The sequence below is a fragment of the Theobroma cacao genome, chromosome 8 (assembly GCF_000208745.1).
Source record: "Theobroma cacao cultivar B97-61/B2 chromosome 8, Criollo_cocoa_genome_V2, whole genome shotgun sequence".
Classification (NCBI taxonomy): Eukaryota; Viridiplantae; Streptophyta; class Magnoliopsida; order Malvales; family Malvaceae; genus Theobroma; species Theobroma cacao.
Window position 1 is genome coordinate 647875 of NC_030857.1, and position 110381 is coordinate 758255.

The following is a 110381-nucleotide window of genomic DNA, read 5'->3' on the forward strand; positions in this document are numbered from 1 at the left end:
TATACACTGTACTTTACCAGTACTGGCATACTATTTCTGGTCTGTTTGCTTTTCTATCTAGTCCAACCGACCAAGGAGCAAAGGACCCATTTTAGAAAGGGCAGAAAACGAGTGAAGAGATAGAAACGCGTGGATCCCACAAATAAAAGATTCTCAAAAATCAAATCAACCTCAAAATGAGTGCTCCGTCAGTGGCTTTTGTTATTTCATTCTCTTGGATTTCTCGTTGATGTGCCCTCCACTGGTCAATGAAGCATGAAAACCGTTCACACTGCTCAAATACTTTTATACTGCTCTAAACAACAACTATAGTACTATACAAATCCATGATTGATCAATCTAAACCAATCCCATGAAATATTTTTGAAGTTGGATTACTTCAGTCTAGTCATAAGTGATGAAATATAATTTAAGATTGAGAGATAGAATAGCATTAAACCACCATTTTTGGCCTAACTTCATCAATCAAAGTCTCCCTTGACTAACATATCTGATAGTGACCTCCACTTTCTTTTTTATTATACTAAGGCGGCTCTGGAAGTTCCCTGACGATGTTTGGTGCTTGCTTTCACCGCCGCTTGACGTTTTCTTTTTCTAAATAAAAAGTTTGAGAGATGAGTAAAAAGCTTTGCTAACTTTGAGAATAAGAAACGTTATTCAAATTTTTTATCAGTTCTTGGTTGTCTGCATGAGCAGATGTTCAAAACAAAGATAATTAACTCGAGTTAAGTTTGCCCCTGCTAAGTCCAGATTAAGTTCCAAGCTTCGTAATCATGGGGAAGTCGAACTTTTCACTGGGTTGGCTTAGTTGGGTCGATTATTTCCTTCAAATAACACTGCACCTGTAGGGGAAGAGAGGACAACCCGTCTATGGGCTCAGATATGAGTCTTTAACTTCAACTGGACTTCAGAAATCTTGTCAGTTGATCTTTAGAGGTTAAACCAAGAGAGGGGGCAAAGCTAGAGATGGTTTTCTTCTCAATATTCCATGATCAATGGTCTTTTTCTTTGTTTTCTTCTTTCAGTTGAATGCAGAAGTTGCACTGTTACTGCACCCTGGAAGTATAGGCAACTGCAGAATGAAGCCCATCCAGGAGTACAGATTTTCTTCCTATTTTCCTTTCAAAAGAGGGAAATAAAGATACTGGAATATGAACTCAAAAGCCACTGTTAAGACTCCTCAAGACGATTATCAAGCAATATAAATATGTTTTTGATTAGTTCCTTCTGATGTTCCAACCCAGTTAATATCAAGCACAAGTCAAATTTCATCTAATTACCAACTTTGGAAAGCTATAAAACTTTACTTTAGGGTCTAAACTGCAAAGAAAATAACTGTGGCGGTAGGAAGATTAAAATTCTGCACAACGACCGACAGTGACACGTTTCATAAGTGATTTACCACATGCCTCATGCATATGCCCGTATTTTTAGCTAATATACAAACAATGTACTATGCTTTAGAGAAACCTGGTGGGCATATATTCATTTAATCTGAGGGGATAGCTGTAGAACTCCTCGGTTCTAACATCTCCCTTGCTGTGCTGGAATGGTTTCCACCATGGAACTCCTCTGTCATCCACATGCTTTGCTTCTAGTGTGTTATCAAGCACGGTCCCGACAATGATTGCCACAGTTGCAGGTGATGAGAAGATTGTGTTCAATATATTGTTAAACTGCATGCATTGTAATTAGATGCATATCAGACAGATGAAGCAATTAGACAAGAAAATATATTTCTAACCATAAATGCATCTTAAAATCTGGTGAACCAATGGAAACCGACCAGCATTTTGAAGATTTATCGCAATTAATTACAGTAAAAGACCATGACCCGGGAATTTGAACCTATAATCGGGTAAAATATGCGAGATTCACATGATGAATCATCTGCCCCATCTGAACATAAGCCTGTAATTGTTTTGCAGACCTGTTTTCTGTCAGAACTTAGTTATTTTACTTTTCAGTATACCCTTCAGAACCTTATCCTGCATATTAGCTTCTAATGACTGTGACAAGCAATATGGAGAACAAAACAATCACAGTACATAACTTACCCATCCGGCATCTGTTCTAACTGGTCCATGACCGTCTAATGGTGTATTCATTGCAAAGTATTGAGGAATTGAAAGCCCGAGGAATAGAGAGACACCCAAAACATAGATGTTTCTCATGGAATTATTATTTGCAAACTGTATGAATGTGATCCCGGTAGCAGCTGCATCAAGGGAAAACAGGGGATGGAAATACCCATTAAAGGAAACAATAGGATATCAGTTACAAAAACTATCATGACTACAGAGTTACTTACCAACAATGCCCAATAAAACGCAGTATATGGCAGCAAATATTGGCAATGGAATAGAGGCAAAAAATGCACCGAATTTCCCTGAAAGAATGCAAGGTAACAGAACCAAGTATGAAAAAGCGAAAATGATAAATATAGGGCAAAATTTCAATGCAATTTATGAGAAACTACAAAAACAAACCAAATATGGAGAAAAATATCATGAAACCAGTTGAAATCTGCACCACCCGTCTGCTTCCTATATGCGTAAGTCCCAGAAGGCCAACATTTTCTCTGCAAAATCATTCAGATGAGACAGTAAAACAAGTTTCTAAAATTCGGTGCTGCCTATCAGTTATAATTTTTACTGTTAATAACTACTCCATGAAGATTGGAAATTCTCCTTAAAAAAGCAAGCTTCCTTACACAGATGCAGTAGTACCAACAAGAGAACCGAAAAGCCCTTCAATCAGCATACCAACACCCTGCATTTAGAAGCAAGATGACTAAGTTATCTTCACCACTGACAAACTACTATAACAAGATTCAGGACTACAGTTCATGATTTTAGAGAAACCATTGATGAATAAGTTCCAAAAAAACAATGCACAGCAATCTAGGAAAGGACCTGTAAGCCAATACTTCTGCTGAGTACATGTGCTGGAGGGGCTGTGGCACCAGAAAGCCGAGCTGCTGCGAAAAATGTTCCAGTTGACTGCATTAAAAGTCATAGAAAGTGTAGGAAAGTTTCATTAGCAGCTGATTTCTCTGTTTCACCAGGAAATGTACAGAGGAGCAGACTTAAAATTTCGATTCTATATGAGATAATGGATCATAAAAGAGCTACAACACAGCAAAGTTTACACAGCTTCATGCAGACTAAAGTTTCAAATTGGATTGAGTTGAAACCAAAATGTCAAACATACAAAACAAAAATAGTACGTAGAATTGAAATCCCTTAAGATAGTGACTAAACCTCTGCGGATGAAACAAGTGCTGCACCTATCATCCCAAACACATGGGTAGCTCTGAATATAGGAGTACCCCACTGAAACGGGTATGGAATTTTAATCCTAGAAACAATAACATAATAATGAGTCATAAAAAGGATGATTTTTTGAAATCAATTACAAGTCAGTTATATGTTCATAAAAATACCAAGGAGCAGATGACATTAGGTAAGATCGATCTGTGCGGCAACTCTGTTTAGTTGCAGGCTTAACATTGTTGTAAGCACCAGACACAGTGAGGATAGCAGCGAAAGCCCAGATAATTCCGATGCATAAAAGCAAAGCAAACCTCTCAAGTATAAGATGGGCCCTTGGATGGATGCGCTTCAGGTACTGCAGCAAACAAGTATTCTTGTCAAATTAATAAGCAAGAATGCTAACATCAGACGTTACAGTAAGAGTAATTTATATAACCTGTTGAGAAATAACCAGCAGAATGAGCATAGGCAGGCCAATTTCCACACAGTTACCTAGCTGTATCATAAATTTATTACATCAAAAAGCAGTTCGTTTCAGTACATAGTCAGCCCCAACCAAGCACAGAAGCGTTCAAAGATAATTACCAATGGGAAGCCTCTTGCAAACAGACCAAGACCAACAAGACAAACCACTGGCACCACAACTATGGGACTAAATAATCTAGAGAGAAAGAAGTTAAAGAGAAAATTATTAGAAAAATCAGTGGTGAAAACTTGATAATTTACTGATCAAACATCCCAAGCCATTACTGACAAGCAGGCAAGGAGCCGCAAGCAATAAATAAGATAGGTAGTATGAATTGATACTCAAAACTATATTCAGCACTACCTTGTCATTTCCCCCCATGCCCTGCTATAGCCAAGGATGATGTTGACAAAGGAAGAAACAATTAGTGATCCTTGAATGGTTCTCATACCTCGGACAAACCGCTGCAAGCAAGCACCCACACCATAGTCATTGAGAAATATGGTGATTACTGATTAGCAAAGAACACCAAGGATGCTGAAGGTTATGACCTATAAGTAACATTATAATTTGGGAGATAATAATGGTTCTCAAAGGAGACTTGGTGAAAAAAGAATTAAGTTCAACTCAAGGAGGTTAAAAAGTGTGTTCTTCAAAGCAGGCGGACATACTGCCATCGAAGAAGTATTCATTGGATTCATGAGTTTTATGCTAAGGTCAAGGCCACTCACAATTTTTTGACATTAGTAAATGGTGGTCTGTAACTTATAAAACCTAAAATCAGAATTTTATATTATATATAACCTACTGAATGATGAATAATCCTAACTTAATTACAATGTAAGAACTTTATAATTTATAAGTTCCTATTGCTTTTTCTTATGTAGTGCTAAAGTTTACATACATCATGCTCAGATGTGAAGGCCTCGTCAGTATAATCATTGATGATAGACAACAATGGTAAGGTGTATGCAAAAGATGCACCCATCACTGTAGGAAGCCTTGAGCCAATAAGCGTTTGAAGCAGAGTATTAATGCCTGACATAAACAGCAAAGCTTGAATGACCCGGGCTTTGTCCCCCTGTTCATAGCAAACAGAGGATAGAGATATTAAAAGGCAGAATTCAATCAAAAATTTTTGAGTCGAAATTATCTTGTAAGGGTCATAAAAGCATACATGATCCCCGCCCATCCGAGGCACAATAGTAGTTGCAATCAAGACCGTAGTTCCAAGATTCACAATGTAGTGTTGGAAAGCCAGTAAAAGCGCTTGAGCTGTAAAACAAGTTGATTGTGTGAGATTAGTTGCAAAAGATTTCAATCCTACAAAACTTTCATTTACAAGGTTGAACTTGAGCCAATTATTCATCTAGTAAAAGCAAACAACTGATTTTATCCTGAGTGAAAAAGGGTAGTAAAATGTACAGAAAGGAGTGACAGGACTTGAAGAAAATCGAAAGGGAATCAGAACAACTGATACCAAGGTGTCCTTTAAAGAATTTAATGAAAAGAACCCATAAAAAAAAAAAAGAAATATTCAAAAGTAGCTTAAAAACTTTAAGAACAAAAGAGATCCCCTTCGATCTTCCAACTTCACCATCTAAGTACAAAACATGCAAGAATGAAAAGAAAATAGTAATAGTTATACCAACTAAAACAGCAAGCAACTTTAACATAAAATCTTCAACTTTAGTCAGCTTTTCTTATTAAACTCGACCACAGAGACAAAAAGGTTAAAAAGAGAAACTGACGCCAAGATGGATTGGAGTGGATGCAGTATTGAAGCTGGTGGAGTTGCTCAGCAGGAGTCCAAGTGGGTCCCCTCGAAAGCCCGAGATTCGGTGGTGCAGAAGGCGGTGGAACCACTTGCGGTGGCGGTGGTGGATGGTGGTGATTCTCTGTTTCTCCCATCTTTTTTTTTCTCCCTCTTGCTTCTCAGTTAACACCCTTTTTCTTAGTTGTCCTCGTAATCTTTCTTTCTGTTCTCCTTCACTTCAAACAGATAGCAAGCACTAGACTTTCCAGATTCTTTCTGTTCTCTTCCCCCCGTACTGGCAATAAATCACCGACGCAAAACCAAAAAAGAAAGAGAAAAAACATAAAATAAGAAAAACAGATATGATTAAAGAAAGCACCTTTTGTTTTGTTCCGATAATGGAAAATAGTAAACAAAAAAAGCCAGCTCAGTTCAGGTACACCCAGAGAGATAGAGAGAGAGAAAAGAGAGAAAAGGGGCAAAAGCTAAAGGCAAAGGCAAAGGCAAAGGCAAAGCGGGGGGTGTGGCTGAGTTCGGATTACGTTAAGCTTTGTGACTTGTCGTGTTTTGAGGAGAATAAAATACCGCAGGTTTCTTCGTATGTGGGCGTGGCGGTTAAAGTCGTAAAGAGCGCGTGGGGGTCTCTTACTCTTCTTCTCTTCACCATCTGTTTTCTTACATTCCACTTCCCAGGATCTTACGATGTACGTATTTTTGTTCCAGTCTAACATTCATTTTCGTCGAAAATAACATGTTTGCCATTCCCCGTGTTCCTAATTTTTCTTTAGAATTTTTATTCCTTTGGTATGACTTTTAACCTAATCAATTAATACTACATACCTAAATAAGGAAAAAAATGTTACCTTCAAGAAATTTAACTTCCAACATATCGGTTTGACGCTATTCCAAAAAAAAAAACATATGGATTTGACAAGTAATTACATAAAGTTTCTTATTTTTTAATATTTTAAAACGAATAAAAATTATTTATCTATTTTTTATATATTTTTATGAATTATATTAATCTTGTTATAATTTAATACTTGAAAATAAAAATTAAGATCTTAAAACACGATTTCGGGACAAAATATAAAATCAACACTACACTTTGTTTAACTTTTTGTTAAAAAGGGTTTAATCTAAATCTAATTTCAAGGCTAAATACCGATAAATTCACTTGTCAAATCAAAAGCTTTTTTCTTTTATTCAATAATTCAATGAAAACCAATGAAGACCAGGAGACCAAGCACCGACTAACAGATCATACCCCCCACCCAGAACAAGCTTTAACCTTTTCCAATAATTGCATTATTAAGCCATATTCACACTTAAGCTAAGCATTACCTCCATTATTAAACATCTAATCTTTTTCTAGCTGATTCATGATAATTACTCTCCACCTGTCGAAGGCTTTGGACATGGAAATTCAGGAGGCAGGGGAATGGAGTTGGTTTGTAATTTTGGGAGATAAAGAGAGGCAGATGTGGCAATTCAAGCAAGCAAAAAGCGAAGGAAGGTAAGGGCTATAATTAGAATGATTTAAAATTTCGCGCCAGCCACGTGAAGGCCATGCAATGCGTGGGGACAACGACCTCAATTTATGATACTTTTAATTAATTAATTAATTAATCTTAGCAGGTACAGGCTAATTAGCCTAAAGTAGGCATGGCCGACCTTGCTATATGTACTTCCCAGTCCCCTTCCCCATTCCCCACCTACTTCATATACTTCCATTTGCTTACGGTGAAATAACTATGGAAAAAGCAAGTGAAATGAGTAGGAAAATCATTGGAATATCTGAATTTTTGTAAAGCTGAAGCAACTGTACCCAGACCTTTCCCTGGTTGTCTCTTTGTGCAGAAGACCATACCTTGTTAATCAGTTGGCCTTCTGGTACCACTCTATACGTGGGGAGGGGGCCTCCATTGCAGGCTCTATCCGACGTTAGGGAATAGCATGAGAAACTGAACCAGAGGGCTAGTTCTCGGATCTGTCCCCTGGGTCATTATCTATGGAGTTGACATTGGCCGTGGGAAAACTTTAGTATCATGAAACTCATAAATATGTGCCTAACCAATGCATCAGATTCGTTGGTTTCAACTTTCCTGTTATGTATTTATGATTGTTTCAGAAAAGATGCTATACTGTTGACTCTCTTTATATTACATGTACACTGAATCTGAAGAGAAGAGGGAAAAAGAATATTTGCATTGGATCAGTACAGATCCAGCTTTTTATTTAAAAGGTTATATACCTGTTTAAACTATAGAATATTAAGCCACATTGGGGTTTCAGGCATTTGGAAAACACTGCAAACTAATCAGATGGTTATATTTTACCACAATCTTCTACCACGTGCTAGGAAAGATCCATTCATACGAATTCTCCGGTATATCGCAGGCTGGTTCAGCTTTCAAGAGGATTGAGCACATGCCCCTATGAACAGAACAACGCCAGTCACATCTTCTCTGATCAGGAAAAGGAAAGGATGGTCAGCAGCCCCAAAGTCATTTGCAATGAACAGAAGAGTTTGTAGAGACCTGCTGTGACAGCAGCGGCCTGTAGGTTTCTGACCCACAGTCGAATCAGACATTAATTCCTTTGAGACCTCCGAAGCTTCCTTTGAGAACCTCCGAAGCTTCCTTTGAGAACTTCCGAAGCTTCGAACCAGAATGAAATCTTGAGCCTTGGGATCCTGAATTCACCAACTTCTACTGTTCTAGATGGATGGAAGGTGGCGTTCTAAGAAACCAGATTCGGAACTCGCTTACTCTACCAAAGTTTGGCATGCCATCTTTTCCCTCTGGAAGACAGATGTACAAGGAGAACCGACGGTTATCTCCATCTGATCGATTCACGGAGGTCCATTGTTCGGAAACTAAAAGCAAATCTCAACTCCAAGCAAGAACATTGCCTTGCTTAGGCTATAGATGCGATAGAGTTCACCAGCAGAGAGTGAAGAGCAAAGCACTGTTGTTCTAAAGAGGGAAGGAAGGACGTTGCTGCTTTGCCGCGTTGGAGTTAAGCTTAGAGTGGGCCGATGGGGGCTTTTGTTTGTGGACTGTATGCCCATGCCTCATCTCTTATTGGGATCAAGTCTATTTGATAAGATAGTTCTTGTTATAGGCTCTGGGTCAAGCCTGCACAAGTAATCTATCTGAAAAATGAGCTGAAATTTGGCTATCTGCATCATTATCTTCTCCTTCGGAACCCTCCTAATACTCTTTACCATTATTATCTAATACATTCTTCACCACCTTTGACATTTGAAGGATTCATTTTGCAATGATAGATTTCAGGAACATAAATAGTAATGGAAAAATGTATTGGATAAAATTAACAGAAAAAAAAAAAAAAGAAAGGGTAAGAGAGGAGAGCTAAGCTTTAAGTATTCAACAAGTCAAAAGCCATGAGAATGTATTTCTAATGGGAACAACAAGTAGTTTATTGTTATAACCTACTGGGATCAACAGCAAAGACATAGGAAACGAAAAGGAAACTTACAAGAAAGCATAAGTCACACGGGTTAGACTACACAACCACTTAAGCGGCACTAGGCTCTGGCATATGCAAACTACAACACATCAACCGGATGCTTAAAATAACCACAAATCTTCCATTTGTTCAGCTAGTTATCCTCCTCGTACACATTTTCCTACATAAGGATCAGAACAGATTTATCAACTTTCAAGAGGATTGAGGACGTGCCCAATGAACAGAACAACTCCAGTCACATCTTCCCTGATCAGGAAGAGGAATGGATGGTCAGCCACAAAATCTATTTTTTCCTCAACAAGCACACCCCTGAGTCTTATAACACCAGCAGAAGCAGCTGCAGCTTCTGTCCCTTCTTCATTAACTTCAATGAAAGATTTATGGAATATATTTGAAACATACAGGCTTTGACCCAAAGGCGAATCCACCATCTCTGTCAAACCTCCTTCACCAGAGAAAGGCAATACAAGTCCTAATCTCTTCAGAACTTCAGAAGCTTCGAATCCAAATGAAATCTTGAATCTTGGAATCCTGAATTCACCCACTTTAACTGGTTCATATGGCAGGTGGCGTTCCAAGAAACCAGATTCAGAACTCACTTTCTCTACCAAAGCCGGCAGACCATCTTTTGCATCTGGAAGAAAGAAATACATGGAGAAACGACGCTTATCTCCACCTTGTTTATACGGAAGCCCTAGGACTTTGAAACCATCATACGCACCAACGGCTTGCTTCTTTTGGCTGGTCATAAAAGGTGCCTTAACAGAGCTTCCATTTACAAGGTAGAAGTCATTTTCTTTTGTTTTTGACGCATCGAACGTTTCATTCCAAGCTCCTTTGAAGTAAAGTGCATTAGCAAATATAAGCCTGGTTGAACCATCAACCGACCCTGGCGGAAGAAGTTGTTTAATAAGACCACTGGTCTCCTTTTCTGCCCACAAATTCACTTCACCAGCCACTTGAACAGCCTTCAAAGATACCAACAACATTAAAAAAAAGAAGAAGAACAGTTAACATATTCATTTAACCCAGAAGTTAAAAAACAAATGGCAAGTGAATGCTACCAATATAATCAATAAACATATCATTAACTTATGTACTACCTATACATCAGTGGTACAGGAATTAGTTCATATATTCCTTCCTATAAGTAGCTTATACTTAATTATCTACAGTTTCAAGGAATGCTTGATAAGTACTATCTATAAAAAAAATTCAAAAAAAAAAAGGTACTATTTCTCATAAGTACTGTGTTGAAATTCTTATTTTCAAAATATGGGCATGGCTACATCTATAAGATTTGGGAAACAATTGGGGTCACTGGATCCCCATAGATTTGAAACTTGAAAAATATCCAGTTTTGCAACGTGTTAAGATCCCAGCTACATTTGAAGGGAAAGAACAGAGACATATTAAAAGCAGCGATCGGAAGACAAACATCAGAATCCAAATAAAGAAGCTACTACCTTGGTTTGGAAATCGACTTGATTAGAAGCAGCCTTGTAGACATTATCCACAACCTGTTTGAAAGAAGGCTTGAGAGGGAGAGACTTGTCGATCCAAACCCCGTTGGCAAACGACAACCGGGGCCCACCCGCGGGGCTACCGTCGGCGAACACAACGGAAACGAGCTCGGAGGAGAAGGAGCCGAGGTGGTCGTTGGATGCTGACTTGAGGAAAGAGAGGAGCTGGTCGAGGGTTGGGCCCGTAGAGCCAGCCGCGATCATGCTGAGCACCACGTGGATCGACAGCGGCGAGAAGGCAAGGTTGGAGTCCTTGGCTTCGGTCTGGAGCACGTGCTTCGTCAGGCTTAAGGTTACGTCGGTTTGCCTCCTGATCGATTCACGGAGATCCATTGTCGGAATCTAAAACACAAACAAGTCGAGAACAAAGTTAGCCCTTTTACTTCACTTAGGTTTTAGCTCAAGTCTTCGACAAAGCCGAGCCGAAACAAGGACCGTTATCTTTAAGCAGGACAGCTGAATATTTAATATTGTGAAATGGGACCGTCGCGGCTTTGCCGCGTAGGAGAGAATCCGTGTTGAACACTTGAACTTTCGCTTTGCGTGGGAATTAAGCTTCCTTTGATATATATATATTTTTTATTTGGATAACAGAGTAAATTTCACCTATTAATTAATTGAGATTAAGTATTTAAATATTAATACTATTTTTAAAATTTTTAATAAAATAAAATTGTGAGACATAATGATTCAAAATGAATAATATTTTATAAATTTATATGAATATCATTAAATAAAAAAAAATACAAGTGAGAATCCATTAGAATATAAATTACAACTCCAATGTGATTGCTTTACAACTAAACAACTTAGCAGTGAAGAACAAAAACATTAAAAAGAACGAAAGAAAACGAAGCTACCAGAAAGCATATACTATGCTTTGGCATGTGTGAAATGCAACATCCAGATACTTGAGATTTCCACAATCCTGAATCATTTGCTTGTCAGGCTTTGATATGCTGGGGTATGTTCATTCTCCTTTATAGCAAATTTATCAGCTTTCAAAGGGGATTGAGCACATGCCCGATGAACAGCAGAACTCCACTTACATCCTCTGTGATCATGAAAAGGAATGGATGGTCAGCCACGAAATCTATCGTATCCTAAACTAAACGTAGCACTTCCAAATGCCACGACAATAGCAGCAGTACAAGCTGCAGCTTCTGTCCCTTCTTCATTAACCTCGATGAAAGATTTATGGAATATGTCTGAAACATACGGGTTCTGACCCTCAGGCAGATCCGCCATCTATGTCAAATCTGCTTATTGAGAAGAGAAAGGTGATACAAGTCCTGATCCCTTGACAACTTCGCAAGCTTTAAACCCAGATGAGATTTTGAACCTGGGCATCCGGAATTCACCTACTGCAACTTGTTCGTATGGAATGTGGCGTTGCAAGAAACAGGATTCAGAACTCACTTTCTCTACCAAAGCTTTCAACCCATCTCTTGCATCTGGAAGATGTACATGGTGAAACGGCGGATATCTCCACCTTGCTTATAAGGAAGTCCGAGCACTTTGAAACCATCATAGGCGCGAATGTACTGCTTCTTCTTGCTGGTCATAAAGGGCACTTGAACAGAGCTTCCATTTGTAAGATAGAAGTCATGGTCTTTTGTTTTCAATGAATCGAATTTTTCATTCCAAACTCCTTTGAAGTAAAGTGCATTAGCAAATATGAGCCTGGTCAAACGGTTCACAGACCCTGGAGGAAGAACTTGTTTAATAAGACCATTCGTCTCCTTTTCCGCCCATAAGTTCACTTCACTCCTCATGAGATCAGCCTTCAAAGAAACTAAAAACATGACAAACAAAAAAAGTTAATTGGCATAAGAATTTCCCAGATAGAAAAAAAAAAGGGAAAATCGAATAGAAAATATACTAAACAAGATAAGATCATAGTTTAAAAACAAACAAAAATTACAGAGGAGAGCAAATATAATACCTCGGTTTGGAAATCAACTTGATTGGAAGCAGCCTTGTAGACATTCTTCATTATCTGTCTAAAGGAGTGCTTGAGAGGGAGAGACTTGTCGACCCAAACACCATTAGAGAAAGACAAGCGGGGCCCACCCACCGGGCTGCCGTCTGCAAAGACCGCGGAAATGATCTCGGAGTAGAAGGAGCTGAGGTGGTCGTTGGACGTCGACTTGAGGAAGCAGAGGAGCTGGCCAAGGTTGGCACCATTTGAGCCAACGGCGATGGCGCTCAGCACCACTTGTGCAGACAGCGGCGGGAACACCAGGTTCGAGTCCACCTCGGCTTGGGTTGTGAGAACGTGCTTCGTGAGGCTCAGAGCGACGTCGGTCTGGCTCCTGATCATTTCACGAACATCCATAGTTAAGTCTGAACAAAAAAAGTAGCTTGAGTGAAGAGCGAACGAGGGTTGTGTTTGTAGAGGAAATTCAAATGACCATTGTTGCATTTGCCGCGTAGCGCAGGAGACTCAAGCTTTGAGTGTCCACGGTAGCATTATATTGAAGCTTACAATCGCCAGTCTGTTTGTGGATTCGAGGCCCATATCTCATCTCACAATTGGGCTCAAATCTATCTGAAGCTTTCTCATGCCATTGTATGGCAAGAGTCCAATGGAGGGTTGAACAAACATATGGGTAAATGATTCTAATGCCAACAACGTACTGACAGACAAGTTAAGAGAGAATGACAGGCTTAACTTAACTCTAAATAAGACAATGGAGTGGTGTTCAGCTCTCCTCTGCATGCTAGATTGCCCTTCATTAAAGGCAATCATTGAACTCATAGCACATTGAGAGTTAATGTCATCTTGTCATTGCCTACTGTCAATTGACAAGGACAAAATGCTAACATCTTCATAGTTAATTTGCTCTGTTGAATGAAAACTGCTTGCAGAGATATGGTATAAAATTAGTTCGCCGGCAGTATGGAATTGTTTTCTTTCTTTTCCCCCATAACAGATGGTGGGTGGCTGGACCACTTTCAGAAGTTGAATATTATAGTACCAAATTTTTTTGTCAAGGTTACAGACTCCAAAATGAAACATGGTGTAATTGTCAACCCAAAACATGTTTTTTTAAGAGTATTATGGAAGTGCAAATGGCTTTAAACAATGGATGTCGGTCGCTGTATTATCATCACAGTCATCATGTTGAACATTATCTTAATAATTCAGAACAAAATCATTACAATTTCGAACATACATATAATTTCATGCCCTCTGATAAGATTATTAGGTTGATTGTTCCAGACCAATTTGTGGGAAACATCTGTCCTGGTCAAATACTATATTCCTGTGCCACGAATTCTGCTTGAATTAGGGACATCTTTCGAATTAAAACATCCGACATGTTGCAAATTCTTTGAATTTCCCTTAGTATTAAACCGCCTAGCAATTTATTAAAGCCAACATGCATGCATATATCCAATGTAAAGGTGTCTGAATTTTTTAAGAGACCCCAATGTTGCAGACAGCTCCAAATGTTTTGTACCTACCTGATTCGTTCCTGCGCTGACTATGAAACATAAAGATGCCTCAATCTCCTCCAATGGAAATTATTTTCAGAACAGTAGTTAATGTCCGCATCGATGTCCAATGCCAATTGTTTATAGTGACTGCTAATTGTGTATTAATTACTGCCCAACGCCAAGGATCTGCAGAATTCTCTGGCATCATGACAACAGGTTAAGGTTTGCTTTTATGCCTGAAATTGAGGGCAATAGCACTGTTTGAGACGTGGATTACTCATTCATGAACAGGACTGATCTACATTATTGAAACTTCTCAAGAACTTATTGGAGGATTTAGAGTTAAAGAAAGACAATCCTAGCTAACTCCATGAGTAAAACAAAGAAACCCAATTTGTAAGAAAGCATCTGAAAATTTTAGATTCCACTCGTTAGAATATCATGGAGTCAAAAAATATTAAAAAAAGTCAATTGAGAGAGAAAGGTCTGATAAGAAACTAATAATCAGTCTAGGAGAACATTTCCAAAACATCTAAATGCCATGCGATTCCTTCTTTGTCTTTAATCCTTGTCGGCCTTTAACAGCAAATGATCTTCCTCTCTCTCTCTCTCTCTCTCTATATATATATATATATACACACACACACACACTCAAACGAGTTGAAATTGTATCCTACAAGCCCATCTCTCATTAAGAAGTAGAGTTCTGTTCCCTCTCTTTGGAGCCAGAGAAGATAGGAAGCTAGCTCTCAGCACAATGGTAAGTGGCGGCAACTTACTGAGGATAATGCAGATATTTGCCGCCACCCTTCTTTTATTGGTCATCCCTTAATTGTTTCATTTGCTTCAGTAGGCTAAATAGTCTCTTCTGTTATCACCTGACAGGGCATCTTTTGTGATTTCAAAGCCCAAGCCACGCAAGAAACAAGACTAGGAGGACAGAGGGCTACAATTTTTGTCTATGGTAACCATTCCTTCTTCCTTTCCCCTCTTCAGAAATTTGCTTGTATTGTAATGCCTTTCACTCTTTCCTTAGCTGTTTTTAATTGTGATTTCCTGCAGCCATGGAAGGACTGGAGAATATGGCATTTATCGCCAATGCCATAAGCCTGGTAACTTACTTTTACGGCTACATGAACTTCAGCTTAACAAAATCTGCAACCACCCTTACAAATTTCATGGGGATTTCATTTTTACTAGCACTCTTTGGAGGGTTCATCTCTGACACCTACTTGTCAAGATTCAAGACTTGTGTCTTGTTTGGGTGCATAGAATTGCTGGTAAGTTATTTATCATCCTCATATTTTGTTGACAAAGCTAGTACAGAAAACTAACTTGTCCACCAATCAAACTGATTGTGTGCCATAGCACTTTCCATTTGCTACCGTAATCAGTGTCTATGCATCAACTCCATGATTTTGGCTAAGGGAAACCATAAAAAATGCAGCAGCCTAACACTTTTACAAAGAAAAGAAATGGTATAACCCGTTGACTAATTTAATTAAGCACAAAAAATCACCAGTTCTTCAATGTAAATGAAAACAAATCCTGAATAACATGTGTACTCTTTCATGATGATCAAATTAAGAATTTAATCCTCTATTATGGAAACGGCTCTGGTAATATAAGATTTGGTTGATTCATAAATTTGCAGGGATATGCCCTCTTAGCAGTACAAGCACACTTCCACCAACTAAGACCAACCCCTTGCCAAGGTCTTGCCGCAAGCCAAACAAATCAATGCCAGGCTGCAGACAGCGGCCAGGCCGCAATACTTTTTACTGGTCTATACCTCGTTGCTTTAGGCACCAGCGGGGTTAAAGCAGCTTTACCATCATTGGGAGCTGACCAATTTGATGAAAAGGATCCTAAAGAATCAGCTCAATTGTCTAGTTATTTCAACTGGTTCTTGCTTAGTCTCACCGTTGGAGCTATAGTTGGGGTGACTTTCGTCGTATGGATAAGCTCAAACCAGGGCTGGGATTGGGCGTTTGGCGTATGCACCGTGGCGGTCTTGTTTGCCCTTGTGTGTGTAAGCATGGGCAAGTCATTGTATCGTAACAATGTTCCCAAAGGGAGTCCTCTCCTTCGTATTATACAGGTAATTAGCATTACAAAAAGAAAACATGCTTACTAATAGGTCAAAGATTCCATATTGATTTTCTTCACTTTAGGTGTTAGTGGTTGCTATCAGAAACCGAAAGCTTCCACTACCAGAAATGGCAGATGAATTGCACGAGATTCATGACAAGGAAGCGGGGGTGCAAAATGAAACTCTCCCGAGAACTGATCAATTCAGGTACACCCAGTTTTTGATAATTCACAGTTCTGAAATGTAGCAGTATATATTTGCTATAACAAGTTGTAAAGTTTTGCTCTTGCATTTACCATGAAATCTGCAGGTTTTTAGACCGAGCAGCAATTGGCCCGACCCCTGGCGATGCCTCAACATCAATAAGCGCAGGACCCTGGAGGCTGTGTACAATAACACAAGTTGAAGAAACAAAGATCCTAATACGGATGCTCCCGATTATACTCAGCACGGTTTTCATGAATACTTGTTTAGCTCAACTCCAGACTTTCACTATCCAACAAAGCACAACCATGGACACTCGTATCCTTGGTTTTAAGATGCCAGGTCCCTCCATCCCGGTTATTCCCCTGGCGTTCATGTTCGTTTTTATCCCAATATATGATCGCATTTTCGTCCCGATTGCTCGAAAAGTAACAGGAATCCCTACTGGAATTCGATATCTTCAACGAATTGGGGTTGGACTGGTGCTCTCAGCCATTTCCATGGCAGTTGCTGGAATTGTTGAAACACGACGCAAATCCGTGGCCATTCAGCACAACATGGTGGATTCTCTTCAGCCTCTGCCGATGAGTGTGTTTTGGCTTGGATACCAATATGCTATATTTGGGTTGGCGGATATGTTCACGTTAGTTGGGCTGCTAGAGTTCTTCTATGCAGAGAGTTCAGCAAGGATGAAGTCATTGAGCACAGCCATCTCTTGGTGTTCACTAGCTTTCGGATACTTCTTGAGCTCGGTGGTGGTGGAGGTGGTGAACAAGGTCAGTGGTGGATGGCTGGCTAATAACAACTTGAACAGAGACAAGCTCAACTATTTTTACTGGTTATTGGCAGCCGTGAGTGTGGTGAACTTTGGTATCTACTTGGTTTGTGCCTCTTGGTATAGGTACAAGAAGGTGGAAGTCGTGAATCAAGAAGAAAATAGCAAATCCTCTAAGGGAAAGCAGCTTGAGATGGTGACAATTTAGAATCACTAGGTGTCTAGGTCATACCACCTTATTACATAAATAAAGTTAACATTAATTATGAAAATAAAACCCTAAAGATTGAATCAAATGGGAGAAAAATTAAAGTGAGTACTCCTACTAATTTGCTAACATCACCACAATTACTAGCCATGGATTAGGACCCAAATTGCAGACAAATTTTGAGATTACAACAAGAGGTACAATTATCAACGTCTCAAACTTATATAACAATTAAGTGTTTAGTATCACGTGTATTGTGCTTATAAAGCGATAAAATGTTGATACATTGAAAATATGATCCGTCAAATCCTATATTATTATTTGTAACTCAATATAGCTACTTAGCTTAAAAAACACTTCAAAATTATATAACAAAGTTTAGTATACCCTTCACAGACACAAGAACATGTGATCGTGCATTGCAATAATGCCATAAAGGGGGCCACCATTTAAACTAAACCATGGTTTCATACTTTGTGTCTATCTCTAGGGCTTATATAACATTTACCTGCATGAAGATGCCTACTTCCCCATTCAAGGGGCTGACATTCTATCTATTTAGTAACGATGTTGTCGCCTATAATCAATTGTCTTTCCTACAAAATGAAGATCTTAGTTCTACTGGCTGAAAAGGTATAAAAGAGAAACTACTATCTATGAACAGGAATAATTGAATAAACCCATAACATAGGAAAATATGCTAGGAATTCTGATCTCTTATAATCATATATTAAAAAAGAGATTGCTTATCCTTTTTACAAATGTAAGTGACTATTTTTTATTGGCATTGCAAGGTAGCATGAAGAGTGTCTTTACATGACACACCAGACTTTGTTAATCTATCTGTTAAGTGATTTGACTCTCTCAAAATGTATAAAAATCATTTTAAAAGTATTTTATTCTCTAATTTTGTTTCAAATTAAGTGGTTACATATTACAAGTTTGCACGTAGTATCTATGAACTCCATGAAAATATCATGTTCCTACTAAGAATGGTAACCCTAAGGTTTGGGGTCCTCAACATAAACATTTTCTTGTTATAAAAATTCAAAAGAAGCACCTCTAAGAGACTAAAATCTCTTTAAATTAATCATCGAAAATGCTTGTATCTTCATATATACTTTAAAATATATATATTAAGTGTGAAAAGGAAATGGTTGAATGGACATGGGGCGAGAAAGCACATGTCGAGAAGATAATAATAATAATAATAATAGTAATCTTATTATTCATTGATTCCTTGTTCTCTATCGATGTGTAATTAAGGGTACCACTTATATATAATTTTATACAAAGTAATACTTCAAAACCCTCATGAATTCACACCAAGAACAACTCAACGCCAGGAAATGGGCATTAAATTAAAGGGCAAAAAAGATGATTGGAGGGTTGTAAGTTAACAAATGAATGGGAAAGAAGTAAGTACAAAGAGAGAACCCTAAGAAAGAGTTTTATAAGAAGACAGAAGGCATTGGATCCAGATCCTCGGCCATTAGAATATCCACTGTATCATCGAGTCAACAAATAAAGTGAAGGATACTCATGAGGGATAAGCTGTTCATATTCGGGAGAAAGGGTCTCGTGAGGGGAAACAAAGACTATCCAGAAAATTAATTTCTCGTACAACTAGATGCCACTTGTTTCCTTGTTGTTTCTCTTGTTAAGATTTACTTAGACTAATGTGAAATTAAGGCTTTTCATTTTTATTTTATTTATTTTGTAATATGATTGGAACTATTTTCGGATTTTGCTACCACTAATTTTCTCTCCGAACCATTATAAAAGTATACTTTCTCATATTGACAAGATACATTCAAGATTTTACTTATCAATTAAATTAATCCGTATTTATAATTTAATTTTAATGTATAATTGAATAACACTTCATCCAAAATACATTGACTTGAGTTTTGACAAATATAGCCAAAATTCGAGGATAATTCGTAATATATATATAACTTTCACTACACTCAAATATTTATAATACTGAGAATTATTACATTAATACACATGTAATACACATCCTAATAGTTTTCAAGCTTAAATTTAGGGTATAGGGAATGCCAAAAAATAAGCATAATCACATGAAATTGCTGAGAAAAAAAATAATCACATGAAACTTCACTACATTAATTCCAATAAAATATATGTACTTGCAAACCAAAAAATGTTATAATAATGTGTAAAGTAATTAGTAACAATTGATTACCAAGTGATTATTATCACCAGAAACAATATATTTGCTTGAACCAAGTTGAATTTTAAAATTTAGCAAAGTTTATTATGAATATACAGAGAGGGTTGTTGGGAAGGGAAGAAAAGGCAAAAAGCTGGATACTTGTGCCTATATATATTCATAGGGTTTGATGTGGTTATGTCCCACCAGACACTGACCCAGAACCAACGTTCCCTTTCTGGTATTTCTTTTGCATCCTGGAATTAAGAAAGAAGAAGAAACCAAGCTAGCTCTCAGAACGAAAATGGTAAAATCTTTCCTTATTTGAATTTCAAGATGGTCGTTGAAAATGCTCAAGAAATGTGGTGTGTGTGTGTGTGTGTCTTCTCCATGAACAAAATGTGGAGAAGCTGAGCCCACCTGCACCCTTGTTTCTCTTTCTCACTGGCTAATCTGTTTCGTGTGTCTCTATACAAACAGGAAATCCATAGAGAAGATAGACATCAACCAAGGCAAGAGAAAAGGGTAGGAGGATTGAAAGCTGTACTTTTTGTCTATGGTAACCACGATATTGCCCTAACCTGTCTGCATTTGATTAGTTAAGAATGGTTTTCGTCTCTGATTGTGGGTGCTTCATTCATGCAGTGACGGAGGGGCTGGAGAATATGGCGTTTATTGCTAACGCCGTGAGCCTTGTGACTTACTTTATGGGGTACATGAACTTCAGCTTGACAAAATCTGCAAACGCAGTTACAAACTTCATGGGAACTTCATTCATCCTAGCACTCTTAGGAGGACTCATCGCTGATACCTACTTGACAAGATTCACAACCTGTGTCCTGTTTGGATTCCTGGAATTGCTGGTACGTTGTCTTATCATCCCCACACTTTCACATATGGATCAACATCTGCCCTTCTCGACCCCTTGTTTCCTGCTTAAACATCATATATTATACACTTCTGCTCTCTTGTTCTACCCTCTCTCCAATTCCAGGGTCTTTGGCTTGGACATTGAAATGAGAATCTTGTAAATGGAGTTGGTTGATCAATTAATAATCAAAACATTTACAACTTTAATCATTACTATTTGGAATTCCAAATTTATTGGTTAATATAATAACAAAGAAATCATTTCATTTTCTTCATCAAAAGTTTCAAACAAGAACTACTTCCCACTCAATCAAGCATCAAAACTATTTACTAAAATTGTTTGGAATTTTAAGGTTAATTTAGGGTTCCAATTTGTTAGTTAATACTAGTAAAATTTTGGGTTCAATATCATATGGGGGGAATCTTTTTTCTCTAAAAGCTTTTCCATGTATTTGTATCAATTTCAAATTGCTTAAAAGTCAACAAATGCTTAATTATATAAATAAAATTAAAGAAAAGCTTGAAACTAATCATTGCTTGAATTACATAATAATATGTAAACCTGGCACTAATATGTAATAATAATAAGTAAAATTCATTGCTTGAATTTTATAATTAAAAGTAAAAGTTATTGCTTGAATTATATAAGAATAAAATTTATTGCTTGAATTATATAATAAAAAGTAAAAATAAAAGTTATTGCTTGAATTATATAAGAATGAAACTTATTGCTTGAATTATATAATAATAAGCAAAGGTTACGAAATTATATTCTGATGTTGATTTAAGGAAAAAAAAATACTATTAGTCTCTTTCAAACATGGCACTACTATTTTTTTTTTCTAAGTAATTTCTATCTATTAATTTCTAATTAATTCTAGTCTTGAGTTTGTTAATGTTGTAAACCATTGCTCTATATGATATATATTCCTCTAGTCGGTGGGAAAAATATATATCATCGATTAAATTACCGAAACAACAATTTGACAAAAAGAGTAAAATTTCTTATACAACTAAGGTAGGTACGAAACTTATTTTAATAAAAAGTGTGTCATCATGGCATTGCATGATTCATCTAGTCCTCTTTATTCTTTATTCTTTAATTTTATGATCTTGATGTACTAAAGTAAACAATTAATATAAAATAGACTCTTTTTAGGAGATAAAATGTGGGTTATAATTATTTTACTTATCTAAATTACTATATTTACAATTGGTGGGATTAATTATTTGAGTAAATGAGTGTGATTGGGGCTCACCCCCAATCTGTTAAGTTTTAGATTGGAGATTAGGGTATTTGAATTTGAAATCTCTTTTTAGTTCGGAGATTAACATGTGCGGTGATTAATTGATGCTATGTCTAAACTATTATTTAATATTAAAAAATAATAGTATGATTCTTTCAAGGAAGATATAGTATGAGAAAGAAGATGATTATGATTTCATAATACCCCAAAAGAAAAGAAAAGAAAAAAAAATTACAAAAAGACCAATCTTTAATGTTGTTCCATAGTTTAACCATCCATGTGCAGCTTGCCGGCTTCCACATGCTCCCACGCAATATAACAATGGCTTCTTTTTGGTAGTCACCTTCCTTTGGTCCCATACTGTCTATTCCATGGAAGATGGCTGTTACTGCCATTTTTAATATTAAAAAAGGAGCCCAATTTCATGGAACAAACAGACAATCAATGTCTTCGGTTATGTATATGTAACTGTTTGATGATCAATCAAATTTTAAGATGTAAAAGCCATGAGTTAGCAAACATGGGCTGGTTCTTACATATGCAGGGATATGCCCTGCTGACAATACAAGCACACTTCGATCAACTGAGGCCAACTCCTTGCACGGATGTTTCGAAACAATGCGAGGCTGCAAAGAGTGGCCAAGCAGCAATTCTTTACACTGGTCTATACCTAGTAGCGCTAGGGACCAGCGGGGTTAAGGCGGCTTTGCCATTGCTGGGAGCTGACCAGTTCGACAGAAACGACCCTAAAGAGGCAGCTCAACTTTCAAGCTTTTTCAACTGGTTCGTGTTTAGCTTGACTGGTGGATCTATAGCTGGTGTGACCTTTGTTGTGTGGATAAGTTCTAACAAGGGTTGGGATTGGGCGTTCGGGGTGTGCGGTTTAGCAGTCTTGCTTGCAATTATGTCTGTATGCATTGGCAAGCCATTTTATAGGGATAATGCCCCTCGAGGAAGCCCCATAATTCGAATCCTACAGGTACATGTCATGTCTTTTTGCCATCATAAATAGCTTTGCATGTAACAATCAATGACATGAGTTCATGAATCATGGCCTTCTTTTCCTGTTTCAAGGTATTTGTGGCTGCCATCCGCAACCAAGACCTTCCAAAACCAAAGAAGGAAGATGAACTACATGAGATTTATGACAAAGGAACAGTGGTGATGCCTACTGAAATTCTTCAGAGAACCAATGAATTCAGGTATACATTTAATTTTTCTCATGTTTCTTTTGTTTTAACTAGCTCTCACGTAAATACATCACCAAATTCCCAGATTCTTGGATAGAGCAGCAGTGAGTAGGATCCCTTGGGATGAATCAGCAGTAACTCCAGGCCCTTGGAGGCTTAGCACAGTGACCCAAGTTGAAGAAACAAAGATTCTACTTCGCATGCTCCCGATTGTACTTAGCACTGTTTTCATAAATACTTCTTTGGCTCAACTCCAAACTTTCTCCATACAACAAAGCATGACCATGGATACTCATATCCTTGGTTTTAAGATCCCTGCTCCCTCCCTCCCTGTCATTCCCCTGGGGTTCAACTTCATTTTTATAGCAATTTATGACCGCATTTTCGTTCCAATTGCCCGAAGAATAACAGGAATTCCCACTGGAATCCGATATCTTCAGCGAATTGGAGTTGGACTGGTGCTCTCAACCATTTCCATGGCAATTGCTGGAGTCATGGAAACCCGGCGCAAATCTGTGGCTGTTCGACACAACATGGTAGACTCTACAGAACCACTACCAATGAGTGTGTTTTGGCTTGGATTCCAGTATGCTGTATTCGGGTTGGCTGATATGTTCACATTGGTAGGGCTGCTAGAGTTCTTCCATGCAGAGAGCTCAGATGGAATGAAGGGAACGAGCACAGCTATCTCATGGTTTTCACTAGCATTTGGGTACTATACAAGCTCAGTGGTGGTGGAGGTAGTGAACAAGGCCAGCGGGGGTTGGTTGGCTTCTAACAACCTGAACAGAGACAAGTTGAACTACTTCTACTGGTTATTGTCGGCGTTGAGTGCTGTTAACTTTGTTATTTACTTGGTGTGTGCCTCTTGGTACAAATATAAGAACGTGGAAATGAAGCGAGAAGAAAACCCTTCTGCTGGTAATACCATGGACTAGGATTTATGATCAACGGTTTCCTCATGCAATTGCTCCTATATTGATGTTTACGTACCTGTATTGAGTAGTTAATTTACATGAATAAAGAAACAATATAAGAATCACCAATTCAAAATATGGCTTGAGTTAAACTTTTATAGATACAAGATAATTGGGGTAAGGGCGGTGAATAATCTCTAAACAAACAGTTTGAGGTCCATCTTTGCCTAAAATTAGAAGCTTGACCTGCTGCCTATAATACAAGTTAACAAGAAACAGAGATGCTAATATTGTTGTTATTGTACAGTAAAGGAGTAAAGGCAATGCAAATGAGTGGAAGTTCTTTCACCACTCCCTTCTTTTTTCTTTGTAATTACTATTTACAACACCAATCAAGGATGCTTTCCATGTAACTGACATGCATATCTTACACCCGTGACCGTGGAATGGACAAGATGACTGATGGCGCATTGCATTGATCTGTAAACTTCACCAGAAATAAAACCATCTTACGAGGTTTTTTACTACCATTTGACATCCAGTGTCAAAGCCTCAGGAGGGACAAGAATAGATGGGAACTTTGTAAAAGAAATGTTTGACAACAAATTACTCCATGAGACTGTATCTACACCAACAAAAGGTCTGACCTTCTTCATCATAAGGGGCTTCAACTTCTCTGCTTCAATCCTTGCCGTTACATCAAACCAAAGGCGTTCAACAGTTGGCTTCGACCTCCACTCAGCTAACATACCACGAACACTCTCATTCTTCCCAATGGTTTTCTCCAGCTCTAGCTGGAAATGAATAATAGGTGACGCTTTAGTTTTCACATTAAGAGAACTGGAAAAACCATTTCCGTTGTCTCTGTCACCTAAAAAGGTCCTCAGGACCTTTCGTAGCTTGGATATCCTCAAACTTATTGAATCCATAGGATAAGACTGTTTCATGTAAGCACGATCACCATAGCACTTTTCGGGTAGCAGCTCAATAGTATCCGAGGATAGGAAAACAGCTTCGATTTGGGCATCAGGGTTTCGAGTCTGGTAGGCAACAAGAGATACCGACCCTAAAACATTCACAGGAAGCAATGGCATGCAGAATGACTGCCGAAAGGGCCAATATCCAGTTTTCTCCTCGACTTCACTTTCATTCACAGGTAAACCAAAACTAAACGCGTGGAAAAGAGAGACTTCTTGAGCTCCACTTACTTCAACAGTGATGCCTTCCCCAACAAGGACCCGTTTCAGATCAGTATGCGATGTGTTCAGCTGATTGCCAAATACCCAAAGCTTCAGACTACTAGTAGTAGATGATAAATATTTGCAATGTCGAACTAAATTAAGAAAGTACATAATTCAAAATCAAACATTAAATTAAGCTACAATAAAGATAAGACATTTATTGTTGACGATACGTATTAATTGAACAATAATAACAGAAAAGAACCATTCTTTCAAACAAGTCAAGCATTGAAGAAAACAAGTTAACGAGGAAATCAGATATGCATACCGGCAAAAGGAGGGAAGCTTGGTGATTGGGAGCGAGGCGTAACTCAAAGGGACCTTCCATTTTAAAGGAATCGAGCCCCGCTGTGGAATTAATTTCCTTGACAAAATCAAGGAAATCGCCACCACTTCCTTTTCTGAACTTGCTCCAGGAAGATACTTCGTCGGGGAATTTGAAGAGCAGATGAGTCTTTCCAAATCGGATCCGAAACTCGTATCTTTTGCCAGCCCCAAACCTAGCCTTGCTCACTTCCAATTTCGAAAAGTTAAGCCCTTCCAACTCCCATTCCTGCTTCAAAGCAATCTTCTCCAATACATCCTAATCCCCAAAATAACAAAAACGGGGAGATTAATAAGAATTAAAAACTTGATTTTTTATTTACTACTCGATTTGATCTTTGTACCTGCAAGATTTGGGTGTTCTTTGATTGGAGAGGATTAAAAGACAAGGATAAGATCTCAGAGAGAAGGAAGAAGAGGAGAGACAAGAGGAAACGGCTGCTCTTCATCGTGGCAATTGCTGCTGTTTCGTGGCGTCAACCGGGTCTGTACTGTGAACCGGATCGAAGAGGATCAGATGAGTTAGTCACTCGCTCTCTTTGAACAACGGTCTTTCTTTCTGGGATTCAGGCGAAATGACGGTTATGGGCTTGTGGCCCCGAACCCCAGTTGGCGGTGGTTGCCTCGTCACGTTTAACGGGTGGTCGGGATTGGGATGGGCAGTAGCACCTAGGAACATTCGTGTGTATTTGCAAGGAAAGCTTCCTAAACTGCCACGTAGTCTTCTTTTTATATTTATAAATTATGCATAATATTTTTAAAAAAATTTAAATTCTTTATCACGAAACTTATTTCATCCACACCTTAAATATAAAAAAAAACAATATTTTAATTAATAACAAAGTATTGATGATATACACTTTTTTGATTAAAAAATAAAAAAATAAAAATTTAATTAAATATAATAAAAAATAAAATAAAACTTTCAAAAACTTTTTCAATTTTTTTTTTCTTTCTTATTCTTCTTTGTTTTTATCTTCAAAAGATTAGTGATGATCGTGGCTAAACTGCAATTACATGTGACATGTCACATAATTCAAATGTTAAAGTATTGTTATTGGATGTATAAATAAACGGGACAAGAATTGTGACTTGCCACATCTTATTTTTATTACATATGAAACGAAGTTCAAGCATTGAAATATGCCAATCAACCAACAGAAAGTTTTGTTGAGAAGTACAAGTACATTTAATATCAAAGGCCTCAGGCATGGTTGTTGGTATCATCCAGCCTCCCCTTTCTACATTCAACACATCATCCGCTGACCAAAATTAAGAATCTGAATATACTGCCCCCAGCTTTTCCCCTTTCCTCTACCATCAAATCTGACCTGCTTCCTTCCAAACTTATCAACCACTTAAGACCTTGGATCCTCACTTCAGCTCATTTCATAAGGGCGGCCCACTTTCTAGCATGCAATAAGAGTGATATAAGCACCGCAATGAGATAAAGCAAGATAGCAGATTGTCCTTCCAAGTTTCTTTTCTTGATTCTTCCAAATCCTTGTCAATGTAAATTTGACAATGTGACTACAGGAAAAAAAAATGTGCAGTGGCCAACATTTGGCCATCAACAAAAGATACACACCAATGAATATGAAGAATTGATTATCCATCTTAAACCATGTCCAAGTACATGAAAATGTTGTTGGATATTCACAGATGCTCAACATGAGCCACTTAAGAAATTCGTTATCTCAGATGTCAAGAAACTGCTACAGCAATCTTCCCCACATGTGGATCATGTATAGTATCTGAAACTTTGGATGGAGGCCAATAGCGAAATACAGATCTACCAACAATGTTTTCGATGGGAAGTGGACCCCTGAAAAAGAAGGTAACAAAAACAAGATGTCAGATATACAAGATCACATTCCTAAAACCAAAAAGGGACACCAATTAAGACTCTGTAAGGTTGACAAAGTATGTTGCAAATTTTTCTTCTATAGTTTGTCCAATACATTCCCGAATAGTGGAAATGAAATCTAGGAATTACCAGTTATGGGAATCAAAACTGTTATTGCGATTATCTCCCAATACAAAAACATAACCTTCGGGCACAACCTGCAAAATCACCCAAAGGAAAGCATGAATTCTGCTAACCAATGTGATTGACTCAGTGACCATGTAACAAGCATGATGAAGAACCACAGACAAGATAGATATGAACAAAGTGCAATATACAAATGAATAAACAAGGACAGTCAGAAGTAAGACACTAACCACTGGATCCATTTCATAAGCTAATGGCTCTAGAACAAAATCTTCATCTTGAGCAACACCATTTATTAACAGCTTGCCATCACGAACCTACCACAAATTCAATATGGAATATCAGAAATGATGACCACTATACAATTTACAGACAGAGGCTAAATGGGGAAAAGTGAAATAATCGAAGGAAAATGAAGATGAATAAAGACCTTGTATGTTAAACAAAATGAATTTACATAATCTTATGGGCTTACTTCAACACAGTCTCCAGCCTTCGCCACTATTCTTTTTATAAACACATCCCCTGAACTGAAACCAATTTCCTACATATTGAAATAAAACCATCAGCATTGAAGTATAAATTGACTGCAGATAAGCAATGATATTCGAGTTTGAAAGAGCAAATTTTAAGACCTACCTGCAATATAGGAGGTGCCCTGAATATAACAATATCGGAAACTTCAGGCTTTCTAAAGAAATATGAAACCTGTTGATATCAGAAAAAAAAGAAACAAAATTAACCACATAATCTCGATTCTATTGTCCATTAATATGATTCAGTAACAGAAAATTACCTTCTCAGCCAAAACGCGGTCGCCAACATCCAAGGTAGGGTACATAGAAGTTGACGGAATTGACCTTGGCTCAGCCATAAACGACCGGAAGAGTATACTTACAGTTACAGCAGTCAAAGCAGCCTTGGCATCTTCGGAGCAAACATTTAGCAACCTCGAAATCCAACTGCTTTTAACAAACCCTTTGGGATCCAACTCCAAACTCAAACTTCGATCCTCATTGCTTGTTCCTCCTCTATCCACCTCACTACTCTCCGGTCCGACCGAAGCCGGCTCATTACACGGCAGCCACTTCGATGCCTGCAAGAAAGAGATGATCGAAGTGGCTTTAAAAGGAGAAATTCCGCAAAGTCCCACAGTAGTAGAAGAGGAACAAGAACCATAAGCCGTTGACTTCATCAGCGAGATCAAACCAACGATAATCGGGTTATTGCAACCATCTTTAAGGATCTCTGCGGCGAGGGTCGAGCACATGCTCGACCGTGGGTGGCGGAGATCGGCGGCGTGGTAGTTACGGGCAGGGGAAGGATCGATGTCGGATTTTTTGTTGGGGGAAAGGAAACGGGATCGGAGCCAGCATTCGTGGACGGATCGGGAGGAGCAAGATCCGAGACGGAAACCGGCGTTGGAGGCTAGGTTCTGGGCAACGTAGCCGGAGTAGGTGACGGTGACACGGATAGCCATATTGACCAATTGGATAAGGTAGATTAAGATTTGGTAAATTCTGGGTTCGGAAACTAAGAGGGTTGATCTTAGGAAGCCTAAAAGCAAATGAAAGCCATTTTCGATGCAGCGATCAGTGAACGAGAGCCGGGAGCGATGAATCGGGGTGTTGGGCTAGACCAGAGGGAGAGAAAGGGAAGCTATTGTGAAGTTGGCTTGGGAAACAGGGATGCCTTCGCGAAGCGAGAGTCGAGGTCCCGAGCAGAGAACCAGTCCTCAGTTCGCCGAGGGGATTTGGGTTTTGGGAGGCTAAAGTTCAACAGCAGCACAGACGAGCAGAGCAGGGGTGTTTAAAAAGGACGGCGGTTATTTTTCGCACTCCCATAGTGGACTGGTTTGTTTCCATATTTACGAAATTGCCTATATATTTTCTAAAATAATATTCTAACTAATCTTAATAAGGTTTTTTAGGCATTTATTAATAGAGTTCTTATGAATAAAATATTCATAAAATAACATTAACAAACTAAATAAGTTCTCATTTTGGCCAAATATATTAAAAATAAAAGTTAAATTATGTAATTAATTCCTATATTTTATAAAAATTATAAATTTCATCCATGTACATAATTTGTATAAATTGAAATTTTGTACATTGAAATTTATTAATTTTAATTGAAACTTTAATATCATTCAATTTTCACTTTTAAATATGAAATTTTGACTGAACTAACATGACATTAATTAAAATGATGTTGCATTTTCTTATTAATACAACTTTAATTATGCATTAATGTAACATTATTTAAATTGATAACAAGTTCATTTTGATGTAAAGATTTGTTCATCATATTAAAGTTCAAAAGATTCAATAATAATATAAAAAATAAAAAAAACACACACACACAAACACACATAAATTTAATATTTGAATGTGGTTCTTTCAAAGGTTGGCTGTGTAAATTTGTTGCAAGATGGAGGGTATTTTTGACACCAACTCTCTCATCTTGAGCTTTAGACTACCAATGGTGGGTTTTTTCCTTTCTTTTTTCCTTTTAAGTCCATGATCCCGGTCTGAACCTTCTCGCAACTTTCCTGGTTCAACCATATCCAACTAACGTGGAAATTTCAACTGACCAAACGACAACGGAAAAGGCTTGTCTTCCCTCGAAACATCGTCAAACTAGAGGTCCCCCATTATCAGTTGAAGGATAATTATTATATGGTAAAATTAATATATTAATAAAAAGAGGAAAAAAAAACAAAACCAACACTTTACAGCAGTGATGTCGGGAGTGACGTAAGCGCATACCTCAGCCATGAATGGCCCGAAATGTCAACCGACATTATGATCATGTCTTAATTAAGATTGGTCTAGATAATTAACATAATTAATTAGGAATAAAATTCATGATTAAGAAATCATTTGTTTACGTTAATCAATCAAATCAGCGCGAGAGATGGAGACAGAGGCAAAATTTGACTGGTCTTCTCGGACAAATGAATTCACAGTTTAATTAAACTGTTTATTAATCTTTAATTTAGTTTCCTAACTTCCCCCAAGTGACAGATCACCTGCTTTAATTAATCTTAGTAAGTGTTTTTCAGAATATTGATTAGTATTTATTAAAAAAAACAAAGGAAAGTTGGGACAAAATTAATGAAATAAGCTACCAACTATAAATAATGTCAAAGGAAAAATAGTAAAATTTAACATTGATAGACTAATCATAGTCATCTAGAAAGGGAAAGATTTAAGAGAATTTCTTCCCACAAAAAAATAATCAATAATTTGAGTCATGAATATATTTTGAAATCATATAAATTTTACCTGTATCACTTGTGATTTCAAAATTTTTACGTGATTTTTATTTTTATTAATGATCTATTGATATTATATGAAAATGCAAACGAAGTTTCGTGTAAATTTTAATATTTAAAATTTTTTTTATTATGTACATGAATTATATTATTAGTTCATCAATAAGGGAAAACACTTTTCTTGGGTCTTGTTGGTGTGGATGGACTTCTTCCCTTTTCTTTTCAAAACTAACTAAGAACTCATCCTATAAAACTTTGTAATAAGGTTAAAAAACGGTGACGGATTGAAGCATTTTTCTGACAATTCTTTAATCTTAAGTAAAACAGTAGGATGGGTTCGACCTAAAATATTGTAAATGGAGGTATTAATATATATATATTGTGACATGAAATCTTCAATAAAATATTCAAACTTAAATGTGAAGGAGACAGAAAGTATGCATCTTTGAATCCTTCGTTTATCACGTTCAGATTCATTCGGTTTCGATAGTCAATGCAACAAAACAGAACACATACTCTGAACCTGCTCTGCTTGACCACGGCATATCCTCAATAGTCATTGCGCACGAGCTATAGAAACATTATCCAGCTCGGTCTTGGTTGTGACCCAACCCGTTCGTGGGCTAAGCTGATGTAGGCTGAAGTGGTAATGGTTCCTTTATGTCTGCATATCCGACCCGATGAAGTTCTTTGACTACAACAATGCACACCAACTAATTTATAAAGTATTATCTATTTTAATTTTATTATACGTTAAATGTTTTCCAGATTGAAAATAATATATTTATTTAAATATTAATCTTATTTTAATATAAAATTTATGACTTTTTTTTTTTAAATTGAAGTTGGAGAGTATTATATGATTCTTAAAAGAAAGTTTTAATTTCAAATATATTCTAATTATTCATATTAGAACCTCAATGTGAAAACAATCGAAAGTAAGTCTCCATAAGAAAAAAAAAACATTGTTTAGAAGAAATAAAAGCAAAATAAGAGACGACATTAACAATTTTTCAAATGAAAATTTCCTTGATAAAAAGTTAAAAAATATCAAATTATCAGTTGTCACGTGATGTCAATATTTTTTATTCAATTTTTGACAAAGAGTATATATATATTTTTACATTACAATAAAGGACGACAAGACAAAGACATGATTCAAAGTAAGAATCGAATTGCTTTCGTCTTTGTCTTCGTTTCATTTACACATTGGCTAAAAATGTAAGTTAGTTGTATTAGCGCATGAATAAGTGGACTGATTTGAATATGGAAAGGGAAATTTGGTGGTCATATGCATAGGAAAAGGCCCAAATTCATCAAAGCAGGCCCAACACTAAATGAAGTTTGACTCTATGGATCTCTGCGAAAGGACAGGAAAACCCAACATTTTCCTTTCTTTACATTTGGTGTTACTCTTATATGTCAAGTTAATTTTAAAGGTGATGGGTAAAGTGGATTTTGTCTTTGTATAATTATGATATTTAGTTAATTTATTCTTTTTATTTTTATTTTCCATTCTTAATCTATGATGAAGATGAACTTTTTCACGTTTTGCATGAGTTAAAAGAAAGAATTATGGACCCTAGCTAAAGAGAAAGTCATGATTTTTTATTTAAGTAAAGTGCAAAATATCACATCAAGTGTTTCGATCTTATATCGAATAAATAAAAAGGTGTTGAAAAGTTTACAAACATAAACACTGCAAGAGAAGCAGGTAAGATAATTGAAGACAATTAGATTAAATGAGAAAGAATATTACATCAAACATTTTTAAAAATAATATGAGAAAAATTTTAATATCACGTATATAAATACAAACGTTATATATTTTATCAAATTAATTTTTTTAAAAAAATAAATAAGGAAATTCGAGATATATGCGCGTGATCACAAGGATCCTTTTTGATGCAATTTTTCTAATGCACTTTTCCGAGCTCGGTTGGTGGCATGAGGTGTTCATCGGATTAAAAAAGAACCAATACAACGGGGGACCATAACCAATATTTCATTTGTAACATACATTCTTGAGAAACGGAAGAGGAAAAGAAGGCACTAGCGTCGACTCTCGACTTTCCTTTCGGCGGGGGGAGGTCCAGTTCCCTACCTTCGCTTAAAATTATTCAAAATATATATATATATATATTTGACGGTCCATCAAAAATTACATGCTAACTAAGACTATACTTTGGGTATTATTATGATGATTAATAGGGTAAAATCTACCGCATGCTATACCACAAACATAATTAAGCATGCTGTTATTATATAATTACTAGTACTAATCTAATCGTAGGGTTTAAGCTAAGCCACAAAACATATAGTTTCGGAGGCCACGCGCGGTTAATTATCAAAAAGGGGCAAAACATTTGGAGCCAAGCGAGACGGGTGGCACGTGGTAGTGTCGGTAAACACTGACACTTTTCGCTCTTTTTGGTAGTCCCACATTTTTCAAAGTTACCGCCCACACAGACGTCGATGGGTTGTAGGACCATTTGCAGGCATAATCCCCTTTGCCTTCCTTTCCCACGCGCGTCCTTTTTATTTTTTCCCTCCCTGAATAAAGCCAGAAAATAACGTTACCGATTCTAATTTTGTCAAGGTCAAATGATTGGTTCCAACACGTACTTGATTCTTGTTTGTTTTAACTTTTTTATGCTAAAGGGTATAAAAGAGCACAATGATGGAATTACTCATCAAGATTTTTCAGGAACTGCTTATGAAAATTAGACATAAGCATGCTTTCTCTTCCTCTTTCTAATTCCATGCTTCATTGACTCCTTTGGGTATCATTACCAAAGAGAAGTCAAAAGCAATCTCATGTAATCATGGAAGGAAGGCAGCTTGGCAATTGGCAATAATTCTAAGAAATTTGATTCAAAACATATACCCGTTTATATTCTGGTTTATACAAATGTTATTAAATTGTATTTTTAATTCAAAAAATATATTTTATGACATTTTATTATGTTCGGCTTTTGACTGTGTAATTGAACTGAAAGTGAAGAACCGGTTCAAGGACCGGTCTGGTTATGTAATCATTGCTGAGAAAGATTCAGAGACAAGGGACAAAGGGATTAAGCTCATCAGTCAAAACAGTCTTTGCATACAACTTTGGAGCTAAAACCTTCCCCCCTACCAAAAATAGAATTTCACGCCAAGCTGCTCAACAACGTTAATTTCATCCTAACGCGCCCGACATCGCGTGACTCACTGCTGGCCCACGGTAACCGTAAAATCAGGAGATGAACCGTGGACCCACCAAAAGAAAAACTATTGGAAACACTTCATCAAAGTCGGACAGTCTGGGTTTTTTTGACTGACTGACTGGACTCTTAAAGCATCTCCGTAATGAGCTCCAGTGGCCCTCCCACACACAATCACTACCCCAAACTCACTGTATGTATAAACGTTACTATATGTATTCCTCTCATGTTACTTCCACTCAGCCCATCAATCAAAATCATACCCGTCAGCATCACATCTGATTTAGCGCTTACAAGCTTGATAAAAGATTAAGAACTGCATCACAGCCGTCAAATCGTTTTTTGTGTCTGTTGATCAACGGTGGTGATTAGAGATGTGCAAATTCTGATGCTACACTCCTGTTCTTTTTGTTTCCATTTTCACGTACTTCAACTCTGAAGGTGAGCTGAAACCAAAGCCACTAGGAACAAAGAGAGAAGCGACGAAGAAGCCTCCATTATTTCTTCTAGTACTCAGTTCATTTTTAGCTGCAGAGGAAAGTGAATAAGAAGAGCGAGAAGGAAGGTTATTCACTCTGCAATTTCAAGCCATGGAGGAGAGGCCAGAGACTGAGTTGATATCGATTCCAGCGACGCCACGGGTGTCAACGCCGGAGATACAGACGCCGTCAGGGCAGAGGTCACCGAGGCCGGCTTCTAAGGAGGCGAAGTCGTCGACAGCATGGACGCCGACGTCGTTTATCTCTCCCAGGTTCTTGAGTCCCATAGGGACTCCGATGAAGAGGGTTTTGATCAATATGAAAGGTTACTTGGAAGAAGTGGGTCATCTCACTAAGCTTAACCCTCAAGACGCTTGGCTTCCCATCACTGAATCACGCAACGGGAACGCTCATTACGCCGCATTTCATAATCTGAATGCTGGGGTTGGCTTCCAAGCTCTGGTCTTGCCTGTTGCTTTTGCTTTTCTTGGCTGGTATGGACATTTTTTTTTATCTAAAGCGCCTTCTCTAATACTTACCAGGCTTCCATATTTTTTTTGGAAGAACCAAGCTTCCATATTTAATCTTTATTTAGAACTTGCATTGCATGTTATTTCTATATTTAACGTCAGAACTGAGCTAATAGAGACCTCTAACTATATAAGGAATGACAAGTATAGAAACAGAACAGACTCATTTCTGGCAAAAGCATTAGTGTTTATATACTGGTATTGCTGATTATTAATGGTTTTTCATTACGTTAGTTTGAAGCTGGATGTTGTTCACCCACTGTTTCATTTTCTTGCAAGTTTATTTCCACATTGTACAGCTTTTATCACCTAGGAAAAGAATCTACATACTCTTTTTTCACAATATCACATTTATTGCTTTTGTCCCTTTGAGGTGACTGTCATTCTTTTTTCTTTTTTGGGTGAAAGTCACTCAGTTTCTCCCTTTACACGCAGTCACCGAATTTGACTAAAGATTAAGTGGGTGTGGTCCTACCTAGTTATCCTTTACTATCTTCTTTAGAATTAACTATCATAGATTCGAATTGGAAAGAAAAAAGTGCAAGTCATATCCTTATTGGTTATCTCGTGATTTTTCACAAGTTGAATTATTCTAGAGATTAAGATCTGCCGGGTCCACTTGGTTTTTCTGATTCTTTTTATGGGATTAAGTTGGAGGGGCCCCTTTCCTGCTGGTTCATGATATCCATTTCTCATGATTTTGTACAGCATCATATCAAGCTGATAAGCATGTTTGCAAGAATAAACTATGCTGCCTTTAATGTTTTGAAATCATAGAGGAATATTTTTTAAAATTTTAATCTTTCCAGCCTATGGGAAAAATATGTTATGTTCTTTGAAGTTTGAAGAAAAGAAAAGACCCACAGTTCAGGTCAATCAGGTGTTTTCTTGATTAGATTTTGAAAAAAAAAAAAAACAGGCTGCAGCTGCAAATTTTGGGAAAGAAGGATTAACCAATCTTTGATAGAATGTAAAAGAAATCCAGAACGGGTCAGTTTGTTCTTTAAGGTCCTTCATTTACATGTGGCTTGGTCTGAAAATAATGTTCATTGGATTCATTTGGGGTAGAGCTTCCTGTCCAATACTCTGTAGATGCAATAATTGTAAAAGCAACTAGGAGAGTAAAACAAAGATTTTGAAATGATATGGGAGATTTTTTATTTCCTGAGTACTGTTAACTTGATTTTTGCTTCCCGTGGTTGTTTGCGTAGGAGTTGGGGTATATTGTCCTTAACTATAGCCTACTGTTGGCAACTTTACACTCTATGGATTCTGGTTCAGTTACATGAAGCTGTTCCAGGAAAGAGGTACAATAGATATGTGGAGCTCGCACAAGCAGCTTTTGGTGAGAACAGATGCTTAAACCCTGCACTATATATATATTCAATACTTATCTGTTTGATTAACTCTCTACCGACAGCAATCTAGTTACAAGTCATGTAAATGGAAAATAGAAGAACAACAGTTAAAATGTATACACATTAATGTCTGTCATGAATACTTGAAGCTATTGTTGCAAGTTGAGCTTTCATGTCAAATGCTACAGTTATCCTGTTATACTGCTCTGGCGTTGCCGTTGAGTTTCACAAATTCCTTAATTTCTGCCGTTTGTAAACCTTAGGAAACATAGAAATTTAAATAATTGGGATGATCCTTTCAACATATGTATTACTGTATTTCAAAGCCTCACAGATTATTTCCATAAAACTGGAATTTGGTCAAGTAACAAACCTGTGAATAGGATTGGAGGGTACCTTAGGAGAGAATTTCTAGTAAATTAACTTTATGCACCATATCAAATTGAATTGATGCAATGTCTTTCTTAATTTTGCAGGAGAAAGATTAGGAGTTTGGCTTGCTCTCTTCCCAACAGTATATTTATCAGCAGGAACTGCAACTGCTTTGATTCTCATAGGAGGGGAGACCATGAAATTATTCTTCCAGATTGTTTGTGGCCCTATCTGTTCGTCAAATCCTCTAACAACAGTCGAGTGGTATCTGGTGTTCACTTCATTGTGCATTGTTCTATCTCAGCTCCCCAATCTTAATTCAATTGCAGGGCTCTCTCTAGTAGGAGCCGTGACAGCCATCACTTACTCCACTATGGTGTGGGTGCTCTCTGTTAGCCAACAAAGGCCACCAACAATCTCTTATGAGCCTCTTTCACTGCCATCCTCTGCTGCTACTTTCTTCTCAGTCATGAATGCACTTGGGATTGTAGCCTTTGCATTCAGAGGCCACAATTTAGTTTTAGAGATTCAGGTGTATACTGTTCAATTTACTGATAGGATCTACTTCTTTCATTGTCGTTAAACTAGTTTCAATGTCATTTCTTATAAGAAATGGTCATTCAGTTTATCTAAGGGAGCTTTACGTGGCTTGTTTCAGGCAACTATGCCATCAACATTTAAGCACCCAGCTCATGTGCCTATGTGGAGAGGAGCCAAGGTTGCATATTTCTTCATTGCCATGTGCCTGTTCCCTGTTGCCATTGGAGGTTTTTGGGCTTACGGAAACCTCGTAAGTAATCTGACTTTATACTAATTATCACCTTCCTTCAATCACAGAGGCGCTTGACGAATTAAAAAGCAAACAGAAGAACTATACAGCACCCTTCCACTTTAATTCATTCATTATTGAAGGAGTGTTCTCTTTTATTTCAGTTGATGTCGAAAGAGGATGATAAAACTATGAGATATTAATATCATTTATAGTTTTATATAGTAGTCGCTATTTGATTGCGATTAATGAATTGTATATTCTTTCTTCCAAATCATGTCAAGCTATTGATTGTTGCACTTCTTTCACTTGATTTAGATGCCTTCAGGAGGGATCCTCAGTGCACTGTATGCATTTCACAGTCACGACATTCCAAGAGGACTTCTTGCTCTGACTTTTCTTCTTGTGGTGTTCAACTGTCTGAGCAGTTTCCAGATATATTCAATGCCAGTTTTTGATAGCTTTGAAGCAGGGTATACAAGCCGTACAAACCGCCCTTGCTCAATCTGGGTTCGATCTGGTTTTCGCGTTTTCTATGGATTTGTCTCCTTCTTCATAGGGGTGGCACTCCCATTCCTTTCAAGTCTTGCTGGACTGTTAGGAGGACTCACTCTTCCGGTCACATTTGCTTACCCTTGTTTCATGTGGGTTCTTATAAAAAGGCCCACAAAATACAGCTTCAATTGGTATTTCAACTGGATCCTGGGCTGGCTGGGTATTGCCTTCAGCTTGGCCTTCTCCATTGGTGGTGTGTGGAGTATGGTCAACAATGGGCTTAAGTTGAAATTCTTCAAACCCAATTAAGAAGATGAAGAACAGCTAAAGACAGGCTTTTGGATTTCTGCAGAAGTTATGGATAGCCATATGTCCTGTTGATGTTTCAATATCAGCAAAAAGAACACTTTTATATATATATATATATATATATTTCATGATGCATGGTTTAAGATTGGATGGCAGGCTCCTCTTGAACTACATCCTGAAAGGTTCTTTCTTAGGCTCCTTGCGTTTTCTTGAGTTCTTTCCTTCCAGTCTTATAACAATGAAAGAGTCAAGTTTTGTAATTATGAGCACCTCAGTTTGTGAAAGTATGCCTTGGGTATTTATTGATCTGCTGTATTCTGTTTCATCAATCACATAAAAGCAAAATGTTTGGTTTTTTTCTATGATATTACATTGTTACTTTTCTCTGAAAACATACTACTGACTTTGTAACAGACCATGACTTTGGACTTAGGTGGCCATGATAGCAACTTAATCCACCAATTAATTTCATTAGTCGTTTTAATGTAAAACCGCAGCCCTGGTTGCACAATGGAGGTATCAGGTTTTCACAGGGTCCAGGTGGCAATGAAAGGAGAGCGCTGCTCTCCCCCCGCCCCAATGAATTCATAATTAAGAGCTATTATTAGCACTCCATCGTGGAATTCCTTCTCCCTAAGTCCCTCTACCGCCTGCTGCTGTATGATTGTAAGAAACCAAAGTGCTGAAACATTTCTTGTCAAGCAAATTGGTGGTAATGAAATGGCATGTAATTATCATGTTGACATCATTATGAAGCAAATTGATTGTAATCAAAGCACTGTAGAACCATCATGGTAGGGGAAACTATCATTTTGGTAAGGTTAATGAACCCGTCAATTGCGGGGACAGCATGTTCGAATGCGCATGCAGACATAGTAACTAAGGTTTCACTGTCACTGTCCTTTCTGCAGGGAAGCATACCTAACATAAAGAAAGAAAGAAAAAGAAAAGAAATCGCCAATAAAGGGAACAAATTTGAAGCCCCTTCTGGTTTAAAAGAGATGGGTTTGTCGTCACCAATGGACAACAACCTGGAAGGCTGGAACATTCTAAAATCTTCAGTTTTCTGTCTCAGGATTATCAAAAGTGGGTTGCATTTTAGATTCTGATTTCAGCCATAAACAGCTTTCTTATTTTTTTAAAGTAGGTTGAGCGGCAACGGAAATGAATGGATCCTGGAAAGACAGGTCTCCACCTTCATGCATTTTTTTTTATAATTTATTTTTATTATTAAAATCATAGTCTACATAGTACTGAAAAAGGAATGAATGTGTCTTATGTAGTTATGTATGGTGGGGCTAACAACAATCCCCACAAAGATGATGGGAATGATGAATCCACCTGACAAAGTTGCATCTTTCCCATTTCAAGAATGCAATGTGTGTACATATTAAATGCATTTCAATCTGGCTACTGCATTGATATCCAACCTGCCACTATCCCTAAAGGAAAGGCACGAAGGGAAAATGATTCAAGGCATAATTGACCTCCCCCTCCCCCTCCTGCTTCGTTATCATCATTGTATAGGTCAAAAAGCGTATGGAATTTGGCAACATAAGATAGTAATTTAAAATAGGATAATAAGTACTTCTGTGCAATGTGTATTTCAAATTATTAACCACCGACCTAATGATCTGTCATCTCTTCCCCATCAAGTAAAAAGAAAAAAAAAGAACCAGGAAACATGGTCCATTCTCTTAGTGTTATTTCGAATCCAATAGCACTGAAACAACCGTGCTAGTCAGAGGGCCATCCCATTTGTTCTCACATGCAAAAGCATATTGGGTTTCTTAAATCTTAAAACTCTAGTCAATTTACAGCTTACAGTATGAAGCATCATCATACGATATTATGATTAGGTCGCAGGTAGGATTATGGCTTAGGCATGGGATCATGGTAATGTTTTTCAGGTTTGAAATTCCACCTTCCAAAAGAAGAAGAGTTTTGCCGAGAGGAATTTTTTGCCTACTGAAAAGCTGTCAAAGGGGGAGAAGGCGATTGTTCAACTCAAAAACGTGCAATAAACCCATGTGGGGACATGAAAGCAATAACTTTTCCACTAATGGCAAGATATGAACAAGATGCTTCTGAAACGGTCCCTTGGTTGGTAGGATGTCACTCAGAGGCAGCAATCAATTTTTTTTCAAAACTAGACCAAGAGGTGAACATATTTTTTCTCTCTGGGTATCATTCTACATTCCATGGCATTCCTGGTCCACCTGCTGCCTTCTTGTCCTTCTGTTGAATTCGTGATTTGCAGGCTCAAATATTATACCATTCTTTGATTAATCTACCATATTTGGAATTGGAGGCATGGAAAAAGGAGTCAAATACTCAAACCCGATTGATATTTATTGAGAGTGGCAGAATCGGCACTGCTGATTAATTTGAGAAGGAAGTGGTGCAGCCAAAGCTCATGCGGGGTAGAAGCTCTAATGAAGCCAACGAAGATAGCTTGGAAAGTTTTTGCTAGATCAGCTTTAGCTTGGAAAGCTTTTGCTAGATCAGCTCATATGCCATTCGAAACCAAACATCCTCTTTGGAGTGATTATAACTAGTGGTTGAGTAGTTGGTAACTGAAACCTGCAGACATTCTTCGAAAATCGAAACTCAAATAACATACGTGTCACTCAGGGTGTTCTGCTTGCAATGGGAAACCACCATTTCCAAAGAGAGGAAAACAGGGAAAAAAAGAAATGCTAGCATTAGGATTTTGCTGTAGTGTAGAACTTGAGCTGCAAAACTGTCGTTTTTCATTCATTTCTTTCCCAGTGCAAAAGTATTCAAGACACCAGAGATTTACAGAGTCATTCAAGAAACAAAACTCTAAGAACATGGAAACCCACTACCCAAGAGATGACACATTGATCAACAGTCATCTTCTATTCTACTATAATCTTTTCTCTCTATACCCACCAAAGGAAAAGACAACTAGGAACTTAAAAAAAATAAAACGGACAACACCACTAACCAGCAAACTCCCCAGACACTACCCAAGAGGCAAAAATCCATAAAACAGTAAAAGACAAAGCCTTTTTTTCTCGAAATGGCAGAATCCTTTTCACTTCAAACCTTTCCCTGGTGCAGAAATTGCAAGACCTGGCCAACCAAAGCAATCCCCATCAGCTAACCCTCCGCCACCTTCAACATCGTTCGTTGTTTGCCATGTATTGCACCCAGTAGTTCCACCTATGACACCACCAGGTCCACCACTGCCCCCACCACTGAAACCTCCAAGATAACCATTTCCAGGATATCCCCAGACCCCATCAAACCCTGAACCAGCTCCAAACCCGTATCCACCAAGTGATAAGTACCCTTCTCCCTGAGAGTTCAAGAATGAAGTGAAGCTTCCATTCACAGGAAGATCCACACTTTCATTCAAATTCACGTCAGCCAAACCCATTTCAGGTTTAACTCCAGGTCCAGGCATAACCGAGACAGGGTTGGCAGCAGCCATAGGCATAGACTCAACCTCATGCGTGACGCTCGATGAAGAAGAAGAAGTTGCAACGGAAGGAGAAGACCCGGAAGAACATCGAGAGCGCTTGGAGGCCTTGCGGGTCCCACCACCAACAGGAACGTTTCGGAGAGTTCCACCTTGAGTCCAGTAACGGCGGCACGACTTGCAGAAGTAGCGAGGCTGAGAGAGGTTGTAGTTGTTGTAGTAGCAGAACTTGGTGCTGGTCGAGTCACACCTCGGACATGGAAGTGGCTCAGTAAGCTTGGGTGGTGGGTGCGAACCAATGGTTCCTGGGACTCGAACCGGACGCCTGTCGCCGGAATCAGTAGGCATTTTTGTTAGAGACGAGGTGTCTGTGTGTGGGAAATAATGGTTATTTTCTTTTGACAGAGAAAAAGACAAAAGAGAGAAACGAGAAGATTTTTGAGAGAGAATGAAAAGGGGAGAGATGTTTTGGGAGTTACACAAGAGACAACATCTGAGGCTTTTGTTAATGTAGGATTGGGGTGGGAAGGGATAAGCATAGGCAAGAGGAATTGAGAAACCTGAATAAATAAATAATGGCTTTTTCACTGCTACTGTGCTACAACACCAAACAGCTTATAAGGCGGTGCCTTATGTTTATGTACGATGTTTATAGCCGCTCAAAGCTTGGCTCGGCTTTCCTTTGTCTGTTCCAATCCATGTCAGGCTGTGAGCCTTTTACAATTAGTTTTAGCCTTTTAGGAAGTTATTTATTACAACTGTTTAACAAACGCTTAATTATAAAATGCTGCAGTAGATAATGGAATTACAGTCCTGAATTTTTAATGGTTTTTCTTTCACCAATTGTTTCTTGGTTTTGAGACCAGGCGGCGGGCCACGATGAGGAAGAAAGTGTCACTAGTTGGGATTTGTTTAGACTTAGACAGCATGCTTCTGCTTACGTTTACAACCCCTTGACTTGAGTGTTTTGTTTGCCAATGTGAATGAATCTGGATGACCATTTGCAACCATTAACCAAATTTTGCCAATTAATTATAGAGACGAGGGATTAACTTAAGCCTCTGTCAGGGGAGAGTCGGCTTAAACAACCGTCAAAGATGGGTGAAAAGAGAGAGAGAAAGCATGTCATGTACAATGTAAGAGAAGCAGCAGTAGTAAAATACTAGAAGAGGACCGACAACATTATTGATGTCGTGCAGCGTGGGAAACAATAATTGGGTTTGCCTGCTGGGTGCCTACGACCCCCCCTACTCACTCTCTGCACTTGCCAGTTAGCCGGATTTCTCGGTTGCCGTGATCTCTGCTCCTTTGATTTTGCCCCTCTCTCCTCCATTTCTTCCTTGCTTTTTTCTACTTACAACTTTATCTTTTGTTCATGTTCCAAAGTATTCACCCCATGTATGGTGTATATGTACACAATCATTCTTTCATCATGAGTCAACATTTTGTCAAAATTCTTACTGGACAGTAGATTATTGGCTAAGTCTGGTTTTTGGCAAATAGGCATGGACTTGTCTTGTTCTGGGGACCTGACTTGACCTGGTCTCAAACCCGGCCCTGACCGTCCTTTTGGATAGCGCAGGATGAGTCCAGAGACTGGGTTTTCCCTGCCGTGGCCACTACTGCAGACAGGAGTCAAGAAGGGCTGGGTCCCTTGACAGTTGACCGCTGAACGAGACACGTGGTGGATAGAGAGTGGTGGTTACTGTTAATAGCCAAGCACGCGTGCGGCTCCAGCGTCCAGCAGCAGTCAGCCCGAAGAGGGACTCTATTCTGGTGACTTAGTCCCAAGATTCTCCCTCCTCTTGTCTCTATCAGTTCCTGGGTGCGTATAATGTGAATTTCCTTTGGCTCAGACCTGTTTTTGACTGCCCAGACTACCTGTATGACCCTCATCAGGACCAAAGTACACCACCGACCTTCTCTCATGCCCAGTTTCCATTGCATTTTTGCCCTTTCTATTCCTGGCTAATGTGGGAACGTTTCTTAGGGGCCCTCCAATTCTAACCAAAACTACCTAATTGAAATTGTCTAAGCAACTGAAAGCCCAATACTGTAGCCACCCCACCAGGGTTTTCAAGCCTACATGACAGGCTTTCTTTCACAACAACTCTTTTGACTTTGGCGGGGTGTGCATTAATGTTTAAGTAACAGAAGTTACAGGATTATTGTAACGCAAGCAAGACAGGGTGGTGTGAAAGCGAATTATTCAACGGGTAAGAGTGTGTAAACACTTCCATCTGACTTCACATTGTTTTCAGTCCGTTACAAAGCCAAAAGGCCCACATCAAGAACTGGTCATGGCTCCCGCCATCCCGGTAGTTATGGGATGGTTCAACGATCCTCCCATTATGAGGCCCCACAAACGCTAATCCTCCTATTTGTGTGGTTGCAGCTTCACATAACTCTTTCAATGGCACAAAACCAACCCACACCTCTTAGCCTGAGGTTCACAAATGAAAAGGACAGGGCAACAGGTTCAGAAATGGGCATTCGGGGGATATGATGCTGAACGATATAATGTTAGAATTCATCTCCCTATGCAAGTATATACCACTCATAGAATGTAGTCTCCATCTCTAATGATGAAGTAATTATTTGGTCCGGAACTAAAGGCATGCAATAGTTTTTTGCATTACATAGCTAATTTGCTACTCTGTAATACCTTGATCATCCACCAAAGTAAACTCTTTTGTTCTTTATCCAATAAGTTTATAATTTCTAATTTCTTCCACCGAAGCATAAGTTAAATCAACAAGTTCTCGCACAGTGGAGATTTGATAGTCATTATAGCTCAAGTCCTAATCATTTTGCTGCAGCGATTAAGCTGTGATATGTCCAGTCCAAAGCAGTTCAGAGATTGTGCATGAAAGAGGCTTAATATATCAATCCTAAATGGAAACTAAGAAAGCTGAGGATCTTCCCACTTAATTTCTGGGTTTTAGGATTGCAAGCAGTGGATGCAGCTTCTGAGAGGTCAGCCCAACTGTATCAACTTTCTCCTCTTCTCCATCGTTCAGTCTCCACTCAAATTCCTGCACTAACCTACCAATTGCTGCACAAGCCAGCAACATCGCCTGAAGAGAACCTGCGCATGCCCTCTTTCCCGCTCCAAAGGCCATTGTCTTGTGCAAATCCAAAGGGTCGTATTTCTTATCAAGAAACCTCTCAGGATTCCACTCTTCGGGGTTTTCCCAGTGATTCTTGTCCATGTTACAGCCATAGATGTTAACAGCAATCTGCTCAAAGTATAGTGTCAAAAACTGTTAAAGTTACTTAAATATCTTTTTCTTTTAAAAGAAATAAGGAATTTCAGATATCTATATGTGTGTGTCTGTGTGTATTATATAAACCAACCTCACTTCCAGCTGGTATATAGTACCCTCCTATTTGGGTATCTTCATGTACATATCTTAAAGGAACTAGAGGAGCTGGACTGTGCTTCCTGAGGGTCTCATGGAAAACGGCATCCAAGTATCGGAGTTGCGAAAAGTTTTCCTCCTTAACTTTGTTAGAACCACAAACCTTTTCCAGTTCATGATAGAGACGATCCTGTTAAATTTGAAACAAGAAACTTAGAATCAGGTTAAAAACCAAAATGAAGGGAATTAGAACAAAGAGTTTAGTGATTCAAACAACCTGCCGGGTTGGATCTTTAGCAAGCTGATACATGGCCCACTCTGTTGTGACCAAAGTAGTATCTGCTGTTTCAATAATTGTCTCCCAGAGCAACATTGCTAATTGCTCTTTTGCAAGCGTCTTTGCTTCAGATAACAAGTAATCAAGATAACAATTGACTTCCTGTTCTTGATCCAGCCAAGTTATATTAGTGGCACTAAAGGCAAACTTATTTTAAGAAAAAGAAAAACATCAGAAAATTAGGCAAGACAATGACTCAGCTCACAAGAAGAGACTACCTCCCCTGAATCAATTCGTTTCATCTGCTCCTTGATCAGGGCATTCATCAATGCCATCCTCCTGATATGCTTTTGCTGGATTTTCATCTCAAAACTTTTGTTAGGAAACCATTTCAAGTACGGGAAGAAATCTCTCCAATCTACGTCAATTGCACCCTCCATCATGTCAATGACCAAAACTTTATGTATCTCTTCTCTCGAAAAAGTAGTACCAAGCTCCTCCACATAAATTGATTGCACATCCTCTCCTAGAGCCTGCAAATAAACAGGATGTTTTATCTCATCAATTCACAAACAAATGCTCCATTTTCTTCTAGTAGCAGAACAGATAAAAGAAACTAACTTGCTTCATTGCCAATCCAAAAAGTTCAGACTCGAATGTTTTCCTGAAGTTGACAGCTCGGAGAGGATCATTATTCACCAAAGCATGCAATTGACTTGATATGTTCTCGATCATAGCGTCCCTATGGTGTCGGTGTCGTCTCTAAGAATAACATCAATAGTATCAACAGTGGAAAAACAGACTTCAGTTTGGCAAAGTTTGAAACGACAATGGTACATAAACACGCATAAAAATAGAGGATCATTGATTAAACCTGAGCATTTGCACCGAGAGTATTTGTTAGTAAATATCGTTTCGCCATCTTGTGAAACTCGCCATAGTCACTTGTTGCAACCATACATTTATCAAAAGTCAGAATCTTCAGGGCGTTGGATAGCTTCCTTGTTGAAATGGATGAATACCTAGTCACCATGGCCTGGACAGGAACCAATAGTAGCAACCAAGTTAGTATAACTTGGACCGCTTCACTAACAGGTGGATCAATTATGGTTGTGAAAGTGTAAAACTAATTTTAGGCATACAATTTTCAGAGGTCATACCATTGAGATGAAGTAATCAAAGGATTGAGTGAACTGATTTTAGTGAAGTTAGAACCACTATTTCAAAGGCAACAGGGTTTTTTGACTTTCGCCTTTGATCCGTCAAAATGTCTATGGGCCAGGACCAGGTTTAGTTAGGCTTCTGGGTCCTATGAAAAACGAAAGTTTTCGCTGAGCCCGTCTTGATTCAAAGGAAAAGTTGAGGTCGAGCATGAGCAAGGCAGGCTTGGAGTTCTAACCCCAAACCCAACCATAAATCTTTTGGCAAGGTCAGTAGAATCAGGTTTCGGAGGGCCAAGTCCAATTTTGAACAAAATAGGGGCATCCAATCTTTTGGGCCATAGAGTCATGAAAACATGGATATAAAAATTGAAAACCGATTTCCTTCAACATTCCCACTGACCCAAATTCAAGCCTAGAAAACTAGTAAGGTTGGACTTTTTTCAAAATACAAAAATACCCTTCATGCATTGTGATTTGGGAATTGTGGAGTCATGATTGCGTGCTCTCAGGAGTGAAATGACAGCAATGATGATCTTGTGCAGGCTATGGAAGAAATGGAGAGACCAAGATAAAAAACACAAACGAAGCTAAATGCTAACCTCTTTGGCTGTCTCTGGAGAATTGATAACAACAACAGAAGAAGCCCCGGTTCTGATAGAAAAGATTGGTCCATATATCTCTGCCCATTTTGTGAATGTCTTGTGAGGTTTCTTCTCTTTCAGCTGCAGCAAATTTCCTACAATCGGTAGCCCGGGTACCTCTGCACCAAGCCCATAATAACAAATCTGAAATCTCATCCCATCTCATTTTTCAATCTGATAATAACAAAGATTTGAGCAGACAAAGGAAACCCCAGAAAAGATTTTCAACAGGAAGAAGAGAAAACTGATGGTATATGTTACCTGGGACAATTGGAAGGCTGGTAGATCCCATCTTGCGACTCGATAGCACAAATCTTTTAAGGAAAACCAAGAAGAACAAGAAAGATAGGCCAACAACAGCGACGGTGTTGATAAAGGACATAGTTTGTATATACTGAATGATACGTGCCATGGTGATCATTTTCACTTTACAAGTCTGCAAGCTTTCTCTTTTCAATTTCTTTATCTGATAAAGATGTGCAAACCAACTCAGATATCGACAAAAAAGTTTTATGGAGATGGGGTTTGTGGCAAGGAGTGATCCAGTACCGCAGAGTGAAAGTACTAATATAGTGAAACCGTAGTGATGGACAAAGCTGGAAAATAAAGACGAAAAAGAATGCATTAAAGTAAGGTAATATATTAAAGTTTGCTAAAATACAAGGAGAATCATGCTGTCATCTTCCTCCAATGGTAAGAGAGGCCAAGACATTGAAAGCATTTCCTTTTTCTTTTCTTTCTTTCCCAAGCCAAGCCTTGTCTCAATCTTACAAGTTAACCCTCTATTATTCGCCAAGCTGTTCTTTTCTTTTCTTTTTTTTTTTAATTTATTTTAGGCCAGTTTCATTTTGATTGTTCATCGTGGGCATTAAGTTATCCAGCATGGCGACATATAACTCTTGGGAAGAATTTGGCATCTCCACCTTTGGGATCTTTCTATATCTAAATGCCATTGTTGAGTTAGTTCGGAACTTGTTACTTACTGGACTGTTTATCAATGAATAATACATATATATACTACGCACACTGGACAAGTAGCAGGTGGCAACTGCCAAGTGCGAATGGACCACGTACCGAACACTTGTCCCCTTTTTGTACTTAGTTCTTGTCTTTTTTGTGGGATTTTTCTTTTTCCCTCGAGAAACGAAAGTAAACATGGTTACTACAAACAATAAAGAATGCAAACCAGTGAACCACAAACGAATAGAAGAAAGAGATCCCAAAACGTCATCGTTATCCCATTTGCATGTGGTGACAATTTCAACATGTCCACAGCCTGCTTTAATGTAATTACAATTCTTAAATGAATGTTTTATTTTTTATAATTCTTATAGAATATAGCATGGTTATGGTGAGTAAATTGATTTCTCGTGCATGCATGAATGAGAATATGAGTTTGGAAGCTGATGAGAAAAATAAAATTCTGACTTTAATTTTTCAAATATTGTTCATTGTTTTATCTAAAATTGAGTTTCTTCTTCAGTTGTTAGGGAATAAAGGAACCCAGCAAGCAGAAATGATTGAAGAGACAACGTTGTTGCCATCACTTTCACTCTGATTTTTTCAGATTTTCAGATATACAATTTGCCGATGGATATTGAATTGCAGAGAATTACTTTTTCATTTTTTTTTGAATTACTTTACCAGCTACGACACTAACACAAGTGAATTTATGTTGTAAGATTGTAAAACTATAAAAAGGATTCAAAAGTAAAAGGAAGCAGCTGAAGTGCAGCGATTAGTATCCTGGGAAAATTGGCGGGGGCGGTGATGAGTACTGGAAGCCGAGATTTGGTGGCAGAACTATTTCTTGGTTTGGCAGTGGCTCAAAGACAGGGACAGGAGTAGGAGAAGGTGGAGGTGGAGATTGGATTGGTGGCCGAGGAGAGAAAACCGGTGGTGGGGGAGAGTGGATTGGTGGTGGCGGCGGTGGTGAATGAACAGGTGGTGGTGGATAATAGATTGGTGGCGGTGGGGAGTAGATGGGAGGCGGTGGAGATTGACTCCTTATGATAATGGGTGATTCTCTATGGGGATCGTCTGGTGGAGAGTGGACTGGTGGTGGTGAGTGAATAGGTGGTGGAGGAGAGAGTACAGGTGGTGGTGGTGGTGGTGGTGGTGGTGGTAGAGAATAGATTGGTGGTGGAGGAGAGAGTACAGGTGGTGGTGGTGGAGAGTAGATTGGTGGCGGTGGGGAGTAGATGGGAGGCGGTGGAGATTGACGCCTTACAATAATGGGTGATTCTCTATGGGGATCATCTAGTGGTGGCGGCGGTGGTGAATGAACAGGTGGCAGAGGAGAGAGTACAGGTGGTGGTGGAGAATATATTGGTGGCGGTGGGGAGTAGATGGGAGGTGGTGGAGATTGACGCCTTATAATAATGGGTGATTCTCGATGGGGATCGTCTGGTGTCGGTGCTGGGGCTAGAGGCTTTGGTGGTGGTGAGTGTACTGGAGGTGATGGAGAACTTACTGGTGGTGGTGGTGGAGAACAGCTTGGTGGCGATGGCGAGTGGATGAGAGGCGTTGGAGATTGTACTGGAGGAAGTGGGGATGGATGCCATATAATAGGTGATTCCTTATGGGGATCTTCTAATGTTGGTGTCGGGGTTAGAGGCTTTGGAGGTGATGAGTGAACTGGAGGTGGCGGAGAACTTATTGGTGGTGGATAGACTGATGGCGGTGGGGAGTAAATGGAAGGTGGTGGAGATGGATGCCTTACAATAATAGGTGATTCTCTATGAGGATCATCTGGTGTTGGTGCCGGGGCTAGAGGCGTTGGTGGGTGCGAGTGAACTGGAGGTGGCGGAGAACTTATTAGTGGTGGTGGTGGTGAAGAATAGACCGGTGGCGGTGGAGAGTGGACTGGAGGTGGTGGTGATTGTATCGGAAGAGGTGGGGATCGATGCCATATAATGGGTGATTCTCTATGGGGATCTTCTGGTGTTGATGCCGGGGCCAGAGGCTTTGGTGGTGTTGGAGACTGAACAACCGCTGGTGGCGATTGTTGTGGTGGAGACCACTGCCTTTTAACAGGTGCTTCACCATGAGGTTCTTCTACCGGAACTTGTGGTGGTGTTGCTATTTTTGGAGGGTTAGGAACGGTGGTTGGACTAGGTTTTGGAAGTGGGTTCACGGTTGGTTTTGGCTCAGGAGGTTGCTCTTTAGGCGATTGTTCTTTTGGTGGTTCTGGTTTTGATGTTGCTTTTTGTGACGGTGGCGAAATCTTCTTAGCCGGAGGACTTGGACGACGTGACGAAGAACCACCACATTTTGACTTACTGCAGTCAATTGGTCGGCTTACTACTGAATGACATTCCTTGGCTGACTTCTGCTTAGGCCTATCTGGCAGGCAATTGCTAGTGTCATCCAACACAATGCCCCTCCCCTTGGATGGCTCGCATGATTTAGCCTCACCATTGAAATAGTTGTGAGAAAATGTGAAGTTGTTCAAGCCTGGCAAGCGGCAAATGTCGTCCGAAACAAAACCTGTCAGCATGTTATGGGCAACATCGAAGTGTTCAACTTTTCCAAGCCCTTTAAATGTCTTTGCCAACACTCCGCTGAAAGAGTTTGAGGCAACATCCAAGACTGTTACGTTCCTAAGCATTCCAATCTCAGACGGCAAGCATCCAGAGAGGTTGTTGTTCGCGAAGATAATCTCGTTCAAGGTGTTGCACATCTTGCCAATGCTGTCAGGAATACAACCTGAGAGCTTGTTGTTGGCAACCACAATGACTGAAGCTGGAGAAGACCCCAAAGTTTCAGGAATGTTAGATACAAATCTATTGTTGTTCAAGAACAATGCATCCAACTCCTTTTCAAATAGCTCGGACGGCAATTCCCCTTCAAAATTATTGTACCTTAAATCAAGGAACTTAAGCGAGGGTAATGATATTACAACATCTGGGAAAGGGCCAACAAAACGGTTGTTACTAACATCCAATTCATACAGAAGAATAAGCTTTGAGAAACTTTTGGGAATAATTCCACAAAATCTATTAGAGTTGATGTGAAACAGAGCAAGATCAGTCAATAGACCCAACTCAACAGGGAGATACCCAGCAATGTCAGCATGGTTAAGATCAATGCCAGCAACAACCATCAACTTCGGATAGTCAACAGCCGGTGCGCAGAAAACTCCCTTGTAATTGCAAACCTTCGGGCCTTTCCAATTCTGGGTGGTTTTCAGCGGGTCTGAATAAATGGCATGTTTCAACGCTTGCAGTGCAATGTATGCACGCCTGAGCCTGGAATTCTCAAACGTGAGATTAAGTTCCACATTATATTCATAATCATGAGGCAGATCACCGTTCTCAGGAAGAGTTAAGAGTTGGCGACGAGCAATGAATGCAACTTCGGAATCGGATAGAGCATAAGAGAAAGATGGCAAGAGAGACAAAAGGAGAAGCGCTAGGAAGCAGCCCGAGGCCTGCATGGTTGATAGTGTTTTCATGCCCGTCATAACCTTGGAGCGACCCAAGGCTGCTAATAGGAAATGGCATTACAAAATTGAACCATGGGGATGTTTTATTGAAAGAAAAAACCAGACGTGTGGAGGGCCATTTGAGAGGCTCTGCAAAAATCTCTCTTTTGGTTTTTCTTGGTTGCCACAAGTTTCTGTTATTATTCAACTTAATTTGGGAATTGTAGTGCCTAAATTTGATTCATGACAGTTGCGATGAGATATCACGTATTTTTTCTGTTTCCCTGAAATAAACATTTTCCTATATAAGTAGTATACAATTGTGGGCCATTAAATTGAACTGGACCCAGGCACCAGCACAGACAGGCTGTGGCAAGAGCATTGGGTAATTGGGTTGGGCTTGGCTTGGTGTTACTTCCATAGAACCACACCCATTTCGATCGTGGCATAGGCATTTTTCTTCCTGATCTTTCAGTGAAACGTGACCGTCGGGCAGCCAACGCAGGGGTGGACGTGGGATTTAGAAGCACTGGCTGTTCTCATTTCGATGCCTTTCCACCTGGGAAAAGATTCCTGAATCACTATTCTTTTAAAGCTGTCTGTTTGTCTAGTGGTTATAACCAAATTTGCTCTAACCAGGTCGTCCCTTCGGTTACCATGAAGCAAATAAAGACCTGCTGCTCAACAGTGTCAGTGAGGCTTTTTCTAATCTGAACCAAGCAAACGACTATACTGTTTGCTGAAGAAATTGAAAAGAACTTGTGTCATGCTTCATTGCAAGCCAACTGAAGCTAGCCTCGGAGTAGGAAAATGTCAGTGTTGGAAACAATGGATACATTTCATTTGATCTTTCTTTTGGACCTTTGATACTTGGAAATTTCGGAGTAGTTACATTGTTTTATGATCTTCTTTCCCTTTTTCTTGTCTGTTTCCATTCCAAGTTGTTTTGTGTGGACCATGGAAGGAAATTTGCCTCCTAGTCGTAATGTTTTTTAGCAAGAAAACAATTGATCACTATCCAACTCAACATGTCCAAAATTTTTATTGAGTGGATCAAAGCAAAGAATCAGATGATTTTTATAATAAACTCTAGAAGATAGAGAGGTTCTATCCCTGAGATATTGTCTGTACAATAAATTTGTTCAAAGCACCAATCATGTCTTTTTCCCTGTTTTTCTTCCTTTCTTTATTTGAATCTCGATGCTGTATTTCTTATTTCACTACAGTTTTTCCATTATATCATAATGTTTGTCTGAGAGACATTCAGGTTACAGAATCAGAAAGGGAAAATTTTATTATATTGGATGCTTAACCAAGAGGTCATCTTAGGGGGGTTTAGATTATTGTGCCCATGAACTCTAGCTTTTTTCTGGCATTTTCTTTAAAAGGACTTTGGAGCTGGGTGGATCATGATTTGCAAAGGGGAATTGCCAAAACCAAAAAGCTTCTCTCTGCTCAGCAAACCCAGCAATATTATTGCCCAAAAAGAAAGATATTAGAAAAGACATCACCCACCAACATTTGCATGGCTGTCTCATCTCGAGAAATTTTAAGCCCTGGTGGCCTCACTAAGCTGTGCTTGCTTGGATATTGGTGAACTTTATGGCAAAGATAAAAATTTTAAATGAAATTTGACTTCATAGGAAAAGTGATTCACCTAAAATTTAAAAAAGAATGGAAAAGCACACAAAGCAAACTCCATCACTTCAAAAGGGACTCCCTCCTTATTCAATTGCTTACAAATTTAGTCATAATCCATACCTACCATAGAGAAAAGTGTTGTTTTCGTGCCCAAAACCCTGTTGATCTACAATGACATGAAGGACCACGACCACGAGCATGCCCAAGTGAAGTGAGGAACAGCATAGAAGACAGACATCCAGCATCGAGGTTCGTGCTGTGTCAAACAAATGTACAAGTTTGAAGGGTTGGGATGTTAGTACAGAAATCTCAGCTATGACCCATGTGTCAGATACTACTACTAGTTTTAATCATGTTTATCCAACTTAAACATTGCTAATTAACCTACAAGTATCTACATATGGGAGGATTAGAATTCGAGTTTGGGTTTATTAGCTCAATAATTGAAATGCTTTCTTCTTTTGAGCTGCAGAATTTTCTGGTTGGACAATTCCTATTGTTTCTTGTTCTTCTGTTGGCTAGGTTGGCTTGTTTCTTTGGTCCTTTTTGTTAATTGTCCGAACCCTTTTTGCTGCTATTATAATGCCAATCTCCGCAAGTGTATCCAAATACTTTGCAGTAATAAATTTAGCTGCTGTAAGGAAGCCAGCTTGTCAAAAGGCATTAAGACAATCTAGAAGATGTTGATTTGTTCATGTATTCAATGTCAGAAAGGGATACTGTAAACAATTGGAAAATGTTAATTTAAACAGGAAGATTTTCAAATGGTTCTTAAACCTACTAACAAGACAAACGTATTGAAGGTTTTTGCATGGAAGATGTGGACAAAACAGATGTGTAACACAAGAAAAAGGGTGCTATAAACAAAAGAATCTGATTTTGGGAACAACAACAAATAAAATATTGAGACCAAACAGACTCCCATGTTCAATGTCTTGTTGGATGCATAGATTATTGCATACAGTTAGCTTATCTATCTAATTTACGAGTTTCAGACAACCTTGAAATAGAAGGATGGTTGAAAATTCGAGGTCATTAAAATGATAATCCTTGACAAAGAGGAAAAGTAAAAGCAATTCCTTTAGGCACACAACTTGAAAACTATTTGATTACCCATATTTTGTTGGGGGGAATAAAAACCAAATATTAGAAGCAAAACGCAGCGTTTTATGTCTACAGAACAGAGTGAACCATAGGTCAACAGCTGCGGTCATTAGGACTCCGCGTGGTTTAAACTCAAAATATATGTTCTTTAAAAAGAAATTGACCATTTGGTCAATGCATCTCTATCCTGGAGATTATTATCTAACTGTCAATACAAGTCAAAATATTAGTGAGATAAAAGTCCAAACGACACTGTTTTCTAATATTCCAGGTAGACAAGTTGGAATCCTAAGTGATGAAAACCACCATTGCAACTCCAAAAGTCAGTCCTACCCTTACTGCATCCAAAGGCATTGTTGGGTGATGGATACTCAATTGGAATTGGATGTAGGGAGCTTTCTGTCCGGGACTGCCCCAGTTGCTTGTGGAGGGCCATTAATGTTTGATTAGAATAAACAAACCATTATTTATTGTTGATGTGTTATGCTTTCATCAAGAATATCTTAGCTAACATATTATTGTTGAGGTAAAATTTGAAGTATATAATGGGGTATAGGGTTCAGTCTAAATCATGCTTCCTTACACAATATGTTTTTGGATTGCATGATTTTCGTTGCATTATTGCAATTTTCACAGATGGGGTATATTGCATATTGCATTCAGACTTATGATTCTATAATAATTTGACACAAAAAAGGAACAGTAAAGCTAAACACTTCCCTGGCAAGGTTGCATGCACCTATATATCCATCTTTTCAACTTGATTTTTCTGTTTTTATCATGGATTGGTTGTTGATACTAGAAACCCAATCTATATCTTTCACTAGAATACAACCATTCAGCAAGAGAATTTTCAGAAGCATTCCACATTTGGGGTCTTAGAAACGAAATTACAAAAGTTAGAATAGTCTATTTCCATGAAGATTAAATAAAGGGTTGCAAGAAAATGCTGCTACTGTTATTTTCCTGTTTCTGGGGTCATTTTTTTTATATGTATTCTTAACCACCCCATCATATTTTTCTAACATTCTTTCTTATTTAATGAAAGGGGTACTCAGGAATATAAGATACTAATTAGGTTGATAGAAACTTGGTACATTGAAGAGAAATTGCACTCGGTAATAAGGAGTTTGGTCCTATAGCGAAGAAAGAGAGAGAGAGCTGGTTGATGGGGAGGGGCAAAACAGTACACTCAAAAGGTGAGGTGTAATAATGGTGGACAAAGCAGAAAGGCAAGCAGCATTCAATGCAGACATGTTTGTATTAACTGTCAGTAGTAAATGAGGAATTGATTGGTCTGAAAGGATTGGCTTTTGTTTTGCTCTTTGGCCGCTGCTACTTACAACCTCAGCGAGAAAACACAGCACAAAAAAGGGGGTGGTTGGTGAGGGAGCACCGATAGTAGGCCAGCAGGGGTTGAGAGTCTCCTCTGTTTCTCTTCGTTGTGCTCTTGTACTTCCTTCTTTATTACTTATCATTGTTCCTTCTCGGGGAGTTTCAATTTGGGGTAGTTTTTGTTTTCCTTCATCTTTTTAAAGAGTTTTGAAGAGCCAGTTTTTGGCTTGTTCTTTTAATCCTCTGATGCTTTGATTTTGTTCTTGGCATGTCTTTGAATCTGGGTTTCGCATCTTTGGTGGGGTTAAGGCTTTGGGGTGTTGTTGAATTTGAATTGGAAGCTTCAAATTATGGGCCCTTGAAGGATGATATGCTAAAGCTAACTCTTCTTTGATCAAGCTGAAGCCTTTTATTCTAATCAGACATAACCTTTGTTTTCCTTTTTATTCCTTTTCTCTTCTTTATGACCATACCCTCTTTGATCTTACAAAAGGTCTGAGTCTTAGCTCAACAGACTTTGTTTCTGTTATTTTGAATGTTTTAGGCAATAAAGTAAAGGGCTTTCCTCTCCCTCTCTGTGTGCCTAACTTACAATTATTTTTAAAAAGCTAAAGCTTGATTCTGAAACAAAACATAAACCCCTTTTGCTTTCCACCCTGGTTTGAAACTTGTTCTGCTTTATATGAGGCTTCTTTGAATAAGACAAGCAAAAGGTTGGGTTCTTGGTTGAGCTTGGCCTGGTTTTTCTGCCTTCATATTAGCTAGATTTGATACAGAGTGAGTGAAGAGAGCCAGCCATTCATGCATTTTTCACTATGGAAACCAATATCCCATTGTGCAGCTTTAATAGCGGACAAGAAAAGCAATAGGAGAAATGGTACTGGTTTGAGGGAGGACGCAAAGAGAAAGACTTCCATTCTCCGCCAATTGGAAGAAAACAAACTCAGAGAAGCTCTTGAAGAAGCGTCTGAAGATGGTTCCCTTGCTAAATCCCAAGATATTGATTCTGCGTCTTTGAATCAAGAAGGAAACATTGGACGATCAAGGTCACTTGCTAGGCTTCGTGCCCAAAATGAGTTCCTGAACGCCACCTCTCTTGTTGCAGACCGAACTTTTTGCTTTGAAGATTCCATTCCAGACCTCCATGATGCCTTTTCCAAGTTCCTCACAGTGTACCCCAAGTTTCAAGCAACGGAGAAGATTGACCATTTGAGATTGGAGGAGTATGGGCATTTATCTGAATCTTCAGCTAAGGTATGTCTTGATTATTGCGGTTTTGGGCTATTCTCTTATAATCAAACTCAAGAGTATTGGAATACATCAGCATTTACTTTGTCTGAAATAACTGCAAATTTGAGTAATCATGCTCTTTACGGAGGTGCCGAGAGTGGCACTGTGGAACATGATATAAAGACTAGGATTATGGATCATTTGAACATCCCTGCAAATGAGTATGGCCTTGTTTTTACTGTTAGCAGAGGGTCAGCATTTAAATTGCTTGCTGAAGCTTACCCTTTTCAAACGAATAAAAAATTGTTGACTATGTTTGATCATGAGAGCCAGTCTGTGATTTGGATGGCTCAGTCTGCTAAAGAGAAAGGCGCTAAGGTTTACAATGCTTGGTTTAAATGGCCTTCCTTGAAACTTTGCTCTAGGGAGCTGAGAAAGCAAATTTCGAACAAGAAAAAGAGGAAGAAAGGTCATGCAAATGGTCTTTTTGTATTTCCTGTTCAATCTAGAGTGACTGGGGCAAAGTATTCTTACCAGTGGATGGCACTTGCTCAACAAAACAATTGGCATGTATTGCTCGACGCTGGGTCATTAGGTCCCAAGGATATGGATTCGCTTGGCTTGTCCTTATTTAGGCCAGATTTTATTATCACATCATTTTATAGGTTGTTTGGATATGATCCAACTGGTTTTGGATGCCTTCTGATCAAGAAATCTGTGATGGCAAGTTTGCAAAATAAGTGTGGGCATACCGGGTCTGGAATGGTGAAGATCCTCCCTATTTATCCGCAGTACCTGAGTGACTCTGTAGATGGGCTTGATGTTTTAGCTGGACTTGAAGATGAAACTGCTAAACACAATGAAGAATCATTGCTTGAGAGAAATGGTGGGTCACAGATGCCTGCTTTTTCTGGCGTTTTTACTTCCAATCAGGTCAGGGATGTTTACGAGACTGAGGTGGATCATGATAATAGTTCAGATAGGGACGAAGCAAGCACCATTTTTGAGGAAGCTGAGAACCTTTCAGTTGGTGATCTCATGAAAAGTCCAATTTTCAGTGAGGATGAATCATCGGACAATTCATACTGGATTGATTTGGGTCAGAGTCCATTTGGGTCGGATGATTCTGGCCAACTGACCAGGCAGAAAACAGACTCAGCCTTGCTACCATCATGGTTTTCTGGGAAGAGAGACAATAAGCGGCTGTCTCCAAAACTGACTTCAAAAATACCTATGAGTCCAATTTACGATGACAGAAATATAAACATGAGATTGCACGAAGATCATGTGTTGTCGTTTGATGCAGCTGTATTGTCGGTGTCACATGAGTCAGACCAAGTTGAGGAGATCCCTGAAGAACAGCCTGCTGAAACCAACCCTGCTTCGGGAGATAATGGAAAGTATAAAGATTCCAAGTACTTTGGGGAGATTCAAGAAGAATCTGGTATCAGAGATGAGTCAAAGCTGGCTAATTCTATGTTGAGTTCTAAGGCAAATGGATTCAAACTGAAGAATGGTGTGCTTGAGAATACCTTGGCCTCTGAAATCTACCAAGAAAAAAAAGAAAGTGCTATAAGGAGAGAGACTGAGGGTGAGTTTAGACTGTTGGGAAGGAGGGAAAGGAGTAGGTTTGGGGATGGTAGATTTTTTGGTTTGGAAAAGGAAGATCAGGTGGCAAGCATGGGTCGCAAAGTATCTTTTAGCATGGAAGACAACCGCACTGAAAACCCAGGCTGCTTGGAGCCTGGAGAAATCTCATTGACTACCTTGGCTGATGATGAATCTGGTAGTGATGAAGAGTATGATGATGATGAGCAAGAGTGCAGCAGAAAGGAGCCAGAGATAATTTGCCGGCATCTTGATCATGTTAACATGTTGGGTCTAAACAAAACTACCCTTAGACTGCGTTACCTGATCAATTGGCTTGTTACCTCATTACTTCAACTTCGGCTACCTAGTTCGGATGAAAGCAGGGAAGTGCATCTTGTGCACATATATGGCCCAAAGATCAAATACGAAAGAGGTGCTGCTGTAGCCTTTAATGTGCGGGACAGCAAGGGAGGAAGACTAATTGACCCAGACGTTGTTCAGCATCTAGCTGAGAAGAGTGGTATTTCTCTCGGCATTGGTATACTCAGTCATGTACGAGTTGTGGACAATGTGAAGCAGCAGTGCAGGGCACTTGAGCTTGAAGATTCAACACTGTGTAAGCCAATGGCTAATGGTTGCCAAGATGGTAAAAACTTATTTTTTCGAGTAAAAGTTATTACAGCATCACTTGGTTTCCTGACCAACTTTGAAGATGTTTACAAGACATGGGCTTTTGTGGCCAAGTTTCTTAATCCATCATTTGTTGAAGAGAATGATTTATCCACAATATCTGAAGGTTCAGAAACATAGGTCTGGGAGGCTTGTATGTAGGTTTTGTTTTCATTAAAGGTAAAATGGTAAAACCAAAAAAGATGGACCCTTCTGATATCCCTTCCAACTTCCACCAAGGAGGATATCTGCAACTGAAATTGATTGGAGATGCTGAAGCCGGCTGGAAAGGATACAAAGATATGGTACCAAGTGGTCTGGTTCCCTTTGTCTTCCCTTGGAGCAATTCCTTGTGAGAAGATGATTTTTTTTTTCGTTTTTCATTCTTGTTAAAAATATCTTTTTGGTGTATTAATCATGTTTGAGCATCATTGTAGAGTTTGGTTCAAAATGGCATGTCAGCTTCAGAATTAAGTATTTGGTAATCCAAAATAGAATTGAAATGGTTTTGAAGTCCCATGACAGCTTCCACTATTGGCAAATATAGTTACTTTGTAAAATTTTGTCTGGCATATGCTTCATTTGTATCGAACTTGTCATTTTTTTTCATCATCCAAAGTTTTACAGCAACAACAAAAAAGGACCCTTTTTTGAAGCAGAAATGCAGATGGTGGCGCTAGCTCCTGTTGTGCCACATGAGATTTCATTGTCACTCCTATTCATTCGAAGCTCTTCCTGATAGATTACAGCACAAAAAACCAAGTTTATTGGTTGCGAATAGGGTATATTAAAGGATTTCTGACCCAATGTTTGTCTGATTATGTGTGAGTTAAGCAGGTGGTTTTGACTTTGTTCATACTGATACTATCACATGTTATAAATCTCCTCTGGATTGATGACTACTTGACTACTCAATGCATCTATCTGTCCCAATCCTTGGTTTTACTCTGCCATTTTTTTTTGTCTGATATGCTTAGTTCAATGATGTATAAGTCTACAATTTGATTCATCCTTTTCCCCCCACAGCTCAAGTCCCTGTCCGACGACATTGAGATAAAGGAAAAGCATTCTTTGTCTTGGACCTTGACAGTCTACAACATACCTTACGGATTTATTTATTTCCATTAAATAAGCTTTCTTTAATTAATCTCAATTCATCGACGATGAACGGAAACTCATATAAATTTTCCATTTTTTTAATAATTATTTTTCATTAGTGATTGGTACAAACTAATTGAAAGTAGATCAATATGGCTTCCAAGTATTAGAAATTAAATCAAAAATAAAATTAAATAAACATTCTTTAATATAAGTTCTAGTCATGTAGTTGGCCCAAGCCCCGAGTTTTCACTTTTTCGGCCCAATAAGCCCAAGGAAGCTTTGAAATTGGGCCTTAAGCCTCAATTCAAGTGGGCCGTGAGCTTCTCCAACTGACATGGCAGGTTTCAGTTAACCCCGGGAAAAGTATCGCTGTCAGTAGATTGCTCACGCGCTCAAAATTATCTTGAACAACACCCTCCGAGATTCAAGGAGTGTCAATGAGAGAAGTGTTAAACACCCGCCTTAAAATCGACTGGGATGACGACTAGGGAAACAGGGACAAAACAGGAATTTCATAAAACAAAGCTGCTCTCTCTCTCTCCCACTCTCGGAAGTAAAGAAAATCGGTCTGAATTTGATCTTCCAACGCTGTCGAGAAAAAACCGGTGCTCCTAATTCCCGGCAAAAGTTTTACCTTTCCCGGCGAAGAAAGTGGCGGGAAAGATAATCGGAGCCAGCGGCGATGTTGAAGTTGAGACGACGGCCACATTTTCTCAACGTTTTCTCCTCTACTTCGAGCGCCAATCGCCTGGTATTTCACCATTTTCTTTTTCCTTTTTCCCTCAGATTGTTGGCTGCAGAAATTAGGGGCTTAGTGAAAATAATTTATAAAAAATCTTTTTTTGGGGTTAACGAATTGTATTTTTAACAGAAAATTCCAGTGGGATTTAACAGAAACTTGGAGGGAAGAACTTCTGGGTCAGTTTTGTTAAGAGGACCAAGTGGGTACAGTTGGGTTGTTGAATTGGTTCGCAAAGATGACGACTTGTTGTTCGTTGAAGGTTGGGCAGATTTCGTTAGAGATCATAGCGTAGAATGTGGTGATTTTTTGGTTTTTAGATATGATGGTGACTTGGTTTTCGATGTTAAAGTTTTTGATCAAAGCTCTTGCGAGAAAGAAGCTGCTTTTCATTGTAAATGCAGTCAAGGTGGTAGTGAATATGATAGAATTGTAGGGCAGAAGAGAGGTAGGGAGGATGGAGGTGTTTCACTGGATCAAGATTGTGAAGGGTTGGTAAAGAGAACTAGAGAAAGCTCTTCGGAATTCGATAGGGATGTGGCTGATAAAGAACATTGCGGGTATGAGCCGATACTTGCAGCTAAAACACGTCGAGGATTAGCTTCATGTGATGAAAACAATGGTAATGATATGATCCTTTCTCATTCTTTGGGATTTGTTTACGAAATCTGGTTTTCCATTTGAATTGGCAGTGTTCTATGGTTTAAGGATCTTGTTGCTTTTCTTCAAATCATGTTCTATTAGGAAGGAATAGCCATGCCAGCAACAAAACGTTGTTCTAAAAACCATGGTTCAATGTTAGTGGCGTCTTATTTATTACTCAACATTTTTGCATAGCATACCACTTTTTGGTTATTCAATGTGCTTCTCATAGACATGTGATGTGAGAAATTTCATGCATAGGTGAGTGGACATTCATTCTGATGTTAGTTTTTTGTCTGAATCTATGAACTTACCAAAAAAAAAAAAGGAACAAAATAGAAAAGCATGAACTTTCTGTGCATAAAATGCAAATAACCAAAAGGAGATATTATCTTGTTGCAAATTTACTAATAGTTTACATCACAGGAGTTCCTTTTAATGCAAACTCCCATTTCTTGAAACAGAGGGAACCATCCTGAAAACATCTGGCACAGAAGATTTGAATCTGCATGGTGGTGGCTGTACACCGATGGTAGCAGAATTTGAAGAGAAAAAAGTGGCCCAATCTTTTAATTCGAGCTTTCCATTTTTTGTAAGAATTATGAAAAGATTCAATGTCAGTGGCTCATATACATTGGTATGCTGTTTCCTTCTCACTCCAGGACACTGTTTTCATTTTTGATGAGCCTCCTGCATCTCTTCCAAATTCAGGGGCTTGACAGCGTTTTTAGTAATCTCCTTTGTGCTTCCATGTGGAAATTCTTCTAGCCATCACCTGGTGTTTTGGATCAACTAGTTACTCTTTCAGGATATTTTATTTAAACACCATAAAACCAACTTATGTATTCAACTGCCTTTTATTATTTTTTTTTTTGTGGCCCAGAATATTCCATATCAGTTTGCAATGGAACATCTCCCAAAGTGCAAGACGGAGATTGTCCTTCGGAATCTGAAAGGAGCTTGTTGGACTGTGAATTCTGTGCCAACAACAAGAGTGCACACTAGTCATACTTTATGTGGTGGATGGCTGGGCTTTGTCCGTAGTAATGAGATCAAGGTTGGAGACATTTGTATTTTTGAATTTGTGCGCAAATTTGAATTGCGTGTTCATATTCTTCGGGTTGGAGGGGAAGACCCGGACAGGCAAAGTGGAAAAGCAGTATCCAATGTGTTAATTAACAGGTCTGATGCCACCTTACCAATAAAATTTGTAAAAAAATCTTCAAAGGTCCACTCAAAATCTATGAAAAAAGTTCAAATGTGTGATAACAAAGGATTTAAGATGCTTGACAAAAAAAAATATGGTAATGCAGCAAAGAAGTCTGCCAGTGTTGCGCTCTGCTCTTTGTCAAGATCAGGCAATGAAAAGCAAGGTAAAGTTTCTAACTGTTTTATGTTTGGTCTTTAGTCAATATTATTCTTATTAGTTGAAGGGATGGTGCTGCTATAATTGATTATGAGTGTTATTATGCTATATATATCTCATGGAAGGAAAAACTGAGTGTCCCTTGTAAGCTTTCTGGGACCACATTCGACATTTTTTTTAGCCTTTGACCATGACCAACAGCCACTTATAATACTTTGTCAATCCTTGGAATATTTGTAAAATATCAATTAACTAGAGTTATTAAGAGAACTGCATTGTAACTTGAGTTCGCTTGTAAAACAGAAGCAGCTATTGGTGGTTTGAGAATGATGTTGGCACTTGATGAAGAAAAAGCAGCTCAGTCTTTTGCTTCTGGTTTTCCTAGCTTTGTGAGAATCATGAGAAAGTTCAATGTCAGTGGCTCATATACTCTGGTGAGCAATTTGCTTTTCCCTTTTCCCTTTTAAAATCTGACTAGTATTAGTTCATCCATAACTAAGTTTATCATTAAATTCTATGGTGAATCTGCTGAATGATTAATCCAAATCAAGAAATAATTAAGATTAAAGAAACTAAAGAATCAAAAAATAAAAATAAAACATGCCCTATGTTGGAAGGACAACATTGAATTATTAATTACTATGGGATTTTTTCTTCGACAAATTGTATTTGTTTTCTGGATGAGGATTTTCATCTCACCCATATTTTAATCTCTTTGTTATACATTCTTTTTGAAGCCTTATCTTGACTGCTTCTTACTTGTGGAGTGAACTTGGGTTCTTAAGCAGCCATTTGGTTCATCTAGCCTAACATACCCAGTATCATCTGTATCATTCTTAGATTCTGATAGCACTATTAGCAATTGTTGGCTAGTTATCTTTGCAGACTATAAGAGGCTTAGGGCTCTTTGGGGATTCTCTAGTAGCATGGATTTTCATTTACTATTCTCTGGATCCTGTCATGCAGAAAATACCATATAAGTTTTCAAAGGCGTATCTTCCGTATTGCAAAACAGAGGTTGTTCTTCGTAATATGCAAGGCAAATGGTGGACAGTAAATTCTGTCCCAGACTCGAAAGGGCGAGCGGTGCATACCTTTTGTGGAGGCTGGATGGCCTTTGTTCGTGACAATGACATCAAGATGGGGGATATCTGCATATTTGAACTTGTTAATAAGTGTGAGATGTATGTTCATATATCAGGGTCGGGAAGAAAAGGGCTAGATCATCAGCATGCTTCAACTGAGTTGCTAACTTTGAGATAAAATTCCTTTGAAACCTTAATTCAAGTTAGGGCACTATTTGCAAGCGCTTCAACTGCTGCACTTATCGATTTGCTCTCACTTTTGGCTTTGGGACTCAATCTTAGAAGTGATGTCCGGATGTATGCATGGATTTATCTAGTATGGTCTCATGAACTTGAGGTTTGGTTTATCTTCTCTGATAAATTAAGAATGTAAAAGTAGTAGGAAGAAAGTATAATGGTGTCAAATTTTCACTTCCCGCAGGTAATTAACTTGTAAGATATCATCCAGTAATTAATGCAAATCAACAATTTTCTCAGTCACCCCAGAAAATCTTATGGAGCACATGAACTAAGATCTAATCTGCAACTAGTTGATCCGGTTCCAATCCCATCTTGACGAGAAAGGAAATTGCCGGTTAGCAGTAGTTCAATGTTATAGTTTTTAGCTATTAATCGACTGGACATGGAGAGTGGTTGCGGCTGGTGTCAATCATCAGTACTGCCTGTCACTGGGGCCGCCAATTTCTCTTAAAAACTGAGCTATCTTTTATTGACCATTTATCATTACATGCACATACAACCTAGGCATTTTCGGTCAACCAAGTCTCTGCTTTGGGATTTTTGCTTCAGCTTATTTGGTTCACTTCATGATCTAACCTCTAAGCTCTGTTCTTTTATGGAAGGAATCTTTTTTAGTTCTTCTTTCTTTTGTCTGTTGAAATGAGGGACTCGAGCAAGGGTAGAACGAAACGGCAAGAGGACACATCTACTGGACCCGTTTTCACTATCATATGTTAATTTATTAATTGAAATTCATGATTGGAATCCCGGAGATGTTGTTCATAAAGTAGTATCACCCGTTAAGAGTCGACAGAGATCCAGCAGACCAAACATAATGGGGGAAGTGGGAGCTCAGTCCCCGGAGCCAAAACAGTAGATTCAGAACCCCACTTAGTTACATGTGGAGTGCCAACCGCCAAGTGTGTTGCACATGGTTCTGTTACACTCGGAAAGGCTCGTTCTTTGAGATGACACTCTCCTCGAGTACTTCTCTCAGTCCCGGCCTCCTACTCCCAAGTCTCAAGTACAACCACAATGCATAATCTTTTGCTCATTTGCTTGCCGCTTTGGGATTCTTCATGCCTTTTACAGAAACAAGAAGTAAAAGCAAAGCATTTATCTCATACAGAACCATGTCTAGGTGAACCGTACTTTCGCTCATTAATAACCTTCCTTTTCTGGGGGTTCGTTTAGACAGTCGAGGATTCTCGTCCATTTGCTTCTGTATGTATCTGTGACCTCTTAACTGTTACTCTCGTGAAGCCGGAGCATATCTTTGTATTTCAAGGTGAGTTAAAAGTTTAGTTTGTTAGCTTTCTTCTGGTGAATATTGGGTGCAGATCAGCTGTTTGGGTATGCAAAATGGGAGATTCCTGTAAGGATTGTAGGAGCTGGGAAGAGGAAATCTTTTGGACCCATTTTCAGTCTATTCATTTCTCTCAATTTCTCCATGGTGATTTCCTTCAGCGGCTTGTAAGTTCCCGTCTTGCACTACCTCTTCTCTTGGCTGTCTAGTTTTGTCTTTTGATTGCTGTAATTCGCTTAGTTGAAAGTGGAAATCTTAAAGATCAAGAACACCGCAGTACGTAGTTCATCCCTTGACTTTACCAATAGGATGCATTTTTGAACTTTTTCTCTAGCAATCAAGCTGCAAATCTGAAGGGAGAAAGAGTTATCTTGTTGTCATTCCATGTCTGCATGCCTATCCTCCTTCCCCTGTTACACTTATGGCATCTTACATTTTGGCTTTTGCCAATCATTTTTACCTTTCTTTGGTTTGTGCTTTGCTAGAAAATTCAAGTTTCACCTTGCACTTGAATGATGCATGAAACTGCAGGAAGTACCAGAAAAGTTTGCTAAGAATATGAAGCAAAAGCTTCCAGAAACTGTGACTCTTAAGGGTCCTAGTGGTATCATATGGGATGTGGGACTGAAAGCCGATGGTGATACCTTGTTCTTCGATTGTGGATGGAAAATTTTTGTGAAAGACCATTCTTTGGTGGAGAATGACTTGATGATCTTCAAATACAATGGAATGTCCCAATTTGATGTTCTGATGTTTGATGGCCGGAGCTTGTGTGAGAAGGCAGCATCTTATTTTGTGAGGAAGTGTGGGCATACAGAATATGACAGCGGATGCCAAACAAAAAGAAAGATGAATGAAACTCCTGTTGAAATTGTGCACAATTCTTCACACTGTGGTCTTGAAAGCAGTCCAGAAAAATCTATTAACAATAACATTGACACGAGGCCATCAAGACAACCTATCACCTCTGCAGCTACAAATAAGAAACTGCGAATTGTGGGTTCTTCTACTAGGTCCATCCCTGCTAGGAAGAGCCTCAGAGGCAAAGATCTTACTACTTTTGCTGCAGAAGTGAAGGTTGAAACTGGTAGGAGCACTTCCAAAACTTTTGCTATACATAAAATATGCTTTCCATGGTAGATTTAATGTTTTTTGACACCTGCTTCTCACTTTTTATTGTTGACACTGGAATATTAGGATCTTTGCAATGATTTCTGGAAGTTCTTGGTGATTTATTGGATACTCATTTGTTGTTAGACCATTTAGCAATGTGTGTTGTGGCATGACTAAAACGTATATATGGCCTTGCCAGAAACTCAAACTGGGTGACTGATGTTGTACTCTCTTTTTCCCCCTAATTCACAGGTGATTTAGAGTTTGACCATACATCAATGGATGGAGATGTCTTTAGCCCCCGGCACACGGCTCGTAAAAGGCGTGCGACTCAAGTTGAGAAAGCAAATGTCTTTCTAATGGCGCAGGAAGCATTACCCAGAGAGGGTTTTATGGTAGTTATGAAGCCCACACATGTAGCAAGACGATTTTATATGGTAAAATCCCATCCTGAATTTGATCAAACTTTGGGTTTTATTGTGCTTTCCCTTTCTCCATGACTGTCTGCTACTTCTTTTATTCATCCAATTTATTAACACGAGCAAAGAGATTGGTAGCTTGTGGTTTGTACATATGCCTTGTTTCTCCATTCAAATTAGACGATTGTGTTGAAGCTCAGCCTTGTTTATTGTATTGCATTGTTGGTCCATTCAGGCAATCCCTACTGCATGGGTGGCTAAACATCTCTCAAAACAAAACGAAGATGTGATTCTACGTATTAACAAGCAGACATGGAAGACCAGATTTTATTATCACAGGAATCGTGGTTGTGGAGGGCTTTCTGGTGGTTGGAGGAATTTTGTTAACGACAACAACTTGGACGAAGATGATGCGTGTGTATTTGAGCCTGCCGACATAGGAAACAAACCAATGATCCTGGATGTTAGCATCTTTCGCGTTCTGCAAGCACCAGTTCCTCTAATCCAAGTGCACCCTGCGTCATACTAAAGGTTGTCCCAAAACGTGCAATTCAGTCCTGGCATCATCTATAGGTATATCAGCTCTAGATGTCTGATACACTGTTAAGTTGTAGTATTATGAGGCTATCAATCTGCATTTGCTATTGCCAACGGGAAACTCGATCAAGTTGTAATTATATATGTACAAATGGTTAATGTCCTGTAGCACTCTTTATCTCTTTCCATATCCGTAAGATTTGCTGCTGGACTGATTTGGTTTATTGCGGTGTAGCAAACCTCTTGAATCTCTAGCGGAGCCATTGCCCTGTTTTACCTTTCATTGTTGGTTCTGTACCTGTTACGTGTAAAATCTTATGCAAATTTTACAAATACGTAAGTGAAAGAAACTTATAATCTCTCATGAAAGAACAAGAAAAGGCCCAATGCCAATCTTGGGCCCATCTCCTCATCTCATCTTTTGCCAGCCAATCATAATTCAGCCAACCTAATCTAAAACCACAGCTTTCCCCTCGAAACGGTATTGTCTGTTGTTCCATCTCCTTCTATCTGCAAAATCCTGCACGATCAAACTCACAGGTAATCCCAGTTTCTTTGTTTCGTTTTTTATCTCGTAAGTACCTTTGAGGTTCTTGTTAAGCGAAGCTTCTTGATCGCAAGATAGGTTGACATGGCAACAACTTCAGCTGTCCTTGCTCAGGTAACAACCAGTGGCGCAGTGGTTCGCTGCGGCAGCAACAAAACCAAACAGACAACACCCAAAGTGGTGTACATTGGAGGAATGAGTTCCTATGGAGGTCTGAAAGCACACAGCAACAACAACGTGGTTTCCCTCGGCCTGCCACGGTGCACTGAGCAGTGCTTTGCTAATGTTATCAGCTCCTTGAAGAAGGCGCATGGCGAAGGAAGAACAGGTGGGGGAGCGTTGTCCTCTACATGCAACAAAGCGGATGAGATTTTCAACATCGCAGTTATCATGAACGGGCTTGTTCTGATCGGGGTTGCAGTTGGCTTTGTTCTTTTGCGTATTGAAGCATCCCTAGAGGAATCTGATCAGTGAAACAACTTCTGTTCCAAGGACTTTGTCTTTGCCTGCAATGTTGATGTGAGTTCTTCTTGGTTGTATGATCAGAGAACATGGTGGGTATCATCTGAAACTTCTAATAACTTGCAATAACGTTAATCAAATGCTTAAATAGAAGCATTTTCTCCACAAGCAGAGGTGCATTTCATTTTTTGTTTAATTTATGAATTTGGTGATAATTTAATCGTCGGCTGCAGCGTAATGCCAGTTAAAATTCCTATACGATGGCTTGAACTAGAGGGAGTGCCTATGGCAAAGGGAGAGAAATAATTGGGAAATCACATGAATAAATTAGCATGTAAGAGAAACTGCCCTGTTCTTGAAACTTGTGTTAAGCATGCAAGGGTCCTTGTGGTAAAGGAACGGAACAATAAAGCTACCAAACTCTACATCAAAAATCTTTTCTCTACTTTCCTGGAGATACAAAATTTAAGTTTTGTGCCTTAGGTAAAATCTATGGACTAACGTTATGATAATTGAACTTTAAAAGTAGACAACAAAGCAGCCTGGGGGAAAAGAACTGATTAGGAAAGAATAATTGATAGTTATCAAACATCTCTTCGATCACCAGGCGGGGGGAGGGAATAAGCTGTGGTCCTCATGCAGAGGGCCTTTGGCATGCTGAAAATAATTGCCAACTAATGAAAGCCATCACCAGAGATGTGAACAATTCAAAGCCCACCACCTTTGGAAAGTGCCATCCCAATCCTCGCCTTAGATAGCTGCGGAAATTTAGCAAAGGAAAATTGTCACGAGAAGGTTAAATTGTGGCCAAGCAGAAACGAGGAGAAAGTTGTGGACAGATGCAGTGACAAGTTAAAACAGACCTAGTAATGGATGGCATGGTTGCAACAATGCCAGCACATGCATATATTATGGGAATTAAAGTCTTGGGCTTGTTCTTGCGAAGCCACATCAAAGATCCCAATGCTGCAAGAGATATACTCAACACCTGAAGTGAGAAAAGGATAGAGATGCCCATCAGGAGAGAGATAAATTGTAAGTTTGCTTTTGCTTAAACAAACCACAATTCTAAAATCTTGCTGTTACACAATCATTATTCTAATTTCTCAACCCCTTTCCAAATAAACTACTTGTTGTCTGATATAGAATCGAGAATGCCCAACAAGACAGCTGCAAAAGAAATGTTCCAACCATTAAAGAAATAAACATACCAGATTAGCATTTGCTTCCAGGCCTTGCAGAATGTAATCCCAAGTGAATTCTAGTCCTCTAGCTCCCACCCAAAGGGGTGCCAATCTATGTAGAACAGAATCAGCAAATGCCCATCCTATCCACATGGAAAGAAATAAGCCATTGTGCTGATTTTATAAAGGCAAGTGAAAAGATCCATGAAAAATCAGCTAGATGAAACTCATCTCGATGTTATCATATATAAATTTATCCATCTATTAGGCATATCATTACTGAACTCAAATTTTAATCCTCAGGGCAAAACTAGCATCAAATATTCACTAAAAACAGAAGAGGCAATGCTAATCCAGATCAATGTATTACTCTTCGGATACTTCAAAATGGAATACTAAGTGATTTCAAGCTTCTTGAACTGAATTTAGTATGACCATTCTATTAATATTATGATATTTAATTTACTTGTAATAAAGATAAAGCTTTGCTCCTAGTGATTCAACTCATCTTTAAATTAGATGATCTGATGAATGATGATCTTCAGGGTCAAAAACCATAAAAAGCAAAATAAGGTTCCATTTTTATTTTGTATTTGGACAGGGGGAGGGGGGGGGGGGTGGTTATTCGGAAGCAGGCAAAGCTGAATCTCAACTCAAATGATCGAGTCAATTACACTCACCAAGTCCAACAGCTTGAAATTTATGATTTTGAGAGATGTTCCTGTGATACAATTGTGTTAAGGCAAAATAAAGTCCGGCAACATCTATGAAACCAATCAGTGCTTTCAAAAGTTCCTGAAAATGCATAAGCAATACAACTGTTAATAAGCTGCTATTCATAGACATTCATAAAGACTCATGGCAGTATTACAGGCGACATCACTAACACACCCTTATGCAAAACTGCAGACAAGAGAGTAAAGTTTTCACATTATTTTCTAGCTAACTTTAACATCTGGGTTATCTTCAACCGATCCACAAAAACTACATCCTACTGCCAAAATCTAGAATCAAAATTTCTAAACAAGTTCATTAGCGCAACAATCGCATTCCTCCATGTAGCTCCCAATTTCAGAACTAAAAACATGGAAATACAAATACCTGGTATGGATCAAAGCCATCATTCTCAGACACCTTCAAAAACGTGGCCAGGCAAACAAGCTGCCAGCATATAAAGAAAACCAAAATAACTATCCAAACAGCATCCATAAGAAACACGAGATTACAGTTTAACCAGTAATTCAGCTACATTTATTTTACCAGTTCTACTGACCTTTACCAGAGCTGTTCCGAGATAAACAAGGGCAGCCTTAACAGAGGTACCAAGAGTATCATACTCCGATCTGCATAAACATGATTTACTGTGAATAGACAGAATTATATGTTAACAAATGCTATAATATGGTAGAAAAAAACACTTCTCCTCAACAATTTTAACTAAATTTTCAAAAAATCTCGATAGTAGATAATTTTTTCTATAGATCTTAGCTCAATTTTCTTATAGCGGAGAAGAAAAGGAATCTATTCGATCGAGACACTTCGTTTTCCAACTTCGAACGAACGGATCGAGGTTTGAGATTCGCTAGAGCCCAGTTTCATTACATATTACGAAATAAAGACATTAAAAAAAAAAAGAGATACAGAGATTTCAATCGATTCATAGATCACAAAATCACATGAAAACGAGGTAGCAATCAAGCAAAAGAGGGACGTACAAGGGAGTGGCGGAGTAGTAGACGGCGTGAGGGCCGAAGGTGAGAATCGCACAGTTGAAGAAGTGAAACACCGTCATTTCTCTTCCCCCCTTTCCTCTTTCCCCTAAGTTTCAATCTGATCGCAACTCTACTGAGCAAGCGATGATTTGTTTGTCTCGCTCTTGTTCCTTTCTGACGAATTTCTTCTTAGATTTCTACCTGGACATTCCGGACCCTGCTCTACAAGAACGAGGCATAGCTTTTTCATATTGGGCCGGGAAAGAACCCGCTACCTTTCAGGCCCCTTGGAAAAGCTATTCCGGGTTTGGGCTAAATCTTTCGGGTTATATAGGCCCACAAGAAGCTATTTGGGCTCTAATACACCGGTTTCTGGGTTATGAGCCCGTGGGAATAGCACGAAATTATAAAATAAAAGATAACTTTTCTCATCTCGTAAATGTTGTTATTTTCATATTAAAATTTAGATATATTTTAATTTAAATTTGGTATTTGATTTTATAATGTTACTTAGTTTTTGGATGGAAATTTAGTCATTTTATAATAGGGGTTTGCACATTTTCTCATACTTATACGTTAGTACAATTTGCATACGTTTATACTTGTTCTCAAAGTGATTAATTAAACTATAAATCGATTTAATTTATTTTTTGTTTTAAATGGAATTTTCTTGATTTGGTATAAATACGAGCATGACCTACTAAGTAGCTCAGTGTACATTTTCTTTTAAAAGGTAATATTTTCGTTTATTAATTGAAAATGAAATTACAGGAATACCGAAACCGTAAATAGGTATTTTAATCCTATCCTAATTCCTAGAACAACATTTTGACCTTTTTAGAAGGACTTCTTTGATGATTCTACTTTTTGGCCATTGTCTTTATCTTACATATTAATCTTGAGGTGTTCTTGGTGTTATAATGGTACCCCAGCAATATTTGAAGTTTCGTTTGTCCATCATTTGAAATATGACAATATATACCTTTTATGTAGGGTCTCGGTTTTTGTCAATCTATCAATGAACGAATTTGTTTCTCTTGAAATATAATCGAAGGGTGAATCGAAAATTTTGTTCTTGTAATCTTGTAATTATGTGTCGAGAAAGATTACAAATGATTGTTAATGCCCTTTCCCATCGCCAAACATTTTCCACCGATACTTCATTTAACAATATCAACTTATGAGATTCCAGGGCCGTCTCATATCTCAAGCTGTCCTTTCTCTGTTTGAACCATTTCTATCTATGACTAATCATCCCTAGCTTGGGCTTCTAGATTACCACTTTATTATTCTAGGGGTGGCTGGTTGCTGTGAGGCTCTTCCCAAGCTACACTTGGATTCAATCTGCTTAATGGGTTAAACAGTCTTAATCATTTCTAGATTTTCATTTGAATTTGTCAGCTTGTTTTTTTCTCTCAAGCCACCAGAAAGGAAACCATCAAACTCCAAATTTTTTAAACTGATCTTATATATGTATATATGTCCCAAATTAAAGCCTGTCTTAGCCGGTAAGATATTTTCTATCAGTATAAAAACAAAATTATGGTATTTGGTATGTACTTTTATTATTCATTGTGCCATCCTAGCCAATGCCTGATCATGGAGATTGGACAAGAAGTTAAAAGGCTAGAGAGCTGGCACATGCTGTTGACAAACTGGAAAGCTGACCATTCTAATCACTACTCTTTAGTGTTGAAGTCATTTTCATGGTAATTATTTAACAGGGAAAAATGTGTATTAAGGTCATCTTGACAATGCTTTTTCAGTATAAAGTTCAAAGGTTTTGAATCTAATAATTTATATACGTCATGGGGATGTTTTTATTCCTTCATGAAAGGGAAATGGAAGAATTTTAATTACTTGATGTTGACATTGTCAGGTTTTAGTTTTCTCACATTCTATTAATGAGGTGTTTGACAATTGACAAGGAAAAAGGAGCATTCTTTCTGGCAATATTAGAAAGGGTCAGAACAAGGTAAGAGAAAGGGTGAGGAAAAAAACACACAAGCTTTTTGGACCCAAAGATGAAAGAACGATTGTGTGTAGATGTGGTCCTTGAGGTCCATGACAAAACTATACGAAAGACAGTGTCACGGGAATGTTGACAAAGTTATCCTCCCGGAAAATACAATAGGGGGAAGGGAAGGGAATTTATTACTCCATTGAATCGGAGATAGGACTGTGCATGAGGTCATCAAGATGCAATGCTAGCTCTTCACCCTTTTGCCATTTATGTTGAATGAGCAGCACAAAATTTGGCTGTATGAAGCCATGTTTTCCTTGTATTTTTCCTATCTTTTGCATATAGATGACGACCATACCACTCTGGGAAATGGAAAATGACCTCGAGGATAACCCCATTAAGACTGAGAAAAAGTGGGATCACAGAGTGGGAGAAAATTTTTGACAGGTTATTTGCCAACAATCGCATTCTTCCAAAGTTATTCCAGTTCTTTTTCTTTTATTTCCTGTTAATGATAACCTGAGAAAGAGCATGAATCTATGATCAATCTATGTACTGATAAAGTCACATCCTAACAGCATTTACTTCAATTTTCCAGCTTCAGAAGGAAGAACTGCGAGATGCCTGGCTAGGAACACTTTAAACTAAAAGAGGTAGGTAATTTCTGGGTAAATTAATTGCTACTAGCTACCCATTACAACATAAAATATGATCAATTTGACTCTCTTGATTTACCATTTAATTTAGTCGGGTAAGCTTTTTTTTTCCCACTGCATCAAGACTTTTATGAGGGGGGCAGACGATTTCTGAGTGGCCACTGTGAAATCCCAACAAAGAACTGATTGAGGGCACATGATCTGCCCTGGAAGTGGGTCATGTGACCCAAAAGTACAATCCCAGCTCCAAGTTTTTAATCAAGAAAACTGATCAATACACCTGTTGAAACTTTGTGGGCAAAAAAACCCCATACAAATGGGGGAACTAACCCTACATACACATGACAAATCATCTTCATCCCACCCTAATTATTTACAATCTTCACTTTCTGCTTTTTGTGAGAGTGTTTCTTAGGCTACTTTTAACTGATACGGCCTCCATCTGCCCCTTGCTGCATCCTTTCTGTCTGATTAATTGCTCGGCTCCACTCTATCATTTTTCCAGTTCATGCATTAGGATGGTTTGTACCATCTTTTTCTTTCTTCTCTTTTTTTTTTCTTGGGGTCAATTCCAAATTTCATTTAAATCGATGATATGATATATAAAGGGAGAAAGAGGGGACAGGTCTCTTTATTTGCTTTCTTAGGTGGCCAGGCAGGCAGGCAGGCATCCTGCAAATTCCCATCAGCTTTCAGTTTACACTTAACCCGAAAACCATCCTTGGACTGAGACTCAGAACACCAGATAAAAGGGGTTTTCTTCAATGAATTGAATGAATGCCATTCTTCATTGAATTTCGATTTGATCAAATTTTGTTTAATATCTGAGTCGATCGACAGCATGGTCAGTACTCTATTTCGCTTTCGTGATGGTATTGATGATCACCAAGCTGAGCTGAGGCAAGTTGACAAACCAATTAGTGAGGCTCTAGGATAGTAGCATCAAGATCGGAATTCAAAATCTATGTAGAAAATATATATAAACAAAGAAGATAAGATTTCAAGTCTCAAGGGCTGATATCGTGTTCGACTTTATTTTATTAGTTTGAGGCTTCAGCCGCTACAAAAAAAATTGTTAGGGTTGCGTAGGGTCTGACTTCATTCACCTTGGTAAATAAAGGTACTAATTGACTTCATTAATTTTATGGGGACCCTATCTTTTGCTCTGATATATTGAACCTACCCCTTTTTGCGGGCAAAAAAAGTTAGCGTAAACCCATCTGATCTCTTTGAATTACATTCACCATCATTGATCAATTATTGAACTTTATAATGATGGTTTTTGACCAAGTTGGGTAGTTTCTAGCTGATTAAGATCTTAATTACAGTTACAGTCCTGCTTTCTTCTGTCATGCAAGAGCATCAAAAGTGTCATACAGATTAAGACAGAAGAAAATTCTTACAGGAACCAGTGGAAAGGATTGGGAGCCTGGGGTTTTGTTTCTCTTTGTTTTGTATATAGTATATGTGATGTAATGTCGTGGCGCACGTCAGCCTAAACGGCGTTGATTTCGGTGATTCCTTCCTTTCTCTTTTGTCTTTCTCTCGCAAATACTCAAAGAGAGTGGGAGAAGGTGATATTCAAATTCCAAAGCAAACATACACATGCCCTGCTAACCTAATCTCACGAATCACCATGAAGAAGCTAATATTCTTCCCAATGGAATGGACATTTTTTTAATCTCCAAGACAAACTATATATGAAAAGAATGAAACTTGCATGATTTGCAGATCAGTATTTGGTCTTTAATGCTGGACTGATCTTCTGTTCAACTCCAAAGAATAAAAAATCAAAACTTACCCACACTTTGCTGAATCAAGTTGATCTTTTAGTGTTGTTTTAGGCTTAAATTTTGTACAACTGGGTAGTCATGCATGTGATTTACAGAACTGGTGAGAAATTAGATGACCATGAATGTGGGGTTAGCTAAGCTATAGGAAGGCTTGACATATTTAGGTATGAAGCTATGATTAGGACCTTGAATTTTATTTTTCTTTGGTGGCCGACAGGCATTTACCAGCAAATAATTTGGTAGTAATTAACAATAGTAACATGTCTGTTCTTGCTTCATCTGCACTGCAACCATATCATTTCTTCTTATTTAAGCGGACAAACATCACATTAAAAAACATTTACACATCATGTTAAAACCATAGCTACCAACTGGGGGAAGGTCCTTTGAACCCTAGCTATTAAAAATTACAAGATATATTACTCCAAAACTCATATAAAAACCATGAGAGTAATGTTGAAAGATTTCATGAATAGAAAAAAGGGTTCTTATAAGACAAACACATGGAATATGGAATATAGCCCAAAGCATTTGACAACATTGCAAGTGAGCCATAGAGAGACATGTTGACCGGATATTACCCCACTGCAAACGTATTAATTCAATAATCCAAAGGCACACACACAAAGAGAGAGAGAGAGAGAGAGAGAGAGAGAGAGAGCACTAGGTACTCGAATAAACTAGCAGAAGAAACCAAAAAGAGTTTTCCATTTCCCGGAGAATCTAGAGCGCATCAGGCGCTGACCATGGCTTGGAAAACTATTAACAAATGATTAAAGGCATTTAAACACGATCATAGTATATTAATTAAATCTTTTTGCCTTCTAGTCATCTTGTTGTTATTGTTAGATCAGCCCCTTTTGTGGGATTAAACAAAGGGAGAAGAGGGCCATGGGGGTTCGAGAAATGGGAATAAATTAAGGGGAAAATTCAGCAAATAAAACGGGGGTTAGAGAAAGAAAGAACAAGAGAAGAGAACAAAAGAAGAGATTAAGACCTAGACAAGGTCACGTCCGTAAGGTCACGTGATCAGAACCATGTCGACGCCGAGGAATATGGTCTTTTTTATTACATGATGATTTGTTTATTTTTTTTTAATTATTTCATAAATTTGGGTTTGCGGGTTTCCACGCGCGGGTGGGGCTCGACAGGAGTGCGGTTTTAGGTTCAAACAGGAATATTTGGACACGGAGAGGGAATATTGGGCATCCGGGTAGCTTACACATTAGACAAATACTACCCGTTGAATTCAACGCTTAAGTTGGGGCAGTGTCTTCCCCTTCCTACTTGCTTCCGTTCATGTGCTCGAAACGCGCCTTACACTCTAAATTTGTACTACATAAGTATATTTCTGACATAATATTCAAAGAATATCTTGAATTATTTAAGAAAATCTAAATAAGTTCCTTAATCAAGTCTCTGTATTTTGTTTTGGATCAATTAAATTTTTATGATTAATTATTAATTAAAATATTATTTATCATTTTATGACGTTGCACGAGTATGAAGGGTGAAAATATATTACATGGACATGTTATCACGGAACCATTACCTTCTTCTCAAAAAATTAATTTGATGAAATATGTAACACCATTGCTTATTAGCCACCGAAGAACTTCCCTACCTACCTACTTATTTTATGTCTGAAATACTTAACGTAACAATATCATCATATCATAATAACATATTACGTTATTATCTATAATGACATATCAACATAACATATCAGAATCATGTAATATAAATGATAAGTGATATTATTTTATTTGAATCAACTATTAATCTTATGGGGAAAATCACTATTTTGAATATAATGGACTAAGGGCGCGTGGGAAAGTAAACAGTACAAAATTTTAAAATGAATATAGGCCAAGGGAAGAGTTGCATGTGGGTCTGCGACCCTGGTGTCGCCGGACACCCCAGCCAATCTGACACTGCTCCTCTCTTAATAGTCCCTGCTCCATATTCCTTCCCTCCTTATTACTCACAAGACCAATTTATTTTTGCACTTCTTCCCCCCACATATAATTTTCTGATCTCTGGCTAGGCAACGTCTTCGCACGTGTACAGCCCGATGCTCATTGGCATTTCCAGGGGTTTTTCCTACGTGCCCAGCAGGACTCTAACACTACTCTAAGCACAAGAGTTTTCCTATAGGGCACTTGACTCGAGAGCTGGCAATGGTCGGTTTAATCACGAGTTTGTAGTATATCTGGGGCGAACCCCTACCTCTACTACCCTGTTTTTGCTGCTTTCAAGCATAAAATCCAGTAGCTTAATAGTAATCAGGGTTATATGGTAACACAAGAGAAAAAGGGTAAGTATGTTTTGGTATATATAGCAAGGAATTAATGATAATTATTGTGATTAATTAAGTTTGTCGCTTTGTTAAATCTGTCAAAGATGATATCAACGTCGCAGCTGCTTAAGCCTAACATCATCTGTTAGGCAGTAAGCTTTCAAAGAGGAAGAAAAAATGGTGAGAGGGTTTATGCCACGTCTGCATGGAAAAGACCTAATAAAAGCAGCGGATGAGAACATGTATATATATATTTGGCCTGCCAGTCAATCCTTGTTCAAGAAATGAAAACGGGAATATTCTAATTCTAGGAAAAGCTAGGAAAATAAATAAGTAAGATAATGTGGAAATGGACACAAAAAGAGTAGGGGAGGGAATTTAAATGGGGGGTCGCGATCCTTCAACAAGGTAGAGAGAAGACTGTCTAGAGAGAGAGAAAGAAAGACTCAATTTCCATTCCAAATATTCCATTGAATAGTACCCTTTTTTTTGTGCTTTTGTTTTCTCGAATTCCAACCAACCCCTGCATAAACCACCATTTACATCCCTGCACCTCCTTTTTCATTCCCCATTATAAAGAAAAGGGAGGAACCGACCCCTCCTTCCTCTCTCTCTCTCTCTCTTTCTTTCTTTCTTTCTCTCACTTGCTGTTTCTCTAGGGGAAAGGTCCTCTGATCCTTTCTGCATCCGTAAATTCACAAGTTGCCCTTTTCACTAACTTTTTCCTTCAAACCATCATCCCCAAAAAAACTTCTGTTACTTACTTTCTCTGTTCCTGCATTTTTTAAATCTGACTGGTTGTAGTCTCTGGAATTCCTTAGTCTCTGGGTCTATTTTTTATTTTACATCTGATCTTTTCTATCAACCCTAGAGGGATCCTAGTAAAAAGCCTATATCCTCTTCCCTTGCTCGCTCTTTCTCCCACAACACCCATGCAAATCATGAGGCACTCATGATATAATCACAACACTTCCCCTCCCGTTCCTTTTCGGCTGTCTTCATTTCTTTGCCTTCGAAGTTCTAAACCCCCTTTTTCCTGTCGATTTTCCTTTCCTTTTTTCTTTTTATATTTGGCAGTGCCTTGCTTACACTTCTCTTCATTCATTCTCTCTATTTTAATCTCTTGTCTCTGCTAGCATATACCTCCTGCAGGGTTTTCTTTTCTTTTTTTTTTGCTCATCTCCTGCAGGGCTTTTGACTAAGATCTTCACCTTTTCCTCATGTTCACAAGCTCAAACAATATAATGAGAATCACGCCTTTGCCTGATCTATCCTTGCAGATTAGCCCACCGTCCGTTTCAGATTGTAAGGCTAAGGAAATGGCCTACGATGGGTTACCAAGAAAATCAATCTATAGTGATAGGAGCTCAACGACTGATTCTGGCAGCAGCGGCAGCGATTTGAGCCATGAAAATGGATACAGTAATCCTGGTCCTGGAGAGCCCACGTTGAGCTTAGGGTTTGAAATGGCAGATTTGGGTCCTCCCCATTTACAGCTACCAAGAAACCTTAATCATCATCAGCATCAATATCAGCCTCAAATCTATAGTCGTGATTTCAAGAGAAATGCAAGAATGATTAATGGAGTGAAAAGAAGCATCAGAGCTCCCAGAATGAGATGGACTACAACCCTTCATGCTCATTTTGTTCATGCAGTCCAGCTTCTCGGAGGCCATGAAAGTAATACTACTTCACAATTTAAGATATCTTCTCATCTATAATTTGTTTTTTAGAATCTATTTACATTTTTTTTCTCTCTCTTTTACCTGTTAGTGCAAAATGGAAATATTTGTTGGAAAAAGCATAACAAGTTTACATCTTTACATTGGCAACTGTCACAGGAGCAACACCAAAGTCTGTCTTAGAGTTGATGAATGTCAAGGATCTAACCCTAGCTCACGTGAAGAGTCACTTGCAGGTGGGGTTACTGTGCGCAATCTTCATTTCTTTGAACTTATATATCAGAATTGTTAATACTATTATTTATTGATTTTCCATAGTTGTTTTGGCACCTTTATCGTGTTCTATATTTGTATTTCTATGATTCAACTGTAGTGGGTGTGGAGAAACAAGGGGTAAGGACAAAAGGGCATCTAGATGGTAATCTTACCAATGTAGACTTTTTTCTCATTATCTCTATGGGTGTTCTGTGTTCATGCAGATGTATAGAACAGTGAAGAGCACTGACAAAGGATCAGGTAATTGGATTTTCCCTTCTAGGACTACACCATTTCATTTATCTTCTATTATTTCTATTAATTTGTTTAAGAGCTGGAGTATGACAGAAAGCTCTATCGTTTGATCCACTATTACCCACTAAAACAGAACCGTTTGGAACTATTAGACTGACTTGAGTCTGTATATGAATTATTTGTTGGGTGTCTGATAAAGCAAGAGCAGTGCCTCAATCTATCATGGGTGTTTCAGGTCAAGGGCAGACAGAAATGAGTTTGAACCAAAGGACAGGGATTGTTGATTTGGATGGAAGACTATCATGCGGAAAAGCTGATACCAACCCTTCTTATTCTCTCAAACCATCATCACCCTCATCACAACCGACACCACAAAGGACCCAAAGGTGAGGCCATCTGCAACACCCGATCTCCTCTCTGTTTCCTTTTCAATTTCTTTTATATTAACAAGCTGCATCATATCTTCTCTATCTTCACAATGCTAAAGATAAAATGCATTAACTCTATACGATCGTACATGCACGCATATACACATATCTTCGGCCTTGGAGTACTGTTTCGGTCCAACATGTTGTCTGTCATTGTTTATGGTGTAGATAGATAAGACCATTCTATTAACTAGGGTCTCAAGTACATAGATTTTGATGAAGATGACCTAGGGTTTTTTTAGATAAGCTAAGCTTTTACGTGTGCCCTTCCACGCAGCTCTCACCCGTTAGATTTCGATTGTATTAATCCCAACATCTTCTAAAAGTCAAGGACTTAATTTTGTTCAAATCTCAATGCTGCCATAATCTGACGGCCATTTCTTCAGCTACAGTCTACAAGAATCACCCCCTAAACTTGGCACGACCTTTCTACTTATTTGCTGATCTAGCAATTAATTACTACTAATTAATTGTATCCCTGCTGTTTGCTGCCTCCTTTTGTTGACTTCCCCAAAAGATGGCTTGGCTTATCCCATAAAAACAAGAGTACCATAGAGTTGCATGCTTTTCCATGCTCTACATTATCATATAGAATCAAATTACAGCTAGAGTCTTGATGTTATATATCAAAACCTAAGAGAAGAGAAGATATACTAGATCACAGCATCGATTTTTCTACATCATAATCAACTGTCCAATCATATCTATTTTTCTACACATTTTAGATAAAACTAACACACTCTGTCTATGTTGCAAAGATTTACTTATACATGAAGGGAGATTGGGCTTCACCTATTAATTAGTTGCCAGGGCTGAGTTTGTTTTATCCGTCCTCTTGCTTACGTGACATCTTCTTCTTACTTGGTGTTTGCTATGCTGAATGCGTTTGCAGTGGTTCATGGCTATCCTCAACGAAGACAAATAATTTGAGCATATCAAGCCATGGAAATGGCTTGACTTTTAAACCTAATCATGTTAAGGTATGATTGCATCACCGGAAACAAAATCGAACGTGTAGAAAGTTCGTTTATCTATCATGGTGTTAGTTATCAATCGTATGATTAATTTTGGCTTTGCCATAGGTGGATGGAGACAAGGCAGTCCTCCATGTGTCAGATAGAATGAAGGAGAGGTTGGATTCCAGCTCCTTGTCACCTTCAGACATGTTCCTTAACCTTGAATTCACCCTCGGAAGGCCAAGCTGGCAAATGGACTACGCTGAATCTTCAAATGAGCTAACCCTTCTCAAGTGTTAGACACTATAAAACCAGCCAATATAATGTTTTTTCCTGTGAATTTCGGGGGGGAAATATCTAACTTTCATGAACTTGCTTGTTCCATGTTCTTTAAATTTTGTCTGGAATGAGAAAAAAAAAGTGAAAAAAAGCGTCTGAGTACTCTTTATCACATGAAAAAATTTGCTGTAGCCTTGTGAATGTCGAAGCACTCTCGTTCCATGTAATTTTGATGGCATTGTGGAAAACAAGAACTAGTATAGTAAAAACCAGACAATCATCTTGGTAGTTATGGGCCATGGTCTATTGTCCTGGCTAGAGGTCTGCAGCCTTCCAGGAGGGTCCCCAACAATGAACAGGTGGGTCAAGCCCTAGTGCGAAATATCTGGGACAGTTTATGTCAATCAATATCGCACTCGGTGCTCTCTGACCATTGAGCTGGGTATGGCCCGGCATGCCTCCGTGACCGTGGATGATTATTGTAGCCACGATTTGAACGCTAATATCGAAGAGAGGCAGCTCTGGGGGGCTCTGGCCCTTAGAAGTTTGAACGTAGGATTTGGTAAGACATGGGTCCTGGGTCCATATATACACAACACGTCTTACTGAAAAATAGTGATAATGACCCTATGTATTAATTAACTTGTACGTACTCACAAAAGCGTGACCATTCTCTTAGGACCCCATTATTCAGACTGGCCATGATTGTTCTTCTTCAAATTTACAACGAGCTGTGTCTTACATATTACTCCAGATACATGCAGGGAAGAAGCTACAGGGGACCACCATACTTTGGCTGGTTCTTCCCCATGGACTATAGCTTATAAATTGGATTTGTGAAATTTGTTTACTGGGATTTCTTTTCTTTTGGATTGATTAGCTTAGCCAGGAAACAGAAGAGAAGAACACACTTATCCAATTATACGGAGCATATAGTTCATGTACAAAGTTACAAACATGTGTCGGCAAAATAAGGCTCGTGGTTATAAGTTCTCCATTAACAGCCAATTTGGTTGAGGGCCCCCTCCCCTGTTTTCATGAAAAGGAAACCAAATCTTTCAAAGAAAACGAGGAATAATCTATATAAAGTAACTATACTCAATGATATGGCTGATTAATTGGCATTATTTTCGAAAACCCATATATGCTTTTTGTAATTTAACCTTGTGGTAATTTCGAAATCGAAATTAAAAAAATGAAAAGGATATGATACAGATACCCTGTAATAAGTCACATATGACAGAGTCGTGAATGGAGGCACAAGCTCACAAAAGCCATTTACAAAAAGGCAAACACAACCTTGCCATTGTTAGTTGTCGTGTAAGTGCCCATGCCTCTATCTTCATCACTGGAGGGAAGAAATCAGAAAACGAAATCTTGTACTTTTTCATTTGGATATATGGCGCACAGTCGCTATCAGTCTTTTATTACCCGAGACTTCATTCCTGTGCCCGCCTAAGAAGAAAGAAAAAAGAGGCCCGTCAGATCTAATCTCCGTTCTTGGTGCTGATTACCAGGTGGGGCTCCAATACTGCAAATCGAAATTATTATGGGCCTGTTAATCTCTGCATCCGCCATTAGGCCTTTGGGGTCCAAAGAAAAAAGAAAAGGTGGTGTTGGAAATTGGAACTGGTCCTTGGTTTTGTCGATGATGATTGCATGGTTGTCTGTTGCGTAGAAATTGTGTCTGCCAGCACCCACCGAACCAAAAGCGAAAACTTCCTGACAAAAATTTCCATCATTTCAACCCAAATTTTTTAACTGTTGTCTGCGAAATTTCCATGCGGTTTATCATTACATATATCAATCCTGTTAAAAAAAAAGATCTTTCGGACAAAACACCAACGTACCCTGTTTCCATTTCTTTCTTTGAAGCTTCTTTTTTTGTCTTAAGCTCTCCTCTGCGATTCCCATTTTCCTCTGTTTCCAATGTTTTTAACTTCCTTTTGTGTTTCTCTTCCAACAGTATGCTTTTGGGGTACAAGATAAATTGCAAATTTTGTGTAACCATGTACACCCAGTCCCCAGGAAAATTATATACAATTTTGTTGAGTTATTGTACATATCTTTTTTCAGTGGATTCGTGGTCCCAAATTGAAACATGGATCGCATGCTATCATGGGGGCATTTTAATTTCCTGACCATTCTTTCGTTGTGGCCAATACCGTGAGTTGTAATACGGAAAATTATAATCATCAAATGTAAGGCAAGTGGGGTATATAAATATTGGCTAAGCATTTATTATGTAATCATACCAGAAGGGATACTCTGAATACTGTAAAATTTACAAAAGATCGCGTGACTGATGCTGCGAACACGTCAATATTGGCTAAAAGTTTCATATTTTAATTGCATTGTTCTAAATGTTTCATGCTGCACGCTAATCTGACCTCGTTTGGGAGAAATTTCCATCAAAATGATATAAAGAAACAAAGTTGTTGGTTTAGCTATGCTGCTGGAAGTACCATTGCTCTAGTGCATTTGGGCTTCTTGTCAAAACCTTGTTGGATGGGCTCCACGTCTCCAGAATTTCATTTTTCTTTTTGCATGTGAATGAATAATTTCAGAGCGAAAATTCTTCTGATTCTTGGATGAGTTTGTACCCCTCAGTTGTATACTGTTCAAACAAAGGGGAGCTTTGGTTTATTGTTTTGGACCTGTTCATTGATCAATTATTTCCGCTGAAATGATGAAATCAGTGCTTGCTCTGTTGTGTAACATCAACCTGGCTTAGGCATTTGCTCTGCTTTTGTCTCTATGCCCAAGCTATCATAAAATATGAAGAGAGATTCTCGATGACACCCTTCTTTTAGTGTTAAGTTGTCTGCTAAAGCTCTGTGCCTGAAAAATTGCATGATGGAACTATTGAGAAACTCACAAGCGGCAAATTATAAATTGAATTAATTCTTGATATGTCTCTCAAAGTAAGTCTAGTTTTCCAAACTGCCTATACCCATCACATTAGTCTTTTAATAATTGAAATGCACCGCTGGAGTATTGCATTCAGGATTTAAGAAAAATATGTGAAGAACAGATGACACACAAGTGATGATATGCCTCAGAATATTAAGAAATGTCAGAGTGGCAAGATTCCTGCAATCATGTTTGGTAATTAGCTCTACCCAGGTGGAGGCCAAAGTGCAGTCAGCATGTGTATACCTTAAGACATTAGTACTACAGAGTTTTATATGCAGGGGAGAGTTGACTTTCTTGTGTTATTTCGTTTTATGACATATATGGACAGAGATGTGCCGAACTTACAAGAATTAACAATTCAGCTTGCTGGTCTAAAGGTGAGTTAAAAAGACCTTTAATACATTCTTTAGCTCTTTGCACCATAAGAATATTCAGCAGATAAAGGTATGATTAGTTTCTGCACCAGAAACTAAAACAGAACAGGCGATGGAAGAAACCATGGTAACAATCTTTCTGACCCTAGTGTATAATCTGTAAGGCCCGAGCGAAACAATGCTGAGAGTCTAACATTTTACTGGAATAGTGAGCTACCGTGGGGCTCTGCAGTTTTCTACAAACAATTTTCAGATTATTGGGTCAGTTGCAGTAGGAGGATGTTTAGTCACTCTATTGAAAAACTGAGTGATGAAAACCATCCCAATTCTGCTGCTTTGTTCAGGCTAAGCTGTTGCATGCATGCAAAATTATATTTTAGATATGTTTCGATGGGAATTGAGGGTGATATCTATACTTAATTAAATGCTCTGGGCTTCTTACTCTCTGTAGTCATACACACGCAAATCCATATGGACTTTGAGGATAAAGAGTATGATAACTCTTTGTTATATTTCGTTGATTGGTTAATATCTGTATTTATACAGAAGTTGGGTTGAGTTCGATTGACTATTCCCAAAGGATATCCTAGAATCAATCTTAAGTAATCTTCTTGTGATTGTGATCTTCATAAGAGGAAAAATAAATTGATGAGGGGAAGCCATGTCCCTTGCCAGAAAATGTTGGGCACTGGCACGCATCATGCTGAACTTTAGTCGAGTTGCTGTTGGGCTGAACGTATAAATAGGCATGAATTCTTTTTTGTGAGTTACTGAACCATGGATTCTTTTCTCCAATTAAGTGCCATTGCTGTCTTTCTCACCTTAATCTTTTGCTTCAAGTCATTGCTTGGAAAGCAAAAGACAAATGCAGATGACAAGACTAGAACGGCTCCTCAACCAAAAGGTGCATGGCCAATTCTTGGCCACCTCCACCTATTGGGCGGCAGTGATCAGCTTCTTTACCGAACACTTGGAGCAATGGCTGATGAGTATGGGCCTGCATTTACAATCCGCCTAGGCAGTCGCTGTGCTTTTGTGGTTAGTAGCTGGGAACTAGCAAAAGAATGCTTCACAATTAATGATAAGGCGCTAGCTTCACGTCCTACTACAGTAGCAGCAAAGCACATGGGTTACAATTATGCTGTGTTCGGATTTGCACCTTACAGCCCCTTCTGGCGTGAGATGAGAAAAATTGCAACACTTGAACTTCTCTCAAACCGCAGGCTTGAGATGCTCAAGCATGTTCGCATTTCTGAAGTTGACATGGGAATAAGAGAACTATACAGTTTACGCCATGACAATGGTTCCAGTCCTGTGCTTGTTGAACTTAAACAGTGGTTAGAGGACCTGACACTTAATGTGGTTGTTAGAATGGTGGCTGGGAAACGTTACTTTGGTGCATCTGCTGTCTGTGTTGATGGCGAGGCAAGAAGGTGTCAAAAGGCAATAAAAGAGTTCTTTCGTCTAATTGGTATGTTTGTTGTTTCAGATGCACTTCCACTCCTTTGGTGGTTAGATGTGCATGGTCATGAAAAGGCAATGAAAATGACGGCCAAGGAGTTGGATGATCTACTTGAGGCCTGGCTAAAGGAGCATCGCCAGAGAAGGATCTCTGGTGGAATCAAGGCTGAAGGGGAGCAGGACTTCATTGATGTAATGTTGTCCCTTCAGGAGGAAGGTCACCTCGCAAATTTTCAGTATGATGCAGATATTAGCATCAAGTCTACATGCCTGGTATGTTGGATTTGAAGAAATAGGATAAGTGTGAGTTCAGAGTTTCATTTATAACAGCATTTTTTTGGCCGAAAACTGGACAAGACACCCAATGAGCAGTGGGTTTTACCCAAGAAGGTTCTAATTTGCTTGGTTTTTATTAGAATGGTTCATTTTGGGCCTTCTCTTGGCTGGTGTAGCATGTTGGAGCATTTAATTTTGTGCTTATTGAGAATTAAAATAATTTTTGCAATCTTTATTCCTGATAAGCTTACTTTTGTTAGGCAAGCTTACTTCTCGATTGATATTCTTTTCAATTTTCTTGTAGGCACTTATCCTTGGTGGCACTGATACGACAGCAGGGACACTGACATGGGCCATCTCATTACTTCTGAATAATCCTGAGTTGTTGAAGAAGGCCCAAGAGGAATTGGACCTCCAGGTTGGCCGGGAAAGGTTAGTAGATGAGTCGGATATACAAAATCTAGTGTATCTTCAAGCCATTATCAAAGAAACCTTACGCCTTTATCCAGCTGGTCCTCTGCTGGGACCCCGGGAAGCCATGAACGATTGCACCGTTGCTGGTTATCATGTCCCAGCCGGCACCCGCTTGATAGTAAATGTCTGGAAAATTCAAAGAGATCCAAGAGTATGGTCAAATCCATCTGCATTCGTACCGGAGAGATTTCTCACAAGCCATGCCAATGTTGATGTTAGAGGTCAACAATTTGAACTCATTCCATTCGGCTCAGGAAGACGATCATGCCCTGGTGCATCATTTGCTCTCCAACTTCTTCATTTGACACTTGCTCGTTTTCTCCACGCATTTGAACTATCAACTCCTTTGGATCAGCCTGTTGACATGACCGAGAGCCCAGGTTTAACCATTCCAAAAGCCACCCCATTGGAGGTTCTACTCAAGCCCCGTGTCCCAGCTAATGTCTATGCCTTGTAATCAGGGTATGGAGGATATGGTTGGAGATGCAACTCGAGTAAAATAACACCAACTAGAATGGAATATTTTAGTTGATGTCGTGATATATTCTGTTATATTCAATACTGTGGTTTGAGTTCTGATCATCTTGCTTTTTCTTGTCTTTGTGATGAAAGCCGAAACAATGTTAAAACTTCGAAATTTTATAATTCAATAACTTCATTCGATCACTCTTTTAACTCATTCAGAATAGTCAATGAAGTATTGATGAACACAGAGGGCACAAGGCTGCTCCTGGTTTGCTGCGATGATGTGGGCACCTTCTAAATATAATATAATAAATATAAGAGGTAGTATTAAATAACTGCAGATTGCTATAGTATAATATATGGCTATGTTGACTCTCATGATCAACCTGGCAAATAGCATCGTTTCGCTGTTATATAAATAGAAATGATGATCAAATCAAGATAAGATCTACTCTGGAAACGATCTAACTGATATTCTCAAAGCTTTCAAAATGAATGGGATTGTACGAGGACTTTGGTAGATAGGATTGAACCATCTGAAAGTAGCTCCACATAAAAGATGTAACCAACATGTCAATACTGTCTTATGTTCAACTGATGACATCTTTTTCTTTTTCGAGTAAATTATTTGTGTTGACTAATTCCAAATGTTAAAACACCCCCAAATGTTGTCATCCAACAATCCAAGCCACAATGGATATTGATTCCCTCCTCCCTTACCTAACCAGTAACATTGCCGGAGTCTTTGCTGTACTCCTACTCTCCTGTTTCTTGATCAGGTGGTCTGGAAAATCTTTGAAGGGCCAAAAACCACCGGAAGCTGCTGGTTGGTGGCCTTTAATTGGTCATCTCCATGTATTAGCAGGATCCCAGCTTCCATATTTAGCTCTGGGAGACTTAGCTAACAAGTATGGACCGATATTCACCATCCGAATTGGCTTGCACCCAGCTGTGGTGGTTAGTAGTTCGGAGTTGGCCAAAGAAATATTTACCACCTATGATGTTGCTGTGTCCTCACGCCCCAAACTTACAGTAGGCAATTACCTCGGCTATAACTGTGCCAACTTTGGTTTCAGCCCTTATGGTGCATACTGGCGCGAAATGCGCAAAATAACAGCCTCGGAGCTTTTATCAAACCGGAGGCTTGAGCTATTGAAACATATTAAAGCCTCTGAAGTGGAAAGCTCGGTGAAAGAGCTGTACAAGCTTTGGACCAAGACAAAAGATGAGTCAGGCCATGTTTTGGTTGAGATGAAGCAATGGTTTGGGGAGTTAAACCTGAACGTGATTCTTAGGATGATTGCAGGGAAGAGATTTTTTGGTGCTGGTGTGGCCAGCGACGAGAATGAGGCAAGGCGGTGCAGGAAGGCAATGAGGGAATTCTTTCGTTTGGCAGGATTGTTTGTGGTAAGGGATGCAGTTCCTTTTCTTGGGTGGCTGGATTTGGGTGGACATGAAAAGGCCATGAAGAAAAATGCAAAGGAATTGGATAGTATCATGGAAGAATGGTTGGAGGAGCATCTCAGGAAGAAAGACACTGTTGGCGAAATAGCTAAGGGAGAGCAAGACTTTATTGACGTGCTGCTCTCTGTCCTTGACGGGGTTGACCTTGAAGGATATGATGTTAATACCGTTACCAAAGCAACAGCCATGGTAAGAATTCCTGAACTAGCATTGTTTTTACTTAATTAGTGATTATTTGACCAAAAGGTATCAATAGAATCATCTTATCCCTTAGGGAATCCATTTAATAGCATACCTTAGACCTTCTGACGACCTGAGTTCCCAAATAATCAGGGAGCTAAAGCATGAATTGTTAGGCTCAATCTTCTTTAAAAGAAAATTATAAGAACGAAATTGCTTCGTGTGGTTTAAGTTGCTGTTATGAATGGCACTGACATTATTGTATATTTTCTCCAGACTCTGCTTGTAGGAGGCACTGATACTACAACAGTCACTATAACTTGGGCACTTGCACTATTGCTCAACCACCGCCATGCTTTAGAAAAGGCTCAGGAAGAATTGGACATCCAGATTGGCAGGGAGAGACTAGTAAATGAAGCAGACATTGATAAGCTAGTCTACCTCCAAGCCATCGTAAAGGAATCACTACGTTTGTATCCTGCTGGACCACTCTCAGGTGCACGCGAATTCACTGAAGACTGCACAATAGGTGGTTACCATGTGCCCAAAGGCACCCGGCTGATAGTAAACCTTTGGAAAATCCAAACAGATCCGCAATTTTGGTTCGATCCATTAGAGTTCAAGCCTGAGAGATTTATCACCAGCCACCTGGACGTTGATGTTAAGGGTCAGCATTTTGAGCTCATACCATTCGGTGCTGGTAGAAGACTGTGCCCGGGGATAAATTTTGGCCTGCAAATGACACATCTGGTGCTGGCCCGCTTGCTCCATGCTTTCGACATCTGGACTCCATCAAATGAGCCTGTGGACATGACTGGCAGTCCAGGACTAACAAACATCAAAGCCACACCTCTTGAAGTTCTTGTCAAACCACGCTTGTCCCCTAATCTCTGTCAGTAATCATCTTGATGTGTAATCCACAGCTATAGCTTTCATTACTTTAACTAAAGTTGATACAGAATAGATTTTCCTTAAGATAAGATAAGGTAATCATGGATTTGCAATGGAAAGAACAACCACTCCGTGCGAATCCTTGACTGCAATCAATTGAAGGCTTTCTTTCCATTGAATAAGCTGCCACCAGTTGGTGCCTCTGTTCCTTGTAATTTGTATGCTTTGTTACTGTACTACTAGCTTCCTCTGCTTTATTTCACATGATTACAACTGGCATTTCTTGATAAATTTCCCTGAAATTCAGCCTCCAAAGGATTAATTAGAACATAAAGGAAATCCAACATACAGACAAGAGACATCACTAAGATTCATTTAAAATCTTCTGCTGGTGTCCTACTCTGACTTTTCAGCAGGCATCTTTGTCATATTTTGTCCACTTCTCAAAAATTATTAAAAAGTCATAATCACTGGACTCTTTTCCTTTTGACTGCAAGCTATATACAATATGAATGGAGTTGGGAAAATTTTAGTTTCCCATGTTTGTCTTCTTGTGAATTTTCCACCTGCAGATCTTAGCAAACTATAAACCGACAGAAAACGATGTTCACCACTCACCCGTGCTCACTACGCTATTGCTTGTAGCTGTGGGTCAATGAAAAGATCAGAAGGTATCATAATTGGCCACTAAACCCCATTTTCTATTGTTTTCTCCAATCAGTTCCGGTCTACGGCAGCGACTATATAAAAGTAAATTCCAAGCCCCAAAATCAGGATCCATAGTTGAGACAAATGCTATAAACTGGAAACTTGTGAAATCACTGATATTATCGACCTAATGATCTTTTCTTCAAAAACTGGTCAATGGACATCTCATAAAATGCAAAGACCTCAAGTTGTCCAATTTGAGGATGCTGGCTCTTTCGTTGCTTAAATGGAATATTCAATCTAATTGGTGAACTACAAAACCTTGTTGCCATTGACTTCTATAGAAATATTAATCACTGCCGGATTATTAGATTACAAGAAGACCTGATACAGGATTTGACAAGCTTTCTGAAGTGTGCCAAGGACATCTGAGATGCATATCAGCGGGATGGTATAATTATGCACCTCTGGATTTCCTTCCAGAGGATTTCCTTCTGGCTGACAGAAGCACCTCTCTGTTTGGTCTAGTAGCCACTCTATTCTTTTCTTACTATCTGTTTCTTAGGTCAAGAATTGCCAAGAGAAAAAATTATGCGCCCCTAGCTAGAGGGGCATGGCCCATAATTGGCCACCTTCACTTGTTGAGAGGACCAAAGCTTCCTCATTTAACACTTGGAGACATGGCTGAAAAATATGGTCCTATCTATGCCATCCGGTTAGGGGTGCACCCAGCTTTGGTGGTGAGTTCTTGGGAGATTCTTAAGGAAATATTCACAAACCATGATGTGGCTGTTGCCTCCCGCCCCAAAATGACAGCTGCAAAACACTTGGCCTACGACTATGCCATGTTTGGGTTCTCACCCAACGGTCCATACTGGTGTGAAATGCGCAAAATAGTCAATTTAGAGCTACTCTCAAACCATAGACTCGAGCTGCTCAAGCACGTTCGAGTCTCTGAAGTGGAGACATCATTGAAAGAGCTCTACAAACTGTGGACTGAAAAAAGGGATTCTTCAAACCATGCTTTAGTTGAAATGAAACAATGGTTTGGAGACTTGGCCTTGAATGTGATCTTTAGGATGGTTGCCGGGAAGAGGTATTTTGGAACTGGTTTAAAGGGTCATGACAAGGAGGCCAGGCGGTGCCAAAGGGCGCTGAGGGAATGGTTTCATTTGTTTGGGGTATTTGTGTTTAAGGATGCTGTTCCTTTACTTGGGTTTTTGGATTTGGGTGGGCAAGAAAAGGCCATGAAGGAGACTGCCAAAGAAATGGATAGTATTGCTAGTGAATGGTTAAGGGAACATAAGCAGAAGAGAGCCTTGGGGGAGGCTAAAGAGCAAGACTTCATGGATGTTTTGCTTTCTCTTGTCGAAGCTGAAAGTACTAATCCAAACCTCTCAGGTTGGGATGCCGATACTATCAACAAAACAACCTGCTTGGTTTGTATTCTATCCTCATCCCTAAATTTGGTCTACTTTTTGCTTTTTTCTCTAACTGGTATTGTCCAGTTGACTGTTTGCAAAGAAATACTTGTGATGTTTAATCAATTGGGATAATTATATAGTAATGGCATGGGAGGTAGAGAAAGTGGTTTTATTAAGATGAAATTACTTCTTTTTCATTTATTTTTGGTGAGTTATGCCATGAAAATAGCTTCTTCTTCTTCCTCTTGTCCTTTTCTCTCTTCCTCTTTTTGTTTCAATATAACTTAGTAAATAAGAAAAAGACTGCTCAGTATCAACTTGTTACTACCATTGAACCATATTATCTGAAGGAGGCACTTGCACGTGCAGAGTTGCATCAAGTTCCTGCCTATGTCTTCCTTTTTCGGCTCAATGATCTCCCCAGGCCTCTAGTCATCCCATTGAGCAACGGTCCCAGTGGAGGGGCTTGAAATTGAGGCCCTTGGAAACTTAACTTTGCATGTACGGGCTCAGTAGCCCAAAATAACTCTTGGTCTTCGCCTCTTTGGTGTGACATAGAATTGATTGGTCTGAAATGATTTTGCTTTGCAGAGTTTGATTGGCGGAGGTAGTGACACCACCAAGGTCACCTTAATATGGGCACTTTCACTATTGTTAAACAACCGCCATTGCTTGAAGAAGGTACAAGAAGAGCTAGACATCCATGTAGGCAAAGAAAGGCTACTAATGATTCAGATCTTAGCAACTTGATATATCTCCAAGCTGTAGTGAAAGAGACATTACGCCTGTACCCTCCTGCCCTTCTTTTCCCACGCCTCTGCACTCAGGACATCGCCCTAAATGGTTATGATGTCTCTAAAGGCACTTGGATTTTCTTGAATCTTTGGAAGATTCAAACCGACCCCCGCGTTTGGTCTGATCCATACGAATTCAATTCAGAGAGATTTTTAACAAGCCATAAGGATGTTGATGTGAGGGGACGGCACTTCGAAATGATCCCATTTGGTTGTGGCAGAAGGGTGTGCCCTGGAATTTCTTTTGGTCTCCAAGTGTTGAACTTGACATTGGCTGGTTTATTACATGGATTCGACATCTCCACCCCATCAAATGCAAGGGTTGATATGACAGAGAGTCCTGGTCTGACGAGTATCAAAGCCGCCCCTTTTGAAGTTCTCATCACCCCTCGTCTTTCTGCTAACATTTATGGATGATTCAGTCATGCAATATAAACAGAGACAGAGACAGAGACAGAGACAGAGGAGGAATGCATTTTTACTTATGTTTCTTTGATTATATCTATGCAGCTGTCATGCTTTGGACTTTGGAAGGAGGGTACATCACCAAAAGATTTCATTGCAAAACTGTTTCTGACAATAAAGAGTCGATTTTTCTATTGAGAAAATATTGCTGCATATTAGTAATAGAAATTGAATGATAAAATTGCTAAAATTAATTTCCGATTTAAAAGAAATTAAAGGTAACTAAAACACTACAGTGGTTTAATTAACTTTCTTTAATTGCTTTTATATTATTAGCATATAGAAAGAAAATAGTTGATACCGTATTTGATGTCAATATATATTTGTTTGATTGATTGAGAAGAAAAACTCATGTATAATAATGATTAATTAGATAAAATTTAAAGAGAATCAAATGAATAATGAGGTTTTAACCTAAAAGGATTGACAATTTAATCATATTAATTATAAGATTTACAAAAGGGGGCCAAATCGAAAAGTCTTGGGGGACCAAACTAGAACTTTATCTTTCTCTTATATAAGAAAAATTACCAAATATATTATTAAGTTTGACTATTAATTTATTTTTTATAATTGAGAAAGTAACAAAAAATTAAGTATTTGGGCATATTTTCCACACCATACACTTAAAACATTTCTATAGCTGAAATTAAGACTATCAATAATCGAATTGCGGTTTATAATATCTATTTAATACTATTAATTTATGGGTTATAATTGAGAAAGGAAAAAAAGTAACTAGCTGGGCAATAGTTGTACACACCATCCACCCCAGAACATTTTTATCACTGAAATTAAGATTATCAATAATAAATATTTTTTTCTTAGCAATAAATAAATTCAAATGATTATTGACCATGGAATTACAAAAATAAATTAATTTTGTGCATATTTTTTGTGAAGTCGATGCTTTTACAAATTCACTTATCTACATTGAATTGAATTGAATTGAGATATTTTTTGCATGATGGTAGGATGAGAAGATTACATGAATGTTGTTTTCAATTTATAGTCGTAAATTAATAGACATGAGATTTAATCGCTACCCCTAAATTCTTTTCCAAAAAAAATCCCAAGTCTAGCTTTAATTACTTCACGTTGATAGTAATAAAGAACTTGACATGTGTGACGTTGCTTGGAAATTTGCTGCCTAAAATTTATATCTATCGTGCTGCTTGGGGATGACCTTCAGATGTATCCAGTTGCTTGGAAATTGTTGAGGTGCCCAACCTAAAGTTCTATCCGGTCAAGGCACGTTAATTAATGGTTGCCCGAGGTGTCACGTCGGGTCTGGAGATAGAAGAACGTGATACGCGACGAGCTTTCAGGATCCAATAATACAAAGACATTGAATCTAGCTCAATGGAAGTAGATAAATATCAATGTCCTTAGCAAATGCTAGCCACATATCTTTAGATACCACACCCATCTATACAGACTAATCATTTGCTTCTTAATGGCTTCTCTTCTGCCTCATCTGAGCACTTTTGTGGCTGGACTAGCGGCGATCCTTCTCCTTTTCTTCTATCTCTTACGATGGTCGAGAGTTACTCAAAGCGAAAAAAGGGCACCCCAAGCTGCAGGTGCATGGCCCGTAATTGACCACTTACGATTGTTAGGAGGACCGCAGCTTCCTCACGTAACATTGGGAGCGTTGGCCGAAAAATATGGTCCTGTCTACTCCATTCGGATAGGAATTCACCCAGGATTGGTGGTGAGTAGTTAGGAGATAGCCAAAGAGGTATACACCAATTATGATGTGGCTGTCACCAATCGTCCAAGAATGATAGCCGCAGAGCACTTGGGTTTCAACTATGCCATGGCTGGGGTCGCACCCTATGGTTCATACTGGCGTGAAATGCGTAAAATAATCAACTTCGCGCTGCTCTCGAACCGTAGACTCGAAATACTCAAGCAGCTTCGAGTATCCGAAGCACAAGTCTCAGTAAAAGAGCTATACAAAACTTGGTCCAAAAGAAACAATGGCTTAGGCCATGTTTTAGTTGAAATGAAGCAATGGTTTGGGGACTTGACCTTGAATGTGATAGTTAGGATGGTTGCTGGCAAGAGGTACTTCGGTTCGGGTGCAAAGGGTTATGACAAAGAGGCCAGACGGTGCCAAAGGGCGATGAGGGAATGGTTTCATTTGTTAGGGGTGTTTGCCTTGAAGGATGCTGTTCCTTTTCTTGGGTTTCTGGATTTGGGTGGGCATGAAAAGGCCGTGAAGGAGACAGCTAAGGAATTGGAGAGTATTGCTAGTGAATGGTTGAAGGAGCATAAGCAGAAGAGGGCCTCGGGTGGGGCCAAAGATCAAGACTTCATGGATGTTTTGCTTTCTCTCCTCGAGGGTACAAACCTTGCAGCAGAATTCGATGTTGACACAATTAACAAAGCCAACTGTTTGGTATGCACTTTTCTTTCTTTCTTTTTTGTGTAAGAGCATTCGGCCCCAATACATAGACCCAAATTAATTGCAACCTATAATCCTTTCCATTCCCTACACATACTCTCAAGAAAAAACGTTTGCTTTTTGCAGAGTATGATTACAGGAGGAAGTGACACCCCTAAGGTTACTCTAACATGGATACTCTCCTTATTGTTGAACAATCTTCATTGGTTGAGAAAAGTTCAGGAAGAGCTAGACATTCACGTGGGCAAAGAAAGACTAGTGAACGAATCAGATCTTAGCAAGTTAGAGTGCCTTCAAGCCGTAGTCAAAGGACATTACGCCTACATCCTCCAGTACTTCTCTTCCCACGGTTCTGCACTGATGAAATCATCGTAAGTGGTTATCATGTCCCTCGAGACAGCTGGATATTCTTAAACCTTTGGAAGATCCAAACTGATCCACGGGTCTGGTCGGATCCTTTAGAATTCATGCCAGAAAGATTCCTGACAACCAATAAAGATTTCGATGTTGGGGGTGATCAATACTTTGAGTTGATCCCATTTGGTTTTGGTAGAAGGGTTTGCCCTGGAATGTCTTTTGGCCTTCAGATGGTACACGTGACGTTGGCTAGCTTGTTGCAGGCGTTCGACATCTCCACTCCTTCAAATGCAATGGTGGATATGACTGAAGGAGCTGGACTATCGAACATGAAAGCCACCGCACTCGACGTTCTTGTTAGACCTCGCCTTCCTTCTAAAATTTATGAATAATAAGTAATTAAATTGGCTCTGAGCAGTTCTACTTCTAACTAATATGCTTCATAAAAGTTGTACACACAAATTTCTACTTGAAATTATGATACAAATATAAATATTTGATGTGGGTGATAATTTTTTCATTTCGTCTTTAAAAGTCACGAATTCAGACTTAATTTTGATATGATCTTCACGAGTTGAAGTTATGAATTCAGATTTAGTCTTGATCTTCATGAGTTGAACTAACTTTGGTGGTGTTTGATCTTGATGAATTATGAGACAAATATAAATATTTAAAGTGAGTGATATTTTTTGAAAATATAAATTTTTGATTATGAACTCCATCGCTTCAAGGATTTGGGTGACTTGATCTCGATCACATCTTGGTTACTTGATTCGAACTTCATTATCGTTTGATCTTTACTTCAGAAATCTTCTACTCTCTTTTTTTTGAAATGTTCTCAATCTTCGAATGTCTCTCAATCTTCAAATGCTTCTAAATAAATTAAAATGGCAAATGCTAAGTGAGAGACTTTGATGAGAACGTAGTCTCTTCGAATGCTTCCAAATAAATTATAATGATTTATTGAAAGTTTTTTGATTGGCTGAACTTTGAGTTTTTGAATTTTGATTGGCCGAAGTAAGTTATTAGCTCTAAATTATCTTAATTTAGTTAGAGATAAATTAAATAATTAAATTTGATTTTATCTCTAAATTAACATAATTATTAGAGATAAATTAAATGATCAATAATTAAATTTTGATTGGTCAAAAAAATGAATATTATCTCTAAATTACTTTGATTTATTTAAAGACAAATTGGATAATCAACAACTAAATTTTGATTGGTCTAATTTAAATATTATCTTAAGAGATAAATATATGACACATAAGTAAATTGATTCAACTATGTGTTTTTGAAATAATTCAACTAATAAATTAATTATTTTATAATTAATTATGTGATTATGACATCATCAAATTCATATGGCAACACGTAATTGGCACATAATTTTTTCTCCTTCTTTATAAAAATTGTTCTCTTCCCCTAATTCGGATGGTGGAGCAATTTTTGATGAATTCTAATAGTTTTTTCCCCCAAGTTTTCATAACATAATGTGAAATAAGTAAATTAAAAATGATATAATATTTTAAAAAAATTTAATTTTTTTATTTTTTATTAAATTCAATCAATGTCAATATTAATAAAAACAAATACTCAAAATATTATTTATTATTTTTATTTCATATCAATTAATATAACGTATTAACATATTATAATAAATCATAATATTTTAATTTAAATATTAATGTGAAAAATGGGACGCTCATTATAATATGTTAAACATGTTAATTATAATATGGCAAACTATAAGCAGTCAAAAGAGCCAAGGGCGGCCCAATAAGCTTAAAGGTCTAAAGCGATTATCATATATTTTTTAAATGACTAATATAAATCATTAATCAAAAAATTTAATTTAAATAAATAAATTATTACATAAAATAAAGATAATATAATAATATCATATAAATTTTAAATTAAAATAAAAAAATCAGTAAATATTAGAACAATAGTACTTAATTGTTGAATATTTATTACAAAACATAAATAAAGCTTATGGTTTTATAAAGATAATAACATAACAGACTTCTTATTTATTCTTTAAAGGAAAATTGATGTTAACAAGAAAAAGGAAGAAAAAGCATATGAGAAAAGAATAATTCCAAAGTAGATATTATATATTGAAAAAATATTTGATTTTATATAAAAGAAAAAAAATAGTTGTTGAAATTTATTGAATATGTTAATTGAAAATAGGAGAAATAAGTAAAAAAAAAAGTTGTTAGAAATGATTAAATATATATGACTGTTAGTTGATTGGAAATAAGAGAAGTAATTGAGAATTAATAGCATTCTATAAATTAAAAACTAATAAAAAATTAAAATTTGTTAAGCACATAATTAGAAAAGTGAGAAAATAGATAATTTTATTAATTATTAATTATTTTTATATACTTTTAAATTTTTATATATTTTTAATATAATTAATTATTTTATAAAATTATAAAATTTTCTCAAATTTGGGACCTCTCTAAATTGAGGGCCTAAAGCCCTTGCTTGGGTAGCTTTACCCAAGGACCGACCTTGAAAAGAGCTTAACATCATGAAGAAGAAAGACGAAGAAAAGAAAAAAGTATTTAAGAGATCGCTGATTAAAGTATGTTTAGAATTATATTTTCATAATTTGAATATAAAAACTTTAAATTATTCGTATTTCTTTAACTTTTATTTAAACCTGATACTCTTTCAATAATTTTAATAATTTTAATAATTTAATTTTGAGTTACCGAAATTTCATATTTTGATAATGTATTTAATCATTTCTTTAAAAATTTTTATAGTATAAAACGAGATGTTTAATTTGATGCTAATGGCTTGGTTAAGGACACCTCCAAGCCATCGTAAAGGAATCACTACGTTTGTATCCTGCTGGACCACTCTCAGGTGCACGCGAATTCACTGAAGACTGCACAATAGGTGGTTACCATGTGCCCAAAGGCACCCGGCTGATAGTAAACCTTTGGAAAATCCAAACAGCACCGCAATTTTGGTGCGATCCATTAGAGTTCAAGCCTGAGAGATTTATGACCGGCCACTTGGACGTTGATGTTAAGGGTCTGCATTTTGAGCTCATACCATTTGGTGCTTGTAGAAGACTGTGCCCGGGGATAAATTTTGGCCCGCAAACGACACATCTGGTGCTGGCCCTCTTGCTCCATGCTTTCGACATCTGGACTCCATCAAATGAGCCTGTGGACATGACTGGCAGTCCAGGACTAACAAACATCAAAGCCACCCCTCTTGAAGTTCTTGTCAAACCACGCTCGTCTCCTAATCTCTATCCGTAATCATCTTGATGTGTGATCCACAGCTACAGCTATAGCTTTCATTTCATTTCAGTATGAAATGAGATATTTAATTTGGCATCAATAGCTTGGTTAGAGATTTTTTATGTTAAGAGAATTAAAGTCTCAAAATAAGTTTATTAATATTAAAAATCTAAAAATTTATATATTTTTATAATGATTTTTAAATTTTTAACTTTTAAAAATTGAAAATTTTATGTTTTTTTTAATCGAAACAAATTTTAACATTGTAGTATGATATGTATACTTCAATTTGGTCTTGTGAGTAATAAGGAGGGAAGGAATATGGAGCAGGGACTATTAAGAAAGGAGCAGTGTCAGATTGGCTGCGGTGTCCCGCGACCCCAGGGTCGCAGATCCACATGCAACTCTTCCCTTGGCCCTATATTCATTTTAAAATTTTGCACTGTTTTTTTCCTCATGCGCACTTAGTCCAATAGATTCAAAATAGTGATTTTTTGGGTTAAGAGTTATAAGTGATCGAAATAAGTCAAATGATCATAAAAATTTAAAATTTCAAAATTTATAAAAATTTATTTTTAATTATTTTAAAAATTATTCTTGACTTATATTCAACCTATTTTGCTAGAAATTTTAAAAAATTAAGCAATTTAAATTTTAGTAAATTTTTATATAATAAATATTTATTTGATAAATTATTTTCAAATTAGCATATTTTGAAAAACTTTATTAAAAATATTCAAATTAAATTTTAATTTGTATTTAAAGCAGATTCATCCAACCTCATATTGTTATTGATTTTGTACTATAATCTATGTGTTTCTAAATTCTGAATGTTTTATATATTTATAAATTATTAAAAAAATTAAATTGATTTTCGATCAGCGAAAGAGGTGGTACACTTTAAATGTCTTAGAATGACTAGTAGAGAGCCATAATTCCTTTTGATAAGTTAGCAATGTTGGTTTCTAATTCTGAGGATTTTGAATTAATAGGCATCAAGAGATTTTTGATTCTTTATCCTTTGGATTCGGTTTAGCGAATCAGGTAAGTGACTAATATCTCTTAAGTGTTTTCATACCCTAAAAGTTAGCCTCAATGTGAATTTGTGCATGAGATATGATATTTTATCTTATGATTTATTAAAATTGAATTGAGCATGTAAAATGTATATGTATATGAGTTTTATATGTTGGATTTAGAATGTGGTTTATGCAAAGTGTGATTTCTGATTTTGAAATTTGTATATGACTTTGTATAATGTATGAATATATGTTTTTCGTGAATATAACATAAATATTTAGCTTGAAACAAATATACTTTTGATGTGTATGAGATATGCTTGACAAAATTGATATACAGTTTTATAAAATTTGGGTAATCTAAAAATATATGTTTCTGTTTTGTCTCCTAATATGGCTATGCTCTGACCCTGTTAATGGAGGTTAAATGTTGGCCATGTTGACATGTATTTTGTGATTAAAGATCGATCTCCCAATCGCACCACCGGTTACATAATAGTGGTATTTGTAATATCTGTTCAGTACAACCAATAGTTGCTTTTGATATATTTTTGACCGGTGCCACCGAGGTTAATTGTGATTTTATTTCTGATCTATGCCACAGGGATTAAATGTGATCGTAGCATGTTACAAAAGGCTACTAAAATTTAAATATCTGTAAACCATGTTTGTTTTGTTATCTGAAAGTAGAAATATTGAAATATATGATTTTGAATGAGATTATCCAAAATTTTATTTTGATACTTATATATGTATTAATAATTTTGCTCTAAATGTTTTAAGTATGCTTAATCTGACTGAAAAGATGTTAGTTACTAACTGAGTAGTTATACTCATTCTTATAATCCTTATCATTTTTACAGATTTCAACACGTATTCATGCGTGGGGATTAGATTTGTTAGATGAGAGCTTTTGTTAGCAAGATTAGTACATGTCTTTTGACATTTATAAGTTTTGATGTAAGTTTTTGGTTTTTAGTTTGTAAAGAGATGATAACTAGTTGTGAAATTTGTACCTTTTGGAAGATTATATATATTGTATTATTTGAAGATTTGAGGTTTAGTAAAGTCTAAAAATTTAAAGAGATTTTGGAGTAATTGTATTTAGTTTAGTAAGATGTGGTTGCCTTACATGCTTATGAGATTCATCTCATGAGTATGTGGTGTCTGTTAGTTTCAAAAACTTTGGGTATCGGGCGTGACAAAAATACTATGAAAATTTGGAAAACGATATCTGGCGTGGAGGCAACATAATTTATTGATTATCAATAGTTTTATGTAGCTCCTTAATCTTTAACTAATGATCATGAGAATTCTAAATCTGGTTTTTTTATTATTTAGTAGCTAAATCTGGACCGCATAATTAAATGAGTTAAATATAAACATTTTTTATATGACAAATTTGTTGGGCCGAGGCCAAGCAGAAAGAGATAAACCTCATCGGAATCAACTATATTTGACCTGAAAGCCAATACGCAAGAGACTAGAAAATTTGCTTCCATGGATTTCCTTCTGGCTGACAGAAGCACCTGTGTATTTGGTCTAGTAGCCATTCTATTCTTTTCTTACTATCTGTTTCTTAGGTCAAGAATTGCCAAGAGCAAAAATTATGCGCCCATAGCTAGAGGGGCAATGCCCATAATTGGCCACCTTCCATTGTTGAGAGGACCAAAGCTTCCTCATTTAACACTTGGAGACATGGCTGAAAAATATGGTCCTATCTATGCCATCCGGTTAGGGGTGCATCCAGCTTTGGTGGTGAGTTCTTGGGAGATTCTTAAGGAAATATTCACAAACCATGATGTGGCTGTCGCCTCCCGCCTCAAAGTGACGTCTGCAAAACACATGGGCTACGACTATGCCATGTTTGGGTTCTCACCCTACGGTCCATACTGGCGTGAAATGCGCAAAATAGTCAATTTAGAGCTACTCTCAAACCATAAACTCGAGCTACTCAAGCACGTTCGAGTCTCTGAAGTGGAGACATCATTGAAAGAGCTCTACAAACTGTGGGCTGAAAAAAAGGATTCTTCAAACCATGCTTTAGTTGAAATGAAACAATGGTTTGGAGACTTGGCATTGAATGTGATCTTTAGGATGGTTGCCGGGAAGAGGTATTTTGGAACTGGTTTAAAGGGTCATGACAAGGAGGCCAGGCGGTGTCAAAGGGCGCTGAGGGAATGGTTTCATTTGTTAGGGGTATTTGTGTTAAAGGATGCTGTTCCTTTACTTGGGTTTTTGGATTTGGGTGGGCAAGAAAAGGCCATGAAGGAGACTGCCAAAGAAATGGATAGTATTGCTAGTGAATGGTTAAAGGAACATAAGCAGAAGAGAGCCTTGGGGGAGGTTAAAGAGAAAGACTTCATGGATGTTTTGCTTTCTCTCGTCGAAGCTGAAAGTACTAATCCAAACCTCTCAGGTTGGAATGTGGATACTATCACCAAAACAACCTGCTTGGTTTGTATTCTATCCTTATCCCTAAATTAGGTCTTCTTTTTGCTTTTTTCTCTAACTGGTATTGTGCGGTTGACTGTTTGCAAAGAAATACTTATGATGTTTAATCAATTGGGATAATTATATAGTAATGGCATGGGAGGTAGAGAAAGTGGTTTTATTAAGATGAAATTACTTCTTTTTCATTTATTTTTGGTGAGTTATGCCATGAAAATAGCTTCTTCTTCTTCTTGTCCTTTTTCTCTTTTCCTCTTCTTGTTTCAATATAACTTAGTAAATAAGAAAAAGACTGCTCAGTATCAACTTGTTACTACCATTGAACCATTTTATCTGAAGAAGGCACTTGCACGTGCAGAGTTGCATCAAGTTCCTGCCTATGTCTTATTTTTTCGGCTCAATGATCTCACCAGGCCTCTGGTCATCACATTGAGCAACGGTCCCGGTAGGAGGGCTTGAAATTGAGGCCCTTGGAAACTTAACTTTGCATGTACAGGCTCAGTAGCCCAAAATAACTCTGGGTCTTCGCCTCTTTGGTGTGACATAGAATTGATTGGTCTGAAATGATTTTGCTTTGCAGAATTTGATTGGAGGAGGCAGTGACACCACCAAGGTCACCTTAATATTGGCACTTTCACTATTGTTAAACAACCGCCATTGCTTGAAAAAGGTACAAGAAGAGCTAGACATCCATGTAGGCAAAGAAAGGCTAGTAAATGATTCAGATCTTAGCAACTTGATATATCTCCAAGCTGTAGTGAAGGAGACATTACGCCTGTACCCTCCTGCCCTTCTTTTCCCACGCCTCTGCACTCAGGACATCACCCTAAATGGTTACCATGTCTCTAAAGGCACTTGGATTTTCTTGAATCTTTGGAAGATTCAAGCCGACCCCCGCGTCTGGTCTGATCCATACGAATTCAAGCCAGAGAGATTTTTATCAAGCCATAAGGAAGTTGATGTGAGGGGACGGCACTTCGAAATGATCCCATTTGGTTGTGGCAGAAGGGTGTGCCCTGGAATTTCTTTTGGTCTCCAAGTGTTGAACTTGACATTGGCTGGTTTATTACATGGATTCGACATCTCCACCCCATCAAATGCAAGGGTTGATATGACAGAGAGTCCTGGTCTGACGAGCATCAAAGCCACCCCTCTTGAAGTTCTCATCACCCCTCGTCTTTCTCCTAACAGTTATGGATGATTCAGTCATGCAATATAAACACAGAGAGAGAGAGAGAAAGAGACAGAGACAGAGAAGGAATGCATTTTTACTTGTGTTTCTTTTATTATATCTATGCAGCTGTCATGCTTTGGACTTTGGAAGGAGGGTACATCATCAAAAGTTTTCATTGCAAAACTGTTTCTAACAATAAAGAGTCCATCTTTCTATCGAGAAAATATTGCTGCATATTAGTAATAGAAATTGAATGACAAAATTGCTAAAATTAATTTCCAATTTAAAAGAACTTAAGGGTAACTAAAACACTATAGTGGTTTAATTAAATTTCTTTAATTGCTTTTATATTATTAGCATATAGAACGAAAATAGTTGGCACCATATTTGATGTCAATATATATTTGTTTGATTGATTGAGAAAAAAAATCCATGTATAATAATGCTTAATTAGATAAAATTTAAAGAGAATCAAATGAATAATGAGGTTTTAACCTAAAAGGATTGACAATTTAATCATATTAATTATAAGATTTACAAAAGGGGGCCAAATCGAAAAGTCTTGGGGGACCAAACTAGAACTTTATCTTTTTCTTACATAAGAAAAATTACCAAATATATTATTATGTATGACTATTAATTTATTTTTTATAATTGAGAAAGTAACAAAAAATTAAGTATTTGGGCATATATTCCACACCATACACTTAAAACATTTCTGTGGCTGAAATTAAGACTATCAATAAATGAATTGCGGTTCACAATATCTATTTAATACTATTAATTTATGGGTTATAATTGAGAAAGGAAAAAAAGTAACTAGTTGGGCAATAGTTGTACACACCATCCACCCCAAAACATTTTTATGACTGAAATTAAGATTATCAATAATAAATATTTTTTTCTTAGCAATGAATAAATTCAAATGATTATTGACCATGGAATTATAAAAATAAATTGATTTTGTGCATATTTTTTGTAAAGTCGATGCTTTTACAAATTCACTTGTCTACATTGAATTGAATTGAAATGTTTTTTACATGATGGTAGGATGAGAAGATTATATGAATGTCGTGTTCAATTTATAATTATAAATTAATAGACATGAGATTTAATCACTACCCATAAGTTCTCTTCCAAAAAAAATCCCAAGTCTAGCTTAAACTACTTCAAGTTGATAGTAATAAAGAACCTGATATGTGTGACGTTGCTTGGAAATTTGCTGCCTAAAATTTATATGTATCGTGCTGCTTAGAAAGACCTTCAGATGCATCAAGTTGCTTGGAAATTATTGAGGTGCCTAACCTAAAGTTCTATCCGGTCAAGGCAAGTTAATTAATGGTTGCCCGAGGTGCCACGTCGGGTCTGGAGATAGAAGAACGTGATACACGACGAGCCTTCAGGATCCAATAATATAAAGACATTGAATCTAGCTCAATGGAAGTAGATAAATATCAATGTCATTAGCAAATGCTAGCCACATATCTCTAGATACCACACCCATCTATACAGACTAATCATTTGCTTCTCAATGGCTTCTCTTCTGCCTCATCTGAGCACTTTTGTGGCTGGACTAGCAGCGATTCTTGTCCTTTTCTTCTATCTCTTTCGGTCGAGAGTTACTCTTAGCAAAACAAGGGCACCCCAAGCTGCAGGTGCATGGCCCGTAATTGGCCACTTACGATTGTTAGGAGGACCGCAGCTTCCTCACGTAACATTGGGAGCCTTGGCCGAAAAATATGGTCCTGTCTACTCCATTCGGATAGGGATTCACCCAGGATTGGTGGTGAGTAGTTGGGAGATAGCCAAAGAGATATACACCAATTACGATGTGGCTGTCACCAATCGTCCAAGAATGATAGCCGCAGAGCACTTGGGTTTCAACTATGCCATGGCTGGGGTCGCACCCTATGGTTCATACTGGCGTGAAATGCGTAAAATAATCAACTTCGCTCTGCTCTCTAACCGTAGACTCGAAATACTCAAGCAGGTTCGAGTATCCGAAGCACAAGTCTCAGTAAAAGAGCTATACAAAACTTGGTCCGAAAGAAACAATGGCTCAGGCCATGTTTTAATTGAAATGAAGCAATGGTTTGGGGACTTGACCTTGAATGTGATAGTTAGGATGGTTGCTGGCAAGAGGTACTTCGGTTCGGGTGCAAAGGGTGATGACAAAGAGGCCAGACGGTGCCAAAGGGCGATGAGGGAATGGTTTCATTTGTTAGGGGTATTTGCCTTAAAGGATGCTGTTCCTTTTCTTGGGTTTCTGGATTTGGGTGGGCATGAAAAGGCCATGAAGGAGACAGCTAAGGAATTGGATAGTATTGCTAGTGAATGGTTGAAGGAGCATAAGCAGAAGAGGGCCTCGGGTGAGGCCGAAGATCAAGACTTCATGGATGTTTTGCTTTCTCTCCTCGAGGGTACAAACCTTGCATCAGAATTCGATGTTGACACAATTAACAAAGCCAACTGTTTGGTATGCACTTTTCTTCCTTTCTTTTTTGTGTAAGAGCATTCGGCCCCAATACATAGACCCAAATTAATTGCAACCTATAATCCTTTCCATTCCCTACACATACTCTCAAGAAAAAACGTTTGCTTCTTGCAGAGTATGATTACAGGAGGAAGTGACACCCCTAAGGTTACTCTAACATGGATACTCTCCTTATTGTTGAACAATCTTCATTGGTTGAGAAAAGTTCAGGAAGAGCTAGACATTCACGTGGGCAAAGAAAGACTAGTGAACGAATCAGATCTTAGCAAGTTAGAGTGCCTTCAAGCCGTAGTCAAAGAGACATTACGCCTACATCCTCCAGTACTTCTCTTCCCACGGTTCTGCACTGATGAAATCATCGTAAGTGGTTATCATGTCCCTCGAGACAGCTGGATATTCTTAAACCTTTGGAAGATCCAAACTGATCCACGGGTCTGGTCGGATCCTTTAGAATTCAAGCCAGAAAGATTCCTGACAACCAATAAAGATTTCGATGTTGGGGGTGATCAATACTTTGAGTTGATCCCATTTGGTTTTGGTAGAAGGGTTTGCCCTGGAATGTCTTTTGGCCTTCAGATGGTACACTTGACGTTGGCTAGTTTGTTGCAGGCGTTCGACATCTCCACTCCTTCAAATGCAATGGTGGATATGACTGAAGAAGCTGGACTGTCGAACATGAAAGCCACCCCACTCGAAGTTCTTGTTAGACCTCGCCTTCCTTCTAAAATTTATGAATAATAAGTAATTAAATTGGCTCTGAGCAGTTCTACTTCTAACTAATATGCTTCATAAAAGTTGTACACACAAATTCTACTCGAAATTATGAGACAAATATAAATATTTGATGTGAGTGATAATTTTTTCACTTCGTCTTTAAAAGTTACGAATTCAGATTTAGTCTTGATATCGTCTTCACGAGTTGAAGTTATGAATTAAGACTTTGTCTTGGTCTTCATGAGTTAAACTAACTTTGGCGACGCTTAATCTTGGCAAATTATGAGACAAATATAAATATTTGACATGAGTGATATTATCTGAAAATATAAAATTTTGATGTGAGTGATAATATCTGAAAATTCTTTTAATTGATTTCTTCACTTCATCTTCAAAAGTCACGAATTCAGATTTAATCTTGATATATATAGTCTTCACTTAATCTTAGTCACGAATTCAGACTTAATCTTGATATGGTCTTCACGAGTGGAAGTCATAAATTCAGACTTAATCTTGATATAATCTTCATGAGTTGAACTAACTTCATTGCCGCTTGATCTTGATCACGAACTTCGTCGCTTCAAGGGTTTAGGCGACTTGATCTTGATCAACTTCGTTGCTTCAAGGGTCTTGGCGACTTGATCTTAATCATGAACTTCGCTTGATATCTTGATCACGAACTTCGCTATCGCTTGATCTTCACTTCAGAAATCTTCTACTCTCCTCGATCTTTGAAATGTTCTCAATCTTCGAATGTCTCCTAATCTTTGAATGTCTCTTAATCTTCGAATGCTTCCAAATAAATCAAAATGGCAGATGGTAGGTGGGAGACTTTGATGAGAACGTAGTTTCTTTGAATTATCTATAAATTATTTTAATTTATTTAGAGATAAATTATAATGACTTATTGAAAGTTTTTTGGTTGGCCGAACTTTAAGTTCTTGAATTTTGATTGGTCGAAGTAAGTTTGTGGTATCAGAGCATGATTTTAAAGTTTTCGATTTTAAAATTGTTTTAAAGGTTTACAGTGTCAGCGTGGCCCCAAGTTAAATTAGGTCGATTAGAATGGGTAGGTCTGCATATAGAGTTTGAGGTTGCTTAGACTTGTTTTGTTTTCTTTTATAGAACATTATGCTTCATTGACGTGGACGTCCACCCCTTACTAGATCAGTTAGGTGGGGCAGAGGTCGTCCTCGACAGAATCGGCCAGATCCTATGGAAAAGGAATCAGTTGCGTCCATTATTAGAGCAGCACCTGCTGCTGAGCAGCCCGAAAGTCCTCCACATCCTCCACCACCTACCGGCATTCCTGCCATGCCTCTTGAGGTAGCACAATTATTGGCAGCTTTCTTTATCACTATGGCTGGTCAGGCTCAGACTAGTCAAGTTCCACCTATAGTGCCTCTAGCTACTCCTACAGTACCACAGATGCCGGATATTTTTATTTCTAAGAAATTGAAAGAAGCTAGGCAGCTAGGTTGCATTTCTTTTACGAGCGAGTTAAATCCTACCGTAGCCAAAGACTGGACTAACCAAGTTTCGAAAACTCTCTCTGACATGAGATTAGAGGATGACATGAAGTTAATGGTGGTTACGCGATTATTGGAGAAGAGGGCCCATACTTGGTGGAACTTGGTAAAATCTCGAACTATTACTCCACTAACTTGGTTAGACTTTTTGAGGGAATTTGATGGTCAATATTATACCCACTTCCATCAGAAAGAAAAGAGGAGAGAATTTTTAGATTTGAAGTAGCGGAATCTAACAGTAGAGGAGTACGAAGCTCGTTTTAGCGAGCTAATGTTATACGTGCTTGATTTAGTAAAATCGAAACAAGACCAGGCTAGTTATTTTGAGGAAGGGCTCCGTAATGAGATAAGAGAACAAATGACAGTAATAGGCAGGGAACCATATAAGGAAGTGGTACAAATGACTCTAAAAGCCAAGAAGCTCGCAAATGAAAATAGAAGAATGCGAGCTGAAATTGCAAAGAGAAGGAATCCGAGTGGATCTTCTAGTCAGCAGTCAAAAAGGGGCAAGGACTCAATGGCTTCGGGAAGTACTACTTTTGCCCCAATAACATCTTCCCGACCTTTAGTTTCACAGACACAACAGAGGCCTTTGAGATTTAGTAGGTCTGAGATGACTACTTTTGAGAAGAGTTTCGGAGGCTCTGATAAATGCAGACATTGTGGGAAATATCACGTCGGACTATGTAGGAAGCTTGTAAGATGCTTTCATTGTGATCAGCTAGGTCACTATAAGAGTGATTGCCCACAGTTAGGACGAGCCACTGTAGCTGTTCCATCTCCATCAACCCGTACGAATATACAGAGGAATATTCCACTAAAGTACAACCAAGACAAGGAGTGACTATACGGTCTGACGTGGAGAGTAACACCTCGGCATATCCACCTCCTAAACCATAGACTTGTACTTCGACAAGGGTTTTTGCTGTAGCGAAAGACGAAGCACGAGTCCAACCTAGAGAGAATGAGTGAAAAGTTAGACATAGGTATAAGATAGTAATAAGAGATGTAAATATTAAGTTATGAGAATGTAAATAAAGGTTTCAAGAATAATATAGTAAATGAGTTTATAGGGAATATTGTAATGAAACTTTCTTAATATACATATTGTGGAAAACGGAGTTCGAAAATGCTAAGGATGTGCATGAATCATGCCTCTACATTATATGAAGGATAATCAAGGAAAAAGGATGACTCTTAGGAATTGTGGTATTGTATGAGATGCAATGATCAAGTTGAGATAAATCTTTGAGGCAT

At 38.3% G+C, this 110381-nt stretch overlaps 19 protein-coding genes and 4 pseudogenes across 20 annotated transcripts; 14 read left to right on the plus strand and 9 right to left on the minus strand.

The window, feature by feature from the left end:
• On the minus strand, window positions 1195–6053 carry LOC18591272 (nucleobase-ascorbate transporter 3). Its single transcript, XM_007017309.2, has 14 exons — window positions 5493–6053; window positions 4919–5016; window positions 4646–4822; window positions 4105–4205; window positions 3861–3936; window positions 3712–3771; window positions 3446–3630; window positions 3264–3360; window positions 2916–3002; window positions 2714–2772; window positions 2490–2581; window positions 2312–2389; window positions 2058–2218; window positions 1195–1676 (listed from the first exon to the last, which is right to left on the minus strand). Exons 1-14 carry the CDS (start codon window positions 5650–5652, stop codon window positions 1461–1463), a joined length of 1647 nt encoding a protein of 548 aa, XP_007017371.2. The 5' UTR covers window positions 5653–6053; the 3' UTR covers window positions 1195–1460.
• On the minus strand, window positions 7640–8577 carry LOC108663000 (annotated as a pseudogene).
• Window positions 8862–11045, minus strand: LOC18591273 (serpin-ZX). The gene is made up of 2 exons (XM_007017311.2): window positions 10459–11045; window positions 8862–9960 (listed from the first exon to the last, which is right to left on the minus strand). The coding sequence occupies exons 1-2, from the start codon at window positions 10846–10848 to the stop codon at window positions 9178–9180; spliced, it is 1173 nt and encodes a 390-aa protein (XP_007017373.2). The 5' UTR covers window positions 10849–11045; the 3' UTR covers window positions 8862–9177.
• Window positions 11289–12853, minus strand: LOC18591274 (annotated as a pseudogene).
• Window positions 14875–17238, plus strand: LOC18591275 (protein NRT1/ PTR FAMILY 4.5). The gene is made up of 5 exons (XM_018125459.1): window positions 14875–14923; window positions 15022–15239; window positions 15614–16060; window positions 16134–16258; window positions 16362–17238. Exons 2-5 carry the CDS (start codon window positions 15024–15026, stop codon window positions 17236–17238), a joined length of 1665 nt encoding a protein of 554 aa, XP_017980948.1. The 5' UTR covers window positions 14875–14923; window positions 15022–15023.
• On the plus strand, window positions 21785–23827 carry LOC18591276 (protein NRT1/ PTR FAMILY 4.6). Its single transcript, XM_018125916.1, has 3 exons — window positions 21785–22510; window positions 22606–22733; window positions 22807–23827. Exons 1-3 carry the CDS (start codon window positions 21956–21958, stop codon window positions 23657–23659), a joined length of 1536 nt encoding a protein of 511 aa, XP_017981405.1. The 5' UTR covers window positions 21785–21955; the 3' UTR covers window positions 23660–23827.
• Window positions 23777–29003, minus strand: LOC18591278 (probable thylakoidal processing peptidase 2, chloroplastic). Its single transcript, XM_007017316.2, has 8 exons — window positions 27993–29003; window positions 27836–27904; window positions 27672–27740; window positions 27427–27513; window positions 27200–27267; window positions 26911–27028; window positions 25148–25462; window positions 23777–24906 (listed from the first exon to the last, which is right to left on the minus strand). Exons 1-8 carry the CDS (start codon window positions 28674–28676, stop codon window positions 24163–24165), a joined length of 2154 nt encoding a protein of 717 aa, XP_007017378.2. The 5' UTR covers window positions 28677–29003; the 3' UTR covers window positions 23777–24162.
• Window positions 33880–38353, plus strand: LOC18591280 (lysine histidine transporter-like 8). The gene is made up of 5 exons (XM_007017324.2): window positions 33880–34652; window positions 35900–36033; window positions 36523–36950; window positions 37077–37208; window positions 37506–38353. Exons 1-5 carry the CDS (start codon window positions 34270–34272, stop codon window positions 37989–37991), a joined length of 1563 nt encoding a protein of 520 aa, XP_007017386.2. The 5' UTR covers window positions 33880–34269; the 3' UTR covers window positions 37992–38353.
• LOC18591281 (dof zinc finger protein DOF1.6) lies at window positions 40031–42037 on the minus strand. Its single transcript, XM_007017326.2, has one exon. It carries the CDS (start codon window positions 41785–41787, stop codon window positions 41053–41055), a length of 735 nt encoding a protein of 244 aa, XP_007017388.2. The 5' UTR covers window positions 41788–42037; the 3' UTR covers window positions 40031–41052.
• Window positions 44050–47437, minus strand: LOC18591283 (ent-kaurene oxidase, chloroplastic). Of its 2 annotated transcripts, none has more exons than XM_007017328.2 (8): window positions 47144–47437; window positions 46841–47001; window positions 45953–46114; window positions 45700–45840; window positions 45357–45611; window positions 45079–45240; window positions 44797–44991; window positions 44050–44678 (listed from the first exon to the last, which is right to left on the minus strand). In XM_007017328.2, the coding sequence occupies exons 1-8, from the start codon at window positions 47301–47303 to the stop codon at window positions 44367–44369; spliced, it is 1548 nt and encodes a 515-aa protein (XP_007017390.2). In that variant the 5' UTR covers window positions 47304–47437; the 3' UTR covers window positions 44050–44366. The 2 variants fall into 2 exon arrangements, with proteins under 2 accessions (XP_007017390.2, XP_017981469.1); XM_018125980.1 differs by having other exon boundaries at window positions 46841–47056; window positions 47144–47435.
• Window positions 48400–51567, minus strand: LOC18591285 (pollen-specific leucine-rich repeat extensin-like protein 3). The gene has a single exon (XM_007017330.2). It carries the CDS (start codon window positions 51345–51347, stop codon window positions 48621–48623), a length of 2727 nt encoding a protein of 908 aa, XP_007017392.2. The 5' UTR covers window positions 51348–51567; the 3' UTR covers window positions 48400–48620.
• Window positions 55190–59449, plus strand: LOC18591286. The gene has a single exon (XM_007017331.2). The coding sequence runs from the start codon at window positions 56190–56192 to the stop codon at window positions 59016–59018; it is 2829 nt and encodes a 942-aa protein (XP_007017393.2). The 5' UTR covers window positions 55190–56189; the 3' UTR covers window positions 59019–59449.
• On the plus strand, window positions 60510–64076 carry LOC18591287 (B3 domain-containing protein Os11g0197600). Its single transcript, XM_007017332.2, has 6 exons — window positions 60510–60729; window positions 60850–61339; window positions 61824–61996; window positions 62243–62732; window positions 63029–63159; window positions 63692–64076. The coding sequence occupies exons 1-6, from the start codon at window positions 60661–60663 to the stop codon at window positions 63986–63988; spliced, it is 1650 nt and encodes a 549-aa protein (XP_007017394.1). The 5' UTR covers window positions 60510–60660; the 3' UTR covers window positions 63989–64076.
• Window positions 64290–68581, plus strand: LOC18591288 (B3 domain-containing protein REM16). Its single transcript, XM_007017336.2, has 5 exons — window positions 64290–65502; window positions 65867–66422; window positions 66701–66885; window positions 67103–67944; window positions 68030–68581. The coding sequence occupies exons 1-4, from the start codon at window positions 65392–65394 to the stop codon at window positions 67394–67396; spliced, it is 1146 nt and encodes a 381-aa protein (XP_007017398.2). The 5' UTR covers window positions 64290–65391; the 3' UTR covers window positions 67397–67944; window positions 68030–68581.
• Window positions 68036–68425, plus strand: LOC18591289. Its single transcript, XM_018125460.1, has one exon. It carries the CDS (start codon window positions 68036–68038, stop codon window positions 68423–68425), a length of 390 nt encoding a protein of 129 aa, XP_017980949.1.
• Window positions 68741–71526, minus strand: LOC18591290 (transmembrane protein 147). The gene is made up of 7 exons (XM_007017338.2): window positions 71313–71526; window positions 70871–70940; window positions 70699–70758; window positions 70278–70392; window positions 69625–69740; window positions 69277–69401; window positions 68741–69171 (listed from the first exon to the last, which is right to left on the minus strand). Exons 1-7 carry the CDS (start codon window positions 71387–71389, stop codon window positions 69048–69050), a joined length of 687 nt encoding a protein of 228 aa, XP_007017400.1. The 5' UTR covers window positions 71390–71526; the 3' UTR covers window positions 68741–69047.
• LOC18591291 (probable transcription factor KAN4) lies at window positions 78424–82066 on the plus strand. The gene is made up of 6 exons (XM_007017339.2): window positions 78424–79700; window positions 79862–79938; window positions 80182–80218; window positions 80448–80598; window positions 81533–81620; window positions 81723–82066. Exons 1-6 carry the CDS (start codon window positions 79241–79243, stop codon window positions 81894–81896), a joined length of 987 nt encoding a protein of 328 aa, XP_007017401.2. The 5' UTR covers window positions 78424–79240; the 3' UTR covers window positions 81897–82066.
• LOC18591293 (cytochrome P450 82C4) lies at window positions 85943–87986 on the plus strand. Its single transcript, XM_007017341.2, has 2 exons — window positions 85943–86899; window positions 87207–87986. The coding sequence occupies exons 1-2, from the start codon at window positions 85943–85945 to the stop codon at window positions 87831–87833; spliced, it is 1584 nt and encodes a 527-aa protein (XP_007017403.2). The 3' UTR covers window positions 87834–87986.
• Window positions 88197–90667, plus strand: LOC18591294 (cytochrome P450 CYP82D47). The gene is made up of 2 exons (XM_007017342.2): window positions 88197–89494; window positions 89762–90667. Exons 1-2 carry the CDS (start codon window positions 88535–88537, stop codon window positions 90383–90385), a joined length of 1584 nt encoding a protein of 527 aa, XP_007017404.2. The 5' UTR covers window positions 88197–88534; the 3' UTR covers window positions 90386–90667.
• LOC18591295 lies at window positions 91215–93860 on the plus strand (annotated as a pseudogene).
• Window positions 94978–96891, plus strand: LOC18591296 (annotated as a pseudogene).
• On the plus strand, window positions 102171–104611 carry LOC108662994 (cytochrome P450 CYP82D47-like). The gene is made up of 2 exons (XM_018125356.1): window positions 102171–103219; window positions 103794–104611. Exons 1-2 carry the CDS (start codon window positions 102263–102265, stop codon window positions 104412–104414), a joined length of 1578 nt encoding a protein of 525 aa, XP_017980845.1. The 5' UTR covers window positions 102171–102262; the 3' UTR covers window positions 104415–104611.
• Window positions 105860–107772, plus strand: LOC18591297 (cytochrome P450 CYP82D47). Its single transcript, XM_007017345.2, has 2 exons — window positions 105860–106863; window positions 106996–107772. The coding sequence occupies exons 1-2, from the start codon at window positions 105919–105921 to the stop codon at window positions 107617–107619; spliced, it is 1569 nt and encodes a 522-aa protein (XP_007017407.2). The 5' UTR covers window positions 105860–105918; the 3' UTR covers window positions 107620–107772.

Excerpts from the sequence above, each read along its gene's own strand:
- LOC108662994 (XM_018125356.1), top strand. The coding sequence starts at position 102,263 with ATGGATTTCCTTCTGGCTGACAGAAGCACCTGTGTATTTGGTCTAGTA. Across the intron at positions 103,220-103,793 it reads TCACCAAAACAACCTGCTTG|AATTTGATTGGAGGAGGCAG; the intron begins GTTTGTATTCTA and ends TTTGCTTTGCAG.
- LOC18591278 (XM_007017316.2), bottom strand. The coding sequence starts at position 28,676 with ATGGCTATCCGTGTCACCGTCACCTACTCCGGCTACGTTGCCCAGAAC. Across the intron at positions 27,741-27,835 it reads GGGCACCTCCTATATTGCAG|GAAATTGGTTTCAGTTCAGG; the intron begins GTAGGTCTTAAA and ends TTCAATATGTAG. Across the intron at positions 27,029-27,199 it reads AGTTTTGATTCCCATAACTG|GGGTCCACTTCCCATCGAAA; the intron begins GTAATTCCTAGA and ends CTTCTTTTTCAG.
- LOC18591286 (XM_007017331.2), top strand. The coding sequence starts at position 56,190 with ATGCATTTTTCACTATGGAAACCAATATCCCATTGTGCAGCTTTAATA.
- LOC18591285 (XM_007017330.2), bottom strand. The coding sequence starts at position 51,347 with ATGACGGGCATGAAAACACTATCAACCATGCAGGCCTCGGGCTGCTTC.
- LOC18591283 (XM_007017328.2), bottom strand. The coding sequence starts at position 47,303 with ATGATCACCATGGCACGTATCATTCAGTATATACAAACTATGTCCTTT. Across the intron at positions 45,612-45,699 it reads TTGGATTGGCAATGAAGCAA|GCTCTAGGAGAGGATGTGCA; the intron begins GTTAGTTTCTTT and ends GTTTATTTGCAG. Across the intron at positions 44,992-45,078 it reads CTAAAGATCCAACCCGGCAG|GATCGTCTCTATCATGAACT; the intron begins GTTGTTTGAATC and ends CAAATTTAACAG.
- LOC18591294 (XM_007017342.2), top strand. The coding sequence starts at position 88,535 with ATGGATATTGATTCCCTCCTCCCTTACCTAACCAGTAACATTGCCGGA. Across the intron at positions 89,495-89,761 it reads TTACCAAAGCAACAGCCATG|ACTCTGCTTGTAGGAGGCAC; the intron begins GTAAGAATTCCT and ends TATTTTCTCCAG.
- LOC18591293 (XM_007017341.2), top strand. The coding sequence starts at position 85,943 with ATGGATTCTTTTCTCCAATTAAGTGCCATTGCTGTCTTTCTCACCTTA. Across the intron at positions 86,900-87,206 it reads GCATCAAGTCTACATGCCTG|GCACTTATCCTTGGTGGCAC; the intron begins GTATGTTGGATT and ends ATTTTCTTGTAG.
- LOC18591297 (XM_007017345.2), top strand. The coding sequence starts at position 105,919 with ATGGCTTCTCTTCTGCCTCATCTGAGCACTTTTGTGGCTGGACTAGCA. Across the intron at positions 106,864-106,995 it reads TTAACAAAGCCAACTGTTTG|AGTATGATTACAGGAGGAAG; the intron begins GTATGCACTTTT and ends TGCTTCTTGCAG.
- LOC18591281 (XM_007017326.2), bottom strand. The coding sequence starts at position 41,787 with ATGCCTACTGATTCCGGCGACAGGCGTCCGGTTCGAGTCCCAGGAACC.
- LOC18591289 (XM_018125460.1), top strand. The coding sequence starts at position 68,036 with ATGGCAACAACTTCAGCTGTCCTTGCTCAGGTAACAACCAGTGGCGCA.
- LOC18591291 (XM_007017339.2), top strand. The coding sequence starts at position 79,241 with ATGTTCACAAGCTCAAACAATATAATGAGAATCACGCCTTTGCCTGAT. Across the intron at positions 79,939-80,181 it reads ACGTGAAGAGTCACTTGCAG|ATGTATAGAACAGTGAAGAG; the intron begins GTGGGGTTACTG and ends GTGTTCATGCAG. Across the intron at positions 80,219-80,447 it reads GAGCACTGACAAAGGATCAG|GTCAAGGGCAGACAGAAATG; the intron begins GTAATTGGATTT and ends TGGGTGTTTCAG.
- LOC18591272 (XM_007017309.2), bottom strand. The coding sequence starts at position 5,652 with ATGGGAGAAACAGAGAATCACCACCATCCACCACCGCCACCGCAAGTG. Across the intron at positions 3,003-3,263 it reads CACTTGTTTCATCCGCAGAG|TCAACTGGAACATTTTTCGC; the intron begins GTTTAGTCACTA and ends CTTTTAATGCAG. Across the intron at positions 2,773-2,915 it reads GCAGAAGTATTGGCTTACAG|GGTGTTGGTATGCTGATTGA; the intron begins GTCCTTTCCTAG and ends TTCTAAATGCAG.
- LOC18591287 (XM_007017332.2), top strand. The coding sequence starts at position 60,661 with ATGTTGAAGTTGAGACGACGGCCACATTTTCTCAACGTTTTCTCCTCT. Across the intron at positions 60,730-60,849 it reads CTTCGAGCGCCAATCGCCTG|AAAATTCCAGTGGGATTTAA; the intron begins GTATTTCACCAT and ends TATTTTTAACAG. Across the intron at positions 62,733-63,028 it reads ATCAGGCAATGAAAAGCAAG|AAGCAGCTATTGGTGGTTTG; the intron begins GTAAAGTTTCTA and ends CTTGTAAAACAG.
- LOC18591290 (XM_007017338.2), bottom strand. The coding sequence starts at position 71,389 with ATGACGGTGTTTCACTTCTTCAACTGTGCGATTCTCACCTTCGGCCCT. Across the intron at positions 70,393-70,698 it reads ATGGCTTTGATCCATACCAG|GAACTTTTGAAAGCACTGAT; the intron begins GTATTTGTATTT and ends ATGCATTTTCAG. Across the intron at positions 69,172-69,276 it reads ACCATGCCATCCATTACTAG|CTATCTAAGGCGAGGATTGG; the intron begins GTCTGTTTTAAC and ends AAATTTCCGCAG.
- LOC18591276 (XM_018125916.1), top strand. The coding sequence starts at position 21,956 with ATGGAACAAACAGACAATCAATGTCTTCGGTTATGTATATGTAACTGT. Across the intron at positions 22,511-22,605 it reads CCATAATTCGAATCCTACAG|GTATTTGTGGCTGCCATCCG; the intron begins GTACATGTCATG and ends TCCTGTTTCAAG. Across the intron at positions 22,734-22,806 it reads CAGAGAACCAATGAATTCAG|ATTCTTGGATAGAGCAGCAG; the intron begins GTATACATTTAA and ends CCAAATTCCCAG.
- LOC18591288 (XM_007017336.2), top strand. The coding sequence starts at position 65,392 with ATGGGAGATTCCTGTAAGGATTGTAGGAGCTGGGAAGAGGAAATCTTT. Across the intron at positions 65,503-65,866 it reads GTGATTTCCTTCAGCGGCTT|GAAGTACCAGAAAAGTTTGC; the intron begins GTAAGTTCCCGT and ends ATGAAACTGCAG. Across the intron at positions 66,423-66,700 it reads AGAAGTGAAGGTTGAAACTG|GTGATTTAGAGTTTGACCAT; the intron begins GTAGGAGCACTT and ends CCTAATTCACAG.
- LOC18591273 (XM_007017311.2), bottom strand. The coding sequence starts at position 10,848 with ATGGATCTCCGTGAATCGATCAGGAGGCAAACCGACGTAACCTTAAGC. Across the intron at positions 9,961-10,458 it reads AAGTCGATTTCCAAACCAAG|GCTGTTCAAGTGGCTGGTGA; the intron begins GTAGTAGCTTCT and ends GTATCTTTGAAG.
- LOC18591280 (XM_007017324.2), top strand. The coding sequence starts at position 34,270 with ATGGAGGAGAGGCCAGAGACTGAGTTGATATCGATTCCAGCGACGCCA. Across the intron at positions 36,034-36,522 it reads GCTCGCACAAGCAGCTTTTG|GAGAAAGATTAGGAGTTTGG; the intron begins GTGAGAACAGAT and ends TTAATTTTGCAG. Across the intron at positions 37,209-37,505 it reads TTTGGGCTTACGGAAACCTC|ATGCCTTCAGGAGGGATCCT; the intron begins GTAAGTAATCTG and ends CACTTGATTTAG.
- LOC18591275 (XM_018125459.1), top strand. The coding sequence starts at position 15,024 with ATGGAAGGACTGGAGAATATGGCATTTATCGCCAATGCCATAAGCCTG. Across the intron at positions 16,061-16,133 it reads CTCTCCTTCGTATTATACAG|GTGTTAGTGGTTGCTATCAG; the intron begins GTAATTAGCATT and ends TCTTCACTTTAG. Across the intron at positions 16,259-16,361 it reads CCGAGAACTGATCAATTCAG|GTTTTTAGACCGAGCAGCAA; the intron begins GTACACCCAGTT and ends TGAAATCTGCAG.